The 121,896-nt window shown below is 41.3% G+C and overlaps 4 protein-coding genes across 8 annotated transcripts in view; 2 read left to right on the forward strand and 2 right to left on the reverse strand.

Moving 5' to 3' along the window:
* KEL (Kell metallo-endopeptidase (Kell blood group)) overlaps positions 1 to 21,389 on the reverse strand; it is a 24,957-nt gene extending 3,568 nt beyond the window's left edge. The window contains exons 1-16 of one of the 3 annotated variants that reach the window (XM_069863478.1): positions 21,030 to 21,389; positions 16,012 to 16,150; positions 14,385 to 14,588; positions 13,673 to 13,797; positions 12,595 to 12,741; positions 10,291 to 10,353; positions 9,069 to 9,143; positions 8,611 to 8,756; positions 7,191 to 7,314; positions 6,564 to 6,674; positions 5,444 to 5,542; positions 4,854 to 4,931; positions 4,350 to 4,453; positions 3,386 to 3,496; positions 1,233 to 1,300; positions 851 to 1,008 (exon numbers count right to left, since the gene is read on the reverse strand). In XM_069863478.1, the coding sequence (XP_069719579.1) occupies positions 851 to 1,008; positions 1,233 to 1,300; positions 3,386 to 3,496; positions 4,350 to 4,453; positions 4,854 to 4,931; positions 5,444 to 5,542; positions 6,564 to 6,674; positions 7,191 to 7,314; positions 8,611 to 8,756; positions 9,069 to 9,143; positions 10,291 to 10,353; positions 12,595 to 12,741; positions 13,673 to 13,797; positions 14,385 to 14,588; positions 16,012 to 16,150; positions 21,030 to 21,047 (1,770 nt within the window). In that variant the 5' untranslated portion in view covers positions 21,048 to 21,389. Of the gene's footprint in view, positions 1 to 850; positions 1,009 to 1,232; positions 1,301 to 3,385; positions 3,497 to 4,349; positions 4,454 to 4,853; positions 4,932 to 5,443; positions 5,543 to 6,563; positions 6,675 to 7,190; positions 7,315 to 8,610; positions 8,757 to 9,068; positions 9,258 to 10,290; positions 10,354 to 12,594; positions 12,742 to 13,672; positions 13,798 to 14,255; positions 14,294 to 14,384; positions 14,589 to 16,011; positions 16,151 to 21,029 lie in introns of those variants that run through there. The other 2 variants (XM_069863469.1, XM_069863484.1) reach the window with 2 other exon arrangements.
* A 15,784-nt stretch (positions 21,390 to 37,173) lies between these two features.
* LOC138724967 (antigen WC1.1-like) lies at positions 37,174 to 73,367 on the forward strand. Of its 3 annotated transcripts, XM_069865418.1 has the most exons (17): positions 37,174 to 37,833; positions 38,074 to 38,144; positions 47,084 to 47,398; positions 48,553 to 48,861; positions 50,391 to 50,705; positions 54,279 to 54,590; positions 55,004 to 55,321; positions 56,065 to 56,379; positions 60,697 to 61,011; positions 61,698 to 61,760; positions 61,847 to 62,161; positions 62,357 to 62,392; positions 62,703 to 62,846; positions 63,146 to 63,241; positions 65,893 to 65,976; positions 67,798 to 67,950; positions 71,060 to 73,367. In XM_069865418.1, exons 2-17 carry the CDS (start codon positions 38,075 to 38,077, stop codon positions 71,164 to 71,166), a joined length of 3,267 nt encoding a protein of 1,088 aa, XP_069721519.1. In that variant the 5' UTR covers positions 37,174 to 37,833; position 38,074; the 3' UTR covers positions 71,167 to 73,367. The 3 variants fall into 3 exon arrangements, with proteins under 3 accessions (XP_069721519.1, XP_069721514.1, XP_069721521.1); XM_069865413.1 differs by lacking the exon at positions 37,174 to 37,833 and having other exon boundaries at positions 38,051 to 38,144; XM_069865420.1 differs by lacking the exons at positions 37,174 to 37,833; positions 65,893 to 65,976 and having other exon boundaries at positions 38,051 to 38,144.
* Positions 73,368 to 78,097: 4,730 nt separating this feature from the next.
* Positions 78,098 to 85,976, forward strand: GSTK1 (glutathione S-transferase kappa 1). The gene is made up of 8 exons (XM_069865445.1): positions 78,098 to 78,177; positions 79,013 to 79,094; positions 79,863 to 79,991; positions 80,333 to 80,433; positions 80,882 to 80,917; positions 83,657 to 83,773; positions 84,298 to 84,391; positions 85,654 to 85,976. The coding sequence occupies exons 1-8, from the start codon at positions 78,112 to 78,114 to the stop codon at positions 85,701 to 85,703; spliced, it is 675 nt and encodes a 224-aa protein (XP_069721546.1). The 5' UTR covers positions 78,098 to 78,111; the 3' UTR covers positions 85,704 to 85,976.
* Positions 85,977 to 86,528: 552 nt separating this feature from the next.
* On the reverse strand, positions 86,529 to 121,595 carry LOC138724990 (rap1 GTPase-activating protein 1-like). The gene is given in 25 exon segments (XM_069865432.1): positions 86,529 to 86,856; positions 88,774 to 88,842; positions 89,001 to 89,086; positions 94,108 to 94,210; positions 94,295 to 94,418; positions 99,147 to 99,263; positions 101,768 to 101,871; positions 102,774 to 102,920; positions 104,408 to 104,542; positions 105,204 to 105,290; positions 105,476 to 105,547; positions 107,031 to 107,186; positions 107,444 to 107,573; positions 108,545 to 108,645; positions 109,847 to 109,930; positions 110,021 to 110,074; positions 110,365 to 110,443; positions 111,913 to 112,016; positions 115,037 to 115,228; positions 115,310 to 115,348; positions 116,437 to 116,484; positions 119,535 to 119,570; positions 119,983 to 120,023; positions 120,026 to 120,075; positions 121,534 to 121,595. Coding segments are annotated over 24 exon segments (2,160 nt in total). The 5' UTR covers positions 121,581 to 121,595; the 3' UTR covers positions 86,529 to 86,856; positions 88,774 to 88,818.
* Positions 121,596 to 121,896: the final 301 nt, after the last annotated feature.

Consider the following 121,896-nt stretch of genomic DNA (forward strand, 5'->3'; position numbering starts at 1 on the left):
AAACCACTACTTCTGTCAAGGAAATGTATCCTTCTAACATACATTTAATAAATTAGCAAGTTTGCATCTCTCTCTCCTCACTCTGAGGCTCCTTGCTGCTAGTCATGCCCTTAATAACTCTAAGGTGGAAGAAAAGCAACATAATACCTTTTCTTCCAATTCCAGACACTACCACAAGCACATCATGATAAGAGAAGCTCTAGAAAGAATGAAAATTACTAGTAAAGAAAGTCACAAATATTTGAATAAAAATTAAAAACTGTCTACCTCGTAACATTCCCCATGCTAGAATGTAACAAGTGCTTTTTGAGACCTACATATGTCAGAGTGCCCTCTGCACTCAATAGTTAATTAAACTGCTGAACTACTGCACGAGGAAATAAAAATTCTCTCTGGACTAAAGTATTGCTGAAAACATCAGTATGGAGTCTTTTTACCACCACGCAGAATTCTGGTTCATATCTCAGCTTAGTTCCTCAGGTATACACACAAACATATAAATATATGCTTGATATATTTACATATATAACACATACATATTTTATATCTATAACATAAATAATAACATGCTTTTGTATGCATGACGTAAATGGTGGAGTAAAGAAAGGCCCACCGCAGAATGGTGAAGGGGAGAAGTGGAATTAGTGAGGTTATGAGCAAAGTTTTTTGAGGAACCTATGTCTGGAATAGCAGGGGACATGCAGGGCACATGCTGCACTGGCGCAGGGGTGCAAGAAATCTGTAGCTGGAGCAGGATGTCTTGGAGATATGCACCAGAACAATCCTGTGACATGGCGGTTAACTTGTGTGGTGAGTCCATGAGATTAGACAAGTAAATTGACTATAATACCTGGTAAGCAATGTTGAGCCCTCCAGTGTCAGCTGTATTCTCCAACAGTGTAAAAGTACCATTGACCTTAAGGTCATAGCTTTCATACTGTTCAACCAAGCAGTCTATAGATTTCTGTAGTGCACTCCTGTTACACATAGGACATCCCTCAGGCAGCACTGTGGGGAAAAAAAAAAAAGCAAGATTTTTCTGGCATTCACCTGTACTCCTCATGTTAATCACCAAGTCTCCTCAGTAGTCAGCATGGCCTGGAATGAGTTTTCCCTAGCTTCATCTACCTTAGTAATATATTTGTACATTAATATAGGGACCAGGATTTAAGATCCCTGAGGGAAAGTTCCAAGGGGATCTTGAAGGGAAAGGCACCACAGCTAGTACCCACCATAACCATAGAATGCGTGAAGAAGTTCATGCGCCATGAAGACTCCAATGGCTCCAAAGTTCATAGCACTGAAAAACAAAAATGAGAAGTGCACTTTTGAAGAGAAAAAGAGGGCAGGTGAATATTCTTTATTGCCACTGAGCACAACTGTGGACTGCATAGGAGCAGTATGCTCTGAGAGCACATAGAAACACTTTCTATTTATTGTATCTCAGATGCGGAACACAAATACAAGAGTAAATTATTCTACCAATCCTTAAAATTGTACTATGTACTTTAATGTACTATATGCATTAAAGTATTTGTAGCTAATAAGCCATCTTAATAGTGAAAAGTCTGTGAACAAGATTCTACCTTTATTAGCTCTAATTACAAGTATTGCTGTTGAGACATGTCATTACTTACCCACAACTGCCTGAACTACTGCACAAACAGTAACTGCAATAGTAATCCATAAAAAAGCAGGATGGTTAGAGAAGCAATCTTGCAACAATTGTCAAGTGAAAAATTCCACATAAAACTGGCAAGGCAAATTAAATTGTGAAGGTTTGACTGCAATTACTCTGGTCTAGCATTGGTGATCTCACTGCAAATAAGAGATTGTACTAGAGATCTCCAGCAGTTCTGCCTAATAAGAATTTCTATGATTCTATGCAACAAGATTACAATAATCACACAAGTAAGAGTAGACTCAAAATGTGTTTTCATAATATGAAATTATGTGCTCATTATTTGTTTATATGCACTGATCAATGCTACTGAAACACGAAATTATTGTAGAAGATCATTATTAGCAACTGAGTAGTAATTGACAGGAACAGAACAACTGCTCTTTCAGAAGCTCAGTAATGGATAACTCATAATTGTTGCCCAGAGAAGTTGTGGAAGCCTCATCACTGGAAGGTCAGGCCGGATGGGGCTTTGAGCAGCCTTATTTAGTGAAAGTTGTCCCTGCTCATGGCAGGGAGTTGGACTAGATATCTTTAAAGGTCCCTTCAAGCCCAAACCATTCTGTTTCTATAACAAGTGTACTGCTTTGCTGACTTCTTATTTTGAAAATTATCCTCACATTCATCTGAATTGGCTTTTGTCAGTAAAGTTTAAACTGTGGTGCAAATGCTATCACTCCAATTCACAAAAAGCTGATCACGTTTGACTTACCAGTCTACTCAACTGGGATGACAGTGAGAAAACTATATTTTACAAACCCTGAATGCAAGAGGAATAAGAAGATGTAGATTTTTTGGAGAGGAAGAATATAGTAAGTCACAGCCTATACTGCTGGGACAAAAAAAAAAAATTTGTTATTGTTCTGGGGTGTCCTGTTCTTCATTCTGTAATGAATTCATGAAATATTGCAAGCACTAGTAGATGTCATACAACTAGTAATAGAGATCACCACAGAGAAAATTACTTTTAACCAAGAAATATTTCTTTCAAACTTCAGTCTCTAGCCATAGTGTTAGCTTGTCTTTCAGTACAACAGATTAGAAGTATCTATCCATTATCATGCAGAAAAGGACATCAAATAGGATTTTTACAGTCTACTGTTTTAAATAATTTTAATATCAGAAAAATATTGCTAACAGACCTGTTTCATATGACAAAAGAACCCAGCTATAAAAGCAAGGACTACAGAAGTGCCATTGTTGCAGGGAAAGACTCAGAATTAAAAATTTGTTCGCTTACTAGAGAAGGATTCTTTTAAAAGAGGAAGAGAAGAAATGTGTTTGATCCATTTGAAAAAGTCTTCTGACAAGAAGTTGCTTTGTGAGACTCCTATTTTCTCTGGGCTAGATTTCTATGGGTTAGATTTCAGGAATTCATGGAATCTAGAAAATGAGAGGCAAAAGTGAAATATCTTCTTTGCAGTTAACCTACATGAGATTTCTGCCTCTTTGCTCTGTAGTAATATGCTTGGTTTAGCTTAGTTTCACCTAGATTCTGATTTTACTCCAGCAGAGTCAACGATAACACTCTTTCAGAATTCATAAGGCAGTATCCATCTGGCTTCATAAATAGCAACTGTTCCCGCCTTTAATGTGGCTTTCTGGGATGAAGTAAGAAAAAGGCAGATCCGTTAAGATTCTTCCTGGAAACATGGTGCAGTCAAGGGACTACATTCAGATTCCACCATTGCAGCCCCTCCATACCTGGGAAACTCCATGTGGAAAAACGGGCTGCGGAACATTCCAGCAGGAAAGACCACCATGTGGTGCCTTATTGAGTAGTACGAATGCACAGCCCAGGGGGACACATGCCAGCTAGAAGCAGAAAAAGAAAAGTGAGAGAGTGTATTAATGCCTTATCTCACACCTTGATCCTTTCTTCCACTGGACTTGCAAAAATGGTCTGCTCAGTACAACTGTTCATACAGAAGCAGCAGATGATGAAATTCACATTATCTAGAGTTACTGGTGTTTGAAATAAACCTTCACTTGTTTACAGATGGTAAGAGCTAGTAGCTTAGCTTTCATACACATTAAGGGATTCACCCTTACAACTTCCCTGCTAAGCAAGTCAGAATTAATAACCTCCTGTGAAGACCTGCACAGAATACTCTTCAGTCTGTGTAAGGTCCCAGCCATGCCTCTCAGCACTGCCTGCCTTCTGAAGAATCCTATGTCCTGCCTTTGCGGTGACCCTGCCAGCATTCACATCACCACAGTCCAGGAGAACCAGCTATCCCCCTTACTCAAGGGTTCATGGGCAAAAAAAGTTCTTTTTTCAGGAGTCTGAGGCTTCCTCCACAATGGTGGGGTTTTTTGGTAGCATGAACTCAGTCTGAATACATACAAGCTGCCAGATTCAAGGCTTTTTTAAAGTAGGATGCGGCAAAGCAGCCTTGCAGCAAAGAAGGATGACAGCATCTTGTGAAAACACATCAGAAGTACTATTTTCAGTTCTCCTCCCACCCTACCTCACCTGTCCTCCCCCTCCTTCCCCAGTAAAAGAAATACATAGACATGTAATTGGACATAGGCTTCAGGGACTTGCTCTAGCTAGTGCTGGTTTAAGCAGAATGGTTTTGACTAGATGACCTCCACAAGTCTCTTCCAACCTCAGTTAGTCCATGAGCGTATGATTCTGTTTTTCAGTTCAGTATTTGACACTTACTTATCCTGTGAGTGATGCTGAAGAGGTTTCAAGTAGGAATTTTCCCTTAGTATTTTCAAGCAAGCCACCACATTAAGGAAAAAAGTTTCTTCATTTATCTCCAACTGAGGGAAGAGAAATAACGTGAATGTCATAGGGCATGTGAGGGGAATGAATGAAGTCAAAAAACAGTTCATCAAAAGGCAAACCAATGGAATACTTGTGGTTTTTTCTCTCCCCATCCCAAAGACCTTCAACTTAAGATATAGTAGGATAGTTATCTGCAAGCCAAAAAGAAGCGACAAACAGGTCACAACTAAACTCTACCAGGCTAGTCACTCTAAATAGGAGGCTGCATAGGCAACAGGAGCAAAAGATAAAGGTTGTCTTAGCCCTTATGTTCTCAGAAAATGAACAGTGGGAATATGCATTGCTCCAAAGATCATTGCTTTAGTAGCAAAGATAGCAGTTGGTACAGATAAACTGCCAATAAGTAGGCAGGCATGTTTACATTATATAGCTCACATTCTGGTATTCCAGGTTCACTTCATCAGTCTGGAGTATGTGAACTGGAGAGCCAATTTCCACTTGTACTTTGGAAACCTAAAATCATAATAAACATACAAACAAAAAGATACATGACCAATAGGAAGCTTTACATTCTAGAATTCCTTTTAAAACTCTGTTTCTAAACAACCTAATTATGATCTGTGAATCAGCCCTTCAAAATAACAACTACTCTCTTTCAACAAGATATCTTCTTTTGCTACTCTGCTTACTTAATGACCTGGGCCTAATGTTGTTCTACTCTTCTTTTTTTCTTTACAGCACTGTTATCTGTTGCTTAGCTTTATAGTTTTTAACCACTCTAGGTGTATAAAACTGAATTGTATCTCAAAAACACTGAACCTCTCTATGCCTACACATCTATATATGATCACGTGTGCATGATAGCACTTATGTAACCACCTACAATTTTCAGTGTGTATGACATCTATTTAATATTATGCGCCTGTAGAAGCAGGTAAGAATTTGAAGGTGCAGGCCCCTTCCATTCCTTCTCCAAAGACTTCAGGGAAAGGAAGGCCTCAGCAACTTCTGCCTTCTGCACGCACCAAGGCTTTTGCCTCTTGGCGAGTCTGTTCATCCATCCACTCCAATTGATCCAGTTGGCCATAGAGGGCATCTTGGATCTCAAAGAACATCTGCTCAGCCTGACATGGAGAAAAGAAGACATGGTCAGAACTGCAGAAAAACGTTGTTCCAGCAACTGAGCCACAGAATAATTGGAGGGAAATTCCTCAACTTGTGATGAAAAAGGAGATACTAAATTCTACAATGATTATTTGGCATCCACTGGTTCCACACAGGGCTCGCCATACTCTACCACACTCCTTTTCATCTTGCCTCTCATGGTAACTAAGAGGTAAATAATTCTTTTTCATTTAGTCATTGTTGGGATAGGAATTGATCAAATAATTTTTTGAGTGAAATTAAAAATCAGTATTCAGAAGTATTTCATGCTAGTGTCTCCCTTTCCGAAGTTATGACAATCTGAGTCTCTCCTTCACAAAATCACATTTTATTAATTCAGCTTCACTACATTTACTCTTCTGTTCTCCCATTAACTTTTCTTGGTTTTATTTATTCTTGTCACTTTATACACTGCACTTTATAAAATCTGGTGCTTAGCTAACCTCCCTCAAAAGAAAAATGAATTCTGATCATCAAAGGAAAAAAAACAAATCTTTTCAAAACTGAGGGTATGTGTTCCTTTTACTATGAATCCACTCAGGATGTTTTGGGATTGATTTGTTCCTGTACAACTGGTCATTTGACAGCTTAATGGCTTTGCAATCAAAAATCTTATTTAAATATGTCAGACCGGTGATAAATACCATTAATATTAACTGTCATTCCAGGAAGCACACTGAGATCGCATGCATTTGTAGGACTGTCATTGGTATTGGTAGTGCACATATGACTTTGCTAACAGCTGAGATAAAGGAAATAACTGTTATTTTAGTATTGATTATTCTAGCAATGACAGAAATGCCTTGTTCTGACATCTTTCATTCCCCAAGAAGGAGGGGAAGTGCATAAATACAAGAATATGTAAAAAGACATAAAGCCAACACATTATTTTGCTGCCTTGATGTGGTCTTAATTTGACATGTCAAAAAAGAAAAACACGAAGCTGATCTTGTCTTGGGGGTTAAGAGAATGAATACCTACAAGTTTCTTGGTCTGCAGAGGGAAAATTTCTTGCACAAACATCTGCCCTAGAACTGGCTGAAAGAAAAAGCTGGTATCAGTCAAGCACTTCCTCCAGCGCTCAGCTGGAACCTGTAAGAAGAAAGAAAGAAATAGAGACATGTGGGAGTGAGGGCAGATATAGGAAAGGTGTAAAAAGGTATGTAAACAAGCAGTCAGTGGCATGTATGTGGCATTCTGAAAATGGCAGCAGTGAATGATAAGGAATGTAATTCCAACTAAGCTACCTCAGAAAACTTTACTCAAGTAAAACGTGCATTTCCTTGTGATTTACTTCTCTTACTTGCAAACAAGGTGAAGACTCATATGATACTCATATGAGATAAATACATAGAAAAAAGGTGACCATCTATGTATTGTTCCCTACTCCATGACACAATGCACTTAGCTCTCTAAAGTTCTGTGTGTCATGTCTACTCCCACATTTCTTTGAGAGAAAGGAAGCACTTAATGGCCTAGTGAGAGTAGTTTTCTGCCCCAAATCTAAAAACTCCATCTAGACAATGCACCAAGAAAATGTCTGGAAGTTGTGTCCTTGGATGTTCAGCTGCTGGAGAAGCTGAGGAAGATGATTAAATGCTAACTCACCATTCTAGATCCCATTTTTCCATAATGTATCTTAGATACCTCCAGGTGTGCATTTTGGAATCGACTGTCAAGGGCTGGGGAGAGATTCCCAACCAGACAAATAATCATATAAATGTGAAGGACCCTGTAGGAAAATAACATTTTAAAAGACTGAAGATTAAAGGCCAGTCACTATAAACACAGAGGTGTGGCAAGTGTCAGAGGAATAATTTGAGGCAGAGGAGCCCTAGTAACCTGAACAATGTCACCAAAGTACTCTGAAGGGGCTACACCAGGGGCTATCAAAGGAGGATGATTTGACATGAATCAACCAAAGAAACTCTCTGCCTAAAACATCGTGAAGGCTCAAGGAGTAATTGCCTGCTGAGAGACGGTGTTCTTTATGAGAAGCAGAAGAAAGAGCATTTTTAGGAGTGGATGAAACTTACAATAGAATATTTTGAGGGGGTTGTGGGATTATGTAAGACTTGTTATGGGATGCTTATGGGAATGACCAAAGGCAGAGAAACAAAAGGATCATAGTGGTTTGAGAGGAACACACATGGGAAAATGAGAGCAAAGGTAAGAGGGAATGGTTGAGTTTAAATTTGTGATTTTCCAGGATGTCTGTCTGACTGAGTCCTGCACACGCTTGCCAGAATCTGTCCTTATTAAACGCATTCTTAAATAACAATCTGCTCTGGGGGGCGGGGGGATGGGACTGGATACTGGAGAGACAAGGAGTCTGAGAGTTGACTACTGGAGAGATTTTGGTTAAAGCTAGCTGCTGGAGAAAGTAGGGGTCTTAGAGTTGGCTACTGGAGAGACTAGTGCTTTGTACCAACTACTGGAGAGATCTGTCTGTATAGCTATACTTGCAACAAGAAGAGCCCAGACTGCAAGCACTCAAAGTAGGGCCGCAAGACTCAGGGGCTCATATATCCAAATGGCAACAGCTGTGGATACCATGGGATCTAAGGCCAGCTTCTGGACAGACTGAATAATTAAGACCATCTATAGGAGTGATCCATATTGTGTGTACATATATATATTTCACTAGTATAGACCAGTCCTCACCAGCTGGAGGCAAGGAAGAAGATTAAGCTCTCTCCGCTGTTAACATTTGAATGGGTGCTATGGGTGGGTGAGTGACAGTAAAGGTACTGCATTCCGTCTCCATTGATCTGTGTGGCACTTCTATGTGTGTATATATATATATTTATATGTGTGTACATATCTGATGTGTACATGCACAAGCCTATTGGGAATATGTGCTAAGCCTTAGTACTGGCTAAACTTGTGAGTATAGAGCCACAGCAGCCTTGCAATTTTTAGACTACTGGATTCAGCAACGTGTAACACAGACCTCTTTCATTTATGATATCTGCAGTTAAAATTTCTTGAGGCATGAACAACTGCAACCATAGATATTGACTCCTACCTTTCATTCTGCCACTGTTTAATGAGCTGTGACATGCCTTTTAAGTAATCCATGTCATGCACTACAATTGGCTGAGACAGGTTCAATGGCATTGGATGGAAGACAGCCTGGAGACATGACAGCCAGTCAATAGCTGGTGCCTTTTCCTAAAAGGAAAACAAAGTTTACATGCTAAACTGTGAATCTGAACTGCTTGATATGAACTAAGAACGAAACTGGGACAGTCTCTGTAAAACTGTTAGGAGATACTTTCAACAAGTTAAACTGGTTTTATGATGTGGGTATTGATTATAGTAGAATAGGAGAACTGTCTTTTTTTTTTTTTTTTAAATTGGATTAACACTAGAGAGGAGAATGGCATCTAAACAGAGTGTCTAATCTCCCTTTTGATGCACATCTTCAGAATGTGAATGTCACTAGTAATCTTGTTGCTCAAGTTCTAAGGCATAGATAAATACCTGTAATTCCCTAATGGTAGTGCGAAAGAACAGCATCCTCCTCTGCTGTCTTTCCTGTAGTGGGGTCACGACTCGCTGGAGGTTAGAGATGAAGGACAAGGTACGGGAAAAGGAATCGGGGAGACCATCCTGTGGCCCTCCAAGTAGGACCCCCAGTTTGTTCAAATATGAGAGATACAGACGGAGAACCTGCAACACAGAGCATATGACTAATGGGAGAAACATCACTGAAAATTAAGTCACCCCACTATTCCTTTCATCCATCCATCCATCCATCCACCCATCCATCCATCCACCCATCCATCCATCTATCCACCCACCAACCTTGACCATATAAGCTTCAATCTTTCCAAATCACTGCAGCCCCATCCTTAAATCTGTCCCTCATTGCAACATCCTTACATAATTCTTCAGGTGGAATACAGTTTGCCAAGTGCAGCTCCTTTTTCAGTGAAGAACACTGATTTTCCAAAACGTTGTTTTTGTCCTGGCTTACAATTAAAGTAAATACTGGAATAATTTTAGAGATGTAGGCCTGCCATCTCTGGAGTCAAAGGAGAGAGCTAAACTGATACAATGAGCCAGTATTTTTAATGAAGAGAAAATACCAGCTTCTTGCTTCTATATTCGTGAGGTATCAAAGGAATGTTTGTGATGGATTATACAGACTTTTTTTTCAGGGTGGGAGGGAAGATTCTTCTGAAAGTGTCAAGACTGAGAAACTCAAATCAATTCAGTTTTTATAAAGTTCAGAAAAATGACAGAGCTCTGATGAAATTAACTTTGTTTCAATAACTCCCAAAGTCAAAAAGCTTGTTTCTCCAGCTTGGCTTAAAACATTTTAAACTAACTTTAAAAATGCTAGCCACCTCTCCCCCAATAAACAGATTTTAAATTTGGACAAGAATATTTTTTTAAACAGTCGTTCAAGGTGAAAACTAAGGAGAAGTTCAGGCTTTCGTGACTTGGCAAATATAAATTAAAACTGTAATATTCTGTTTCTACACTAGTAATTTTAAACCTGTCATCTAAAAATGGGTTACATTTTATAAACTATCTTTTTGGAAAATAAGAGAGTTTTGTAAAGAATTTTCCTGGAGACATTTTCAGAGGTCACTGACCGTAACCCATGGAAACAGACCACTCTGAATCAGGAGGCAATTCAAGGAGATCCCTACACCAAATAGCTCCTTTTACCTTTCTTCAGCCTCTGATATGTTACCTCAGGATAATTTTTCTGTCTGAGTTCACTCTCAAGTGGCATCTCAAACTCAGGATGGTCAATCTGCAAAAAGGAGTAAAGGAAAAACATCTCACTGTTTCCAGAAACACTGGTGTGAGAGATGTACGTCATTCCCCTTAGCTGAACCAGCAGCACTTTGACTCAAGCTCCAGAGGAGTCAAAAGTCAGCCTATAGGCAGGCCAAGAACTCCTCTAAGAAACCCACAAGGGCACAGTGAACACCAAGAAGGAGGCTTGGTATTAATTTAATTTTAATTTTAAATTAATTTAAAATTAATTAATTAATTAATTTAATTGCATATTAAATGCAATTTGATTACGAGTCAACCACTTCTATCCCATAAATATGACAGCCTAGGTGAGCCTTCTTTGAGCTCTCCCTGCAGGGCAGTGTGGCTGCATGGCGATGATCTTCCCTTACCCTGGGATGTCTCTCAAGGGTGCTCCTCAAAGCAATGAGATCTTTCACCAATGCCAAATCACTGGTGAGCCCCATTTGAAACCTCCCCAGATGGCAGCTGAACTGCATGCCAGGGAATTCTCCTTTTAACAGAAACTGTTTGTTTAGCTTAAATAAGGGACATTTTAAATAGAATAAATCACCTAGAGTTATAATATTGTGTGCATATTCAGTATACTCTTTGCTTAGTTTAGCATGAGTAACAAGACTTGCTGAAGCATTAGGCCACAAACTGGGAACTTCCAGTTAAAAAACTTGACCAGTGTATACAACCTGTTTGGTCAAAACATAACATCCAAAAAAACACCAAAAAACCCAAACCCAAAAAAACCAGGTAAATATAGACTCTTCAAGGATACAGTTCATCAACACCAGCTGCACTAAGACAAGATAATGACCTGAAGGCAACAAATGAGTCCAATGAAGAACAAGACTCCATACCCAAATATTACTACTGGTCCAAACCATTGCAAGAGGAGTAGATAAGTAGTTTGTAATGCTGTAACTGCCCAGGGATTCCTTTGTTCATGTTGGCTTCTCTCCCCGGAGTCAACCATGCTGCTGTACCACTTTATTAAATTATTTATTTTATAAAATCCAATGTCTGAAAGCCTGCTTTGCAAAAACTTCAGGGAACATATGTCAAATATCCAGATGGAAGGATCCAATGCTTGAGAGTCTGCTTAGTGAAACCTCACATTTGAAATCTGGAGTGAACTCACACTGAATGCTCAGACTGAAATGTAAGCAAGTGAATTGGGGATAAGCACGATGAATCTTTGAAATATGAACTAAGCAATACAAAGTATCAGGTGTGCACATATAATCCTTCGGCTATAGACATGTATAACCTGATTTTCCCTCCATATTTTTCCTCCATGTAGTAAGTAATAGAGTGACACTACCATCAAACCCTGTTAAGTTGTCCTTTTATTTAAATACAAGTTTTATCTTAAAAAAATCGTCATTCATGACAACTGGAAATGTGAGGATATGCTCAACAGGCTTTGTTAACTTCTGTGTCACATGATTTGAAATATTAATAAATGGCTTTTCCTTTTGAAAAAAATGTTTGCTTATTAATTTTTGGGAATCTATCATATTCTGCAGCTCCTTTACAAGCTCATTACAAATCTGCAGTGACTGATATTCAAATGTGTAACACATTGCTAAATATTTCTACATGTGCATGTAGTTTGGCTGGGATAGAGTATAGTTTCTTCATAGTAGCTTGTATGGGGCTATGTTTTGGATTTATCATGAAAATAGTGTTTTCACATCATCCCACCAGTAAATAGGCTGGGGATGCGCAATAAGTTGGGAGGGAACACATCTGGGGCAGTTGACCCCAGCTGTCCAAAGGGATATTCTATATTATAGGACATTATACTCAACAGTAAAAGCTGGGGTGAAGGAAATTGGCCAGCGTTGCCATTGCTTGGGAACTAGCTCAGCAGCAGTCTGTTGGTGGAGATGAATTGGGTTTTTTTTTTTTGGCATCACTTCTTTCTTTAATTTCTTTGTGTATTAGACACTTCTAGAGTTCATTATTGTACTGGTCATATCCATGAACATAAGAAGCAATAGACGTTTCCACAACAAAGTACAATCTACACTATCAGGCAGAAGAGATGAGAGAAAGTAAGAAATTTACTCTTCCTCATGTGTTAATTTTCCAGAAATAAGTGCTCTTTATGTAACATAATCAAATTTACTGAAATTTAGGAAAACTTTTTTCAGAGAAGAACATAGGCTTAACTTGAGCGAGGCTGAGTCTCTGTTCCCAGTTCTTCCTAATAGTTTTCTTTCTTCAGTCCACTTACCTGAATAATATTGGTCTTTCGATCAGAAGGACTAGGACCCACATGGACTTTGAAAAAGGGAAAAGTGCTGTATCTGCCCATGAGAGTCTGAAGAGTTTTGTTAAAATCTTTTGCTTTCCCCACACCTGTAATATTCCATCCACCAATCTAGAAAGAGAAAGAGAGAGAGCGCATAACAGCATGTGAGAAAAAACACTTGTTTGATCCATATTTACAAAATTTTTTTCACTCCTATGAACTCAGTCATTATATCTACTGAGAAGCAACAAAGCAAAAAGCAAGAGGGGAGACTCATGAAGATTCCTACATCCCCTGTTGGTTTTAAAATAACCTATCACTTTCACTTAACCAAAACAATGAACAGCAAACTGACACAGGGAAAAAGAATGAGCGTTATGAAGAGAACAAGGTATACAAGAAAAAAGCAGAAGGAGAAGAGAAGAAAGAGGTCTCATTTCTCTACAGACATCCAGAAAGACAACCAGGGATAAGGGACTACAGGTCCCACCTCTCTGACCAGCAGATTCACAGGTGGGCCTGCAGTCACTGTTTCTTCTGCTGGAAGGTTGTGCATCCTCCTTGGAGACAGGGCATAAATGTTGTTTGCTGGCCCTCTCTGTCACCAAGAGGATTCTCCCAGAATGGATAGAGAAGCACTTTCCTCTTTAAACAAGCTCTCCTGAAGCCTACAGTAGTGGGTGGCTATCAGATCTTAGACACAAAAATTTCACCTATTTTGCAAGATATTCCCTGATCTATAAGTTGGATCCTGTTGAACTGAGCTTCTGAGATTAAAAGTGACCCCTCTTTGCAGCCCTGGACATCGTACAGTCCTATAGTCGTATGTAAGGTCATTTGGAAAGATTCAGGTACCTGATGTCAGAAAATCAGATCTTAAAACAGCATTTAAATCTAGACTATTTATCACTATAGAAGTTGTGCTGTGAACAATGATCTCATTCAGAGCCATAGTCTAGCAAAATTCCACCAGGTAGGACCATATGACCCTAACGTCACACTTTCCTTTTCCCTACAGGAATTATCTTCTGAAGGGAGAGGATATAGCACAAATATTCACCTGGTTTAGGACATCCTTCAATGGTTGACTTCCTTGGGATTCTATTTGTTGGGTATTCATGCAGGAGCGATAGAACTGGATTGCTTTCTCCTTAGCTGAGCCTCTTATCCCAAAATTTGGGCCCTCTGAGGAAAAGAAATAGATGAAAAGCCACAGAAGTGATTTAAAAAAAAAAGTTCAGCAGTATTAGAGCAGAGAAAGGCTATAATAAAATATTACACTGCACTTAAATTCAGAACAATTTAGTAAATACATGCACACTTCCCAAAGACACTCTAACAAGGGACTCTCTAGTGCCATAACTCATCCTGAGGCCAAATATGTGAGTTTCTTTGCATGAAAACAGCACAACAGGAAGGTGGTGTGTACCTAGGCTTCAGTCCCACGTGGAGTCAGGACCCATGACCAGTGTGCACACTAGATAAGCGCACCTAAAAAGGTCTGCTTTTAAAGGCAATGGGAAAATGGTTTGGATTGCTGTCAGAATTTTAAAGTGCGACTTTCATCTATTACACTTGGCAAGGGAACAAAATGTTTAAAATGCAGCTATTATAATACAACATGCTTAAGAATAAATTTTTACCTGCAATGACAGAAGAACGAAGAGACTGGACTCAGTCCCTGTTAAGAATGATTGTGCTCTCAGTTATTAGTATTCTCAGCTCTGACTGAGGAAGATGCTGAAGGTAACACACCAATCATCTGTCCCTACCTAAAAGCCTTTTTAGGATCAACTGGTTTTCTTCCAACAACACATCAAATACATTTAGTGACTCTTCTGTGGTTCTGCTTGAGTCCTGGCTTTCCCATCTACCACAGGCGTACTTGTAGAAATCCTCACAGGGGTCTACGGTGTCATTCCTAGAATTCAGGAGTCTGGCCAATAGTGTAAGATCCAGCTTGACATCACAGGATCCTGGGTAATAAGTAAATAGGAGAGAACTAAGCAGTGATTGTGGAAAGTGAGAACAACTCAAAAAAAAAAAAAAGAGGAATTATTTGTGGGACATTTCCCTAGAAAGATTTATTTTTGTTACAAACCCCTTTGTACGCAGAGTATTGAATTCCTTGTAAGTTTTTGCTGAATATAGAACAAAGTATGTTCTCTTTCACTTCACAGGAAGATTGTCGTTGCTTTTATAAGAGAGACTCTTTAAATAAAGGACAGACAATCACTTTAGAGGTGTTGTCCTCTGTTGATGCTATCTAGGCAGTCACAGGTTGGATTATTCTGCACACTCTGTGTATTTTCTATGAATTAGCCAAATTTGGCCAAATGATAAACAAGAAGCAACTGATGGTGTCAACATATGAAGCAAAATAAGGGCATAAAACAGAGAAAGTAAGGAGATAAGTTTAAAACGTGGAGTGAGATGTTCAAGCATGGGAAATATTTCTTAGCAATGACATTTGTTACAAGAGGACAAAGACTTTCTAGTACATCTTGCTTTGATCTAAAACTACCTTTATCTAAACTGCTGCGAATCAGTCTGTATGTACATGTTCTCATTTTGGTTCAGTGCCATGTATCAACATCAGATCAGATCAATTATTCACTGAAATAAACCACTTGTAAATCAAAGTAAGACTTTCCATACTATGGTTTCAACAGTTGACACGGGAGGAGATAGGCAGGATGGAAACAGACAAGATCTAAACTAACAGTTTAACCGTGGTCTCTGTAGAAGAAGGGCTAAAGAGAAGTGCTAGGTAGAGAGTCAATAACGCTCATTTTTGAAGCAGGAAATGTCTGTGTCCACCAGTATAAATCCACTTTCAGTCCTGAGCATTCTATATGCATAAACATTTTTGTGGACCATTGTGCAGATTGTTGTTTAGCAAATTTGAAAGGTAAATTATTATTTCTGTTTTACGCTCACAGGTCCCTTATTAGAAAGAGACTACGACTTTTCATTCTACACTATGACTGCACTGGTCTGTGCTAGGAAACTAGGACTAGACTTACAAAGTCATAGATGGAAAGGTGGCGTAGGAGCTCCAAGTCTCAGATTCAGTCCAGTTTCCTGGAGGTGAATACAGACAGAGCCTGACATGATGGTGAGATATTATAATGATGCTCTCCCTCAAAACTGGGCCCAGGCATATTAAATGGCAGGCAGAGGAGGAGGACAGGTGTGAGTAACTCTTCCCCACTATAAGGCAAGGAAGAAACAGAACAGTGTACCTTTTTTACAACTGGTATTATGATTTTTCAGATTCTGAAAGTCTGATTCTTGGCACAGATGATAAGCCTCATAAAATGGAGGCAGAGAGGAAAGAAAGACATCTTACAAGTGGGGTGGATGAAGAAGCAGAGAACAGGATATCCCATAGTATACCTAGACTACAAGTCATCACGATGTAGATGATAAGCAGTGTAAAGCCCAGGAGATTACTGAGCAGTATACACAGAAGCAGGCTTTTCTCCTGAAGGCATTTTTTTTTCTTTGCACCTGTTCTCAGCTCCTGGTCACATGTCTGAAGAGAGAAAAATGAGAGAAAGAAAAAATTAAGAAAGAAAAAACCGTATTAAAGTTAGCACTGTTCATATACTCCATCTTTCACCTAATCTAGAAAATCACTCACAGGTCTAGTGCCAGAATACCAACAGTCATCCAAGTCATCTAGATGACTGTACATTCAAGGGCTTTCTGACCTCCTTCATTTCCTTGTCTTTTCCAGCTACAGCTGCTGCACAGTGTTATAAGTGTTATGCATCTAAAAGCCAGCTTGCCATGAGGAGGCATGTCCCTCCATAGTTCATTCTGGTTTACGGTATCACCTTTCATGTACCTCCTGAAGAAATCAAAACATTTTTGAGCCCACAAAGCTAATAACATGATGGCTGGGAGTGGTGGTTCTTCATTCTGTTACAGTCTGGCAACCTGAGCGCTAATTTCAAATCTCTCATCAAGGAGTAATTCCTGCATCCGAAGCCCTCTTGTCCAAGTCCTATTTTAAAAACTGCTGTAAGCTGTAAGTCACAGGAAAGATCTTCTATACAGGCAGGTTTTATCCCACTTAAATTTAGTTATGTTCATAATCTAGGTGTGTCATTTTGGTCCATGCAGAAGGCTAGGCATCTTATAAGCACTGCTGCTATTTTAGGCATCTGTCTTAGGATGAGCTGAAGCATCCTCCAGAGTTACCTGTCTTTTTCTCCATTGACTGCAAAGAAAGTTAGATGACTATGTTAGGATAAACTCTTGACATCTGCCTGGACAAAGTTAGATAAAATGACATTTACTCTGTGTGTCTATTTCTTCTACCCGCTTTAATGTACGTAAGACCGTAGAACAGCAGATTACAAGAGAACAGACACGGGAGTGGGAACTGGTAATATAAGGAAAGGGAAAGAACTAAAAAAATGAGAAGTAGAATAATAACTGAATAGAAATACACAATAAGAAAAAAGGAGGCAGATGGAAAAAAACAGAAGATAATGGAAAACTTGGGAGGAAGAGGGACGGAGAAGAAATATTATTAGTATGGCAAGCAAGTGGTAAATCTCATAGGTGTGAAAGCTGATAGAAGACTCTCAAAGTGCACTTTGCGAGTCTTACATGCCAGTTTCAAGGTCTGGCCTGTACTGGTCCCACAGCCTGAAGTTTAGCTTCCTGTGCTCAAGCCTGGTTCTCTGATAAAAGGAAGCTATTTGAGAAACCATGACAGGCCTTGGAGGTCTTCGAGAAAAAGTGAGAAGCAGCTTTGGTGGAGGTGCCTGCTTCTTCACCCAGGAGCTGCTTTGTGCAATTTTCAGGCATGATTTCCATCTGAGCTATGCTGCAGCAGCAACCATGCCTATGGCTGGTTGTGCACCCCATTGATCTGTATCCTGACTGAAACCTACAGACTTGATTCTGCAGGTTTTTTTCCTTGGACCTGCCTCCTCAAATGGACTTGCCTGGCAGACTTGATTGACCCTCGCTACTGTCAGCAGAACTGCCTTCCCTCTCTCATTCCTGTACTGTAACAGTGCACACTTTGATGGTGAAGTCATTACTCCTTGCTTGCCTTGGCACGACTCTCAGGTTCTAGATTGTCTTCCCTTGTCTTCTCTTGCTGCTCCCTTATATGCACCAGCTAAACTGCATTTCTCACCATGCTCATTAACTATTGTCTTTGCCACAAAACCAGAAAACATAGATCTTAACAACAATCACAAGAAGAAATTAATTAAATTCCTTCAAGAATTAAGTACCTCACATCATATACCCCATCAGCTGAGTAAATTCTAAGGAAATGATTGATTTTGCTGTTCATCATCTTGCCTAACACGCCGTGTGCCATTACTGTACATACACATTAACAAACAGAAGACACAGAAAGAGATAGAAAAATAAACCTCAATTTTAGATCTTTCAAACGTGCATTTTATTCAATCATTAACAGAAGCCTCTCAAAAGCGTATGTCAGCTTACTTGACTTGTGCAAACTTTTAAACAGGTTTAAACACCTGACTACCTTTCTCTCTTTAAAATCCTGTTATCTTGACTTCTTTAGGCAGAATACAAAATAACTAAGTGGACAGCAAGTATATATAAGTGAGTCCTGGCATTAAAAGGTGCCGGATACAGAACATAACCATACTAAGTACAGTGTAGAAAATATGAAGGAGGAAATCCAAATTCCTTTCATACATCCCTGTTAATAAACACTTTAGCTTTTACTCATTAAGTAGAGAGTAAGTGTCACAACTTAAGAGTATGGCAGGGAAGTGAGTGAAAGAAAATTTCCTTGGCTGCAAAGAAAGAAGAAAAACTATTCTTCAGTGTTCAAGCCCTCACTTCTCACCATTTAGGAGAGGGAATTATTTACATTCACAATGCTCCTGCCTTCACTGTTGCAATATACTTCATGTTTTTCACATTTAAAAATCTGGACTATTCCTGCTAGATAGTATAATTTTGCAATTCTTTGATCTCATGTTATCTCTCTTTCAAATATGAAATGGCATGGTTGTGGGGATACTAACAATAAATTGGTATTTCAAGATTGCCACTTCAATATCTGCCAAAATTCTGCTTAACAGAAGGTCTATATCAGACCTACACATTAAGTTCCTTTTGAAATGGAAAATGCATAAACAATAGATTTTTAAAAATCTGTAAGAGAACTAGACTATCCCCCATTAAAATTCCAGTGTGAAACAACTAGAGAAGTATCTGGCTGAGAACAAAAGAATAGCATACCCCAGAAGAAGAGACAGAGGAGTACAAATTGGTTGTGTACCTCTACTCGAAAACTGGATTAAGGTCTGTGTTATGTATGCCATAGGGATGAAAAACGCTATTCAAGAAATCAACACATACAAATACCTGCTTTTTTAATACTCTTATAAAGATAGTGAAGTGGGCAATATCCCTGTCAGATTCTTTATTTATTATAAACTTCACTTTTATGCCACAGACAGAATAAGTGGTTCATACAACACAGGCACTGAAATACAGAGCCCCTCCCAATTCAGTAATCCTTGGTCAAATAAGTGTGGATTTAAATAGATGGAACTGGAAGTGGGATATAAAAATTTCCAGGACACAGAATACTTTTGAGGCTTGATTGCCTCATCCAGCATGCTCCATATAAAGCCACAAGTGAATAGTTTGAACAAGCCTGGAAAAGGATAAAGACCCTTTAATCCCTGACAGAGCTTTTCCATATGGCCTCACTTCTGAGTAAGCAAAAAGAATGATTAGTATTCTCATGAAGCTGAAGATGAATGCAGTTTCCAGTACAGCTCCAGTTCTTTCACATTTTTCTTTTAAAAATGTGCGAGTACTCAAATTAACTGGTTTCACTGTAGCCAAGTGAGATCAAATGCCTGCAAAATCACTAAAAACTGACTTCTAACTGTCCTCCATTATAAAATTAATAATATTGAAATTATGTACTACATGAATCATTTAATTCAAATGTAAGCATAACATAGGCTAGCAGAATCTTGACAGGTACTGTTAGCACTAAAGCAAGACATTTTGATACAGCTGAATCAGCCAAAGAATTTTATTTCCTTCAGCATTTCCCTCTTTCTGTTTGTGAGCTACTCCTGAGTTTTGCACAGGGAGGTTGGAGATCCACCGCCTAATTCTTCCTCACCTTGCATTTTCCCAGTGTTTAGTGCTGTTGCAGAAAAAGAAACATCTGATTTTTTACAAAAATAAAGTAAATTAAAATAAAGAGATCAAAGGCAGGAAGAATTATTTTTCATAACTATTTATCACCTAATTTAGGGGTATTCTTTTTCAGCCTGTAGATTACTTAAGAATTACTGACTTTTACTTTTACCTAAATTGTGTTTATCACAGTAGTCATGTGGATAACATTTTCAGACTAATGCCCCAATATTCAAAAAAACTTCAACGTTTTATTACATTTATCTTTTGTCAGCAAATCACTTAAGCACATAAATTGAGCACATTAAATGCCATTTGAGAAATAATATTTCAGCCAGTGTTTAAAATATAGTACTGGCTAACATGAGAGACTAAACAGAAAGTTTGTGAAATTATAGTCTGGACTATTAAAAGTTTGAAGCATAACCATGGCTGATAAATATTTAAAATTACAATTGTTAATCTGATCTTTATCACACAGAAATATGAGAATGGTTATACAAATTTTTCTGGAAATTCTTAGGTCAGAAAAATATATCAGCCAAGATAAATTTAAAGTGACCATTTACATTACAGGCACTGCACTGAACACTGAAACAACTTACAACATAAAAAGCATATATATTCCTTTTTATATTACTTAGTCACATAGACGATTTTACTTATTTCTGTTTTCCTTGAAATTTGTGTACATTTTAGCAACCTTGAACTAACAGTTCTGTTCAGTGCAATTTGTAAATACCTAACTAACACTAGTTATTAAGACATCCAATCAGGAAAAGGGCATCACACTACATGGGGAGCAATTAGGCTTACCATGTCATTCTTACACTCAGTAACCTGCCATTTTACCCACAATTACTTTTGTGGCGTAAACTGCACATTTCTGCATAATTACTTTCTTAAAATACTTTGTTGAAGAAATGGGGATGCAGTAAAAGATGCTGGTTTTGTATTTACTTACATAATTACTTACTAGTCAGTACTTCAAACAGATCTGAATACAGTTTCAGAATAGCCATTAGGATGACTAACAGGAAGGGCAAGAATGCTTAAATCCTCACACCACATCCCACATTATTACTTCTGAAACCTGGACAAGCCACTTCTGAGTACAAACTATCAAAAACTCAGCTGCTCCTGTTCCCTACAGCAATAACCAGTGTAGCTGTGATTGGGGAAGAAAAAGAAAGCAGTGCAATGCAGGTACCTTAGCAGGCTGCAAGACACATCCATTTCCTTACCTCTGGAAGGGTCCTCATTCTTGTCACTGAGCAGGTTTTGCTCCTGTGGTTACCACAGTTGTCAACTCTTTACTTGTTTACTATCAGTCTTCTATGCCAAGACACACTACTAAGTTCAGAGACAATCTCTTCTCCCCAGCTTGGCTGATTGCTGTGGGGAGGAGAAAGAGTTGAAAAACCCTGAGAAAAACACCCTTAAAGAAAATGAAAGGGAGGGAAATGGATACACTTCTGCAACTCTCCACCCACTTACTCTTCCCAACGCCTCTGCTTGTCATAGAACTGTACTTTTTGTTCCATTCTGTCTCTCCCTGTGACCCATGTTTCTTTCTGTCTCTTGGAGCTGCACTGAAATCTTTTTGAACAGAAGTATATGATTCTCTATCTCCCTCAGCCTCTTCTCAACTATTTGCTTATTCTTTTCTCTCCAGTAGCCTTACTATCCTGCCCATACAACAAGCCTGTTTTGGTCTGATAGTCTCACTGCCACTAGCCTGTTTCAACCTGATGCTCTGGGGCCTGGAAGCGTCTGCATATTGCAAGATAGTGTGGGTTGTGGATCCTAGTGCTCTTCCTCCCACAAAAGAAAGGCCAAAGTGCTTTCTTTTCACTCTCTCTCATAAGCAACCAAAAGTCCATTCAAGGGGTGAACACAAATCCACTCCTGATTATTTTTGTTTTGCTTTAAGGGGCATAAAAGACATCATTCGTTATCAATTCTATTTAGTCGTTCATTGCTTCTCAGGTGATAGCCAGTCTGTGTGCCTTTGCTTCCTTAAGGATGCAGATCAGAAAGATTTGGGAGGAAAATTTCTCATCTTTGAGAACTGGCAACGAGGGACACTTCCCCAAGACATTAAAAACTTGCTAGTGGACATTGGGAATTGAGACCTCCTTAAGTGGCAACTGGGAGCTGAGTGATATAACGCGGACCAGTTTGGCGTCAGCTTCAAAAATGACTGAAACAAGCAGAATACCACGACATAACTGTTTACTTCCTCACCTTGCTGGTCTCTCAGAGGAATGTGATGCCTTGGTTCACTAGCATGAAGATACTCAGCTGTCTTTTCACTTTTATCTCTTTGGTCTTATATCTCTAGTCTCCCTCCTGAAGTCCCAGTCTTCTTCCCACCTTCACCAATGTGATTTTTAATTTATTCCTGTAGTGCATGCAGAATTTCTTAACATCTTTGATTATACTGTGGCAGCAGAACTTTTAGATGGCTGAACCCAGTTACTTTCCCCCTCTCATGTCACTGGTTGCTATATATTTTGTTGACCAAACAGCTCTCCCTACTGTAAATAAGGTCCTTGCTGAACTTTCTTTGCTTGCAGCAGGTCACTCCCTTTCAGAATACTTCTTGAATAAACTATTTGGATTCAACTTAGTGGAAGGACGAAGACAGCTTTTTGGCAGCCACAACTCTTGCTCACTGGGAGGAGCATTACGGTGATCCATACTGTCCAGCAGATACAGGAGTGCTTTGTTCATTGTGGCCTAAATTAATATACAGCTAGTCACATCCCAGATCATTATGCAAACTGAGAAATGAGAATATGCAACAAAATACAGCCTATGATCCTTTGTTTTAACATATTGTTAAGTCTTCCATGCATTTCTGCCACATTTGCCTTTAAACCTTTTCCACTTTTCCCTACTTTAAATCTTTTCTCACCATAACTACAGTTCTAATACTCTCTTACAAGTGCTTTTCAGTGGTTGCACTGATGTGGTAGCAAATGTGCGTAGCAACCTGCCTAGGTTTAACTGTAAGTGATCTTACAGCGGAGATATCTTTGTAAACTGACTGGACGAATTTGTTCATGACAATATCCATTTATCTGTCTTATTTATGTGTCCAAACTCTTCATAATTACATCTAAGAGATCCCAAGCTTAAAGTGATTAAGTTAATTTAAATTCTGTTTTCTCTCATGAACATTATCTAGCCTTTAAAATTTTTCTGGGCAAGGAATTTGGTGTCTTTTTTATTATAAAATGGCTATGATCATTTTGAAAACAATATAACTTAAATTAAAGCAAGTAATAAAACCTTGGCTGAAGTATTCAGGAAACTTGAGAAGACCAAAAAAACGGCTTTTGGTCAATATGTCAGTGGGACATGATTGGACTTAATACGATATCATGAGCCATGGCTTCATCTTTTAAACAAATCCTCTACCTCCTCCTGATTAAATGTAATTTTAGCACATATTTTGACAAAATGTTACATTGATATTGCCACACCATATTGATTATCCCACAAATACTACCTGGAAATAGTTTGAATGCATATATATGGATATTTTTTCCAGACCTTGTAAACAAATAAGGACACATCTTGAAAGAAGTTGGATCACAACCTCATTATAACCACACAGGATGTTTCAGGAAATGAAATGCATTTCACTTACTTTGTGAAGAGCATGAGTCTTTGAATTAGTACATGTTCTGCTGGTGCTGTGATGCTGAGAAAACTTTTGCAAGATCTGGCATGGAGGTGATGGTCAATCTCCTAAGTCATCACGGACCGTAATAAAATTAAATACTGGATCTAACAGATATTCCTGTTGGTTTCCATTGGAAGAGTGTGCTCCTGAGAGGCACTCTGCTGCAACAGAATTTTTTAAATAATCTGTTATGGAGAGAATCAAGTTGTTAAAATTTTCATTTATTCCAAAATTCATGTATGTCTTTGTAGACAATGTGGATTTATTTCACTTAGATGCTTTCTCTGTGTTTGTACTAAGAGATATCCAGATATAATACATATTATATCCAAAACAGTATGACTCATACTTCAGAAAAATCTCTTTAACTGTGGTCATTAGTTGAGGCTGAGTAATTCAGACACCATAGTAATGTACCTTTTCAAGCTGAATTTCTTGCGTCTCTCGGAGTGATGATGGAGCACATTTGCATCTGGCAGCAATAAGCCAGGGAAGCATATCTTACATCTTCCAGACTACCAATTGGATATGGAAGTCTTCTTCAGTTTAGGTGCCACAGGCAGTGTAGTGTCTGTATTATGCTTTTAAGCCTTGAAAAAGGTCTACCTTGGAGGGGATTGAATGATGGCAATGTGCAATCTGACTCTGTTGAATACACAGTCTGTAGAGCTTTGGGGATCTTGTGAGCTAAAGATGTGAAATATCCACATATGCAAGAGTATAGTGCTGCACGTGTGCAGGTTTTTTTCTCCTGCCAACACATAAGTGTCTTTGAAGACACTTTTATCAACTACCAAAAGAGAAGACAAAAAGTTTCCCTGTAAACTCAGTTTCTAACTACAGAAGCAGGAAGAGGGGTGGAGGGGTTGCGGGGAAACGTCACAAGTAACTCTTATCGACTGATTCCCTTCTTATCTTTAAGGCACAGATGACAGTTCTGCTCTCTTGAGTCCACAAATTAGTGAGAAGACCTCTAGTTTTTTTCTCTGTGACAGACTCTTTCTCTTCTCTATACAGTACATTAGCTTTACACTGTTACTTTTTCAGTGATGCTGATCAGCACATTGAAAAGAATAATGTGTTGGACATGCCTTCCAGCTGTCACACATAAAAATGTTTAATGGTAATTATCTTCTAGATACCTCTTAGATTTAAATAGATGCATAATTCAAAGAAATGTGGAATTGTAAGGACATCGATGTGTGCTTGACAGATGATTTTGCAAGCAGTTCTTATACATTCAAGATGATTAGGAATCTAGGCAGATTTCAGAAAACAGGGGACAGGATGAGAGGGAATGGCCTCAAGCTCCACCAGGGGAGGTTCAGGCTGGATATTAGGAAAAAAATTTCACGGAAAGGATCATTGGGCACTGGAACAGGCTACCCTGGGTGGTGGTTGAGTCGCCATCCCTGGAGGTGTTTAAGGGACGGGTGGACGAGGTGCTGAGGGGCATGGTTTAGTATTTGATAATGGTTGGACTCAATGATCCAATGGGTCTTGTCCAACCTGGTGATTCTATGATTCTATGAAAATTATTTCCCTAATGTCTGTCCTGAAGTGCAATTGAATTGGGACTTTCATCTTCTACATTGTGTGAAGAGTAAACATCCCTACGAAAGTCTGGTAGGGTGAAGTTTTCTTCCTAGGTTGATATTCCAGCTTCAGTCTTCCAAAAATAGGTGTGTAACATTGGCTGCGCAAAAATTTGCCAGCTTTATGTAATTAAATGAAAAAAAGAACATTAGAAAAACATGATGCAGCAACGTTAATGTCATTGGCCATCTTGAAAACTGATGTGAAAAGTTATCACTTACAGAGAAGTTGCACTTAATTTTAAAAATAAATTTGGGAAATGAAATGTCTTGAGTCCAGCAGATTTCCAGAGGGACTCTGGGAACTTATGTTAGTTAGGAACTTATGGGCTTTTGGCTGCCTAGATTCAGAGCCTGCTTTCACAGTGCAGCTACCTAACCTTAAATAGAATCGCTGTGAGAAGCCTCAGTGGGGTTTGGCCCCACAATTTTCAGTAAGCTGGGCTCTTGATCTCAGCCTGAGCTATGCTGCAGCCTTGCTGGTGCCCTTGCACATGCTTAGCTGATCTGAATACTGATCCTGACCTGTGGACTTTAATTCCTGGCTTGATATTGGACACACCGTATCACTATGGAGTGATATGCTGGTTGACACTAGTTACCATCACAGAGCTTATCTGCTATCCTTGTTCATATGCTTGGGACTGCATGCGTGATGGTACCCTTACTGTCCCACCTGCCTTGTGGTGATGCTAACTTCCAGGCTTACCTTCCCTTCTTGAACAGCTCCTCGATACACATGGCCATTGTAACCTATATTTTGTCCAGAACTCTCCCTCTGCACTTGTGGCACGTTGAGTAGCTTTTGAAACTGAGGCTTTCCCAGAGATCCACAACTTTGTCTTTATCTGGGTGTATATCTCAGGAGCAGTACTGTCATCCTGATTTTAATTTGAGTAATGGCTATACATCGATGGTACTTGTGAAAGGAAATAAATACTTTTAAGGCAACTTGAAAATATGCCTAATATGTATTGTACATAATATAAAAATATGAAAACCTTAAAAGATGAGACAAAAGTGACTAATTGATGCCAAAATTTTCAGTGCTAAAATTATTTCCTTAAAAAGATATAGGCATTCTTCCGTCCTCCAAACTTGAAAATTTAAGGATTCAATGAGACATACATAATAGGAACATTTAAAAGTCTTGAATGGATTTTCTCCTTCTGTATATCAATTCATGTAATATTAGGGTTACTGCAAATTCCACATTCCATGGCAGAAGATTAAAGAGCCATAGAATCATAGAATCGTTTGGTTAGAAAAGACTTTTGAGATCCTCAAGTCCAACTGTACCTGCTCACTACTAAACCAGATCCCTGAGCACCTCACCTACCTGCCTTTTAAATACCTCCAGGGATAAGGACTCCACCACTTCCCTGGGCAGGTGGTTCCAGTGCCCAATAACTCTTTCAGTGAAGAAATTTTTCCTAATGTCCCATCTGAACCTGCCCTGGTGAAACTTGAGGCCATTCCCTCTCATCCTATTGCCTGGCACTTGGGAGAAGAGACCAACACCCACCTTGCTACAACCTTCTTTCAGGCAGTTGTAGGCAGTGGTAAGGTCTCCACTCAGCCTCTGTTTCTCCAGGCTAAACAACCCCAGTTCCCTCAGCCACTCTTCATAAGACTTGTGCTCTAGCCCCTTCAACCAGCTTCACTGCCCTTCTCTGAACACACTCCTGGACCATTATGCCATAAAGAAATTTAGACCACAAGCAATACATAATATATTTTATTAATTAAGCTACTATTTTATTAGAGTACATTGTCAATACTGCTTTTCTGTATATGGTTTGCGGGGGGGGGAAACAACAGAAAGATACGTATGAACCTTCTGGTGAAATTAAGGCCTTGGGTTCAGAACTATGAATAGGATAGTGCTTTCCCGTACAAAGATCCTGCTGCATGATCCAGACAGCTCATAAAAAACTGAAATTATGGGCTACACATAGCAGTGCTGTCATCTCATTTATTTCTCATAAACTGGAAGGACGAAAAGTGCATCCTGAGGAGGATTTTCTTTTACATTGTATTCAAGACTTCTGGCAGCTCTGCTAGGGGTTTGTTACGCTGCCCCAACTCAATATTCAGTAAGACATCTGTCTGGCAAACTTTTTCAAGGGATTTTGAGTGTTTATGGTAATTTCCTAGTGTTTTCTCACATGGGTACCTGAAGGAGAGGTCAGAGTGTTTTAGGGCACACCTATTTCCACACTGACCTTACCTTCAGGAGACACAGGAAAGGTGTCCAGGATCACCAACCAGTTGGCAATGGTTTTGTGCACTCATTGACTTGTTCACATTTATGTGGAAATGTTTACATATTGCTGAGCGAACCTCTGGATGCTCAAATATGAGATGCCAAGGTCCCTTTTGCAGCACACTCCTTCAAGTGTCTTTGAACAGCTTCAGGGATTTGATGGTGCTTCCTGGCTTAACCTTCCTCAATGGCTTTTGGATGGAAGAACTCAGGAATAAGGAACCTTTGTTGTCAAGCATTCTTTGGACCACCATACCCAAGTAGCTCAGGAAAGGAGTCCAATGCTACTAGGTTCTCCTGCTTGCTGGCTTTTTGGAGCACAGCTGTCCCTGAGCCAGTATCCTTGTTCCTTCAGAAGGAAGTTTTCAGCCATGAAATGGCACCCTATCCCTGGCACAGCTGATTCCACTCCAACTCCAGGAGGTCCACGGTAGTGCTTTGGTTTCAGCAGTGGGCTGACAAGAGTTTTTGTACTTTTGCTTATTTTCTTACATTTAGGGGTGTGTTCTAGCCTAATTTGGCATTTTTTAGTGTGGCACCTTTTTGAGGATCAAGGTTCCTGACACACAGCTAAATTCATAGGATATGTATAGTTCAGATTAATATGTAAAAATCTGTTAAGGATATCTGGCTAACACAAATATGCAAGTACACAGAAAACAATCAGAAAAACAGTGACAAATAAAAAACTCGGCCAATGTAATCCCTTTGAACTAGTTACTCCTAAAACCATCAAAGATTACCAGTTTAGTAGTAGCCCCTGATATAAAACAGTGGTAATTCAACTCTCTTTGGAATACAATGCAAACAAAGGCAGACTACTGCAAAAAGGTGGACAGAAGATAAAATAGGGAGCTTGAGGGGAGAGGAGAATTTTGGAATTAAGCAATGGAATATGTGGGAATATAGAGGATGAATTATAGAATATTTAGAGTGAACTGGAAGGATCATATTATGAAGGAAAAAGGAGAAATGGGGGAAATGGAATATAACAGATATCACTGCAAATAAGACATAAGCTTGTCCAGCCAGTCCCCGAGCCTTGTCATTACAGTCTGTCCTGTCTTCTTATTAAATTCTAACTGCCTACATGTGAGTATGGTTTCTGTTTCTCCTGTGCATGTGGTCTTCCAGGAAACCTCATGCTGGACTCACTTGTGAGTAGATTAAGAAATTTAAGAGGTAGGTACTGGAGAATCTGACAGTCCAGAGGCCAGCCATCAGAGAGGCTCAATCCACTGGTTTTCATCTATGTCTTCAAATTCAGGGATGAAAGGTTTAACTATTTAGAGAAAAAGTTTGGAAACCTTATTTTACAAAAAGAGACAAACACAGATCACCTGTTTCCTGTTGAAACATGAAACAATCATTTTGACCTTCACAACTGTGACCTGGAATTTAATTAAAACCTAGAAGTGACCTCACAGTTCTCTGAAGCAAAGGTCATAGTATAACGCACCATTATTAATGCAACTTTTCAGAAGCCGTTGGAACAGTTGTTCTGTCATTAGTTGACTGCATACTAATGATGACAACCTGAAAAGTTACCTCAAGTTGATTTTACCATACATGACTTGAAAAAGTAGTGATTTCACGACTACTTGGAATTAATAAAAACTAGAGGAGAAAATATAACAAAGAATCATTTTTTTTAAAATTTATTTTAAGGAAAATGACACAGAAAGAAATTATAGACACAAAAAGAAGCAAGGAAGCCATCTAAGTTTCCATGTATAAATTAAAATATCTTAGAGAAAGTGCACCAAAAAGATCTGCCTTAGGTCACATTTCAAAGAAGAAGTCACTAAACCTTTACTTTCAATTTGTTTTACTTTCAGGGACAGACACACTCAATGGATGATAACATAAAAATATAGTTTATCCTGAAACTGAATGACATCTTAACTTTTCGTACAACATAAATCATATTGGCTTGCACTTGAGTCCTCCAAATTTTCTCAAATACGTAAATTACCTTAAAGCACGCTTTTGTCAAGTCATACTTTTTCTGGAAAGTTTCTGACTACCACTTCTCCACAAGCTTGCAAAAGAGTAACATGCATGACTAGCTTTTGGAAGTTTTTGAAAAATACATTCATAAAGATTCACAAAGGTAAATACCACTCCAGATTACTTCGTTTCAGATGTTTGTTTAAACCATTGTCAGTTTGAGATATAGAGATTAATCCTTCTCAAAGCTCAGGTTTAACTTAACCACAGGATGTATCTCATTTCTCTGAAATTCAAAATCCCTCCAGCACAGCCCAAGTAAGGAAGAAAGTGGTTTCCTTCCTAACTGATTGTTTGCCTTCAGACACCCCCATCTTTAATTTAGCATTAAGTGTATTAGCTCCATCTCTAAGCTCCATCTCTAAGCTCCATCTATGTTTTGTTCCAAGATAACAACAGTTCAAAGACATGTATACTTACATAGTTTCGAAGCAGCTTGTATTAACTTTGAACCACAAGACACGTATTTGTGTGTGTTTTTATCTTCCTCTCCCACTTTCATAGTCCTATGGAAATTAATGTCTTGGGCCCTGTAGAGGGCTTTTAGAAATGTGTACAGCCTTCTGTACAAAAGGGTTTGTATTCTGATTAAATCCATTTAATAGCACTGTAGGACAAATATTTAAGAATTTGTTTTTACCTGTAACCCTGGTAGTTTGAAAGCTTACCAGAAACCCTTATTAATGGCACTGTCTGGTAAGCAGATGGTATTGTGGCTCCCCCTGAACACCACAGAGCAGCAGTTGCCACAGTACTGGGGGGCAGTAGCTCCTTCACCTGCCTGCCTTTAGGATGCTAGAGCATCTGACAGGGATAAGGAGCTAAGGGGCAGCAAAAGCAGCTGCAGGATGACAGTCACTGGAATGCTGTCTGGCTGTGCCGTGTGGGGTCTGGTATATTACAGACAAAGATTTGCTGTGCTCTGCCAGTTTTAACTGGAAAACTTTGTGCCCCTGAATTAAAAAATGTGGAAAAGAGAGCTCTGTGGATACACAGTTCCTGTCATTTGAGGGAAAACTAGGAGTCAGCATGTCATGGAGGGAATGAATACAATAAGCTGTGTACCTCATGGTTATGTTGCAGTGAGTGAAATATTTTAAAATGCTGACTTCTAATGTGCAGCAGCTGTAATGATACAAATTACATATAAGTAAGAGAGAATTGTACTCTGTGCTTAGCATTTTGTAGTGAAACATCCTCCCAGCTCTTGCTCTAAACAGGTAACTGGCAATAACTGAACATACAAAGTGAATAGTTATGTCCTATTAAAAACAGCTTGAATCTATTAACAATTTATCTGGTAACAGGTGATCTAATAAATATTGATTGTGATGTTTTTCTCCTCTGACTTGAAAACCTATGAGGATCATTTACAATTCTACTCATGAAATCATCATGTTCTTGCTTGAATCTTTAGGATTAGCACAGTCTCATCAGTGGTTGTCTGTCTGAGCCCCATCTGTACTTCACCTCACCAATAAATATTCCATTAAAATATTTATTCTCCTGCACCGACTGGCTTCCCTTGTGTTTTAGTGGTCACCATGTAGGCAAATCTGAGATTTTGCACATCTACAAGGGAGAGTCTATAGTCAGCTACCAGGTCAAAAAGCTACGTGGTTGCTATGGAGTAAGGTCTTTTTGTCTACTCTACAGCAATATTCTCTTGTTCGTATTCATTTTCAGATTTATTTTTCTGGATGGTTCCAGCAAACAGAAGGGACTGTAGTTCTAGCATATCTTGCACTATGTATTCTATACTGGAAGTCTGTTGTGGTAATTACTGAATTATGGGGCAAAAGGACCTCAGTCATCAGCTTTACTCTTGTGTTAACCAAAGGAAACATGCCCAGTAATTCCTTTCAGTGATTATGATCCTGGTCATTACTATAAAATTTTCTTTTTGTTACCATTTTTACTAGAAGTTTATTCCAGGACCTTATTTCCTAGTAGCCTCCTTGTGTCTTTACAGCAACTTTATACTTTTCTTCACATTATACAGTCCTTACTCCAGTTAGTATCTGAAAATACTTAGAAGCGGAAGTTTGTTCTGTTAGAATGAAACTTTTTTTTCTCTCTTAACCACTCAATTAACACATTTTTCTGTAAGATGGACTTTGTATTCCTCTGATTACCCTTGAAGCACTTCTTTGTACTCGTCCTACTCCAGTACCTCTTTCTGCTTATATGTGAACAAAATCTTTTACTGCAAAAAATACTCTGTAAACTTAGTAATCTAATGATCTTTTATCTGCACTGCAAATTTTCAACTGATAATACATAGAATTGCATTTGCCCTTCTAAATAATTACATAGTTCCTGTCCGTTGATTAGAGAATGACAAGATCTAGCTGTTTTTCATCCTTTTCTGTAGCAATGTTTTTCATCCAGTCACTGTACCCTATTCCTCAAGTTATCTTCTTCCTCTTTAGTAATGTTGATATATCCTAACTTTGCCTCACCAGCCTAGACTACTCTTCTCATAGTCATAAGGGAACACCATGCTTATTTCAGTAGACTATCTTGACCATTTAATCTTCAAACAAAATTACTTTTCTTGTATATGGAGTGGCAACCGCTCTGCTTTTAAAAATATTTCCTCAGAAGAACAATCTGAGACATAATGCAAAGGGCTGTTGGTATCACAAGTGTGTCTTCATCATGAGATGAAGAAGAAAATACAAAAACAACAGAGCATCATGATAGAGAACATTTTGAGTAAAACTCAAAAAACTAAGCCTTAAAATCCATACTGGAAGACTTTTGATAGGATTAATGTTGCAGCAAAACTGGGGTATGACACGATCCAGAAAACAGAGGTAAAACCTGAAATTAAGAATAGAGAGCCTCTTGAATATTTAAACCATGCCTCCCACTTCTGCTATACATACAAGTAGAAGTAACAGACATCATATTAAATCCAGCATAGCTTTCTGTATTTGTAATTCAAATAAAACAGACTTTTTTTAATAGAAGATGAGATTTAGAAGAATTAGGAGAAAAGATGCAGTGTGCATTTAAAGATCTGTCACAAGCTACTTCTAAGAATAGAAGGAATTAATTGAGATTCAATATTTGTTTAGGAAAGCAAAGATAAAATGGAAATGGAACTTTCCTTACAGAAGTCTCTATACCACCAAGAAAAGCAAAAAAAATCCACAACACAAAATTAAAAAAAAAAAGCATTCCAATTCTGAGAAACTGAACGTATCAGGAAATAGTCCACATGTACAGGCTGAGTACAATATGTAGGGAAATGTAGAAAAGCATAATGTTAAATAATGAATCAGAATTGAAAGCCAGGAAAAGATCAGAAGCTGATCTGTTCTGAATAAAAGGTGGAAGAGGAAAAATATGACAAGAAAAAACAGAAGTAGTCTGAAATATAAAGAAGGCTTAGGTGACAGTCAGATTCTAAGGCTAAACATGTAAGTGAAGATACAAAAGTGATCTAGAAGGGAAACTCAATAGATAGAATCATGAAACATAGCTCTGTGCTTTTCCTTATGTTATTGTGCTGCCAATTCTGGCAGCAGGAGCCTCAGAAATTATGTACATCAACATTTCTGTCTTAGCCCTCCTGAAAAGCCCTAAAGTAGAGCTTGAAGCAGTTAATAAAAGAAGAGTTTCTTGGTATGCAGAGATCAAACCTGCCAGTGGTGAAGATTGCAACACCAAGTTTTTTGTGACCTGGTGATGTCCTGGTTCTCCTGATCAGATCGGCTGATGTCCTGGTTCTCCCCTCCCCATAGGTTCCCTGTGTCTACATGCTGATGAATAGCACCACAGCCCCATGCCAGTACAGCTGAGGTACTTATTCCCATTCTCTTGTAACCATCTACATATGGCTTTTTCTGCAGCATCTCTGTTTCTCAGATGATCTCTAACAAATGTTTTCCATGTTTCCTTTCCCATCCTTTAAAAGGGGCTGTACTGCCTCCTTTGTATATCCTGTATCAACGGGCATGCCTGGAGTCCTCTAAAAGTCTTCTGTGTAGTCCAGATGATCCAGCCCAGAGCTTTTAATGGGTCTTCTTAGCCATCTCTAAGAAATAAGTGCAACTGCTTCCTAAGAGATCTCCCTCTAGATCTGTACTGCCGGGTCTTGAAAACTCTTTTAGAAAGAAAGAAAATGTTTTACAGACTACAAGGTTGGACTTTTCTATGCCCTTCCTGTGCTGAGCACTCCAGAACTGAATGCAGTACTCTAGCTGAGGTCTCATGAGAGCAGAGCAGAGGGGCAGAATTACCTCCCTCAGACTGCTGGTCACACTTCTTTTGATGTAGCCCAGGACATGTTTGGCCTTCTGGGCTGCAAGTGCACATTTCCAGTTCATGTTGAGCGAGAAGCACAGCAAATGCTTTCCATCAGCACAGCAAGTCTTTCACTTCAGGGCTGCTCTCAATCCATTCTTGACCCAGCCTCTATTTGTTCTTGGGATTGCCCCAATTCAGGTGCAGAACCTTGCACTTGATTTTGTTGTATGTCATGAGGTTTGCACAGGTCCACACCCCAAGCCTGTCAAGGTCCAATTAGATGGCACTCCTTTTCTCCAGCTTGTCAACCACACAACACAGCTTGGTGTCATCAGCAAACTTGCAGAGGGTGTCCTCAATTCCGCAGTCCATGTCTCGAACAAAGATGTTAAACAACACTGATCCAAATACTCACCCCTGAGGAACGCCACTCATCTGGTTGGACATAGAACCATTGACCACAACTCTTTGAGTGTGACCATTCAGCCAATTCCTTATCTATCCACTGGACCAGTGTGTGTGTCTCCAATTTAGAAATAAAAATGCTGTACAGGACAGTATTGAATGCTTGGCACAAGTCCAGGTTAACGATGTTGGTTACTCTTCCCTTAACCACTAACACTGTTAGGTTTTGTGTACCTCAGGAATCCCAGTCAGCCAGTGGAAAGCCTTCCTTCAAAGAGGTGCCCTCCCTGCACTCCCTTTCTCACAAACTGCCACACAAACTGCCATGCCATGCTCTGGGCAACACATTACACTCTCTCTGTCCTGCTCACAGCACTCCTGGTCACTGTTGCTCCCTAGGTCTGCTTTTTGTGGGGGTAGTGTGTGACCACCACTACTGCTGGCTCCATCCATGCTGCATCAGCCACTCTCAAGAGAGCTTCTGCTTCCTGGCAGGTCTCGGCAGGTCTCTGCACTCCTTTGGAGTTTCCCTGGCTCAGGAAACCCCCATGTGTGCTGTGATAACCCACTTTGATGTGCAATATGACTGCAATGACACTGGTTGTCTCTGTGAAGCCTACTCTATATACCTCATGGGGAGAGATCCCCCATGCTGCCACTGGGATGAATCCTGGCAGGTGTGAAGATCAGGGGGAACTTCAGCTGCAGAAGAGAGAGATAGATGCCTATGGGTACCCTTACACTGCACAATAAGCAAGCAAACACAAGTACTTAACCGTGGCTCAGGTACTGGTTGAGTCTCTAGCTTGCTTTGGCCCACTTCAAGGGAAATGTGATATAGAGGGACTTAACCCTACACAGTGTGCGTACAAGTCAGTCTGTGTCACTTGAGACCGGATCCAAGAATCAGTCCTTGACCAACTTTTACTTAGCACTGTAGACAATAACTGTGCTGATTGCTGCAAAAATGAGATGAGCCTCTAACCACATCCTTCGTTGTTTGTTCCAGGAGATGAAAGCGCCAGTATCTCCATGGTACTTACTCTCCTAGGTGAATCTGGGTGAAAGCAGTCCCCACACACCTCTTAGCTGTGGGATCGTGCCATATGAGTCTTCCAAATACCCTTGCTGCACAACCAATGCGTAGTACAAGGATGTCCCTGCAAAGCATGTCCTTATACATGTCAGCTCCCTATGCTGTATTTCTTTGCAAATGGAAAGTGGTAGGATTGAGGAACATGAGAAGAGAAGACAGAATCCTCTCTACTCCCCTACTAATCTCTTGTTATACCTATGATATAAATTGGAGTTTTCCTTATGGAACAGTGGACTATTTATTGGGCTGTTCCCACCATGTATGTCAGTTTTTCAGGAAGACAAGTATCTCCTGTTTAGGGACAGATACTGAGAACAGCAAAATTTTACTCTGTGCTCCAACCATCCCCTGCTCCATATCTACTTTTTGTCTTCCCTCCTTGAAAGCTGGAAAGCAATGGGCTCTGCCTGCCTCTTAATTTTTGCTCATCCCAGTAAGGAAAACTGAATCAACAGCAGGTTTTCCTTGCGAAAGAACCAAAAAGTAATCTTTAGTCAGGAGGTAGAGAATCTTTTCTAAGTACTCAGTTTACGATAGGTGAACTCTAAATACGAACGAGAGATTCCTGTTAGCATCCCTATTTCCAGGACAGAACATAAGGAATCCTTAGCCTGGCTAATAAATGGCCAGGAAAAGAAGTGAAGAAGTGATTGAGGAGGGGTGGATGGGGCCCTCAGAGAAGAAGGTTTTCATCCACCTGACAAAGGAGCAGAACTTCTGGATATGTACACCAAGATGTTTGTGCTTAGTGGAGACGGTGCTTGTTTTTCTTCTGCCACCTAAGCGGTGTCCCAGAATGCCCCTGTATCCAGGCAGAGGATAACAACAGTAATGGTGGTCTGTGCAATGGTAACCAAAAGGTTACTTTACCACCTAGGAACTTTCTGTGTTCAAGTCTAGCAAGAAGATAACCTTAGAGTTCTTCACAAATGTTGCTCATTAGATAAGGCTGAATGAGAGTCATGGTGCCATGTTGCCATTGAACTTGCCCTTGCATAAATGTTTTCTGGTCATTCAACCAGAAACACAACCAGACATATTCAGGACTTGTTGAAGTCATAATGAAGACTGTGTTTTTAGTTAAGCCCTCATGACCACTTGGCATAGGGAATCCGTGCTGCCAGTCTCTCAGTGAATACTGATTCTGATGAGATCCCTGAGAACAAAAAGGGAGTCCCAGCTTCTTCCCAGCTAAGAATTCTGGTGCTCTTACATCCATGGGCAGTGGCATGTACCTATTTACTTTTTCATAGTACCCAGGAAGAAGACTCTGGTCATTGAGGGCCTGTATGCTGAGAAACAGATCTCACTCTTAGACTTTCTGGAGTGGGTTTCAACTGTCAACAAAATTTCTCATGATGGCCACAAATCAGCAAGGAAAAGAATGCTAAATGAAACCACTGAGCCTCAGTACAGGAACAGACATTATAATGGATCTTTTGTCTGTCTCTCATTAAAACATCTGTAGTGGTTTTTTACCTCACCCTGACCAGATTTCCAATGAAGTGGCAGTGACTTTTTGTATTTCAGAGGTCTGTATCAGGAAGTAGAAGTAGGCTGCTCTGCAAAAGAAGGTCAGTCAGGAACTGAAGTTGACAGCAGGCCAAGCAGGAGGCAGGAGTCTCACTAAGGGGTACAGTACCTGAACAAGAATAGACTAGATCCTGCAACCAGGTTAAGTCAGCAGTCCAGGCAATCCAGACCAGACCATAGTAAGGTGGTAGATCCAGTATCATTCACAAAGTCAAGTCAGCAAGTCAGAGTCAGTATCCACAAAGTTCATGGCCAGACCAAAGCTTGGCTGCCATATAGCTCTAGTAGAGACCACAGGCAAACATCTGAGCACCTGAACAGCTCTTGAGCAACAATAAGCCAGACTTCTCTCTTCTCTTTCTCATGCAGCACTTTCCACAGCAGTCTGACCCAAGGTTACATTGCTGCAAGGTTATACAGACCTTAAACAGGCTCACGAAGTCCAGTGAGAAGGGGAAGAGGTTGCAGAGCTTGTTGGTGTACTAAGGCCTAACAGCATGATTGTCGCTGAATTTGGGATTCTGGATAAACACCAGCTAGATGCCGTCGGGCAAAAAGAGCATGTGTGTAATGTCATAAAGAGAATTGTGTGTTTAGACTGGTGTAAACAGACAGCTCTCTGCAACTTGCTTCAGTTACCAAGAAAAAGTCAAGTAGCCACAGCTTGATGAACAGCAGCTTTTATTTCCCTAAATTCATCATTCTTGAGTGAATCAGAGAGTGGGCAGAACTACCGGCAATGGTCACACAGAACCTGCAACATAAAGAAACTCAGCCGAGGTAACAAGAAGTCTTGTAACTGACATTCTAAAGAGGATGGTCTTTCAAGAACTTCTGTCCAAGTTTTGACTGAATAAGGAAACCCTGAGCAGTGTTTGCCTCAAAGACAGAGCGGGTGTCATTTTTGACTCACAGAACTACTGCTAGTGATATACACCTCTTCTGTTGATTTTATAGTGAGAATACAATTTCTCCTGAGGAGATGGAAGACCTACAAACGTAGGTGTTTTTTTTTTTTGCTTTTCTCTCTTCCCAAGTGATTCACAAAATGACTAATGTTCTGCATTTTCACATTCCTTTTTCAGGAGTAACTATCTTGCATCCTGCTCTCCCTGTACCACCGATGTTGGTCCTATAGGAAACAAGACAATATCGATGATGACATCAGAAGCGCCATCGTCCTTCATATAAGGTCATAGGCACAATTTTAAAATTTTATTGGAGGCTTTGGTTTTTTCGGGTTGGAGATTAACCTGTTGATAATGTCTAAAAAGGTGAACAATATTTCTATTGGTTCCTTCACATAGTTTGTGCTAGTATGTGAATCAACATATTTCCTCCTTTGTAGTCATTTGTGAGACACAGAGAAGCCCATGCAGAGTTTGGTCTAGGCAGTGCCTAGCAGAGTGAAATTTCATATCTCTGCAATCAGAATGGCAACAAAAAGACATCTTTCTACTCCTATGTTGTGGCTGCTTCTCCTCTCCATTCAAGTCTCCCAGGGTAAGTACAATACGTACTTTGTTTTGCATAAAGCAGTGAGGTAGGAAAAGAATGCAAATTCAATATAAAGAGGTTGTTATTCCATCAACTTCTAAAGTATTGAGAATCTGTTTAAATAAATTTTGGTTTCGATTCAGTCTCCTTGGCGATCCTGAGAGAAAAAAGGGTAAGACATTTGTAATAGTTTTTTATTTCACCTGGGCATCAGTGACCAGCCATTTGCATTGGAGTTTAGGTCCAAGTTTAGTAAACAGCCAAGCCATAATGGCAACCAGCTGAGTATTCTTACTACTGTCTTGCCCTGCCCCGGTGAACTCTGTGTAGACAGAATTAATAACTCTAAGTCTTAATTCAGCACCAGTTAAAATGATGTTACTGTGTTCCACGTGTCTTGTGGGGCTGTTCCTGTATATCCTCAGTTGTTCCTGTGTATCTGAATCCATTCATCTCTCTACTCTTCTAGAGCTATGTGTACGTGTTTGAAGCTGATGGTAAGAGACAGATTTTAGAATTCTCACCTTTGTACACACAGAGGTGGCACTGTGGCATCAAGTTGGCGGTTGCATCTCCATATGGTGGGAACAAGACTTCAAGGCTGATACTCTGATGTATCATGGCCCTAGTCTTAAAGGTTCTCACCAGTTGTGTGGATGCAGTCACAGTTCAAGAGGATGACTGGCAGATGCAGACAAAAGTTGTTTTACCTTGACACTGTCATCGGCACATACAACCCACATCTCTGCTCTGGTGGTGCTTGTCCTCCCCATGCTGCCACAGCCCCCTGCTGTTCCCCAGGAAGGGTGCAGCACAGTCAGTGCAGGAGGCACGGTCAGCAGGGAGTAAACAGGCAATCTGCTACCAAGGCAGCACACGTGCTGAAAAACTCTGCTTGGGATCTGTGTACAGGGATGCACAGCTCATTCTCATCCTCATTCTCATAGTCTTCTTGGACTTCGGTAAAGCCTTTGACACAGTTTCTCACAGCATTCTGCTTAAGCAACTGTCAGCCTCTGGCCCTGGACAGACGAACACTCTCCTGGGTGGAAAACTGGTTGGGTGGCCGGGCCCAGAGAGTGGTGGTAAATGGCATTACTTCCAGCTGGAGGCCAGTCACAAGTGGGGTTCTCCAGGGCTCAGTGCTGGGTCAGGCCTGTTCAATATCTTTATCAATGACTTGGATGAAGGCATTGAGTGCACCCTTAGCAAGTCTGCAGATGACACTAAGCTGGGTGGAAGTGTCAATCTGCTGGAGGGCAGGGAGGCTCTGCAATGGGATCTGAACAGGCTGGACCGCTGGGCTGAGACCAATGGCATGAGGTTTAACAAGGCCAAGTGCCAGGTCCTGCAGTTGGGGCACAACAACCCTGTGCAGTGCTACAGGCTAGGTGAAGAGTGGCTTGAAAGCTGCCTAGAGGAGAAGGACCTGGGGGTGTTGGTTGACAGTGGTCTAAACATAAGCCAGCAGTGTGCCCAGGTGGCCAAGAAGGCCAATGGCATCTTGGCTTGGATCAGAAACAGCGTGACCAGTAGGTCCAGGGAGGTTATTCTCCCTCTGTACTTGGCACTGGTGAGACCGCTCCTCGAATCCTGTGTTCAGTTCTGGGTCCCTCGCCACAAGAAGGATGTTGAGGCTCTGGAGTGAGTCCAGAGAAGAGCAACAAAGCTGGTGAAGGGGCTGGAGAACAAGTCTTACAAGAAGCAGCCGAGGGTGCTTATGTTGTTTAACCTTAAGAAGAGGAGGCTGATAGGAGATCTTATTGCTGTCAACAACTACCTGAAAGGAGGTTGTAGAGAGGAGAGTGCTGGTCTTTTCTCCCACGTGACAGGTGATAGGGAAAGGGGGAATGACCTCAAGCTGCACCAGGGGAGGTTCAGAGTGGATATCAGAAAAAGAAATTCACAGAAAGGGTCATTGGGCAACAGAACAGGCTGCCCAGGGAGGTGGTTGGGTCACCTTCCCTGGAGGTATTTAAAAGGTGGATAGACAAGATGCTCAGCGACATGATGTAGTGGCAGATAGGAATGGTTGTACTCGATGATTCAAGAGTTCTTTTCCAACCTGGTGAATCTATGATTCTATGATCCCTGGCCTATGAGGCTTTTCAGCCGGAGCAAGCCATATCCTGATGCCACCTTATCCAAGCATTTAGTACCACTGAATTCAATAAAGGCACCTGTGGTGCATGCTATGGGGTGTGAGGAAAAGGCTGTCTGTAGGTATCATAAAAAAATCATATATGATTGATTACAGCAAATCGTAATTTGGATTAGGGAATATTTAAATGTGTTGATTGCTTTATTTCTGCCTCCGAATCCAGCCTTGTATGTTGTCGCAAATGTTGAAAACATCAGTGTTGGATTATTTAAATATTCAAGAGCAGAGAGATGAATCAGTCAAATGAGGAGCTGTTTGTTTTACTCCTGGATATGACTAATTGAAATAGCTTATCTGGTTCCTTAAACAATGTGTTATAAATTTAACTTTTCTTAGAATTTCTCTTTGAAGTATATATATATATATTTTTAGCTGATACAACTCTTCTTTGGACTATGTTCTTCAAATAAACTATGGATTGTTCTCCAGAACATCTTTCAGAAGAGTCTTAAAAGACTTGTTACAGAAAGATTATACTACACCTGCGACAACATGTTGCAAGTACAAAGGGATTTTGTAGTTATCAGAGGCTTGTGCTATATATGCGAGAGATTTTCTTACTCAAGAAATTTGTGGGGAGAGCGTGGTTTGCAGAAAAAAATAGGTTTTATTAGTCACTTGAATAATGTCCCTTAAGTACTTTTGTGCTTCCAAATCTAAATGATAAGCAGGAGATTGTTAGGAAGTTCAGCAGTGTTGGCAAAAAAACCATTGCCTGTGTATAAAGATGGTATCAAGTCTCAAAGATGTATTGCCTGTGTCTGATGAAGCAGGCAAGAATGAGGCTACGAATCACATGGAGATGAAGACAAAATTGCCTTTTAGTTGACTATTGCTAGCAGTTTACTTTGGAATGAGAAATGAAACAATGACTAGGTACTGAAAGAAATGACTGCATTAGCATCAGTTCATGGGCTAAGACTGACACGACAGAGGAATTAGATTTGTTTTCAAATGCAAAGAAAAATGGTATATTCATGTTTCACAATCTCAAATGACAGCAACCAGTGTGATATGTGGGAGTATCTCTCTTTTTTTTTAGGGAAAGAGGAAAAATATTATTTTCCTCACCAAACTGTTTTGAAAACTCCTACTGGAAAACCCAAGGCTATTAGTACAAATTAATTATCTTTTGTCCCTTATCAAACACCACTATTGATAGGAAATGATCTCTGAGAGGTGTCTTTTTGGTTTATTTGCAAGGTGTGCATAGCCACACTGTTTTCTGCTCAGATCACTGTTCGGTGCTAGTTCCTAATCACTACTGCAAGTTTCTAGTGGTACCTAGTCAAGTTCTGATACCTTTCTTGCTTCTTATGGAGTGTTACTAAGAATTGTGGCTGTCAGCTAATTGTCACCTTTGGAGAGGTGACTCCGGAGTCATGAGCTGTAGAGTTGTCATGAGGGTACAGCAAGGACCAGCTGCTCCAGGTGCAATAATACAGTTTGGCAGGGTGGGGGGTCTCATCAGCCATGGTTCAGCCCCACAGTACGCAAGAGAGACAAGCAGGGCAGACATAGGAGCGGTTGTTGAGTTCAACTTCTGTTGCCAACTTGCCTCAGATCATCAGGTGGCTTCATGGTGATGAGGCAGGTCCAAGGTCAAGCTGACAAGTCAGTCTGTGGCTCACAGTGCAGATTAATAGGGCCCATGGCAAGGCACAGATGTCACTGAGTTGAACATAGATGTACCTAGGCTGTAGCTCAGGTACAGACAGAAGGTCTAGGCCTGGGCCCCTTGGCAGAGTGTCTGGGTGGATGCCCCAGGTAGGAAATATTAAGGACATTAAGGATTATTAGTGCACTCAGGGTGCTGACAACTGGATCAAACTGTCCTATAGACGTTTGCTTTAATTTTCCATTATGTGTTTGGTTTTGAACCAGTACTTATTTGGGACCAAAGTTACTAGGCTTCTTACATGACTGTCTTGTAAACCTTCTCTAGCAATTTGGTCAATCTGAATGATGCTCCAGGCGCTAAAAGAAGTTTCCAACATCCTTCAGGGATGTACCTGTTCCAGTACAAACTGAAATTCAAATCCGATCGAACTGAAGACAAATCTCAGATGCGGTGGCCAAGCCCTTTCAGATTCATGTGTGTACATAGCTTATAGTTTGTCTTTAACCCGGAAATACCAAGGTCCTGCATGTGGTTTTCTACCATTTGACTTTCCATCCATTTTGTCATCTCCTTTTTCATGCTCTAAACATCAGTGGCTTTCAGTTCACATAATTCAGTGTTAAAACCCCCTAATTTACCTTATTTGGGTCGTAACATTCAGTAATGCCCGCATAGCATTTTGTTTTCTGTTTTCTCCTTTTAAGGCTTCTCCTGGAGAAGCCTAAACCTCATATCCAACAATTTGGTTCCAAGGGGCACATGAGCCAACAGGTAAACATAACAAGTACAGAACAACTTAGTTGTCAAGTGGCAGACTTAAATTTTCTTCTTAGTTCCACCACAAAAGATGCAGAGCTTCCTTTCCTCTGAAACATAAATTCCCTTTCAAATATGTCAATATTCTATGTGTAATTCAATTGAGCATTAAATAATGACATACCAGTCTTCTTTTCAGGTTGACCTGTATCTGAAGGTTTAAGACGTGTATCTTTCTTATATTATCACTGCTTACATGTCTGATTACTTCTTGATAAAATCCTTCTTATAAACCTTTCTTGTGTAGGAGTGGCTGAAACTGGTAGCATAATAAGAGAAAAGGTACTTATAGCTCTACTTCCTGAGGTCCAACTAGTAGCAAGGCGAACTTGTAGTCCCAATAGGCACCCATGTATTTAACACACATAAACTGACAGACAGATATGCACACACCCACTCATATATACCTGTACATGGCTAGTCACAAGGACAGAAACATGCAACAGTGACACAAACACAAGTAGCACTAATGGCCTTAACATGAGCAAGTGATCTTATGTATCTTAATTTCTGTAAGGCCTTTCACAATGTTCCACACAACATTCTTGTCATTAAATTGGAGATATATGGGTTTGATGGATGGATTATTCAATGGATAAGGGGCTGGCTATATGGTCACAACCCAAAAGTTGCAATCAACAGCTCATTGTCCAAACAGAGATCACTAACAAGTCATTTCCCTCAGGGGTCTGTAATGCAGCAGGTACTGTTCAATATTCTTATCAATGAAACAGATAGTGGGATTAAACACACCCTCAGCAAGTTTAGATGACACAAAGCAGAGTGAGGCAGTTGATAAACATGAGGGAATGGAAGCCGGACAGGCAGACTTTGAGAGGTTTGAGAAACAGATGAATTTGAACATTACCTCATGAAGTTTAACCTCATGAAGTTTAGCAAGGCCAAATGCTGGGTCCTGCACTTGGGGCACAACGACCCTATGCAGTGCTACAGACTAGGAGAAGAGTGGCTTGAAAGCTGCCTGGAGGAGAAGGACCTGGGGGTGTTGGTTGACAGCGACTGAACATGAGCCAGAAGTGTGCCCAGGTGGCCAAAAAGGCCAATGGCATCTTGGCTTGTATCAGAAACGGCGTGACCAGCAGGTCCAGGGAGGTTATTCTCCCTCTGTACTCGGCACTGGTGAGACCGCTCCTTGAATCCTGTGTTCAGTTCTGGGTCCCTCACCACAAGAAGGATGTTGAGGCTCTGGAGCGAGTCCAGAGAAGAGCAACAAAGCTGGTGAGGGGGCTGGAGAGCAAGTCTTATGACCAGCAGCCTGCTTACGTACACTGGCTGCTTTTCACAGAATCACAGTGTGGTTGAGGTTGGAAGGGATCTCTGGAGGTCATCTGCTCCAGTCCCACTGCTTAAGTAGGACTGCCTCAATCCAGTTTTCAGGACCATTTCCAGATGGCTTTTGAATATCTCCAAGGAAGTCAACTCCTCAACTTCCCATGGTAACCTGCCACAGTGTTAAGTTATCCTCATGGTAAATGATGTTCTGATGTTCAGATAGAATCATAGAATCATAGAATAACCAGGTTGGAAGAGACCCACTGGATCATCGAGTCCAACTATTCCTATCAAACACTAAACCATGCCCCTTAGCACCTCAACTCAGAACAGCACAGAAACTCCTGTGTTTCAGTTTGTGCCCATTGTCTCTGCTCCTTTTATCTACTGACCCTGCTATTTTCCCACCCTTGCTCCTACCCAAACATCCTTGATCCCTCCCTTTCCCCACCTTTAATCCCTGTCCTAAACATCCCATAATAATCCTTGTGCAATTCCAAGATGCTTTTCTCTTGCATACTAGACAGTCTCCCATACTCTCCGGGCAGTAGCCTCCCAGTCTCTAAGGTGGTGTGAAAAGCCCTCATGTTGATTCATCCGATGAGTTTCATATCAGGACAACAGGGTGGATTGCTCTGCTGGAAGAGCCTTAAAATGGATCAGGGCAGGACCCCGACTGGTTGGTTTATTTGGGTTCCCCCACCTGCCATTTTTCCTCTAATCTCCTATGCACGTGGAGACAAGCTTTCTATCATAACCTAACAAATGAATGTCACCCAAATTGTGGTTTAATTACAACAGTGGCTAGTTTTGAAGGAATTTGGCACAAGATTTGTGTTTGGGGTCTTTTTTCAACATTTCTGTTCACAAATATCTACAAAAAACATTGTCTGTGTCAATCCAGTATATTAACTCAACATGTTCTATGATTCTGTGATTCTGTGGATGCTTTTTATTCAAGCAAATATGAATCTTTCTGCAAATAAAGAATCTTTTTATGTAAAGATGTTCCAAAACTCCTAACTGGGAAAAAAACCTTAAGATGGTCCCTGAACAATTCCACTTTTTTCCTTTACATGCCATTACATCTTAGGCTACTTAGAAAGGAAGGAGAAGTGGGGGGGGTGGTTAGTGCAGTTGTTGACGATCCTGCACTAGGCTTGGAATTATCACTGTGCTTCTTAGAGCTGACATACGCCTTTAGCGCTTCAAAAACTTTCCATCAGGGACCGAGCAACTTAGTAGATGTGTTATCTGACCTAGTCGCTTTATCCCATAGTTGAACTCCAATCTTATTCCAGGTTTCTTGCTCGAATGCCAAGCAAACATCAAAAGACGGCTCATGATCCCAAGCCCATGTCAAAAGCACTTTAAGATCATTAATATCTAGCATTCAGTTTTGTTTCTTTAAAATACATTTAAATAATTCTATTACATCTTTCTTTTCCTGGGTTATAGTGTTCCCCATCCCCTTATTGGCAGCTCACCTTCCGTCCAGCAGGCAGGTGTCTATGGGACGCACTCTGGGCTTCATCTCAGCCCCTCCAAATGTTCTGCCGATTGTATGCCAATGGACCGTACTCTTAACTCAGCCTCTGTTCAGACCCTATACGGGCGCCATTTGTGGCATATTAAACAGACACAGACTCTGCTTTCATTTCAAGCTGAGACCAAGTTTATTGTTGCAACCTCATCTTTATACCTTAGTGAAATGTCAACAACAGTCCTGCAAGTCCTTCATAAAAATTTCCACAGCTGTTCTTCTCCTTCCCAGCTCCTCGTGATCACTGTTATTGTTTCTATGCCTTCTTGGGTTTGCCACTGATGTTGAATTTTCTCAGGCTGGAGTCTAGCTGGTTATCAAAGCTCTCTGCAGTTTTATCACCAGAGGCTCTGCAGCATTCATGGTCCTTTTTGCTCAGCATCTCTTCTGACAGGCTACACACTTCAGTTTTTCCAGTGTTTACTGTGTCTGTGTAAGACGCAGACTCAGACCTGTTCCCTTGTGTTTCTTGGGTCCTAGCAGGCCTTTGTGTAGCCTGGCTTCCTAAGAACAGCTTCTGTGTCCAACAATCATCCCTGCATTTGGATTTAACAAAGCTTTAACAAAGCTGCAACAAAGAGGTAACAAAGCTTCTCTAGGCTTTTAATTCATGTGCTAAGCTACTGTACAATATTTGAAGCATCTGTAGTAGCAAACACTGTAAAGCAAGAAACCAATGTGTGCATCTTCCCTTTTCTGCCAGGGTTTTTATCAAGGGGTCTGTGATGAATGTAATGCAATTTTGTGGGGCCACGGATAAAAGAACCGGGAAATGTATATCTGTATGAAAGGAAAGAGGCAAACCTGGGAGCAGAGCAGGGAAAGAGGGTTCTTCAGGCAGCAGCCCCACCCCAAGATATGGTGGGGCATGAGGAACAGCATGAAGACCTATCTGTCTGTCTTCTGCTTATGCTGCTAGTCTTGAGATAGCTTGCCACCCCTCATGAGTAATTGTCTTCTCTCACCAGGTACCCCTGACTAGGTGACCCCATGGCTAGAACAAGAAAGAAAGAGTAAAGAGTAGTGAGACACTCAGTTGAAAGTAGTACTTTGTCTGAGAGTAATAAGTTGAGGCAGACAGGGGAAATTGCTTCTTCACACCATACCAAACACAGGAATGAAGAAACTGGTGTCCAGAGAACATTTTCAGCTGTATATCATCACAGCAGAACAACAAAGAGAAAGGAGAAGTTTCTGGTGAAGCCTTTATGAGTCACACAGCAGGGACATTACTCAGCATTTCCAAGACCTCACAGGTCAGCGACGAGAAAATTTACCTGTCATTAGAAATAATTTATGTCTTAGCAGTGGGGTTATCTCAGACTTGTAAATACAGACGTAACTCCCTGCAAAAAAAAAATCTTTAAGATGAACTTTTTAGAAAGGTGAGCCAAAAAAGTCTGATTTAAAAGTAAATAAATAATAACAATAATATCATTAACCACCTGCAACAGATAATCATGATTAGGCACTGTCCATTCCATAACCTTTCTCTGTCTCTGTGTATGAAGGTGCTGATGAATTAAGGCTGTCGAATGGAACTGGCCTCTGTTCTGGAAGAGTGGAAGTAAAACATGAGGAAAAGTGGGGAACTGTGTGTGATGGTGACTGGACCATAGAAGATGCTGAGGTTGTTTGTAAGCAACTACAGTGTGGATCTGCTGTTCAGGCCCTTAATCGAGCTCCTTTTGGAGAAGGATCTGGACCAACATGGCTGTATCGAGTTGATTGCCGTGGTGATGAATCTGCTCTCTGGAACTGCTCACATCCAGGATGGGGTGCTTTTACCTGCCCTCATTACTTTGATATTGGAGTGATCTGCTCAGGTAAGAAGTCATCCAACCTTGTGTAACAGAAAAATGCTACAGCAAACAAATCTAATTTCTGTTTGGCTGCCTTCCCGTGCAAGACATGCTTCGTTTTGCTCTTTGGATAAAGTACCATAGCAAGAGGGTTTTCCCTCAGGGAAGTCCCTTCAGGAATTTACACTTGTCATTTTAAATTTTTATAAGGTTCCAGTCAGCCCATTAATCCAGCCAGTCTACATCCCTCTGAATGGCAGCTCTGCCTTCGGAGTTGTCTCACCCCCAACCTGATAAGAGTGCACTGCATCACAATCTCCAAGTTGTTGATAAAGATACTGAACAGAATAAGTCCCAGGAAAGACTCAGCAAGCAGTATTCCACTTGTGGCCAGCCTCCAGGCAGAGTGCAGCCCACTAACCCCTACTTTCTGAGTGTGACCATCCAACCAGCTTTTTAACCATGTATTTGTCCACCCACCCAAGCTGTAACATCCTAGTTTGGACAAAAGAATATTGTGCAAAACAGTGTCAAAAGCTGAATCTGAGATAAATGACATGTGCTGATCTCCCCTCATCCACAAATACAGTAACTTTTATCAGAGAAAGGAATAAGGTCACACAGGCATTATTTACCCATGGTAAACCAATGTTGACTCTTCCCATTCACCTTGTTGTGGCCAAAAGCATGTTCCAGGAGAGCTCATTCCATGTTTTTACCAGGTGTCAAAGTGAGGCTGACCAACTTGTAGATCTCCAGACTGTTTCTTCAGCCTTTGCTGAAGATGGGTGCAACATTTCCTGTTTCCTCTTTCTGGGGCACTTCAGCTTCCTATTCATTCAAATAATGAAGTCTCTCCAGGACACACAGCATTAAATGGCTATTCATTTATCTATTTATTTGGGGATCTCTATTTCTTAAGCCTTTGGCAAATGTTCAAAACTTCCCTCCTTCTGTAGCTTCGCAAGGATCTAGTATTTTCATATACTAAGAAATAAGAATAGCCACACGACATTTTCTCTCTTGTGAGTGTCATACAGGAATAGCCACAATGGTTATTTTAAAGTTTCAGTGGTCCTCAGAGAAGTGATACGTGTCTTGCCCATGAAGGTATGAGTTATTAAATTAGGTCAGTACAACCAACCATTAATAATGGATTTCCTGGGGTTTCTTTCCAGGTTTCTCTGAGCTGCGTTTGACTGGAGGGGACACTGCCTGTTCAGGACGCCTGGAAGTAAAGCAAGAAAAAACTTGGGCTGCAGTCTGCTCTTCACACATTGATTTCAAAACTGCCTCTGTTCTATGCAGTGAGTTACAGTGTGGCCAGGCTGTGGATGTCTTGAGAGGAACCCACTTTGGAGACAGACATGAACCGATCTGGCAAGAAGAGTTTCACTGTGTAGGGAACGAGACTCACCTTGCACACTGTCCCAGGAAGCAGCATCATAGTAAGACATGCTCTCATGGTGCCACTGTTGTATGTTCAGGTGAGACTTTGTACTGGTGGATGTAATTTACATGTGTCCTATACGTTCTTTTTCTGTCAACCCATAGGTCAGAGCCTCTGCATACTTATGTGGTTCTCGGGGCTCTTGGGTGCTTCCCCTATCATGCCTTAAGTCATCCAGGGAAGGCCAGGAAGTAATAAAGAAATGCCCAACAATCTCTAATTCACTCTACTGACAGTCTACATTCAACACAGACTGTTCTAATCATTTCATTTTTGCACCAGGGATGCAGATCTCAAAAGGGCTGTAATTGTGCTTCTAGAGGTATATAGTCAATAGTGCTGAAAATTCTTTCTGCCTTTCTCATATACATAAAAAGAGAGCTGGCCAGAGCAGCAGGATCATGGAGAAATTAATTTATTTTCTGTGATGTCAGTGTCTATGTTAATCCCTGTCACATAAGTTAATTATAAAACTGGGAGAGGTACCATACCACCATCGGGTAAAGGAGGCACCAGCTACAGATTGGACTTATATCTAAAAAGACCTGGATGTAACTACCAGATAATATTATTTAAGAACTCCATATAGCCATGGCTGCTGGGGGCTCTAAAACCAGCTAACTTACTGCTACTAACAGCAGAAGTGTAGACCTAACAAACACAAGTTTTTTCCTGAAGCCACAAATCAAGAGGGGTAAACTGCATATGCAGCAGAGCTGTTGGCAACACCTTGTAACAAAACAAGCCTGGAGAAGACTGCAGCTTGTGTCCATTTTGCAGTTTCAAGACTGCATGGGACACTGTCCCACTGGCCATGGTGAACTGGAGAACTGGCTGATGAGCTGTGGCAGCCAAATGGCTCAGTTAAGGTATCAGTGACTGACAAGTTTTGGCTCTTGCCTCCACCTTCAGAGAGTCATAGCTCAGAGCAGAAGTGCAGGTCTCATTAGAGGGACTATGATGCAAGGACCAGACAAGGGTAAGAAGTAACACTGTGAGAAGGTAAGAGGACTGAATGGGGCTGGCAGCAGGACAGCATAGTCGTACCCGGAGGTCACTGAGATTATTGCAAATAGGCTGATGTGTGTGACTTGTTGTCAGAGCCTTATGCTGTGGCATTGACAGAAGTTGAGAATTGCACACTGCAGTAGCTGCTTACTAGCAATGTGAGGTGGCCAACTACTAGGAGAGAGATTGCTACTGGTAGCTCCTACCCAGAGTTTCTCACATGATCCAAATACAAGGGAATTGGAACAAAAAGGACCTGCTTTTTCAAGAAAAGATCTTGCATGGTAGCAGTAGTATTGTGCAGGGAGGAGAGAGCAGAGCAGAGGAGAGATTAAACTTAAAGAGTCAAAAGACTTTTAGTCACATAGTGCAGGCTACAACATGGACAATAAGGACTTTTTTTTCAGAGCTGGCTTATGAGCATCTTGATCTAACATGCTTCCTAGTAACCTGAGACATAGTGAGTGCTAGTTTCTTAGAGCTGTATCTCTTTTATAATTTTCAGTGCTACAGGACAATAATAAATGTAACTGCTAAGTTCCTTTATTTTTCCTGCAGGCTATGGTGGGTACAGGCTGGCAAATGGCAGTACCACATGTTCAGGGAGAGTAGAGCTTCTTCATGGAGGCACATGGGGAACTCTGTGTGACTACATGTGGGATTTACCCACTGCCAATTCCCTCTGCCAGCAGCTGGACTGTGGAGTTGCCCTACTGATACCAGATGGACAGTTCTTCGGGAAAGGAAACGGATCTGTCTGGAACGGCACATTCAACTGCAAGAAGAATGGCTCACACCTGAGAAACTGCCCTGTGACTGTGCTAGGTCATGATGAATGCCCTGCTGGAAAAGATGCTCATGTGGTATGTTCAGGTGAGCAGTGAAAAAGTCTAAGAGGAGAACTGAAAAACTGAAAAATATGGACCCAAAATCCAGAGGGTGTCTGAGAAGCCAAGCTCTGTCTTTTGTCTGCTGCTACAGACATTTATAGGAGTTAAGGCTGCAACATGCACCACAAGGCTGCTCTCTGTGAAATTCTCTTGGTGTCAGGGAACAGGGAATACAGGGCTGCTTCACGAGACAGGGTGAACTGGGGGCAGAGGTTGAGGACAACACAGGCAGTATCCTTAGCACACCACGCCACAATCCAAAGCAACTGTACAGAGGACAATTCAAAAAGGCGAAATTACAGCCTGCTCCTGACACCAGTAGTCTTAGGGCCCATCACAACCTTCACAATTGAAAAGGGAGGGTGAAAATGGTTCTTTTGATATCTGCACAGCAAGATGGAGACTGACAAATCTCCCAGGATAAATTAAAATGCAGTGTTAATTTTGGTCACAGCCAAAATCACAAAACGGATATTTGGGTGCACTCTGAGTGGCAGGTTCTCAAAGTTGCCAAAACAGATCCCAATCTGTTCAGATCTCAGTGTGATACACTGAACACAGACAAGGTCCCTAACCACCACAGTGCAAAGGAAAAAGCAGGGACAGTAAATTACATCAGAGAAAGAGAGAGAGAAAGAAGCAGCAGTGGAAAAGGGAAAGTTATCACCACTCCAGTGGGGCACAGTAGTTCCTCAGGAAAACATGGTCCATCCAGTTGCAACTCCTCCAGCAGCAGTTCTTCAGGACAGTAAAGCAGCAGCACTTCTTCAGTCTGATTTTGTGCCTTCTTGGCAGGCACTGTTTATAAGGCAAGTCCATGCCCTATCAGCGTGTGAGGGGTGGTCTTGCTGTGAAAGTTCTTGAATTGGGGCATGCACAGAAGCTCCTTTGGGAAGGTACTTGAATTGAGGGTAGGGGCTCCAGGGTCACTGGCAGTTCAACAGACCCTTGCCAGAATAAACTCTCCGTGAAACCTTTGGGTGTGCAGTCAAGGGCGTGGTGGAAGGACAGGAGCAGTGCCTGCTGCTGCACCTCCTCCCGGTCTCTGCGGCAGCTGACCCAGGACAGTGAGTCCATCTGCAGGGAAGAGTGGGGCAGACAGTGTCTCCTCCTACACCTTCCCCTCTCATTGATACAGAAAAGCTCCTCAGGCATGTGCAACCCTGCACTCAGATGATGTTTGAGATACAGATGCAAGTAAAGAAGTCAGTCTTTCAACAAAGTAATCAATCAGTTGTAGGATCCAGCTAGAGAGGTTCAAGTGAGGCCTTAGACCATTAGCCCGATGGTGCAGAGTTGGGGGCCTTAGGTGAGGCTTGTCAGAACAATTAAGGTCTATTGGTTCACAGAGACCCCTGAAGCGTAGTGCCCTCAGTTTAAAAATTGCAAAGGGGATCAGATCCTGAGTTCTAGTCATTCTTCTCAGTAAAAGGAAAAGGAGCCAGTGGGAAAAAAAAACCAGCTTGGTTGAGCAGGGAGATCTTCAGGGACATCAAAAAGAAGATGAATGTCTATGAACTATGGAAGAAGGGACAGGTGTCTTAGGTGGACTATAGGGAGGAAATGAAATTATACAGAGGAAAATCAGGAGGGCTAATGAGCAACTAGAGCTCAGATTGGCCAAGTCAGTGAAAGATAACAAAAAAAATATTTCTATAAATATATTAACAATAAAAGGAGGACCAGGTAGAATATTCAGTCCCTATTGGATGCAAATGGAACAACTGTGACAAAGGATAAGGACAAGGCTGAGGTACTTAATGCCTTCTTTGCCTCAGTCTTTAATAGTAAGGAAAGTTGTTCCCTCTGTGTACACACCCAGGAGTTAGAGGAGCAGAACAAAGCTCCCATGATCCAAGAGGAGGTGGTTAGAGACTTTCTCATCCAGCTAGACACTCACAAGTCTATGGGGCTGGATGGGATCTGTCCAAGAGTATTGAGGGAGCTGGCGGATGTGATGGCCAAACCCCTTTCCATTATCTTCCAACCGTCCTGGAAGACTGGGGAAGTTCCACTGGACTGGAGGCTGGCTGATGTTGTGCCCATCTATGAGAAGGGTTGCAGGGAGGATCCAGGAAACTACAGGCCTGTCAGTCTGACCTCAGAGCTGGGGAAAGTCATGGAACAGGTCATCTTGAGTGCTATCATGAAGCACATGCAAGAAAACCAGGTGATCAGGCCCAGTCAACACGGGTTCATGAAAGGCAGGTCTTGCCAAACTAACCTGATCCCTTTCTACGACAAAGTGACCCACCTACTAGACAAAGGAAAGGCTGTGGATGTGGTCTTCCTGGACTTCAGTAAAGCCTTTGACACAGTTTCTCACAGCATTCTGCTTGAGAAACTGTCAGCCTCTGGACTGGACAGGCGCACACTCTCCTGGGTGGAGAACTGGTTGGATGGCCGGGCCCAGAGAGTGGTGGTAAATGGTGTTAAATCCAGCTGGAGGCCAGTGACAAGTGGGGTTCCCCAGGGCTCAGTGCTGGGTCCAGCCCTGTTCCACGTCTTTATCAATGACCTGGATGAAGGCATCGAGTGCACCCTTAGCAAGTTTGCAGATGACACTAAGCTGGGTGGAAGTGTCGATCTGCGGGAGGGTAGGGAGGCTCTGCAAAGGGATCTGAACAGGCTGGACCGCTGGGCTGAGTCCAATGGCATGAGGTTTAACAAGGCCAAATGCCGGGTCCTGCACTTGGGGCACAACAACCCTGTGCAGTGCTACAGACTAGGAGAAGTCTGGCTGGAGTCCTGCCAGGAAGAGAAGGACCTGGGAGTGTTGGTTGACATCCGACTGAACATGAGCCAGCAGTGTGCTCAGGTGGCCAAGAAGGCCAATGGCATCTTGGCTTGTATCAGAAACAGTGTGACCAGCAGGTCCAGGAAGGTACTTGGCACTGGCGAGACCGCTCCTTGAATCCTGTGTTCAGTTCTGGGCCTCTCACCACAAGAAGGATGTTGAGGCTCTTGAGTGTGTCGAGAGAAGAGCGACGAAGCTGGTGAAGGGGCTAAGGGAGCTGGGGTTGCTTAGCCCAGAGAAGAGGAGGCTGAGGGGAGACCTCATTGCTCTCTACAACTACCTGAAAGGAGGTTGTAGAGAGAAGGGAGCTGGCCTCTTCTCCCAAGTGACAGGGGACAGGACAAGAGGGAATGGCCTCAAGCTCCACCAGGAGAGGTTCAGGCTGGACATAAAAAAAAAAAAATTCACAAAAAGGATTATTGGACATTGGAACAGGCTGCCCAGGGAGGTGGTTGAGTCAACATCCCTGGAGGTATTTAAAAGACAGGTGGATGAGGTGCCGAGAGGCACGGTTTAGTGGTTGATATGAATGGTTGGGCTCAATGATCCTGTGGGTCTTTTCCAACCTCGTGTTTCTGTGATTCTGTGAAAACAGGGTGGCCTGAAGTCTAATTGTGTGTACAGAAGTTCCAGTGGCCCAGTGAAGTCATTTTTACTGTTGAATGCTAAGAAAAACTCATTCTTTTTTCCCATTTTCAGGTCATGTCCATAAGCAGTTACAGACCTGACTTCTCAGTTCTCACTTCCTCTTACATACAGGGTGCCCAGGGGGCAGGCTGGTGAGTGGCACTACATGCTCTGGCATAGTGGAGATCCGCCATGGAGACACATGGGGAAGACTTTGCCGCATCCACTGGAATTTGAAAGCTGCCAGTGTTCTCTGTAATCAGCTAAACTGTGGCTATGCTAAGTCAATCCAGACAGGAGACCGTTTTGTGAACGGAAGTGGGCATATGTGGAGAGATGCTTTTCACTGTGCAGGGACAGAGTCCTGCCTGTGGGATTGTGATCAAGTGACTTTGGGCAATCCAGCCTGTTCAGCCAGAGAAGCAGCAACTGTTATTTGCTCAGGTAAGTCAAGAGTGGCCTTTTATGGGTAGTGCATCCTCAGACCAAAGCAGCGTTGGTGACCTCACTCTGCCAAGCAAGTCTGGTACGTCAGCCTGCCCTTCTCCTTCTTTTCCTTTCCCCCAGCCCTCCAACCTTGGTTTCAGCATAGAAGCTTCCTTTAGTAGAAGGGTTCACATTGTTTAGATGTGCCTGACTCTTCACAGGATCTAGTGTTTGAGCTAGGGAAGCCTTTCTCATTTCCCATCACAGACTCTCGTGTGCACAAAAGCAAACAAAGCCTTGACAGAGGCTGTTGCCTTAACTAGTGGTGAGAATTATTTTTTTACCAACATAGAAATTTGTCTTCCATCTCTCTTGCATGTTATTTTTACTATGTAGAATAGTTATATTTTTTCCAACTCTTTTGAGCCCAGGTGTTGCTGAACCACTCAGACTGTCAGGTGGTGAGAGTCGCTGTGATGGGCGAGTTGAGATCTCACTCAATGGTATGTGGAGTAGAGTTCTGGATGATGACTGGGACATTAAGGATGCTCATGTGGTATGCAGACAGCTCCAATGTGGAATTGCCGAGAAAGCATATTACCTTCCAAGGTCTAAGCGAGGCCTTGGTCTTGTTGGCTTAAGAAGTGTCCAATGTGCTGGAAATGAGGCTCAACTGTTGCTCTGTAAGACCTCTCATTCTCATACAGAGCCAAAAGGAGTTGCTGAAGATGTTGGTGTGATTTGCTCAGGTAAGTTTCTGTGCAAAAAGTATTGAATGCTTCCTAGGACTGCCTCTAGCCCACCTTGTGCTGGGGTCTCACCAGATGTTAAATAGACACGGGTCTGGGCTTGTGAGACCTACCTTGTATGCCTTGAGGGACAAATGACAGCTAAGGAAGCAAGTGTAATTTACATAATGCTTCCTTCATCTGAATTTCTTAAAGAAGTTATCTTGTAGAATAAAAAAGAAATAATAGAATACAGACACCATAAGGCCACTTATTTAGCCATGACTGCCACGTATTCTGACTGACACTTGGAAATTAAATAGGTTTTATTTTGTGACATTTCTATTTTTATAGATACTTTAAGTTTTTCTGAAGTAAATTAGAAATGCTTCTTCTCTTCTATTTTATAACCCACCTGTAAGAGAAAGTGTCACTGTCTCTCTCTGTGTCTAAATGAGTTTAGACAGAAAACTGCTTCTTTGGCTTCCTAAGGTAAGGTGATCTCTGCATATGCTTAGTATGACTACGCACTCCTTGTTTACAACATCTCACAGGAATTATTCAAACCTTTACCTGATGTAGGAGTAGACCTTTCCCTTTATGCAGCTTTAACATTGCAGGAGTTCCACTCAAACAAACATAGCAGAAGAACTGGAATATAAGAAAAGCATGATGCCTTAAAAGTGCTTTAAACTTAAAGCCATTATGCTGACCTGTGCATTGTCGCTTTATTGCATGTTGACAGCTGGGTTTTCTTCCTGCAGGTAGCAGACAAATCAGGCTGGTGAATGGAACAAAGCGCTGTGCTGGGAGAGTAGAGCTTTATCATCATGGTGTCTGGGGCACCATCTGTGATGATAACTGGGATCTATCGGATGCTAATGTTGTTTGCAAACAGCTGGGATGTGGGCATGCCATCGAAGCATTTGCCTCTGCTCATTATGGTGAAGGCTCAGGACAGATCTGGCTGGATGATGTGAATTGCACTGGGGCTGAATCTGATCTCTGGGCATGTTCTTCTAGGGCATGGGGCCAGCACAACTGCCAACACAAAGAGGATGCTGGAGTCCTGTGCTCAGGTATGTTCATAATATCCTTTTCTGAGCCTGTGGGTTAAAAGGAGAGGGTTACATGAAGAGGAAACAGAAAACAGTGGAGACTTACTTGGACAGCCTCTTGGTTACTTGATTACAAGTGCAGTTGGTCAGCATATCCCCTTGGTCCCACCAAGATGCAAAGTTTGCACAGAAGTCCTTATTTTGTGTGTGGTGGGGTGGGATATTTGGGGGTAAATTGGAGAGTTTCTGTAAAGATTTCCACAGCAAGGACTCTGGGTGCTCCGTGTGTGTTAGGAGGTCATTGACAGCCATGTGCCCATTACAGTCAGTTACAGCTGGCTCTGAAACCAATGAAAGGAACCCACAATGCACCAAAGCATCAGCCAGTCAGAGTAGCATATGGTGGCTCTCCTTATGTTTATTAAAGACAGAGTGGTAGCTGCAAGAAAGAGGACACAGGAAGGACAAATGGAAAAAGACGCTTCTAGGGACATGGCTGGAGATGTGGTTTCCATGCCAGAGGAGGTATGTCTCTCAGGAGGCTGTGGGTTGTGGATAAGCCCAGATACACTCCTGAAGGGACTGCAGGAAGACCCACACCGGAGCAGGTACAACCCTTGAAGGGACTGCAACCTGTGAAGCGTCTGTGCTGGAGCAGTGAAAAATAAATAAGCAGCAAGGAGCAGCAGGAAATAAACGAGCCACCCTCACTGAAGGAATGGGGAGGGAAAACAAAGGAATTTAGGACTAATGGAGCAGATCAAAGGTTTTTCCCTAAGTGCTGAATTGTCAATGTTTTCGGTTTTTTTCCTCACCACTCAAAGAAAGAACAAAGTTTATGTTAAGTGCAAAAAATAAAATTAAGTTACATTTCCCAAGAGGAAACTGTTTTGCCCATGACAGCAACCAGGAAATGTAGGAGACACTTCGGCAACACTAGTACTTGCATGCCTGGGACTGGAATAATTGTAGTGACTTTGACACTTCAAAGAAGCCTTGATTCTAACTCTGGAAATTTGTCTTGGTGTAGTGTAGATGGTACCCATTGTCGGAGCAGGTGGGTTGGGGGAAGGGTACAAGCTATGTGTAAACAAGTAGAAATGGAGAGTGTGACAGGCTGCACTGGTGGGCAAAGTGACTGGGAAGAACTCTAGTGGCCTGGAGCCTGGATATTTTTGTGTCCAAGAATATCAGCCAAGGAGAATCAAAGAGGTTACACTGCCTGTGAAAACCCAAGCAACTGGTGTGTTGCTTTGCTGTGGAGTACACCAGACCCTACAGTGTGCTCACAGCAGCAGGGCTTCAAGAGGCACTGGGACACCTTAGCAGGACTAGGGAATCCGATTGATGGTCTCTGTTAGAGTAATTGCCTGGTAAATTGTTGTTAACTAGTGCTCAGCAAAAAAAAGGAAGATGTGGATCAGAAGTTAGCAGCTAGTAGCACTGAAATGGTCAAACTGCAAGCTTCAGGATGCCTGTGTGAGCATGCGCAGCCTAGATTAACTGACCTAGAAGGGGACCTTGACATCTTGAGGAGGAAAACAGGCACTCGTGATGAATTAAAAATGAGTCCTTTCAGGCAGCCCTAGTTACTGTAATAAAGGAGCCTTTCAGAAAGGGTATGCTGTTCCCCAGACTGTGACCACTCAGTGGGTCTTTAGTCTGAGTGTAAATGAGTGGAGACCTGTGGAGATTCTTAAGAGTCACTGCTCTAGGGAGAGGTTTCTTCACTGGCTATGGCATTGCTAGGACACCAGTGTAGAAGAGAGAGAAATGAAAGGTTGAGACAGAAGTATCAACTTGGGAATCTTGGGGCTGTCAAATCCTTAACATATGAGGTCCAACACAAAAAAAAAAAATAAAAGAGAAAATAAGAGAATCATCTGAAATCAGCTATGATCACCTTCGAAATGGTTCCCTCCTGAGGTGAGACACAGCTGCGTACGATGCTGCTGAAGTTCAATGCCATTCCACAGAGCATTTTCTGAAAGGATTGCTGTTGTTTTTACTTTCACATCTTCTACCAACAATAATATGGGTTCCTCTGATCTTTGGGAAGAGGGATCCAGGTCTGGCAATTAGGGTGGGTGCTCATGCACAATAATGTTGTTATTAGCTAAAAACTGCTCCACAGCCAAAGCACTGGGGTGGCAAACACTTATATTTTCTGACCGAGGGTAAGAAAACACCTGTATTTTAACATCTGTCCACTTATACTAAGTGAAGTGATTGAGCTGAACCTTGTCTTACCATGACAGGTTAGAATATGTTCTATAACCATCTCTTTGTCTTTCCCCTCCCAGTCTTGGTTCCCAAACTATAGGGTTAGTCTCTGTTTCTTGTGCCAGACCTTGTATGGTGGATTAAGAACTGAAAATAAACAACAGATTTTGTTTACTGATGAATCTGTAAAAGCACAGGAGGAAATAGGAGGTGGAAATCCTTGGAACCCTTCTACAGGAGAAGCTGCCATCAGGAAGGAGACTTGAAGAAGCTTGAAAGGCCTTGAAACTAGCTTTGGAACATACTCAAGCATCAACAGACCCACATATAGAGGCTCCTGGATAGTGAATAATGTGGTAAGGAAATGGCTTGAAGAATGAAATTGTGATAACTGGCAGCAGCAAGAAAAAACATTTTAAGCAGAAGTATGGAAAGTAGTACAGCAGCTGCTTGAAGAAAGATTTGCTTAGTATGTCATGCTAATAATGCACACATCCCAAATTCAAATGCAACTTAAGAAGACAAACACAGCAACCAAGATGACAAGCTGACTTAACCTGTCAGTAGATATTTGGGACAGGAGCGTAAAAGAAAAGAGTTTTTAGATAGATGAGCTTAGGAAACTGCTGAGCATGCTGCTACCGATTGAGGACAAAGAAGACTGCTTAGGCTTCTCTTGAGAAGACAAAATGCAAGCAATTAGGCAGTGTGATGTCTGTGGAATAACACAACATACAGCACAAATGATGAAACAGTATGCACAGTGAGAGAAACGAATGTTTGGAGATGCCTGGAAAGTGGAGTATATAGACCAACTCCTTCCTCCTCAGCAACATTAACAGATATTACAGTGGTAGAGCATCAAAGGGTGGCTAGAAGCTTTCCCACTCAGACAGTAAGCAGGTAGTACCCTAGAAGGAATAAACAAGCATATCTGCTGGCACTGTGGAATGCCACTTAGGCAGGAATCAGACAACATAAGTCATTACAAAAATGCAACCATTTAACAATGAGCAGACTGGGTGCAGCACCAGGCAGCTGGAAAAGCACACCTATGCAATCGTTTACTTAAAGAAAACCTGAGCTCATTTGGGTGATAAAGTGGAGCATACTCAGGAGCATCAACAGGCCTGTGTATACAGAATCCTGGACAGTGGATAATGTGATAAGGAAACAGTTTGAAGAATGGAATTGTGATAACGGCAGCAGTGAGGAAATACCTCTGAAATTACTGTAAAGAAGTGGTTTCCTCCAGCCAGCCCTGAGGGTGCTTGGACTGGGAAGCCTGCATCTGTTGAAAGCCCTACGAAAGTGACCTTTCCTGTTTGAAGAGCAGAGTCTACTTACTGGCTGGCCATTGGAAAAAGAACAACAAAATGTGTGCTTTTACATAAAGTAAATAGAAGAGAGTAATCTTGCTTCATAAACAATGTTCTTTTTCATGTGTTTTTCAGGAACACAATCTGAATCTTGTAATAGATGCATGTTGAAATAGGTATGATGTTAGCTCCTATAATGTGGTTCCCAGAATGACAGGTAGTTTTTTATTGACTATATGTGCACATTGTTACAATATCAATACCTATTGTCTAGGGCTAAGGGTAGACTTCATAATGTACGTATTTTATGACTATGGTAAAGGTAGAGTTGAGTTTATAATGGATGTAAGTTCAAACACTTCTTAGACAGATATTTCACAGAGGGGTGAAATGTATTGGCTACAACTGGCAGGGTTTCGCTCACTGCAGGGGTGCCCTGCATGGGAACCATTCCAGCTGGCTCTGAAATTACTGTAAACAAGACAATGCACACCAAAACTTCAACAAATCAGAAGAGCATGTGGCACCTACACTTCAACATACTGAAGAAATATGCCTGAAACTGTATGGGGTAGACATCACTTCTGCTTGTTGATGTGAATTCTGGTTAACCAGAGAGGCCCGCTGTATGATTTTTAGTTTTAAGTGTTTGTTACTTTTAGAGAGGTTTCCTCTGGCACTTTCTCATTCAGAGTGATGAACAGGATTTTTAACAGATTCTGGATTTCACTCATCACAGTCAAGTTCCTAGTAGAATCAGGCTACTCTAATTCCATTTTTATGTCTTCTTTTCTAGAGTTCCTGTCTCTGAGGCTGGTGGATGGCAATGACTGTGCTGGACGGCTAGAAGTTTTCTACAATGGGACATGGGGGAGCATTTGCTCCAATCGTATGTCTCAAGTTACTGCAATAACTGTATGCAAACACCTGAACTGCGGAGATGGTGGGGAAATTGCAACAGACCTCAAATATGGCAGAGGTTCTGGACCCACATGGCTGGACCACATTGAGTGTACTGAGCAACATAGCTCTCTCTGGCAATGTCAGTCAGACACTTGGGACCCTCAGTCATGTGATAACCAAGCAGAAGAGACCCATATTTCTTGCACTGGTAACTAGCAATGTATCTGTATGGGACTGCCCAGACATACACATAAACCTATGCAGGCATATATGGACATTATAGTAATTACCTCATATTGTTTTCTGACCTATATTATTTCTAGTTTCACGCAAATGGCACAAATGTTTTCCTTTACCTATACCCCTGGTGTAAATGAGTGGCTTAAAATTACGTGTTATCAAGTGCAGTCCCAGGGAAGTCCATGATAGGATGGTGTCATTGCATATTTTTAAAGTAAATCTCTATCATATACAGTCAGTCTGAGAGATCTGAATTAGGATTAAGTCTAGAGGCATGTATGTGTTTCTACATGTATGGAAGCATATGTGCACATACACACATGCACGCACATAGCCATGTCCAAGTGATTAATTCTGTTCCAAAGGTCCATTTCTAATATGACAGTATTTCATACTTGTGCATTCCTACTACAATTCAGATCTCCTGAAAGGGAGTGCAGTTGCCTCATGCAAGAAGACAGCAAGCACAATAATCAGGAAGATTAATTCACAGCAATAGCCAAACAATGACCCACCAAGTACTAAACAGGCCATATATATATATACATATAATAGGAAAAAAATAACTTGGTGATTACTTTCCAGGCATTTTATACTCCCTCACTCTTTTCAGAAAATAATCAGATTATTTACTTCAGTCCTTAAATTCTACAGGAAGAAAGGAGGCAACAACTCCAGCCATATTTGTTGAATGTCCAAACTCTACAAGTTGTTCAGGTACCTCTACCTCTTTGTTTCTCCTTATTGGTCCCTACAGACTTTCCTGCTGCTTTAGCAATACAGTATATTTCTGTGTTTTACAGACAGGGAGAAGTTACGAGTCATAGGAGGAGGCCATGGATGTTCAGGCAGAGTGGAGATTTGGCACCAAGGTTCTTGGGGAACAGTCTGTGATGATTCCTGGGACATGGCAGATGCTAATGTTGTGTGCAGGCAGCTGGGTTGTGGACCTGCTGTGTCTGCTCTGAGTGAAGCTGCCTTTGGGGAAGGGACTGGTCCCATCTGGTTGGAGAAGGTGCACTGCAAAGGAACAGAGCTGTCTTTTTGGGACTGTCCTGCCAAGCCCTTGTTTGGTAAAGCCTGTGATCATAAGGAAGACGCTGCTGTGGATTGCTCTGGTTAGTGATTGGTCCTTTGGTTCATTACACAGATGGGGGAAGGAGGCGGATGGAGGAACATTATGTTAGCCACACAACTCAGTGACTAGATCCATCACAGTTTTGACTACAGGAACCTCACAAATTATGTGAAGATGTTCTCCCTGTTTTCCACACCTGCTTCTCCCTTAATCTGGATTTGCCTTCCCTTTACAGGTATGACAGAAACAACAGCGTCACCCACTAGAGCAGGTAAAATATTCCTTCTTCCCCCTTTCTTTCTCCCATCAAATGTGGACCTTATACTGCATAGTAGGTAAGTCAGCAGTATATTCCAGCTAATCAGAAGGCACCTTCTGCAGCCTTTTACAATGGAGAACCAAGTGGCAACATACCTAGCTGCTGAAGTCAAGCCACTTGAGCAGGACCCACAACTGGGCACCAGGAGGAATTTTCCCTTGACATGACCTGCTTCAACCTGCTCAGCATGGGCACAGGAGGCTACAGAGGGGCAGCCTTTTAGGTCACTTGATTATCTTTCTGTTGCTTCATTTCCATATAGATCTTCCCCGTCGCCCTGCAGACACTACAGACACTACAAGAATGTCAATGCCTATCATCATCTGCATTATCCTGGGGGCCCTTCTCTGCCTAGTCCTTGCCATTCTCGCTGGACAGATCCGAAGTGCCCGGGCACAGCAAAGAGGTGGGTCCCTCAGTACTGATATGAAATGTCTCCTTGATGTGGCCGGTAAATGCTTAGTTAGTTAAGGAGGCTGGGGGAATGGGTGACTGAAATGAATGGCATCTGCTACCACAACAAGATTTTCACTTACCAACTGGCAGCAAAAGAACCCAGGAGTGCTTATCCTCAATCAGCACCTCTTGGTGACTTTCTGGGTACCAACCAGGACACACAGACTCCTTTAGGTCACTTCTTCTTTTCATGACCCAGCCTGGGTATGAGCAGAGACTGTGTGACTGATCATTGCCTTTTATTTCCAGGCTTAAGACTACCCTATGACCCCTTCTCTGAGGCTGTCTATGAAGAGATCGACTACAACCTAATAGGGGAAAAGCAGCACAAGGCTGGCCTCACAGGTCTGTATGTCTTTGTCTTGTCAAGGGAAAGTGCCTCCTGATGTCCCAGATCCCAATCTGATACTTTACAAGTCCCAAAACTACTGGAAAACTGAAAATTCCTAGATTTAAGGAGAGGGGTTGTCAGCTCACTGCACTCTGCCAATTCCTCTCCTAGGGACAAGTCATTTTGTGCTGTCCCAACTGCAGCTGGAGAATAGATCAGTACGTGCATGACAATGCAAGCGAGAACCTGGACAGAATCAAGGAAGAATATAAAGCCTTGGGGGTGCAAGTCAAAAATATTGGTGGCCAAGTTATCTTTTCCTCCATCTTGCCAGTTAGAGGGAAGAGGGCAGCCAGAAGTAGACATATAATGCACATCAACTCCTGGCTACATGGCTGGTGTTATCATGAGGGTTTTAGCTGTTATAACAGGACATTGTTTGATACCTATAACCTGATGGGGAGGAATGGAATCCACCTGTCCAGAAGAGGCAAGGGAACCTTTGGCAGCAGGTTGGCCAACTTGCTGAGGCAGGATTTAAACTGAAGGACTCGGGGAGTGGGGTCCAAATTGGCCATGTGCATGCGATAATGTTGAACTGGGGAATAAACCAGGCCAATCAGAGCAGCAGCAAATGTTCCTTATCTGCCTCCCATGACCAAGAGCCAGAAGGCCAGCTATCGCAAGGATATGTATGGCTATGGTGGATCCACTCGCACCGCTTCAGGAAAAACCTGCATGCACAATTACCTCTCTGAAATCCCTGTACAGCAACGCATGCAGCATCATGCAACGATCAGGCAACTATCAGGAACAGCTAGAGATCTGTGTGTGGTCATAGGGCTGTGATCTCGCTGCAACTACAGAGACCAGGTGGATAGCTCACATGACTGGAATGTTGTTATGGATGGCTATGAGCTTCTTAGAAAAGACAGGCCAGGGAAGCGAAGTAGTGGAGTTGCTGTTTACATGAGGGAGTAATTGTCATGCATTGAGCTGTCCCTAGAGGTGGATGAAGAACGAGTCAAGAGCTTATGGGTAAGAATTAAGGGGCAGGCTAATACAGGTGACACTACTGTGGGTGTTTACTACAGGCCATCTGATCAGGACGAGAAAGCTGATAAGGTCTTCTACAGACAGCTGGAAGTAGCCTCATGATCACAGGCCCTGGTTCTCATGGGTGACTTCAACCACCCTGGTATTTGCCGGAAAGACAACACAGCTAGGGATGCACAGTCCAAGAGATCCCTGCACAGCGTGGATGATTCCTTTTTGACACAGATGGTGGAGGAGCCAACGAGAAGTGTGCTGCTGGACCCTGTGCAAACAAACAAAGGACTGGTTTGGCATGTGAAATTTGGAGGCAGCCTTGGCTGCTGTCACCACAAGATGGTGGATGTCAGGATCCTGCAGGGAAGAAGCAGAGCAATAAGCAGGATTACAAGCCTGGACATCAGAAGAGCTATCGTTAGTCTCTTCACAGACCTACATGGAAGAATCCCATGGGTTAGAGCTCTAGGAGGTAGAGGGGTCCAAGAGAGATGGTTAATACTCAAGCACATCTTCTAAGCTCAAGATTGATGTACCCCTAGGAATAAGAAATCAAGGAAAGGATGCAGGAAGCCTGCATGGATGAGCAAGGAGCAAGGGTTAGATGAGTGGGCAGTGAGATGACTTGAGAACTGGCTGGATGGCAGAGCTCAGAGGGTTGTGATGAGCGTTGCAGAGTCTACTTGGAAGCCTGTAGCTAGTGGTGTTTCCTGCTACCAGGGGTCAGTACTGGACCCAGTTTTGTTCAACATATTCATCAATTACCTGGATGAGGGGACAAGAGTGTAGTGTACCCCCACCAGGTTTGCTGATGACACAAACTGGCAGGAGTGGCTGGTACACCAGAAGGGTGTGCTGCCATTCAGTGAGACCTGGACAGGCTGAAAAGTTGGGAAGGTGAAGAGAGGATGTTATCTATGCTTATAAATATCTGAAGAGCAGATGTCAAGAGGATGGGCCCACTCTTTTCCATGGTGCCCAGTGACAGGATAAGGTACAACAGGCACAAACTGGAACACAGGAAGTTCCACTTGAACATAAGGAAAAATTTCTTTGCCCTGAGGGTGATGGAGCAGTGGAACAGGCTGCCTAGAGAGACTGTGGAGTCTTCTTCTCTGGAGACATTCAAAACCCACTGGGATGTGTTCCTGTGCAGCCTGCTCTAGGGGAATCTGCTTCAGTAGAGGGGTTGGACTAAATGATCTCCAGAGGTCACTTCAAACCGCTATCACACTGAGATTCTGTGATAGGTCAAACTAACAAAAAAACTAAACCAAAACAAAAAGGGGCTTTTGCTGCAAGTATTTAAAGCAGGAACAAACAAAAGAATAATTTGAATCTACTTCCTGGTAGCTATGTGTCTCTGTAGGCTTCCTCCTGTCTACTGCTTTTCTCAATTCATGCTTTGCCTCCATCATGAGCCACAAGAGGTATTATGGGGCCCCTGAGGGATTTTTGGCTATTCTGCTGTAAGCCCTTTATCTTGCAGAAATAATACTGGCTGCCCAAGAATCTACTAGATTTGGATGTTACTACTATACCCTACTCTTTCCTCATGATTCAATCTAACTACTGAAAGTTTAATCTGGTAATACACTCTTTCCCATTTGCCTAGACGCTTATTCAGAGATTTCGAAAACAAAGGCACCATTTTATAGCGGGGACAGTGATGAAGAAAATGGTCCTGAAGCAATTCAAGGTAATCAAAGATGGGTATCCTACGAAGAAAGAGACCCCAAAGTAGGGTAGCTTTAACTTCCAAAATATTATTGATGATCAAAACTCTTTTTTTGCTGCTCATTGTGTTCACTAGTGATGTTTTGAAGTGAACTAAAAATTTCTGTTTAACTGTTGTGGTGGAAGAATGTCATACAATCTTCTATACAAGAGCTAATCTTCTGTTCTGTGTGAGAAGTTGAAAACAAATATTTTCTCATAGTATTGCACTCTTCACATGAAACCAACAATTTGGCAACTGCTTCTTCCAGAAATTGCCACTGTAACAGCTTGTGAGCTGTTGTTTCATTTCTGTGATAAATCGGGAGAATTACAACAGAGGAAAAACATGCTTCAAATAAGAACATTGTCATACTATTGGAGTTAATTAGGGAATTTTAATCTGAGTAATGTGAAAAAAATGCAGTTTGCCATATATGATGGATTTTTATTTGAAAAAGCTGAGGGAGAGCAACTCCTAGGAGAATAGTTGCATTTTCCTGAAGCTGATTAAAAAAAAAAAGCTCTTTTCAGTATTGCCTGGTCTCAGAGAAATCAACTGCCAAAGGCACAAGCAATTTTGGACCTCAGCTGTCCATATCCCTGATTCTCTGCTATGCCATGTCCTCAATTTTTTCCTATTGTTTTCTTATATTAAGGGCAAGGAAGATATTATTTAAAATTAAAATAAAAACTTTTCTTTTCATTACGTCCTTTGAAATGCTTATCAAGAAGGCAATTATCCCAAATAAAACCTGTTTTTCTTATTCAGATTGAATATTGAGTACTAGATAAAAAGTGAAGTAGGAGTGCTTTGATTGACCTTTAATCTTTTATAGGTATTATTTGTATGTCCACGTATGAATGTATATACTATAAACCAGTGAAAAGTAACATTTTCTGAGGGATGGCTTCCAGTTAAGTATAGAGTTAGCTGCCCCTAAGGAATCAGAGTTGGCTACTCACAGGACTGAGTCTGATGGATGGATTACTCAATCCATCCATAAGGAACTGGCTGGATGCCTACAACCAAAGAATTGCAGTTAAGAGCTCAACATCCAAATGGAGATCAGTAACAAGTTGTATCCCTCAGGGGTCCACACTGGGACCTGTATATTTTTATTAATGACATACACAGTGGGATTGAGTGCACCCTCAGCAAGTTTGTGGATGATGTCAAGTCAAGTGGTGCAGTTGATACGCTTGAGGGAAGGGATGCCATCCAAAGAGATCTTGAAAGGCTTGAAAAACAGGCGAATATGAACCTCACTTCTTTAAATTGAACAAGGTTAAGTGCAAGGTCCTGCACCTATTTTGGGGTAATTACCAGAATCAGTATGGGCTGGGAGATGAATGGATTGAAAACAGCCCTATGGAGAAGGACTTGAGAATACTCATAGGTGACAAATTGAACATGAGCAAGTATGTATGCTAGCAGCCCAGAAAGACAACAATATTCTTGGCTGCATCAAAAGCAGCATGGCCAGCAGGTCGAGGGAGGTGATTCTGTCCCTCTACTCCACCCTGGTGACCCCATCTGGAGTAATGTGTCCAACTCTGGAGTCCTCAGCACAGGAAATACATGGACCTGTTAAAACAGATTACAGCAATGCATAACAGTTACTGGAGCTATATCCTTGTTGTCTGGAATACCTTAGAGTCCTCAGGAAGATTCTTGTTTTCATATCCTTTGTTATCACCATGAAAATGTCAGCATTACAAGCCCTTATCGCTGTATCATCAGCTACAGCTGTCTGTAGTGGAAGATATCTCCCTATTGTAGTTAATACCTGTACTGTTCCAGAGGTCTCTCCACTGCCTGGAAATAACCTGGAAGATGGTTATGATGATGTGACAGAAGCTCCTGAACCTAAGGATGCTTTTCATTCTGAGCTGAATGAACATGAAATCATTGGGATCCCTGAAGAAAGTCACAGAAACAAGGATTCACAGACAGGTGAGACCAGAAAAGCAGTGCTATTACTTTTCATAATTTATAGCTCCTATGCTGAACTCAGGGAAAATCAAAGTGGTGGGTACCCCAAGGGACTAGGTAGGTTTTATTTAACTACTGTTGGGAAGGGATACTACCTTCATACACAAACAGTGTGGGTTAGATGTTTGTTATTCTGTTTTTACAGCAGCAATCTTTCCACAACCTCTGCAGGTAATCTATACCCATGCTGTGTTTGCCTTCCAACTATAAAATTCTCGCCTGTGGCCTAACCTAAGTCTTCAGTCCTGCAAATTAAAATTGTTACTTCCTTCTGTGATGACCATGGGGATAGAGGACTTGCATTCACCTTTCTAACAGCCTTTTACATAGGTGAAGACAAATCTCCCCTCAACAAACTTCGTATTTTTTTTCTCTAGACTGTAGCAACCTGAATTAGTCAGTTTTCTACCTAGGTGTTGTTCACTTGACCTCTGCTCGTTCTGTATGTCTCCACCTAGGCTGGGTCAGTAGGTCAGTGTCTTTTAAAAAGTGTTTCAACCCCAAAATTTTATAGTATTTCTGTATAGCATGGTACTAAGACCTTGCTATTGTTAGGCAGAGCACAAGGACCAGTTCATAAGTTTTATAAGATATCCTTCTGTCTATGCATGCCAGTGTGATGGCTTCCTTTTTTGCAACAGCATGACATTATTGACATTGTTTACTGTCTGGCCTGATGTAACTTCAAATCCTGTTCCGTAAAATGCCACACACCAGTAGACATTGATCTTTCTAGTTATGTAGTTGACTGTTTCTCCCTTCATCTCTAGCTTTGTAAGTGCCATTACTAGATTTCATTCTATTTTCATGAAAACTTTGCCAAGATAATTTAAATTCTAACATAGTATGGCATCATCTGGAAAATGTCATAAGGACAGGTGTTTCTTATCTCAGGACTTAATAAAAATACTTAGTGGTATATAGGGCTGTCAAAGTATCTTACCTGGTACGGAGAGCTAAACTAACAATACCATTTTTACCTGAATCTGTACCCAGACTGTAGAGATTTGAGTTAGACCATATTTCTCTACTTTGTTTATAAAAATATTATAAGCAAGGTGAGTGACAATTTGCTCTACTCTCCTATAAAATAACTTTCAGATAATCAAAAAGAAAAATCAGATTTATCTGGTGTGAATTACTCTTGATAAATCCATGTTATCTGTTATCTACATGGTTTTTTGTTTTTGTCTCCTTAGAAGTAGTTTATTTGTTCTCATATTTTTCTGAAGGTGAACTTTCTGTAACGTCTAATCTTGTTTCTTCTCCCACACGTACCATCTTAAAAATAAACATCTGTTGCTCATGTTTTCCCTGTCCTTCAAAGTCTCTTTTCTGTGAGTTCTTAAAGACAGTAGGTAGTGGGTGGAAGATGGATTCAACTAGGTTTTCACCCTGGTACTAATTTTTTTCAAGCTCATTTAATTATAAAAGTATTTTAAAAAATATGTAAGATAGACTTCTCATTCTCTGTGCACTTTATATAACTGCAGAAAACCTTCTACTCAGTGGCTGTATTCCACCTTTTGGTGTAGTGATAAATACATTTGGCAAACTGAAGGAATAATTATCAATATAAATAATCAAAATAGTTTAGGACTTAGAGTAATTAGAAAAGCATTCGAGATTTTTTTTTAACAAATCATTATTATCTTCAATTAAAATTATGTATAAAGTTGTAACCTTGCTTGCTGTTGACTTGATACTCAGTTGTGTGTTTTCATGATGATGTCATGATTTCTCTGCTACAAATGAGAAGACACTAGGGGTTGCTAAATCTAAGTTCCATGTTCTTAAGTGCAGCCAGTAGTGAGGCTGATCATGTGTAGGCATATACACACACGCATGCACGTATAATACATATATGCAGATACACAAGGCTGACTTGTAGTCCCAACCTGCACATACACACACACACACGCAAGCACATGAACGTTATATTTCCACCAATAACTGGCTTTAGACACTCTATCCAGTAACTGGTCCCAGACCTCCCTGGCTTTCCAGTTATTTCACACACCCGTACACACACTAACTCCCACACACATGCACAATATGTTCCCCAGTAACTGGGCTTAGACATGCCATTTACCAGGTAACTAGCTCCTGGATCCCCTGACCTCCCACAGCTGCTGGTGTCTAAGGATGTAAGACCTTGACAAACAGAGCCCCATTTGGTGGTACTTAGAGGTCTAGGTCACTGCAGTCTCTCCAGCTGCTGGCACCACAGACACACAGATCCCTCTGACCCACGGTACAGCTCTGGTTGCTGGCACTTAGACCTCCATAGACCTCCATACACATACATAAACAAAGAATGGAGAGCCCCTTCACTCAAGAAAACAGTTATAAATGGAGTTTGAAAAAGACAGGACAGATGCCAGTGATCAGATGCAGGACAAGGCCAAATGCACATACTGGCCAGCAGCCCCTTTTCTTTCACTTATCATTCTGTTTTCTCATGTTTGTTCCTCCTCGAACTGTACCGAGCCCTCCTTTTCTGTGTTTTTGCTTCCTTCCCATAGCAGCTCATAATAAGTTTTCCCTATACCTCATAATAAGTATATATGATCTTCCCCTAAATCTCATAATAAGTCTCAAACCTTAGTGGGCAACAACACCCCTCAGTCAGTAAGGTGGTTTATATCCTCTTAATGGGTCTCAAACACAGCCCATGAGTTAAGCACTCTCCTGTGATAGCTCTGGGAGGAGCCAGATCAGGGCATACTTTGTGGGATGGACAAGGGCAGATCTACTAAATTTGCAGTGCGTCAGGTAACACCTGAAGCAGTAAAACAGGGTTGGGTTAGCCAGGGATATTGAATAATTGCCTTTATTAGAAGTGTTCCAAGTTAAATCAGTAACCTGTTTTCTGGGAACAGTAAGCTTGATCCTTGGGTGTGTGTACCTGTAGCAGGAGGCAGGATGAGACAAGCATTTTTCAGGTCTTTCACAACCATACATATCTGTGGTTCTAATTTCTAAAGAAGACAACAAACAGTCCATGCTACCAGCTGCAATACATGCAGGATGTGCATTTACCTCAGTGTTCTTCTTTTTGTGTTTTCAGACTGGAGTTCTAATGTGTCAGGAAACACGACTTCCAAGGCTGAGAGAGATTCATCCCCTGTGCTTGAAGATACAGGCTATGATGACATTGAAGAGCTGGGGCACTGATACAGACTCCTGAACTGTACTGACCACTTTTGGAAATACAATTCTGTTTATAAAATGCTAATAGGGTAATAGGAGAACCAGGACAACCCACATTTGGGATTATTTTACCTAGGCTTCCTTCATTTGCAGAGAAGTAATTACATACTTAAAAGAAATACAAGCATGACTGTTAAGAAAATATTTCCTATTTCCCTTATAATTTTTTTGTTGCCAAGACTGCTTGGACAGTTTTTCCTTTTTATTTCAAAACATTTTCATTGAATTTTTTTTTCTTCTGAGCTAGTTATTCAACTTACGATATTTTCTTGTTAGAAGCTGTTTAAAGATCTCAAATTTATGCTTCTCACAGACACATAGGGCAGCTTTTTTAAGAGTGTTAGGAATGGAGACTGAACTACAAGGAAATCATCAAGGTTCTGTTTCATTGTTTGGATATTCTTGCTTGAAACACATAATGTGAGGACAAGAATTCATTTTCTAAATAGTGCTTTGCAGATGAGAAACTCAGCAAGAGTGTGCCAGTGAAATTATGCGTCTAGAAGTACTTACCTGTGAGAGTCACTATAATCTAGATGAGACTCTTATTTGTACATAAAACCAACAGTTGTGTAGCTATCATAATACATGAAGAAATGTGAGTTTGTCCCAGACAGGTAAGAAGACAGACAGACAAGCAAATTCTTTCCTAAACAATCTCACTAAATAACTTAGCCCAGTAGGACACCCTATAATCCTGAGGCAGAAAGGCTTGCGTTGAGATGAACTGAATACTTCTTGGTATTCACTGAGTATCCTGTCAAATCTGCACTTCCCTGGATGTCTCACTCTCAGCACTGAACAGAGCTTCCTACGGAGTACTGTGAGAGCACAAAAGTGTTCTCTACTGCTGATTCTGTGAAGCGTAGGATGTTTCTATATGTGTAACTTAATCCTTTCCAAGCTAGACTGGAAGAAGTGAGGAAGAAATTCAAAACGAAAGGCAAGTCTGGCAAAGACAAGGCACTTCGTTAAAAGAAATCTTAAGGGAAAGCAACCACCTTGACATGGAGCTCCAGGCAAGAGCTCTCTGATTAAAACTTGGATCACAGGAAGACATAAAGCAATTGCAGCAGCCACGTCTTTGAGACAGGAATTCTTCTTGACTGCTTCTCCAGCCACAACAGCAAGACCTGGCAGGCGTACTACAGGCATGTCGTGAGACACAGGAGGAGGGAAACGCATGCATCTATGTAATTTAGCAGCATCACGCTACCTGCTTTTCCTGGCTCGCTAACAGAAAAATTAGGAAAGCAGAAGGAGTGTTTGCAAGGAACAGGAAAAGGCAGCAGAAACTGATGGGGCAACCAATTCTATGTCAGAAATAATTGTAGCAGACTTCTTATCCCTATTCCTTTTTTATTCTGTCTATACATGACAGGACTTCCCCTCTCTGGGTGCACCAGGCTGGTCTTCAGTGACCAGGCAGGAGGGATCTGCTGAGTCTTGGAGATAGCAACAACTGATGTCATTGCCATGATCCAGTTGAGCTGAGCAGTCCCTAGGTGACTATATGTAAGGGTAAAGGTATATAATCCTCAGTGTGGAAAGTGGATTGTTGTTGGAAATGTGCCCACAGAGTTAAAATTTGTAACCAAACCTCTATAGCATTACAGAGTGCAGTGAATGGGACCTGCCCAAGGGAATTTTTAAGATAATTGGACTAATAATATTGAAAGCATATTAACAGAACAAAAGAATAACAAGAGATGTTAAGTGGCTTAACTGTGGGGTCTACCAGGCAAAATTTCTACTCTGATAGCTGAAAACAGATGCTTACAGAAGTAAATATAAGGAACAGATCACTTCAAATTATCAAATCTGAAGCAATAGTAGCCACTGAGCAAGTTGAAAACCAGAAGAATTAGGCTAAGGTTGAGCCCATTACAAATCCATCTTTAAAAATTTTGAAAAAATCAGGTGCAAAAGGAAAATACACAGCTGCAAAGGTATGGTCTCAATTTACAGAGAGATTTAAACCTCATGGAGTCTGATAGCAGAACTCTTGAATATTGCATGCAAATTTCACCTTATTTCACGTGGTTTGATCTCTCTAATCATCCCATACCTACTTTATCCTGTAATGTCTTTGTTTCCCTGAAACAACACTGCTCCATAAATAATGTAAATAATGTATCTAGTGGAAATAGACGTTTGTCATAGTTCCTGTCATTAGGCAAATACCTGCTAGGAAGACATCTTAGTTACACAGCCAGTCTGTATGAATGGCTGTGTTAGCACCCTCTGCGTGTGTGGGGGTGTGTATATGTATATATACACACAGGTATCTCTTGGGACATACACTCAGCCTCACTACTGGCTGAACTTGCACATCAGAAAACAGCAGCCACATCCGTAGGCTCCAGTGGCCTGGAAGGAGGAATCCCCAGACCCCAGAGGATGCCAGAAGCAGTCACACAACATCCCTTAACATCTTACTCTACAGTTTTGTTGACCCCTTGGGAAAAATAAGGAAAGATTCTCCTATCAGTTCTTCCAAACAGACTTTTTAATTCAGTTGTTCATTAATTCTTTTTTGCTACCATGTCTACCAACATGCCTGGTAAAGAATTCATGCTTGAAGTCTCCCAGATCTCTCCCAAATCCTTTCTTAATGATTGGCTCACTGCCCAGTACTTGTGTGTTAAGAGAGATTTCAGATTTTTCATCTGTGACTTAAAGCTACTTTGATTTCAGAAAGCCGCCGTGTTGAAAATCAAAATGAGTCATCAGGAGCATATTCCAGATCATATCTAGATCTAAGTAGGTTTGCTGCCTAGGGCACTGTGACACAATACAGGATGCAGAGGAAGAGTGTTTGGGCATTGCCCAGGACTTCTTGTGAGATGGTGAGGGAAGAAACCAAAGCTGGGAAAAGGGAAGGGTTTAGGTGACTGGAGGAGGAACAAGTGTGCAAAAATACAGGGTAAGGGAATAAAAAGGCCGGTTGCATGTAAATAGGTCGCTGGTCAGTATATTTGTCTGGCCATGCCCTGCGCCTGTCCTAAAGTCCTTTCTAACTCTTTGCTGGATGAGGGTTCTCTACCCTATGTGCAAGTGTGTGTCTATGGGTGTGAGTGCAGCAGCTGGAGTCAGACCACACATGCAAGTGCAGGAATCCTCCAGTGCAGGCACACATGAGCGTCTGATCACTAGTGAAGATCCAGCCAGACCAGTTAGAGAGTAGATGAGGGCTCATGAGAGCTAGGATCATCGAGTAGGTGTCTAAGGGCCAGCTCTGAGTGCGAGTGCCCTGTCTTATCTTCATCTGTCTTCAAAAGAAACAAGATGTAAAGAGAAAAACACTCTACTGGTATTCAGCAATACATTGCTTCCACATTTCTCTTAATTATTACATCAAAGTAGCAGTATTTGTTGTTTAGAAACACGTTCTCTTTATCAAAGCTAATTTTTCTCATGCCTATGACTTACTTTTAAAGCCATTTCTTAAAGAAATTGCCTTCCTCAGAGAAGGCAAGAATTAGTTTAATATCAAAGGAGAAACTCTTTGTCATCTTAAATTATACTTTTCAATGTTTTTTAACAGGACGGTTGCTAGCCCTAACACCTACAGGTAAAGACAGTTGGCTCCTGCTGGCTTTGTGGCAAGGTTTCTCAGTGCTATCACGTAACAAGTAATAAATTAAAGGACAAAGAGAGTGGGTTTTGCTTCCTTCTTTCAGTCTGCATTTAATTTCTTTACCTTATTATGAGTGTTGCCTGAGGTAACATACAGATGGCCAGCACTAAATAATGCATAACTCGGGTGATCTTAAATAGGTGAGTCAAACATCTTAAACACAATGAGGAACAATTTGTGCTCCACTCAAAGGTAACCAATCTGACTCACTCAGCCAATAACTCTCTCTCTTTATATGAATACATATAATATGTAATATAAGAAGTAATTCTGAGCCAGTTTGGCTTCTCCAAAGGAAAATCAGAACCTCTTGATTTTTTATAGTATGAAGAACTGAGTAGAAAAACTCAAGCGGAACTCCTAGAAGCACTCAAAATCACTTAGAAAACATGTACTAGTTATAGCTGTTAACAATTTTAGCCCATCCTTACAATGTTATTTCAGAACTACATGTAAAACAGCACCTTTCCTTTCCAAGGGTAGATGTAAAATAATCAGTTAATGTAGTTTCATAGATTAAACATGTTAAATACAAACAGTTCTATTATAATGAACATCTTATTTTTCTAAGACACAAAAGTTTCTAAGCAACAATAGTTCTATGCTGGAAGCTGTTATAATCTCAACATTTAAGATCAATTGTTTAAAGCCAGACATGATCACATTTTAACTTCTGAAGAGGTACAGACTCCATTTTCAGAGTTTTGCGTGCTCGAAAACCTACAAAACCCAGTGGGAGAAGCCTATCAGAGAGCTGAATTTAGCCCAGCATATCCAATATTGTTCATTGATATAAGGGAGGAAGTTCAGAATCATAGAATGGTTTGAGTTGGAAGGGACCTCAAAGATCATCCAATTCCAACCCCGCTGAGATGGGCAGGGACACCTCCCAAAGGATCAGGCTGCTGAAGGCCCCACCCAACCTGTCCCTGAAAACTTCCAGGTATGAGGCATCCACAACTTCCCCTCTCCAATTTATACCCATTTCCCCTCATCCTATCACTACAAGCCTTCGTAAAAAGTTCCTCCCCAGATTGCCTGTAGCCCCTTCAGGTAATGGAAGGTTGCTATAAGGTCTCCTCAGAGTCCTCTCTCCTCCAAGCGGGCCAACCTCAATTCTCTCAGCCTGTCCTCATATGGGAGGTGCCCCAGTCCTCTGATCATCTTTGTAACCCTCCTCTGGACCCATTCCAACAGCTCCATATCCTTCAACCTGGCCTTGAACAGGCCTTATGAGGAACGGCTGAGAGAGCTGGGCTTGTTTAGCCTGGAGAAGAGGAGGCTGAGGGGAGACCTCATTGCTCTCTACAACTACCTGAAAGGACGTTGTAGAGAGGAGGGTGCTGGCCTCTTGTCCCAAGTGACAGGGGACAGGACAAGAGGGAATGGCCTCAAGATCCGCCAGGGGAGGTTTAGGCTAGACGTTAGGAAAAAATTCTTTACAGAAAGGGTCATTGGGCACTGGAACAGGCTGCCCAGGGAGGTGGTTGAGTCACCTTCCCTGGAGGTGTTTAAGGCACGGGTGGACGAGGTGCTGAGGGATATGGTTTAGTGTTTGGTAGGAACGGTTGGACTCGGTGATCTGGTGGGTCTCTTCCAACCTGGTTATTCTGTGATTTTGTGATTCTGTGATTCCAGAACTGGACACAATACTCCAGGTGGGGTCTCACAAGAGAGGAACAGAAGAGCAGAATCAACTCCCTCAACCTGCTGGCTGTGCTTATTTTTGGTGCAGCCAGTAAAGACCAAAGAGCCGAGTCTGCAGATACACCTCACTTACTTCAAAGAGCAAATACTCAGTATGGAAGGAGGTGGTAGGGAAGCACACTGTGCTTCCATATCAGATGAAATTCACTTCTCTAAGGCTATATGATGATTGTCCCTGAACGTGAGGGGTCACCTGAGGAAAGAGATGATGGAATTAGCACGGGTTGTGTGCTTTTGGAAGAGATGACTTCATGCTGTTGCTCACGTACACCAGCACTGCTTAAAACAGTGAAATGAACTTATTGAGTGTATTGACAAGGAGATGGAAAGCAGCAAGATAGCATTGTGCCACCACATGCTACACGCTTCAATGGGATACTGGAATACACTTGACAGGGTATTTAAATATCATGAAAGGAATCGGAGCCTTACAGATTATTTGACCTGTGTAACATAATACCTGACGCCCCTCTGCTTCCTCCCAAGCTGGGAGCTGCGGCGGCGGCAAGGAGGAGGCGGAGGAGGGATGGAGAAGGAGGGATAGAGGAGGAGGGATAGAGGAGGACGGATGGGGCAGGAGGGATGGGGGAGGAGGGATGGAGGAGGAGGAGGGATGGAGGAAGGATGGAGAAAGGGTGAAGGAAGGAGCAGGGAAGGAGGAGCGGAGAGTGAGGGTGGAACGAGGATGGAAGAGCAGGGAGGGGGGGACAGGAAGCGAGGAGCGGGGAGGGAGGTGAAGAAAAAGATTCTTTATTATATTACATATACCTATTACATATTTGAATATTATGTATAGTTTTTGTGATTTTAGAACTAAAATATAGGATTAGCTTGAATAACAACTTCTAGCTAGCCTGTGCCTGGATACTTACCCTTACATAGGGAATTTTAACGAGGCTGCAGACAGAATGGAAAAGAACGTGTCTTTATCTAACAAAGCCAGATAACAAGGACTAGCGCAGTCGTAAGAGAAAGAAAAACCAGCTAGTACCAGCAGCAACCTTGAAAAGGTGCCCAAGGAGTCTAAGAGCAAACCAAGTTGGAAAAGACCCACTGGATCATCGAGTCCAACCATTCCTATCAATCACTAAACCATGCCCCTCAGCACCTCGTCCACCCATCTTTTAAACACTTCCAGGGAAGGTGAATCAACCACCTCCCTGGGCAGCCTCTGCCAGTGCCCAATAACCCTTTCCGTGAAATTTTTTTTCATAATGTCCAGCCTGAACCTCCCCTGGCGGAGCTTGAGGCCATTTCCTCTTGTCCTGTCCCCTGTCACTTGGGAGAAGAGGCCAGCTCCCTCCTCTCCACAACCTCCTTTCAGGTAGTTGTAGAGAGCAATGAGGTCTTCCCTCCGCCTCCTCTTCTCCAGGCTAAACAATCCCAGCTCAGGGAACGAGGAGGGAGAAGAGGGGAAAGGGAAATGAGGAGGGAGGAGCGGGGAAAGGGGAACGAGGAGGGAGGGGCGGCACCGCCCCGGGCTGCGGAGGGCGGGGAGGGGAGGAGGCGGTGCCGGGACGGGACGGGACGGGGTGACGGTGGGGATCAAGGACAGGAGCGGGATGGGGCGGACCCGCGTGGAGCTGTTCTACGATGTGGTGTCCCCGTACTCGTGGCTGGGGTTCGAGGTGAGCGGGAGGAGGGCGGCAAGCCCGGGGTGCCCCCGTCTCTTCCGCTCCTGCTGGAAGCCGGGGGCGCTAAGGAAAGGCCCGAGCAAAGGGCGGCACGGCCTGAGGGTGTTTGGCCGTCAGCGCCCAACGCCCCGGTTTTAGGAGTAGTTTTGGTGTTTAAAACGCACGAGCGTCCACTCCCGAGATCGATCTTTTCATTATTTAACCCCGCTTAGACTTGCAGAATCATAATACGAGTGTTTCACTGTTTTGGAGATCAGCATTCTCTGGCAGCATCCCAAAAAGGCGCTTAGGAATGACACTAATGTCATAGACTCATAGAATAGTTTGATCATTCAGTTCCAACCCCCCTGCCATGGGCAGGGACACCTCCCACTGGATCAGGCGGCCCAAGGCCCCATCCAACCTGCCCTTGAACACCTCCAGGGATGGGGCAGCCACAGCTTCCCTGGGCAACCCGTGCCAGGGTGTCACCACCCTCATCGTGAAGAATTTCTTCCTAATGTTCAGTGCAAATCTGCCCCTCTCCAGTTTATAGCCGTTACCCCTTGTCCTATCACCAGGTACCCTTGTAAAAAGTCCCTCCCCAGCTTTGCTGTTGCCCTTTTCAGTACTGGAAGGTCACCGTAAGGTGTTTCCGGAACCTTCTTTTCTCCAGGTGGAACAACGCCAACTCTCTCAGCCTGCTGTCATAGCAGAGATGCTCCAGCCATAGAAAAAAGTTTATCTGCAGTGTCTATTTAATGCCTTAGTGTATTTCCTAGCTGCATGCAGCTCGATTAACTTCTCCTCTGACTGTTTGTATGACTCCTCTGACTTTTGTATGTTGCAGGTACTTTGTCGGTACCAGCACATCTGGAATATTGATCTGTGCTTCCGTCCAGCTTTCCTTGGTGGCATAATGCAGGCAACTGGTAGGCAAGACAGGGAGATAGGTCTGTAGGGAAATACCTTTGTCACTAGTAGGACACTGGTGGGCAAGCTCTTGGTGAGTGCAGAGCCCACAGAACCAGCTTTAAACTACGTTTGGGCACCAATAACAAATTATCTGTACGACTGTGGAGCTCAGTAGTGACTGAGAAATCTACCAGAAGGAATTTCATACTATGCAACTACACAGTGACTGTTTGTGAGACATACAGTCTATGCCAAAGCTCATCAGTTCTGGGATAATAATAATAATTTGATACGGAATGTTTTCCTGAAAGTTTTCTGTTGAGTTCAAACCATGATTAATTTGTGGAACAGCTGCAGTTCATGATATACATGAAGGATCTAAGTATGCCATAAAATAGCACCTGTGGCTTTATTAGAACAAGTTACTCACTGAGACTTAGAACTTATAAGTTATGAAATTAACAAGTCTCTAGATTGCTTACCCATGTAACAGTAGTAGTATAGACTAAAAGTAATTTGTATGAATCAATATAAAACCCTGCTAGAACATCTGTATCTTGGTTTGAAACTAGTTCTGGTGACTTAAAGGATTGATCTGTGCAAAACCAAATTAAATTACATTTAAAACCTAGCATTATCTTTTGAAAAGCTGTGTGTGTTTCAGTAATCTATATATAAAATTACACTCCTCTTTAGGCTCATGTATGGATGAGATCTAATTTGTCTACTCTAGTTTTGTCTGCTGTTATTATAATACAGTTGAAACCAGAACTTTTTCCTGAAAGGTAACAAGCCCCCAGCTATGTTGCCAAAGCGTGGAGAATACATGCTGAAGGATGTAAAAAGGATGGCAAAATACTACCAAGTGCCTCTGAAAATTTCAGGAGATATCTTTCAACGTATCCTTGGTACAAGTAAGTAAGAGAATTAGATTAGCAGGTGTCTTCCAACACTAGCACTTCTGGTTCATGTTCCCCCTAACAGTAAAGGTGAAGATTAATCCCCTCTCCACATTTTGATGTGTTTTCTTCCTGTATCTGTGAGCAAGGTTAAGTCTGTGCATCTTAAACCATAAAAGGAACTTCTGGAGAAACATATTAGCATGGAAGATACTGTGAGTCAACATAAGCTTTACCATTTGGGGACTATTGCAGAGAAGATTATATTCTTCTTAGGTGGCACTTGCGTAGACAGTATCTGTTCCTGATCGTGTGCCTCCTTTCAATATGTTTCTCTGTCTCCCTGCTAATCCCAGATACTCTTGCGGCAATGCGCTTCCTCACAGCCATTGATATGGCACAACCACGATACCTGGAACCCTTATCTAGAGAGTTCTGGATACGTTTTTGGTCACAGGTCAGTATTTTATGGTCAATTTCTTGATCCTTTCTCTGCCACCCTTCCTGTCCCACTTCATTCAAATGCGGGATTCCAGCAAGAGAAAGGAAATGCCTTAATGAAAAGTCATAGTATGAAAGTCCTGTATGAATAGTCATACAGGAAATGTAAGGTCGTAGTGGTTCAGTAGCCATTGCAAGAAAAAAATCTAACTTACACTCACCTTAATCTGCCTCCTTTTAGGTATTTATGGTGAGTCCAGGGCTGAGTGGATCATTAAGTGCTTTCATATCAGAAAGCACTTGTTACATTACTAGATTAGATGACTTTAAACTTTTCCTGATGAAATTTCTGCAGCAGTTAATATTTTTTTTTTTATTTCTGTTTTCTCAGAAAATTTGCTTTCAAGTCCAGAGTTGAGCTTTTGTTCTTAAGTACTGAATTACTTGTTTTATTCTTTTACCAGCATGAAGACATTAGTCAACCAGAGAACATACTGGCTGTAAGTGTCTCATCTTCATTGGTGCTTCAGCATTTCTGTTACAGATTCTTATTGATGACTTGGATCAGTAATAGACATGAAGTCAACTTAGTCAAGAGATCACCTGAATGTTGAAAAATTTCAGCTAGAAAAAATGGATTTAATTTCCCGAGCAGCTCTGTTTGGAATTTCTTTTTTTTTTTTTTTGTCATGTTTTTAATGACACTCTGAACTGGAAGAATCAATCTCCTTTTTTGTTAATTCATGTGGCGAGATACGCAGGATTGACAATGAATTATCTGTTGATAATGTTTTATTAACAGTAGTGAAAGTATGAATAGTGTCTCCAAAATGCGTTGAGGTTTTGCTGTTACATGAAATCTTCAGGTGAAATGCAGCACTTTGGAAAAGGTGATGTTCCTTGGAATGGTGGAGCCAGGCTTCACTAGTAAGTTCTATGCTGCATTGCCCTTTTAGAAATTGTACTCTTTTGATGTGTTTTCTTCTGCTGTCTAGAGTTTGACAGTAAAACCTTTAATGGCATGTGAGTTAATATCCCATTAGATCCTTTTGAAGGGCTCTCATTTCTACATTATTTTCTTTTTTAAGTTCTTGGAATATGAAGAAAAGAGAAGAATTATCCACGACTAGTTTCTCTTATCCAGCAACCCTGTCTGAAACCCAAAACTTGCAGACTGGCTGCTTGCACTTCACCTTCATCTTAGTACACCTTTTTTTTTATCAGAATTTCAGCAGAATTTTGTATTTTCCCTTTTCAAGAGATTTGAAGGATATCATTAAACCATGGAGGGTTAACCTTGGTAGACAGCTAAGCATCACACAGCTGCTTGCTCACTTCCCTCCACTGCCCAGTGATACAGGAGAAGAGGAAAAGAAGGAAACAAGAAAACTTGTGTTTTAATGTAAAATTGCTTAATAAACAAATGAGAAGTGGAAGAATACCGGAAGAAAACAAAACAAGTGATGGAAAGGCAATCACCACCTCCCACAGGTAGACCAGTGCCCATCCAGCTCCCAAGCAAAAGGTGGCTAACCTTCCCATGACCACTCCTCACACTTCTTATTGCTCAGCACGGTGTTATATGGCATGGAGAATCTCTTTGGTTAGTTCTGGTCATCTGCCTTTTTGTGTCCTCTCCCAGCCTCTTACCCTCAGTGTATTCGCTGCCACAGGGAGAGTGAGAAACAGAGGCAGCCTCGACACTGTGCAAACACCCTTCAACAACAGCTAAAATGTTACCATGTTGTTTTGGTTACAAATCTAAAGCACAGAACCATATGACTCACTATGAAGAAAACTAACTCGCCCCAGCCAGACCCTTTAAATAAATATAGAGAGAAAGTCCTCACATAGTCTCTGAATCCATCCTTAATTAAATAAATATAACCTTATTTAAATAAAGATAAGGACATGGAGAACTTGAGAGGAAAAAACTTCATACTCAAAAAGATGTCTGTGTGATCTAGTTGCTGTTTGGTGGTCTGTGGGTATTTCTCTATGCCCAGCAAGGCAGAGGCAGGCATCTCCTTGTTTGATTGTGCCTGTCTTCATTCACCCCTGCAAGTACTAGACCTTTCTCTCCTGTGGAATTAAGCTATCCAAGGCTGAGTGAGGGGTCCTAGCCCTTTTATCTAAATCTTTATAGGTGAATCTATTTTACACATCAGTTGGAAACAGTGAATGTTGTTTACTTGATATAGTTCCCTAGTATTTTGTTTTGGGTTTTTTTGTAGTCAGCAGTAACATAAATTACTAGAGAAGCAACGTATACTTCTTGAATCCTGCCCCAGTCCACTTAAATGCCCCTACTGCCCTAGAACGGTGAGGACCAGATGCTATGTGTAAATATTTCAGTCTAAACACCATGGCTACCAAGCTTGTACAGCATTTTGTTATCAGTGCTTGTTTGTCTCCCATCCAAGCAGAGTCAAAAAGAGTTCCTAATCTCCCTAATGTGGAAGTAGGAGAAGGTACAAGAAAATGTGGATGCTAAATGAAAAAGTGATTGAGATAAGAAAGAAAAGATCATTAACACCTGTATGTGCAGGACTGGAGCTCCATGCGCAGTACGTTTTTCATTTCTTAACGTTTTTTTAAAGAAAAATAAAGGTCATGTCATTCAGGTAGATGGCATGGAAGTTAAGATATTTTGTGAAATAGTTTATTGAAATAGATACTTGTATCTTCAATGTTACCTGATACACATTGGACCTATACCTTTGGGCACTTTATCTCATTCCCCTGTAGTACAGGGTCAGAGAAGGCTAAAAAAATACAGTAATAACTTCAGCAACTCTGAGTTACAGTCTCCTTCATGCATAATCACTTATAGTTCCTATGTGGCCACATTTGTCATACAAACTGTTTTTGTCTTGGCAGGCTTTTATAGTAAGATTTTCAGAACAATATTTTTTCACTGAATTATCTAATTGGATCAGAAGTTGAACTTCTTTTTTCCTTTCTTTTTTTCCTGTTTAGGAACTCTGGAAAAAAAACCCAGATTTTGGGCCTGGAATTTTAAAGTAGCCCTTCTACTCTGTATCTAAGAGTTGATAAATGAGGAATAGGTTGGGAATACATGAAGACAATTGTGCAAGAAGTGATTCAAGGCTATTTTATAATTTTTTGGTAGTAGAAATTGAGTGATAACACTGAGGATTACATTAATTAGAGCATAGTAGATGGGGGATTAGAATATTTCGTATTGGAGTACTTTTCATTATCTCATCTCTTCTCAGGTTGCCCGACAGGCTGGACTATCATCAGAGGTCGCCCAAAAGCAACTTGAAATGATCTCATCCCCTGCAGTGAAGAATCGACTGAAAGAGACAACAGAGGAAGCAATGAAATATGGGGTGAGACGCTTCCAGTGCCATTTGGCATCACAGCTATGTATTCCTTCCCTATTAAAAATACTGGGAAGCATGGAACAGTGAAGGTGATGGTTAGAAAGCACTATATAGATCATCTTTTTTAGGTGGGCTTGCCTTCTGAACACGCAAAAGCTAAGTCACTGTTGTTGGTAGCTTATCACACTGTCACCTGGGAAACCAAGACTGACCCATTCAGCTCATTCCAGATGGACAGCAAGGGTGGGAAGCTACAGGACCAGTACTAAGAGATAGCATTTATCACTGCTTGACATAAAACTGTGATTTATCACGGTGCTTTTTTGCTTCTTCAAAAGAGGCACACAGGCTCTGGAGAGCCTGCTACTTTCTGATGGCTCCATTAGACTCATCTTTTAAGAATGAAGAAGGTGAAAAGAAGGGGAGGGGAAAAAGTCAAAGTTTTTGCTTTTTATTCCTGAAGATTGATCACATTTGCAAAAATTTCTTTCATTATAACATTTTGTGTTTCATCTCCATCATGCCAATAGGCATTTGGGATGCCCGCTGTTGTGGCACATTTAGATGGGGAACCTCAACTCTTTTTTGGCTCCGATCGCTTAGAGCTGCTAAGCAGCGTTATAGGTGAGTGTACCTAATAACTTCACTTTGGATTTCATGCTTTCACCCTCTTTTAATGAAATATTTAATACAGCTAAATAAAACACTCTTTCTTTCAAATATTAAATAATGTTCGGTATCCTTCTTATGGCATGCAACTGCTGACTGGAATGTATCTCAGTACTGTCACAGTGATAAAAGATGTAGTCCTTTTGCAAACAAGAAATAACTTGAGTTCTCCATCCCTTCTTGGTATGTTCCAGGCTTTGTGCTCCACGTGCCATTCTAAAGTTACTACTGAAACTCTTCTGTTTACAAAATGTTCATGTTTAACCTTCTAGTACTGGGCATTAGATCTTGGCTAAGATTAAGACTATGGCTGATACTGCTTTTTATAGCTGTTCCTCTTACTTAAAAAGCACATTATCACAGCTCCCCAGTCCATAACTTGTAATTACCTAACTACACAACTTTTTAACAGAAATTCATATGCTGACTATCTTTCTTTTCATTTTTCTATTAAAGAATATGAATTTTAATTTTTTAAAGATAGTTGGATTAGGTTGTGATAACTAATAAAACTCATTTGCTCTTACCTGAGTTAGAGGGCATTTGACTATTGATCTCAAGATTTGGCACTTGGGAGAGTTTGTCATTAGTTATGCACATAATTGGCTCTAACGCATTTGTTGAAAAAAATCAGCAGAATATCTTAATATAAATTAAAATTAGGCATAGGCTTAAAGGTAAGGGTTTTTTTGAGGTTTGTGTTCTTTTCTGGATGGGTTTCTGATTCTGTAAAAATATTCTTGATGAAAATCAGAACGAGGAAGATGAATACCAGAACACTCACTACAATAGTCATTAATCATAATTGGAATGTTATGACCTGGTTTCTAATCTTAACTCCAAGGACTTCAACAGATTTTCTTTATGTTTTTCTGACTCACTGGCTTTCCATCCTTTTCCTCTTCCTTACCCCCAGCCTCTCAAAAAAGCAGTCCTAAAAAGAATTAGCTTCACCCTTATGTGGAGTGCCCCAAACCTGCAGAATCTCTCATCTGTTCCACAGCCAAATAATCCTGGACAGTTTCATTTGTGACTAGACAGTGAAGGATTTATGGAGCTGGCTGAAGTATGACCAACAAGATATAAATCTGTACTCCATCATTAGTGGTTAACTTTCAAAAGAGGAGTAGAACAGTCATCCTACTGCAGAAATGTGATTGGCCAATCACTTCTATGCATTAAGTTTTAACTTTCTCTTGTGCTGGTTTGTCTTGCAGGTGAAAAATGGCTGGGGCCAGTCCCATCAGTTCCAAGACCCAAGATGTGAAAAGTCCTGAGGAAGTATGTAAGAGTGAAAATATACATGGTCAACCTTCAGTGAATATCTGAATGTATCCAATTTTATGGAAAGATGGCTTTCTCATCCTTAACCACTAAGTTTATGGTTCAGTCTTATCTCTAATTACAAAGAAGTTGAAGGTTTGCCAGCAGTACCAGTCTGATGAGGTCTTTACCAATACAAACATGCTTTTCTTTCAAGAGATTAATGGTTAACATTAAAGATTACACATTATTCTTTCCTGATTAGTTCTCTTTCTCTTTCCCTAAAAACATGAAGATTAAATTGTTGTTACAGGACTGTGACCTATAGATTCCTCTTATCTTCCTACTCATCCTTTAGAAACACATACAGATACAGCCTAAGAGAAGCTGACCACATTCTCCTTTTATTTTAAACAGACACTAGAAGCACAGGACAAGGCATTCACACTGCCTTTTAATCTGCAGCGTGGCTCTTGGAAGGAACATGAGAGAGGAGAGTGGAAGCAAAAGGGACAGTTCAAGCCTAGAGAAAAATCTGGGGAACCAGTCAGGTTATTTCAAAAGGAGCTAACCCCATCCTGGACAGTTATTTTATACACCTTGCTCTGTAGTGACTGACATTGAGAAGACTACCACACACATGCATCATCAGGCATCAACCCCACACCTTGCAGGGGTTTTTAATTAATGCCAATTTTACAGTAATGTGTTTGGAAAACCGCTGTCTTCCATGGTGAATACCATGTAAATTTAGTTGGTAAATGAAACAGGCTGTGTTTTGTCTCCTCAAGGATGGACTAACTGCTGCCTGTCCAAAGGTGATGTGGTTGTGAGGGATTTCCCATCTTATAGTCTGCAGAGGGAAAGATACACAAATTAAAACCAAAACACTTCATTTTTCACTCTCACCCCTGATTACAGTAGTTAGAAATTTCACACTGAAATAGTTTGAATCTGGGCCTACATTGATTGAATTGGAATAACACATATGGATCAATTTGATTTGTATGAGGCTTGATTCCTCTGTGATTCTTGGCTGTCTCTGACGCGTCACTGAAGGAAGCAGAAGAACTAGCAGCAGCTGGAATTCTGGGTTTTGCCTCTTTCTGAACGTTAAGGTTATGCATATTCATGTTTGTTCACTTGAGCAGCAAATCCTGGAACAAAGCATCAGAAAAAAAATCTGTCCTTCATGTTCTTAGACCTGTAAGTGCTATGGGAATATCATTTGTTCACCCATTCACCATTTTTTCCTTCTTACACCTCTTCCAGCACACATCCTATAATATGAGAACTCCTTTCTCCTTTCCACCAAAGCACCCATTAGTCTTGGGACAAATCCAGCCTAAGGAAATTTTTGTGAGGTGTAAGTGGCTACATTCATTTAGAAGCTGGAATGACAGGGAATTTATGTATGTGGATGCCATCTGTTTCTTTGAGTCTCCTGAAGCCATGTTAAAGAAATTGTATACCATTTCCCATTTGAAATTTTTCAAGTTTCCTGATTCTGCTATCAAACTGATCCTGAAGTTGTGATAAAAATGGAATGACTGACAAATCACTTTAAGCATATCACCCCAGTGCCCTGGGGCCACTGCCAGAAAAGGGTAAAAAAATCACATTTATGGAGGTAATGAACTCTGGTGGGAGGTGAGAAGAATGCAAGGAACACCTTGAAATCTCATTGCAAAAGCCAGGTTCTTGTGAAAAAAAATGTTCTTTGAAACAGCCTGACTGAAAAAAACCAAAATTTTTTGTGACAAAACATTGATAATTTGGTAGATGGACCAAATGAAATGGAACTGCTGCATATTTCCCAAAATGATCTTAAAGATCATTAGACATACTTGAAATGAATGAAAATAAGATGCTCAAAGCCTTAGTTACTAAAATAGCACTTAAACACTACTGAGATAAGGAGAATCCAAAGTCAGGACTTCCTTTGCTTTGATTATTGCATGTGATAAGCACTAGTATGTGGTTATAGCCTTTGCATTTGTATCAGTGAGTAATATAATCGCTCTGTTGATTACCCCAGAAAACGGTGGCTGGCAGCTATACTGTCATTCTCACTACTTGTCTTCGGCATGGTGTGCATTTAAGTAGTATCTGGCTTCCCTTTCTGATCTCCTGTCTAAATATCAGTCTGCTGTGACACCCAATGGCCACCACCATATGGAGCTGAACTGTTTATGTGACTGCTCTGAATGCCACCAGGTGGCAGGGCAACGAAAAGCTGAGCGTGACTTGAAAAATCGCTGAGGATCTAAACCTTTGTGCTTTTGTACCAGGCGCAGGGGTAGATGCTAAGCAGTACTAAGAACTGCCAGCTATTAAGAATAGCTGGAAGAATATTCTTCTATAAAGATGATTCTTCTTTTACTTAGCTATATGCCAAACTAGTTCCTGAGAGCCTCACATCCACATCACTTTAAAGTAGTGAAGATACTGGGCAAGGAAGGGGGCTTTGAGTCATAAGAGAGACTCTCAGTGATGCAGGAAAAACTGGCCTGTGAACACTAGGGAACAAACTTGGGAGTTGTGTTCCCCTTTACTCTATTGCAGACCTCACCAGGAGAACCAGTTCCACTTCCATGTCTGGAAAAGCTGTGAAACTGGCATGGAAAAGTAGGTCCCGCCAATGCAAGGCTGAAAGCAAACAAGCAAGTGAAGATAGGCACAGGGACACTAAATAAAAAAGAAAGCGATTCAGTAAAATTATCAAACCATAGGAAGCAGAGGACAGGTGCAGAGAAAGCTAGGCAGCATCTGAGCAATGGAAAATAAACAACGAAAAGAAAAAGGAGACAATAATCCTGAGCATAGATTAAGGCAGAGAGAAATGTCTCAATGGGAAACGCTTTTTCCTGAGAGGGAAAGGCAGAGCTTAGGTAGATCAAACAGGCCAGAGTCAGCTAGCCATGGAAGATCATTTAGGAAAGAACATATAGGATTAACTCTTTCCTGTGAAGCCATACAGTACTTGCTGCACTCTTTCATTGAGGCCAGGGATGGTGCAGGGGCATGCGGTCACCCTGAACCACAGCCCTGTGGTGCTTCTCCATATACGTTACCTGTCCTCACCCAGCGTGCACTGAGACAGTCCTCCAGCGGTGACCTCACACGCAGCACAAAATGGAAGCCTGCAGAACAAGGTAGTTCTTTAACCTTCCCCTGCAAGCACCTTCTTATTGTCCTTTGAACCCTCAGCAAGCAAAGCTTCCTAAATTAAGTCACTGTCTTTTTCTCCCATCCTTATCTCTGTGCAAGTGAGAAGGAAAGATTTTATTAAAGCACTTACTGGATTATGGTGCTGAGCATCTGCTTTGCTGCCTTTTCCTTTTCCAGTGGAGCCAGCAACACTGCTGGAAGGAAGCAACCTGCTTCCTAGAAGGGAACCAAGCACAGAACAATAGAGATAATCAAGTGGGTATCCCAGGAGTTGCACAAATAGCTGGTTTTACCCCAAATTTTTCACGTATCTGTGGCTCATCCACAGGCAAGAGTGAAAGGAATGTTTCTACACCAAACTTTAATGTTACCTTGACCTACTTCTCATTCTGGCTTTAAACACAAGGAAAGTGACTACTTGGCTTTCATTTAATTAAAACAAAAAAAAAAATCACTGGCCACTGGTTCTAGACTGTGTTTCAATGCCATAGCTGTTCTGGCTATAGCTTCATACCTAAAGAAGTTATGTCTACACCTATCTAATGAGTAATCCGACTTTCCCAAATGTTTCCATCAGTCCCATTTTCAATTGCAGTATCAGCCTACTGTTATAGACAAAAAATAGTTTAAAATAATACAGCAGGTTCCAGCAGGGGCAGCAACATGCAGACAAGCTAAGAAATACTACTAAAGAATACATCTTTGTAACCTAAGTGCCTTGTCTTTAAGAATACACGTTGTGAAGCAGTCTAATCTTATGCTCTCTCAGTGTTCATTCTCCTCCCTCTGCCCCCTCCCTTAAGATTCCCACATCTGACCTCAGGGATTAAGGAATTTGCCTATCATTACATATCAACAACATGGCAAAACCAGGGATTAAAATTTAAAAAAAATTAAAATTAAATTAAATTAAATTTTTCAGTGAAAGGGTCATCAGGCACTGGCAGAGGATGCCCAGGTAGGTGGTCAAGTCAACATCCCTCGAGGCATTTAGGAAACAGGTAGATGAGGTACTTAAGGATATGGTTTAGTGGCAGATAGGTATGGTTGGACTCAATGATCGCAGAGGTCTTTTCCAACCTGGTGATTCTATGATTCTAGGGGCAAAGTTACCTCCACCTAATCTGATAGGCACTAGCATAAGAGACATGCTCGTGCTTTAAAGCCCACTCTGAAAATAGCATTTTTGGCAATGGCAGTTATTTTATCTAGCTGTGGTAACAACGAGCACAGATTGCTGCCGATGTTTTTTCTTTTCTGTGACCTTGCTGTCTCAATTTGAATGGCAAATCGGAGAACCCAAGAATGTGCACATGGATTAGGAGTTCTAGAATCATTCAGTTTACGATCCAGACTTACAGAGGGCATCCACAATGTCTTAGGTTTCTTCATAAAAAAAACAGTTCAGTCTGATTTTACATAGTACGTTAACTGTGGCTGGATAGTTATTGTAGAGCTCGTTAAAGGGTAAAACTAACACCCAGATACTTCTCTGCATCTCAAGGTTTTTGCTTTGCTTTCAGTTTAGCTTAACTCTGGCATTTCTTCAGTTTACTATGTTTGGTTATGGATAATTACAGCTCCTCCCTGTTGCACAGATTAATCCAAATTATCAACGTTCATTTAAATATAGTTTTGTCTAGGAATATTAACATGTATTTCTACACTTAATCTTTTGGTAATTAGTCTTCTATCAGGACTGTCTGTTGTACATAAATAGAAAACTTTTTTGTATTTTCAAAAATCAAAATAAATACATCATCCCTGGTTTTTTTCCTAACTTCTTTATCACAACAAATACTATATTTTTCTAGCTCAAGGAATGTCAGAATTTCTGGAAAAGAAAATTTTAAGATCCTTGAATTCCTTAGGACGAGATTTCACTTTGTGCTTAGAAAATGCAGGCTCGACTCTGCTATCTCATGTATCTTACACACACACACACACACACACACACACACACACACACACATAACCTTTTATTTCCTTCCTCTCTGCCCATTCATCTACTACCACCAACACATTCTCAGTGGTGCAGATGGTGGTATATTCAAGTTTTCTTACTGCAATCAGCAATGGCAGCGATGACATTCAAGACTACATCTCTACAGTCTCCTGATTAAGCAAGTTGTTTTCAGTTAGTCAGAAAAGTATCCACATTTACCACTTCTAACCATGGCTCTCCTGACATAAAGAAGTCCATATACAAACCTGCCTGTTTTTTGGTGTACCTTTATATACTTCTTTTTTTTAAAAAAGGAGTATCTCTGCACACAAGGTATAAGAGGAGATAGAGAAAAGCAAAAAAACCACTCCTGCAGGGTGCAGCACAGTGGAAGTTTTGCAGTGCCAGTATCAGATCACTGCCATTGATAATGGGGTGTATAAAAATTAAAACTGATGTTGAACTTTACAATACATTCTCTGTAATGATTATTCTCAGTGATGTATATTAATGTTGTTTATACCTGTAGGGCAGTAAGGAGTCAGCAGATAGGGAAACTATCTGGGAAGTGCAGCAGAGGCCACTGGAAAGCATCCCTACTTCCAGTATTCGTAACAAAAGGGGAGCAGTTAGACTGAATAACCTATCAGTTTTCTGCTGGAGAGTATATTGAGTCAGCAGCTTTTCCCCGAGGTGGCAAGCTGGGCCTGTACTATCCACCTAGAACCTGGATCTGGATCTGAACTTTCATAGCTCTGCTACAGTGCTAGGATCCAGTGGAATTTTCTGGCAAGAAAAACAATGCAGGAAGGAAAATGTCACACAAGTGAGAAAAGGGCTAAAAGGAGAGAGAACCCAATTCATTATAAAAGAAGTTTCTAGTGAATCATTTCCACTGGGCTTTACACGATGCAGTTAGATGCGAGTGATAAGTTGATCTGTGGAAAGACCACACTTGGATTAAAGTATGGGCTGTGGCAGGGGAGATGTAACATCACTGTTAAAAACAGCACTGCATTATGTCTGTGCCTGGGAGTGCTGTTGGAGAAATAGAGGGCAAGGTTTGAGCTAAAACAGAACCAATTCTCTAAAATTCCAGCTAAGTCTCTTCTAAGTAACTTCATTTTGTGAGAGAAAACAACATGTTTTTCAGTGTCTGCCTCTAGAACTGAGAACGGCCTGATGTTTGTAGTTATCATCACAGTAACAGGGCATCAGTATATAGAGTCCATTGTTTATACTTTTTCCAATGGAAACGAAGGCCATCCTTGAGTTGGTGGAATGCCAAAGGGCAAGAAAGGGCCACACCTGCAGGGAGGAGCAGACAGGACAATTGCCCCCAGACTGACCAACAAAGTATTCCATTCTGTATACCTCATACTCAGTATAAAGCTTAGGGATCATGAGAGATAAGCCTTCTTCTTCAATGCCACCATTCAGTGAGGACCTCATCTGTTTGTCAGCTCCTAATCCCAAAATGTGTGTTCCTAAATCCAGTTCCTGAATCTGGCTTCCATGTGCTACAGAATACAGTCTGGGATTTTCCTCACGCCTGCCCTGCAGCATTAGTGGTGACATATGGTCGTAAGGGGAGTTTGATTTGGTTTTGAACATTTGCATATATTTTATTATTTTATTTTCTTATTAATTTTATTATTTTCTTTGTTATTATTATTGTTTCATTAAAGCTGGTTTAGTTTTGATTTCCAACACACAAGTATCTCTCTCTCACTTCCTTTTCCCCTTTCCTTGTTGGGGGTGGAACTGGGACTAAAACACCCAGTTTAGCTGCTTACCAGGCTGGGACAGGGGATGCTAAACTAGGACTCAACAGGAACTACCGTTACCCACAAGGCCAAAAGCAATGTGACATCTTTTAGTTGATGATAATAGGCAATTTATGACACACAAGCAAAACAAACTAGTTTGTATTTACTCTAATATTCTGTTCCCATTATTATTTCTAATCACAAGTAAACACAAGCTATTCATTCACTTTTGACAGGGAATCATCTTTCACACCTGTTTAGTCTCAGTGCAGTGCCAGAGAGGCAACAGGAGTGAATAAAGCTCAAACATTTGTGAGGGGAGCAGTGGTCTGCTCAGGATAATCCCAGACTTGTGGAAATTGTAGCCTGGACAATGCCATGGTGACAGTACAGTGAAAATCCTCACACCACCAGGCACAAAGCAGCTATTGTCTGTATGGTGTTTTTTCCAGATCCCTTCAAAGAGACAATTTTCATGGTGTCAAGTCTTATTGTATTTATTTATTACTCTTGCTCTGAGCTGATGACACTGAATTGTTTTAGATTTCACTCTTCCTTCTAACCAACTTTCTTCCTTGCCATCCACATAATCCTGAAGTTTCTCCTACCACCTCAATCTGCTCCAATTGCAGAATCTCTTAGAAATAAACATTAAGTTTTGCTTTCCACTGTTCCCAATGACTTCCCAATCTAAAAAGCTTAGTCTTTTCAATCATATTTTCCTAAAATCTCATGCAGCCCCTTCAGCCTTACTCTGAAAATCAGACTGAAACTGATTTACGTTTTCCATCATTTTAGCTTGCTCAGTGAGAAATGCTTCAATCCCAAACAGTTCATTTTAACAAAGTGAAACACAGCTGCAAACAGAGTCTGAGATCAGTGCAGTTGATACAAACTCAACAACAGATACTGCAGTAATTCGCCTACTGTGGGACTAAAGAGAGTTTATAATGACTATAATTATCTCTGCACTGAGAATGGATCCAAGCTGACTTTAATCGACCACTTCAACTTGAATCAAGTATACTACCCTAACAGCCTGGCCTTGGCAGCCAAAAATCTCAGAGCATGTTAGCTACCTGATAACCCACCTTCTCAGGGGCACACTGCTTTATTCAGGAAGCACAGTCTCTGTAATTCCCATATCCAAATTATCTAGTTTATTAAAGGGGCACTGCATTCAGAAAAGCAACCACTGAGATACATGCTCTCCATAGAAGCACATAACACATTCTTTGCAATGTACCGTAACTCCTTCTGCAGTGCGTACAGTACTATTTATTCATGCTACTGAAACATACTTCCCCTTTCCTTTTTCTCCCCATTACAGTTTGCGTGTTAGCTTCTCTCCCCATTTCTCCAAGCCCATAATCTACCTATGCTTCTCAAGTCTTATGTACAGCCATACAAACAATTTTGCCAAACAAAAGTGTCTCAACCTCACATATGCTTCTAGAAGCATAAGCAGAGGATTTTAATTCTGATTTTCTTTCTTTCTTTCTTTCTTTCTTTCTTTTTTTTACCTGGTGAGCTGGAAGTACTGGGTGTGCAGTCACTGTCATCCAGCCACATACTCTGAATCATTGAATCCTGTTTTGGAAGGCCCTCAAGAGAGCACATCAGCTCCTGGAGAGGGCAAAGAAGACATGTTTTAATATTGTACTTAGCAAAATCAGGGAGGTAGCCTGTTTTTAGAGATCATACACCCACCCTGTCATTCTCTTCCTCGGATGTTTCATTTTCTCTCAAACCACTACAACAACTGCTTACACTGGATGAAGAACATGAGAATGGCTGCATCACACAGTATCCTGAAGTCTGACTCCTGAGCATTCTGTGAAATGCAAGCATTTAACATCATCATGCTTATTGCTACACATAGGCTTGCACTTTTTGTAACATAACTTTTCACACCTAGGAACAGAATTCAGATGAACAGCTTGTATTCCTTAATTTCTATTTGCTACTTCATTTAGTAGAAACATCACTTCTTGTTTCTGTTCTGGGTGACTGTATGAAAGGACAAGACTAAGTGAATTTTTAAGTCAACAACGTTAAGTGTCTTAAAGCAGACTGCACCAAACAGCTTCCATTTAAGCACTGTTTACCTCTAGACATTCATTAAAACCAACAATTGCCTCCATTTTGGAGATCAGAGATTTTAGAAGCCTAAATACAGCATGACTGAGGATAAAGGGAAGGCACTACCCAACCTAGGCCACCCATTCCCACAGCCACTCTCAGCCTATCATGTTCAATCTCATGTGAAATTCTGGGCAGTATAAGGGGAATATAAAGGCATATTTTTCATGTCATAAAGCTTAAACTTTCACTGCTGTGTTTCTGGACAGGAGAAGTCAGGAAAGCATACAGAAATTAACCAGCATTATAGAATGTTTAACTAAGAAATTTTAAGGAAACAATGAGAAGGCAGAAACAAATTACTAAGATCTGCTTTATTTTAGGATCTCCCAGTGCCAAACTATTAGAATCAAGTGCCAAGCTCTTGAACAGAAAGGCGAGAACCCTCCTCCTGCTTACTAATAGGAACATACCTAGGTCAGGATGCCCATCCTGGGGATTTTGCATGTGCCCTGTTGTCAGTAGACTGGCTTCTGTAGGTTCATCACTTTAAACTTTTAGCTCCCACGGGGTCATTACAAACAGAACATTCAAACAAGCTATATTGGGTCACTTGACCACCATTCTCTCAAATGTCATGGACATCCAAGTAGCCAGGTGCATGTTTCATATCTGTCAAGATTGACCATTAAAGTCAACTTCTCCCAGCTCAGAATTGAGATTTAATTGCTTGCCAACATTTAAGAGAAAAAGCAGTCCACGAGGCTGATATGCTTACACCATGGAATGTGCTTTGTGCATGTAAAACTAATATTTATGGTGAAATACTCACTGCCTGCACAGGAGACCAGACAATAAGAGAGAGATGAAGCATTTAAACATGTTAATAAACCCCAAAGGGCTAAGGAAGGCAAGAAAGATAAGACACTTTTAACGTACTAAATATATTTATTCCTTCAGAAACACTGCAAAATATGGCCAGTCTTGACCTACAAGCAGTAATGAAACCTTAAGTCCCAGGCATATTACATGCCAGCATGCAATGGGGAGAACAGTAAAGATAGGGCCAACATAGGCCAAAGATATTTCCTCAGGAGATTAGGAAATATGTTTTGGGGAGAATGAAGGCCAACATGCTTCTCCCTGGGCAAAGCAAATCAATAACGTGAATTTAGATGAGCTGGGACCTAGATTCTCACACAGTATCTCCTTCTCAGCATCCTTCCTCAGCAGGTTTCTCCACCCTCATTCTCTGCACTGCACTTCCTGAACTATGTCATCCAAAGGCACTAGAGACAGAGGTGGAAGCATATTCTTCTGCTCTTGCCTTCTGTGGCCAAGCTGTTCTCTTCTCATTCATCTGATGGAAGGGGAAGAGAAGAGGAGGCACTCAAAGTGGCCTCCTTCTCCCATCATTAGTAGAGACTGCTAATGGTTCGGTGGCTGCTGATTGGGCAACGAGAAGGACATAGAGCCAAAATGCTCCAATGGGAGCTATCTGTCCATCTCCCTTTCCCAGGATTCCTGCACCAGGAACTGCCAGTGGAGAGTTACTTGGTGCCACTTGGTCTCTCCACAGTCCTTGAGGTCCTCTAAGTAAGTTCATGCTCCTCTTAGCCAGCACTCTCATTTCACCCCAAAAGTCTTGTCAGTATCTTCAGTGAGGTAACAAATGACTGAGTAGCATCCATTCCACTCCTGATTGGCTTGATGTCCCCACTCAGATGTGTCTGAGGAGGGAAAACACACACACAAAAAAACTATGTACTTTTCCTAGGATTTGGACATACAGAGTACAGTGCTTGATTTTTCCAATGCAACTCAGAAAGCCATCTGATACTGAGAAGTTTTGCAACTTAGGCTGGGTTCATTCTTTTGAGTCTGTCCCTTAGGAAGAAGAATTACTTGGAAGGCTACCTGGACAGTGGAGCAGAAAAACTAAGAACAATTGTCCCTGTATGTGGGAGAGAAGACACTGTTAGCACAAGTAGACAATATGGTTTCATGGACTGCAGGCTGATCGCTGCAGAAGGGTATGTTAGAAATCAGCATGCAAGGACAGAAAGTAAGTGCTGGTTTATCTCTACTGTCAAATAATTACTCTATTATTTATGTGTTGCTTTTGCCTTTATTTCCAGGTTAGTTTTAGCAGAACATAGATGAAGAGTTTGATCATTCAAGTTTGGAATCTGAAATAATTATTTAAGATCAGCTGGAACATGCTGGACACTTTTGTGATAGAGAAATTTCCTGTGATGATGCTCCCTGGAAGGAACCAGTAGACCGATGACATACTACCAGTGATAAAATTTTAATAAGGGCTGCGTAAATTACTCTAGAACCAGCTGGAACTCTTTTTGCATTTGAAATATGCCTACATCATAATCCTGACTTGTGGTTCCACAATTACTGAACAATAAAAAGACTACTTCAGTAGAACTGTCTCTGAGACAGACTGTTAAAATTACACTCCTAGCCTCTTCCTGCCGTGCTGTGCTAATACTGTCTTGGTGAAAATGATATGCTTTACGTGGTGTAATTACATGCCCTTGATTCCCTGTCCAGATATGATACAGAAGGTATGACTGCACATAGGCTTGTCCCTAACTCTGGAATCACAACTCTAACTAACTCTGGCTAATCACCAATTGTGCAAAGCTCCATACTGCATCTCACCTTGTAAACAAACTGTCCAGGAATGGGCTAAACCACCAGAACTATGAAAAGATTTTTCTGGTGTCTTACAGGTGGTTTTTAGTCCATGACTGGAAATAGACACATAGAGAGAATCCTGGGGACAGAAGCAGACAGACTGTCAGATCACACAGGTCGTGCCTCATGTGCATAAACAACATTCATGCAAGTATTGTTAGTGAAATCCCATCCTGTGTTTGCTCTCTGAAAGCATGTGACATCAATTTGAAACAGCCATTGCAGCTGGCTCACCTCCTTGGCTGATGAATATAGAATAGGGGTTAGGAAGTGGGTGAAACCCACAATTAAATGAAGAAATCAGGACCATATGTCAAGAAAGCTTCGGGTTTTATTTCCAGGGCATGCACACATTCTACAGCAGGATAACCAGGACTAGCTGAGCTGATAGATGTTTTCTTACTAGTCAGTATTCTTGCTGGTTATGCAAAGTTACTTCAGCTACCTAATCAGATCAAAAGTCCCTCACATGTCCCTAGCCAGGAACTTCTATAAGTCACTCAGAAGGTGCCAGGAAGGATGATGAAGCAGAGACAGAATGATGGTGGTTGCTGACCAATCATTAGTTCCATGTCCTGCATTCTCCCTGTCCTCATCTGCTAGAACTACCACCTTGGATGTATCTCCTAGCTGTGCTTCCCTCCTTGTTCCCACCAAAATTTTGGACACCCACTCAACTAAAAAATTAGTATCACAAAAACATACTTACCAGAACTCTGCAGCGTGGCTGTGACAAAATTCTGTGCAGTCCTACAGCATACAATTGGGTAGGTGAAATACTGCAGACAGTCAGCAGCCTGTAATTCTTAGGGAGTATTTGGCCTAGCTGGAATACCCTTCCTTGTCATACTTTGCACCTGGAGCAACTACAACCATAGAAGCTCGGGTCTAGGGCACCTCTTGAAATTTTCTTAGAGCAGACTTAGTCCTGAGGAAGGGACATGCCCTACTATGAAGTACTTTGTGCCTTTTTTGCCACAGGTCTCATCCAAGTTCTAATGAAAAAACCAGGTGTGGCAAGTTGTTCCAGAAAGTCAGCTGCAGCCTTGGACTTAGAGACAGGCTGCTCTGAAGTCTTAGAAATGTAAATGTATGGTTTCTGTGAAGTCCTGAAGCATCTGAGATAGGATCACATCCCAGCTTAGCAACAATAAATCTACACTACCAGAAAAGTGCATTTTTCCAGTTTTTGACCACCAGAATCTAGAGAACTATTTTGTAGACCACTGGATAAAGAGTTTTGCAAGAGGACACTTATTGTGGTATGACGTAGTTTAGCAGTGAAACACTTCGGGAGGACTTAAGACAGGCTTGTTCATGCTGGTTGGGAGTGGCAGCATGAATACTGTCCCTTTAGGGCAGAACTTGAGTGCAACTCAACATCCCCTTGTCCAGGCTTCTCCATAAAGCTCTAAAATCACTCCACAGCAAACTATAGAGGAAACATATAGATGAATAAGCATGGATAATTGGACAGCTGGGGCTCTGTGTATCCCATTGTATGCAAGCTAACGCTAGAGTAAAGATACAGTCAAAATCACCTTTAAGTGGTCCAATCTTTCTTTACTGGCTGTTTAAGAAAGCCGAGTTCCTTACTTACATGCTCTGAATTAATGTGCCACAGCCAGACATCTAACTTTTAAGATGCTGCAATGCCTGACCAAGACAATCTCAGTAAAACTTCCAATAGAGCAAGACATGCACCACACTTAAGCCAACACCAGACACAGTGAGCATCATTCAGATATTGAAATTATTTTGAACTCACTTGCTCTTCCTGCTGGGGAACTCTGGGGAGCTGGGACTGGATGATCCATCAGACTTCAGGTCAAAGAAAGTTCCTGGACTCTCTAGCACCTTCTGTATTCTCTCTGCAGTGTGTCTGCTGGAACAAAAGAGAAACCAGCTATACCCCAGGGCAGAAGTTACACTACAAAGGTATAGGGTGCATACAGTAGTGTTATTGCTACTAGTAGTTGGCAAGATACTTCTGAAGAAAGCTGTCTGTGTGAGTAACTGAAAATTGGGGCAAGCTTTATTAAGTATTGGAAAACTCAGGTTTTTGTTGAGGTTTTTTTTGTGGCTTCAGTGATAGAGTTCACAAAGTTCTTCCTCTGCTCTCTTGGTCATTTGATCCTTCCTGTACCCCTCTCATCACAGCTCCTCATGCCCTCACTTGTGCTAGTACAACTTTTTGTGAGACTGGAAATTATCCTTACAAAAAAAAAAACCAACCAAAACCAGTCCTGAAACTAAAACGACCCTGAAACTTCTACGACACACGAACAAGTAGGATGGACTGAGTCAGCTTCGTGACTGAAGTTGGCATATTGGTAAACTACAGCTTCAAGGTGAAGTCACCCATGACATGTTGAGCTCATTGTTGCCAGACAGCGAGCCTGCTTCAGCCTCCTCCACTCTTGCTAAGTGCACTTTCCATCAGTCCTGGTCCTCATCAAAGTTCTTCATAAGCCAGTTCATGGCAGAATCTGGCAGACAATTAATCCAATGAAAGAAAGTTGATACTTTTTCTGTTAGATCAATTTACCATTACCAATTACCATTACCAATTAGTTCCACGAAGAATCTACTAAGTATTGTATCCATCACACTGAATGGGATAGGATTAGTTACCCGAAAGAGGCACTGGGAGAGGGAATGCATGACATCTGCTTTTAAGTAGCAATGAACTGTTAGAACAGACAAGTTGCTAGTGAAAATGCACCTCCAAGAATCATCCAAAAAGTCTTTCTTAACACACAAGATAAGGCTCACTGTTCCTCATATCCAAGATTTCAAATAAACAAAAGGAAAGCTAAATAAGCTCAGTAGATTACCAATTCTCTTCTAGCAAAGAGAAGGAAAAAAAAAATAAAGAAAATAAATCCAAGGGTTTTCCTTGTGGTAGAAAATTTTTACAAACCTTTTAAGGGAATAATGAAGGATTGTAAACAATGTAATGGATTGAGGGGCATAGCAGCACAAGGTAAAAAACTATTCAAAGTAGTGAGTAGCTGTGGCTACTGCATTGGCTTAGACTGTTACAGAGAAGTTGTCTCAGAACATTTTATTTTTCTCAAAGAAAGTTCCATACTATTTTTATTCAGATTGGGTCATAGGCATCTCATTAAGGAGAGGCCCAAGGGAATAACTGGAAAGGGAAAACATAGTAATTAATCCAATTGTAAAATCACCGATTTCCACGTTGTCCTGGTTTCAGCTGGGATAGAATTTTCTTCCTAGTAGCTGGTATAGTGCTGTGTTTTGGATTTATTATGAGAATAATGTTGCTAACAAAATGATGTTTCAGTTGTTGCTAAGTAGTGCTTATACAAAGTCAAGGACTTCTCAGCTTTCCATGCTCTGCCAGTGAGGAGGTGCACAAAAAGCTGGAAGACAGCATAGTTGGGCCAGCTGACACAAACTGGCCAGAGGGATATTCCATACCATATGACATCATGCTCAGTATATAAACTGGGGGGAGTTAGCCAGAGTGCTGTGATTGCTGTTCAGGGATGGGAGAGACATTGATCAGCAGGTGGTAAGCAATTGCACTGTGCATCACTCATTTTGGTGTTTTTTTTCCCTCCTTTGCCATCCTGTTAAACTGTCTTTATTTCAATCCATTTTTTCTGATTCTCCTCCCCGTCCCACAGGAGGGTAAGATCGAGTAGGGAGGAGTAAGCAAGTGGCTGCATGGTGCTTAGTCACTGGCTGGGGTTAAACCACAACACATTAAAGATGACTTTTTGCCTTTTACACCAAGCCTTTAAGCTGTTCCCTGGAATTCTTGCAACTGGGAAATATAGATGCAGAACATTCATGTGTCTTTGGAGATTCTGTATAATCTTAAAGAGCTGTTTCAGCTACAGCTGAGATAAATTTATTGATTTAAATAAATCATCTCTCATGACCTGTAGGCAACTTTTGAATGGTTATAATTCTGTCAAATGTGACAAAGCACTCCTTAAACCTGTATATTACCCCTTAACTACAATTATTTCTCAGACTAACTTGAACGCTTGTCATTTTGACTTAAAGCTTCTTGAAAAAAATCCTTTTTTAAGGTATCAGAATCTTTGTCAGTTTGAGCTTTTTAACATCAGAACAATCAAGCACTGAATTTCCCCTTTCCAAGTAAAAGTCTTTCATCTGAACCTTAATATAGAATCCAGGAACCAGGAGTGCTGGATCATACTGCGCAATATGTTAGAGCAACCTTATTATGTTCCTACACCCATCTCGGGCTTTCCATCCCATTCCAACCATTTCCATTTCAGTTTTCATTTCTATTGATTCCCTTTCAATCCTTAAATGTGCCTTCCTATCTCCCTTTTCTCATTTCCTCCTGTTTTTTTTTTCTCTCTTTGTCTCATCTTCTCATCATACCTCTTTTCCTCCTGTATGTTCTCAATGCCAATGGCACTACTTCTTCGTCCGTGGAAGCGGCTGGCTCGAGTACGTGATGGGCTCCTACCAGGCAAGGCAAAAGACTAGAAAAAAGGAAAGTGTTACAGAAAGGAGGGAGGGAGGATAAGACAGGAAAAATAGGAGAACTGGAAGCTTGGAGACCAAGGTTGTGATGTGGATCCAAATGCTCTCCTTTATTCTGCAATACAATAGCATGGTCAAGCTCAACCAGTGCAAAGAGTACTTTCTGTCAGTGAGAAAGAGGATCTAAGGTGGTAAGAGAAAGAGACTGAAAGATGTAGAAACAAAGGCAGAACAAGATACACAGCCAGTATACAGAGAAAGAGGCCCAGGAAGGGAGGTATATGATTGAAGAAGGATAGGCAGAATCAGAAAGGTAGAGAAAACTGGAAGCTAAAGGAGAGAAGGAAGCAGCAAACTCATTACTATTCTGCAACTTTTTTTGTGCTGACATAAAGAATGCATGTAACTGAGTAAACCATTACCAAGAAATTTCAACAAGGAGAAGCACCTTCTTGGCTTATTCAGACATAGGGTTTTTTGTAGTTTGACTGTGCTGACATCACTAGTGCAGAGACCACAACCAGCTGGATACATTTTGGCCAAGCTAACCCTATTTAAAATATCAGGAAAATGGACCCTTTTCAGAAAACATTTGTTACGGATTTATTATGCTCACACTGATCATGTATGTTTAGTATCCCTATCTAATAAGGAAAGCTTTGATAGTGGCTAAAAATAGTCATCCTTTTTCTCACCCTACGCTTTATTAATTCTGCTGTTTGTACATTTGACAAAGCAGACTGCAACACATGCTATCACCATGTGTGAAATGGGATGGTACAACAAGAAGAGATTCACAGAAGGACAAGAGGAAAAGCTGTTAGGGAAAGAGAAATAAAATGTATGGGTGGGTCACAAAGGTATGCCGCATTTCTTCTTACAGTCCTCCCAAATACCTTACCGCAGCAATGGCCTTAGGGCCCTCGGTGACACTCTGGCTGAGGGCAAGGCCAGCTGTAGTTGGCCGGCTGGGCAGGGTGGCTGGCTGCTGCTTTCTCATGGATATCCCCATGGTATCCAGGCTCTGGCTGCGGCCTCTGATCACTCGCTGAACAGAAGGGAGGCAGGGAAACAGACAAACACAGATACACATATAGACATGCACACAGGTAGAGCAGCATGAAAAGCACCACAGATTGGGTGGAAAGTTGTGACAGACTGACACCAGAACCACAGAAATTCTAACACCTAGAAGGCAGCATCTTAGATATTACCCATTTCTGGTCCTAGCCAGTTAATGGAGCTCACTCAGGGAAGAACTCTTCCTCAAGTATATTCCCTATTTTCACCTCCCTTGTCCTGTTGCAATAAATGGGGATTCCTTGCCAGTACCCCAGCATACTGGATAAGAAGGCATCATCTGGAGCAGTCCTACCCAATCCAGGCTACAAAACACAAAATAAAACTCCTGTTCAAGACTTTAAAGTTGAGTTTTGCATGAAGTCGAGTGCTGGTTCCAAGAGGAAAGCAGTCATATCAAAATCTACAGTCTTTGAAAAAGCCATTTTCTGAGTTTATGCAGCCTTTCACTAAGGTCATCCGTGTACATGACATGCAAACCACAGCACCTGCTACAAGCCAGAAAAGGACATTTTGGGATACTTAGTGTATGACATGGATGAGTATGAAATTCCTAGTTAACAGTAAAGGCAAGGTAGACTGACTGTACATAAAAAATACTCTACGAAATACAGCTCCCAAACGTAGATGTGAATACATAGTTTCACAGCCCTTAACAACTCTAACCAGCCCATTATACAAAGCAGGTGGAGGTCATCTGAAGAAATGCTACATGTATATAATAAATCTCTTTGTCCAGACAGATAACTTATTATACAAAAGAAGTAGTGAGACACTTCCCACAGAAGTGGGAAAGTGGAAGTAGATAGGAAAGTGATATTAGATTCTGTCTATATAATCAGTTAAAAACTCAGTTTGCCTGTTCATACAAAACCTATGCTTCCTCACATCATCTTGATAACTTTTAAAAAAATGTGTCATCTACACCTAATTCTGGCCGTTAGAAGGCAAGCATCAAAGTTTTTCAAGGCAGTGCACTCACAGATGTCTTGTGCACTCACAGATAACTCTGGCAAATCTTTCAGTTATAATGAAAAGGAATTGGAAGAGATCTGCTATAGGAACTGAAAGTTGCTTGCTACTAGTCATTAAAATTTCTCTTGCAAGCACTCTCTCTTTTTTCTGTAAGCCATGGAGTGAAACCCTATCTGACACTTCACACCAGTACAGAGCATAAAGAGTTTGACTTCTTAGGGACAGTAAGGGATTCCACCCTGGACAATGCTGTAGCTCTGTAGAAAGGAGCATAGGAAGGGGAAAAATGCCTTTTCTTGAGAGATATGGTAAAGCACAGTTGAAGATGTTCTAAAGAAAGACTGATGGATGCAAAGGCTTGTTTTAATGTCTCACTCAAAGCACAGCTGACCAGCAGGGTCAGTGTTCTTTGGAGGAACACACAATGAGCTTAAGAAAAGTATGAGCAACTGGGTAATGAATCAACCCACTTTGGCTCACCTTGAAATTCTCAAGGAAGCCTCCACTGCCATTCTCTATCTTGTCATCCTCTCCTATGGGCAACCCCATCATACTGCGGCTGCGAAGCTGCAGCTCCTCAAAAAGGCTCTCCAAGAGGGCACTCCGAGTTCTTTCCTGCATCAACATTAGGAATGAAAACACAGATATTATTGGGAGTGGAGGGATTCACACACATCTAGTCTTTTCCCACATGGATGTCTCACATCCTTCTTTAAAAAAAAACCAACAAAACAACTCACCATGAAAATTAGTTTAAACACTGTGAAGAGGTTTTAGCTGCAGTTGTAGATTATATTACAGTGACACTCAACCCTTTAAACTCTTTCTAAAGCAAGTCATAAAGACATTGGTACTTTTTCACTGACAATGAAATAGAAGCATGGACTGAAGGCAGTTTTTTCTAGATCAGGCAAGCGGCAGAGTCTGGAACAGAATTTTGGTACCTTGAACCAAAACTAGTGATATCAGTACACATCCTGTAACACAATATCGAGTTTCAGATAATACGGAATTTCAACCAGCAAAATGTAAGCACCACATTCCCAGTCTTACTTGAGGACTAAATCTTTTCGTTAGAGCATCCCTGCTCATATTCTATCACACCTGCTGTGAAATACAAAAGAAGCATCACATAGCTAAGTATAATCACATTTCATCTTCTTTTTTTTAAGCAACAGAAAAGTATAAGAAAGTAGAAAAACTATAATGTACTTTCTTATCCTGCAGTAATATAGTTTTATAATTTTTAATGCAAGCAACCAGGTAGGAGACCCACCTCTAGTTTAGCAAATTTCTCAGCTCGATAGCAACTGTACTCAGCATTGATGAGCTTGACAAGGAGGAATTCTCGGAACTCTGCACTCTACAAGACAAGATAAAGACTAGACTGGAGTTGAAAACACTCATAAAAATATCACATGAGAAAAGCTCTGCCTTGCTACTCTTCAGACCTCCAAAGTCATCTATCTAGACTGACAAAACTGATTCAGATCACAAGGGTCTGTAGCATATTCCCCTGCCATCTGACCCTGGACCAGAGAAACAAACCTTTCGAAATATGGCTGGGTTTGGTAGAGGAGGTCCAAAGAAGGGGACATCATCTCGGGCTGTGACTGAAACCTGAAACAACATATGGGAAAAAATCAGAAGCAAGACTATCAAAGCCCTCAAAGTATTATGGTACATCTGATCCTTCCTGAATCATTTACATATCCAAAAGTGATTTAATATGCTGTCCCATGCATCCATCTGTTTCTGTACTCAGTGAATGGATGTGCTGATTTATCTCCCAAATAAGTATAATTATATGCAACTATCTTACCAGAAACATACAGCACGTAAGAACATTTCACAGTTATTTTTTTGTCATGTTTGATATGGAACACCACCATTATTTGCAGTTTCATACAACAGGGAGCAATGTCAGAACAACTTAACAGCAACTTCCTCAAAACCCTCCAGTATTAATGTCACAGACCCAGCAAAAGGCATTAGTTTAATAAGAGGGAGAAGGAAAAGGGTCATTGATTTAATTCGGATTTTTCACATTGTAGGCTGCTTTCTCTAGTTACAAGGCCTCCCTCTCCCTCCCAATAGATAACTTCCAGTTAAAAACCTGCTTTGCATTTTTAATTTTCTGATTGCAAAAATTGATTCAAATAAATAAATGCCATTATTACTCCAATTTAACCACTGCAGCTTAAGTAAATGGAACAATGAGTGGAAAAAACCTCCCCAAACTGCAGTTCCTTAGGTACTACGATGCTATTAAGGCAGAAGGAGTTAAAAAAAAAATTAGGAAAAGCCTTTACAGAAAACTCGGCACTGGCTCCAGGGTCCTGACTGAGGGCATTCTTCTTTTTTTTTTTTTTGCATTCAGTGACACAGGAAACGCTATTTCACTGACAAAAATAATGCCACTGCAGACAGGCAAAGATGAAAACAACAGTAGGAAGAAACAAGCTTCCCCAGCTCCTTCTATCTTTATTAGAAAAACCCAAACAGTGAATTCCCAAACTTTTAGCTTCATAAATTCGTCAGCTAATTTGAAAAAACATGCAAGTACATTCTAGTTTCATGCATAGGCACTTAACAAATTATCAAACTATCCTTTAACCTTCTGTTTGCTAGGTAAAGGCAGTAAGCAGTCCTGGATTCCTTTCAGTAAAACACTTGTGTTCCAGAATTTTAACCATCATCAGTCTCACTTCCTAGCCCCATTCAGCTTGTCAGTACTTTTATGAAAACTGAATACTCAACAAACATGAACACAGATTGCTAAACAGGACCAATCACATCAAACAGAGAGGACCTACAGAATAGAGAACAACATCACAAGAAGGCAACTCCTAGTCAGAGATCGAGGAGTGGGTGAAGGGGAAGGAGAACAGGTGGCAGCTACTGGATTTCTAGGCTTACTGGTAATAGATCTAATTCTTGCCTTTCACTGAAAACATTGATCAAGTTTACTAACGGAGCAAGTAAAGCCATTAGGATGACAGCTGGTTGAGCCTGTACCTCTCCCAAAGGCCCAAGATCAGGTTTCCACTTCAAGGATCAACATTGGCAAATCAGTACAGAGGAATCTATTGGCTCCATTTACCTTGTAGAGTGTGTCCCCACTGGTGCCATGAGTGAGCTGAACTACCACATAAGCATGTAGGAAATTAGACGCAATCATATCAGGGACAAAAGGCGTACTTTCATCTTGGAAGATGATGGCTACAATGTCATTCCCAATGTGGCGTTTCCGCTGAAGCTGGAGAGGGAAAAAATTAATAAATTGAGAAGGCAGGTGAAAGAGAGTAGAACAGTATGATGGCACCTCAAACACCAGTCTGTCTAGCATCTCCAATCCATCTGTTCAATCAACCCTCTCATCACTACTTTCACCATTACCCTAGCCATAATTCCCAACATCACACAGTTAGACATTCTCCCTTCTAACTAGCCCCTCATTAAGCCCCCCTCTCTCCTCAGCCACCCTGTTCAGCTCCTTCTTTCTTCTTCCAGTACCTGCTGGGAATCTCCCTCTGTGAAGGGCAGCTTTGTAGACACGTGAAACATGATCTCTTTGCCCCGGAAATTTGTATAGACTGATTCAGTGCCTGTTTGACCTCTAGTCACATCCAAGCCTCCCCGGAACCTGAGCAAAATCCATACCACATCATAGGTCAGGTAGGCCAGAAATGAAGAAGCGGAGAAAAGAAAGAAGATATCAGTAACATTAGTTTTGTACATCAATACTATCAAAGGCAATTTTTAAGAAATTAATGATAGAGGGGCATCAAATCTTCCAAAAAACAAATGCACTGACTGAAGCTGTACAATATTTCTGCTGATGAACATATTTGCTAACTAAAAGCTGTGAAGCTAAACAGCGATCCTCAGAGGAGGTAGATTCTTTAGCATTCTTCTGAAAAATACAATCAATATTTTAGAACTACAGAAAGGACAGGCTACCCTACATAAAGAAACTGAAACAATACTGACCCCTACTATTATGAAACAAACTTACATTCACACAGTCAAATAAAATTATTCTTTCCTGATACTGTGGGTCAGACTGACACACCAGGAGATCACTAAATGAAAATACCAGCAGAGAGTCTGGTTCCCAGACAGTGTCATTGACAAAAGTATCATGGACTTCTCTGTGCTTCTCCACCTGCACATTGAGAGGACATAGCACTTTTCTGGAAGCAGGGCTTTAACAGAGTTACAGCCTCTGAACATGTGGTGTTCCCTAACTCCATCCGGCTTTCCCGTGGCACTGAGTATGGCAATGGCAATGCCTACAGGAAAGCTGGGGAGGGGCCCTTTCTCAGGGTGTACAGTAAGAGGATGAGGGGTAATGGTTTTAAGCTGAAAAAGGGGAGATTTATTTTAGATCTTAGGAAGAAATTTTTTACTGTGAGGGTGGTGAGGCACTGGAACTGGCTGCACAGAGAAGTTGTGGCTGCCCCATCCCTAGAAGTGTTCAAGACCAGGCTGGATGAGGCTATGTGCAACCTGATCCAATGGGAGGTGTTCCTGCCCATGGCAATGGGGTCGGAACTGGATGATTTTTAAGGTCCCTTCCAACCCAACCCATTCTATGATTCTATGAGTACATACCCACGGAAATCCTGCAGCTGAATCTTGTCACCAAGGAAATCCAGGAACTCCAGGAAACCCAGACTCTCTTCTGTGTTACTGAAGACCTCTTCTTCGGTTGTCTTCAAAAGGAAAGGGGAAGTCATAAGGACAACAAGCAGTACAAAGAACAGACAGTAATTTCTATGCACAGTTTAACCAGCTTTGAGGACCTGCACAAACAAATGGTCCAGCCCTGTTCAATGTCTTTATCAATGACTTAGATGAACGCATTGAGTGCACCCTTAGCAAGTTTGCAGATGACACTAAGCTGGGTGGAAGTGTCGATCTGCTGGAGGGCAGGGAGGCTCTGCAAAGGGATCTGAACAGGCTGGACCACTGGGCAGAGTCCAATGGCATGAGATTTAACAAGGCCAGATGCCGGGTCCTGCACTTGGGGCACAACAACCCTGTGCAGCTACAGACTGGGAGAAGTCTGGCTAGAAAGCTGCCTGGAGGAGAGGGACCTGGGGGTGTTGGTTGACAGCGACTGAACATGAGCCAGCAGTGTGCCCAGGCGGCCAAGAAGGCCAATGGCATCTTGGCTTGTATCAGAAATGGTGCGACCAGCAGGTCCAGGGAGGTTATTCTCCCTCTGTACTCGGCACTGGTGAGACCGCATCTTGAATCCTGTGTTCAGGTCTGGGCCCCTCACCATAAGAAGGATGTTGAGGCTCTGGAGCAAGTCCAGAGAAGAGCAACAAAGCTGGTGAAGGGGCTGGAGAACAGGCCTTATGAGGAATGGCTGAGAGAGCTGGGATGGTTTAGCCTGGAGAAGAGGAGGCTGAGGGGAGACCTCATTGCTCTCTACAACTACCTGAAGGGAGGTTGTGGAGAGGAGGGAGCTGGCCTCTTCTCCCAAGTGACGGGGGACAGGACGAGAGGGAATGGCCTCAAGATCCGCCAGGGGAGATTTAGGCTGGACATTAGCAAAAAATTCTTCACAGAAAGGGTCATTGGGCACTGGAACAGGCTACCCAGGGAGGTGGTTGATTCACCTTCCCTGGAGGTGTTTAAGGAACGGGTGGACAAGGTACTAAGGGGCATGGTTTAGTGATTGATAGGAATGGTTGGACTCCATGATCCGGTGGGTCTCTTCCAACCTGGTTATTCTATGATTCTGTGATTCTAGGGAATTGATCAACATAAGGCAGGCTTCTATCCTTTCTCTTTACAGTGTATGTATTTTTCATAAGTTAGTACTGACTTTGTTACTACATTTAAGCTAAGAGAACTGACTCTTTGTGGTCTGCCTCAAGTATTGTGAGATCTGAGGGAGCTTACCTGTCCAGGTTTCTGGTAGATGACACCAAATTTGAAGTTATTGCTTATGACATGTTCATCAAATGCAACAATAAGCTGAGAAGCCTTAAGAAATGAAAATAAAAACTATCAGTCGGACATCATTATCCAAAACTCAATGGAAAAGGGACATACAGACATATTAGAACACTGTACCTTGGGGTAGAGGACAGGAAAGAAGCGTTCAACATTCACATCCTCACATAGTAGCTGTTGAGCAAGAGAGAGAGAGAGAAACAGATGTGTGATTATCACGTGCCCTAGCTTGCTATGGGCATGAGAGCATAGTCACAATTTGCAATTATCTGACAGGAGTCCCTTCAGGCAAAAATTCCGAGGTAAAATTAGAAGAGAAAGAAGAGAAGCTAAATGGGAGTGTAAAAAGGAACTGTATGACAGTATTATTTGGGAATAGCAAAAAGTAGGGAAATGAGAGGACAGAGGTAAAAATAACTTGAAGAATGAGGCTATAAGAGTGATCAGGCAAGCATGAATCTCACCTTCGCCATCTGGACAGCATTGGGAAATTCATTCAGACAGGAAATGGGGATCAAGTCGTGTTTGGTACCAGTCCGAGTCCTGCCACGAATCAAAGGCATTGGAACAAAAGCTGAAGTGAGATATAAGCAACACTGGCTCTTTAAAGAAAGAGTAGCCATTTCTTCAGATTAAAGCAATTAATTCCAGAGGATTAATTTTAAGTCTAGAGCATAAAATCACCGGAAAGGGAAGGTATTTATACAGTTATTGTTAATCATTTCTTTTGGGGAGCAGAGGAAGACAAAACAGGAATGCTTAGTCTCTTGCTCCGTTGTGTTCCTTTATTGTTTGAAGAAATATTTTGCTACCCTCCACCCCTGTACCATTTTCTTTCAATGAAATCTAAACATTCAAATACAACTCATGGACACAGCAATAGAATGGATTTGTAAGATCGTATCTACCATAGGATCATAGGGTCTGTTAGAGAAGCTTAGTAAAGCAGATCTGTGCAAAGTACAGGAGGCAGAAACTGGTGCGGCATGTTCCAGAAGGCTGACAGATAAAACCTTCCTTTCTCTTTCTATGTATATTAGAGGAGAGATTCCTTTCTATAGGAGAAGAAATAGTGGGCTGTCATGAAGTCCTCTTCAAAACATTATAAACAAGATATTGAGCAAAATGTGCTGTGCATAATACAGTATCTTAATAGAGGAATTACTACCCTTTTGTTCTTCATTGGTCTCTTCCATGTAGGAAGGTTTCTGGGTTCAGATAAACATTCCATGGCTCAACTCACAAATACACCCTCTCTTTCTCCCTCCCAAGACAATTGCTGCTCCTGCCACTCTGAAATGTTCCTTGCATCCAATGGAGGAAACTCATCAGTGATTCTCTTGTAACTGACTCCTACACAACCTGTATTTTCCCTCAGTCCTGGACAAGTCCTTGCCAGTACATCAGTTGCTTGCAATAGCATATTGACTACTGGAAGTGCACCCAGCCCACAATGTGATGAAAAGCTTTTCTGCAGCATGCCTCTCACCTATGCAAGATCCACCTCTGTTCTTCCTCTAGTTCATTCAGCATTTCTCTCTAGGTAATGGCTCTCCATGGAGTCCCTAAAGATTACAGCACTTGAAAGGCTATTCTGGGAAGCTAAGGAATATTCTAGCTCACCTTCAAGAGAGCCTTAGTCTCAAGCACAAAGTCCAAAGATAGGCCTGGGCTAGGCTGCCCTCCACTTAGGAAATCCATATTCTCCTAGAGAGTACTCACAAGTATCTAAGTAAACAGAATAAACAGAAAAACTTTCTTTTTCAAGGAAGAAAAGATATTTTCATAGAGGAGCTATAAAGATGTGCCTACAAACACCACTTGAGCTACCTGAAGTAAACTGCTGAGAGGAAACTCAGAGAGAAAGGCAAGAAAAGAAGGCTCAAAGGTTCCTTTGCAGTCCTCTCCAGGAGAAAAATATGAGATTCACACCCATATTTATGCAGAAGTAGCTCAAGGTAAGATGAGAGATGCAGCATAGTAGCATGCACTTCAACAACAGGCACTGTTACCTCAGCAACAGGCGTAGATTTTCCTGTTTCTCACTCTGTTCATACTTCACAGAAAGTACCAAGTAGCCCAAGGACACGTCACTGGAGTAAAAGTTCTGGTGCTCCTGAAAACCAGAAGACAATACACTTTATTCCCAACATGCTTCCCAGAGAAGTTTCCCAGATTTTTTGCATACAACCTGTCACTCAAGATTAGTTATTTTTTTCTTTAACAAGCAATGGTATATTTGAAGACATGCATATGCTGTCTCTCAGCCCCCTTGGCGATTAATGCATGAGAATATCAGTCAAAGTACCTCCACTGTCAGTTCAGTTCCTCCTCAGCTGTCCATCATCAGAAAAGCTCCCAAGAAGGAATAGGATGAGAACACTAACCAACACATTTTGAAGAAATCTAGTTTCTTGTAAATAAATTCCTGTCTTTCATGGCCTTTCCCTGTGTCCATTCAGACTTTGCATGACTTCAGTACATGTGGTCTCCAGCATATTCAGTGGATGTAGTCATGGGAATTTTCTATACAAACAGTAATGACAGGATCATTAGACCAAACAGTTGACCTTTAAGAGCACTCACATCTCAGGAAGGATGCTCCAGGTAACTACTTTACAGACTGTTTTCAGCAGTGCCATTAACACTTCTTGAGCTTCAGTGGAGTGTACCTCAGAGTGTCTTTCAGTCAAACAATGAACCATAATGCAAACATTTTCACAGGCTCTACATAGAAAGGGCTGTGGCCATACGTTTCTCCTGGGTACACAACCATGTTCCAGTGGCCTGGGTATACCAATATATATCATACGTATATATATGATATATATATTGATATAGATGATCTTTAACCTCAAAAGGTTAAAGCCTTTTGACAAGGAATGTGAGCGGAAACCTCTAGCACAATGAGAATACTGAATAGGTGGAATTATCCAGGAAAGCTTAGATGACCCTCATCTTCCTAGTGGAAAACCACTTTATGGCCAGTTTTTGGAGCTGGCTGCTATATAAACTCTGACCAAACAAAGAGGTGAGACAGAAATCTTGCTTTCAGCAAACAGTCCAAAATTATTGGATTAGAGATATAAGCGGGATAGAGAGACCAATGAGAATGTCATGCAGAATCACGATCTGATTCTCTTTGGATTAGATTTGATTAGATTAATATCTTAATCTCTCACTACTAATAAGAATTTCTGTTGAAAGGGGCAGTAGCACATCCCAGTATTTAGCCCCCAGTCCAGGAGAATATAGTGAGAGTGGTAAGGTATTTCTAAGCTAGCAATGATGGAAGCTGGGTTAAGACTCCTTCCCAGCAAAGGAAAACAGTAATAAATAAAACAAAAATCTACAAACCAAAATCACCTTAGCTACCCTATAGCAGGCAGAATTATCAGGGCCTCCTTATGCCTTGGGACCATGAAAACCAGGAGGAAGTCATACAGCAATTTGCTGATGGTGGAATCAGGAATGTGTCCACAGAGATCCTCAGTGCAGAACACTTTAGGCAACAGGAAAAAAAAAAAAAAAAAGGCTGTCTTTTGTAAACAAATCTTGATATTTTCTAAATCCCAGATGATGTACCTCAAGATATTCAGATGGATTTCCCACTTGTGGTTTTATAGGAAAAAGAAGCTCTGTCCACTCACTGAGACACTCCTAGGAGGTAAAATGCACACACTTTCACGGAGAGATTGATTCCCAAATTCCCCTCGTCAACCATTTCATGGAAAAGAGGTACCAACCGCTGTGTTGTTTGTTGATGTATTTTCTAATGATAATCATTACCAACTTACTTGAAAGACATAATCAAAGTATGCTGCATACATTTTAGTGTGTATAGATTCTGTTCTGATGTACACCAGTGTTTTTATGCTGTTTGATTGTGGAAATGACTTCCTCAGCTTAACTATAAAGCATTTGTAATGATCAAATTAAATCGAGGAGAGAGATAAAAAACCAATACCCTGCAAATAATTAACGGGCTGTTCTACCATCAGAATAGCAGTCATCTCAAATCAAAGACAGTCACTTGCAGCCTGAGATGATACCCAAGGAGCATGAAGTCAGTAGCAGGAAGCACTGTATAAATGTTTCCTTGTGCATGACACAAAAGCATTATGCACTGAGAACAGAAATTAAGTGCTGAGTTGTACAGTCAGAACTTGCACAGTTTAGAATGTGTTCTATGAAGGAATACTCCAGACACAATAAAGTAATGATAAGGACTCAGCATGGGTAATTTGTTCAAAAAGTCTGACATTTCCTTCCTCAGCCTTTTACCTACCTCCTCCTACAGGCAAAATGTATCTTGCTCTGAATCCCACTGTCCATGTCACTGACAAAGATGTTAAACGGCACTGGTCTGGTCCCAGTACCGACCACTGAGGAACACGACTTGTCACTGGTCTCCATTTGGACATTGAGCTGTTGACTGCAACTTTTTGACTCAATTCCTTATCCACCAAGTGGTCCATCCATCAGATCCAGGTCCATCCATGAAAACTGCAACCCATCATAGAAGGCCACCGAATTTGTCAGGCACAATTTGCCCTTAGTGAAGTCACACTGACTACTACCAATCACCTACTTATTTTCCATGTGCCTCAGTGTGGTTTCCAGCAGGATCTGCTCTGTGACCTTCCTGGGCACAGAGGTGAGACTGACTGGCCTGTAGTTCCCCAGGTCTTCTTTTTTTTTCCCCTTATTTTTTAAAAGTGAGGGTTATGTTCCCCTTCTCACTACTGAGGGGCTTGCACTGTCAGTGCTGAACTCCCCTCTATAAATATCATCTCCATTTCCAATATTATTATACTTCTTTCCTCTTGTCATCTCAAGGTTAGTATGTGCCCAGGAGCCTTGGAAGAGCTCATTAACCAAATATAAGCATTTCCCATGCAAACCTTTCTCTTCCGTTAATGCACAGGATGATGCATATATCACAAGTGAACAAGACAAACCTAATACACTACTAGCCATATGGTAGTATGTACCTTATTTACATCAGTGCAAGGCATCATGAGAAATTGAAATGGAGTGGCTGTGCAGTTATTTCTAAGTCCATCAGGAAAAGTCTGAGATACATTTCAGCCTGGAGGTTAGGTGGGCAAAGAAGGCTCTGAAGATCACCCTTACCTTCCCCAGAAAATGTTTGCGGTACAACTTGGCTGTAGGGTCGCTCTCCAGTTTCACTTTACCACTCCAGTGAAAAGGTGCATCAGACAGAGTTGGACTCAAGCTGGAGAGGTTGTGGCTGGTCCCCTCAATCCAGTAGCCCCCAAACTGGGGTAAGATAATGAGAGGATATGGCCACCCTTTCTGCAATACCTATTCGGAAGGACACAGAACACAACAGCTGAAAGGCCAATCAAGTCCAAGGAAAAACAGAGGAAAGCAGTCCTAACTCACCTCATGGATGCTGGGGTAAGGAATATACTCCTCTTCTGTCTGAAATCAAAAGAGACCATTAGCAAAAATGTGTCACATCACTTCAAGTATTATGCTCTCATGACAGCACAACCTATCAGAGCTTCCACTCTGCCCTAGTTCACCTTCAGTGTTTTACTTTAGGATATAAGGTTAAACTCCATTTCCTAGGTTTCATCATTATAATACAGAACTTTGAGAAAAATAAATTTAGGAGTCAGATTTCACCCACCTTCCTCCTTGAAACCACACAGAATACAGGTATGCAAAATGAGAAGGTAGTCAAACTATAAGCAAATTGGATGAGGTTAGTAGAGCCTCTGCCCTTTCCTGCCACATAGTGTTAGGCAGCTGCAGACTGAGAGTCAATAGTAACTCTGTATTCACATCAAGATCAAAGTTGTGTCATCTCCAGAGCTAGATCCCTGGTACATAACTGAGCAGTGCTGAGGTATAGCTGCAAGGATAGGGGGAGTATCTGAGCTATTTTATGCCAGTTCAATGACCCTTGAATCCCCCCAAAGAGCACCATCTCTTTCAAAACCAAGCTACATCAGTTTTCTGTGTGGCTTTTTTTTTCCTTTGAGTTCATTCCAAGTTTAAATTCAAGGTCAAGACTGATTTCAAGGCTACTGTGCCTGACCTGAGACTGAAGGAATGGAGAGGAGGAGTTGAGAATTTAAAGATGATAATCTGTTCTTATTAGCCCATATTGAGGGAAACAGACCAGCTTTCTAGTAGTGTCTAAGACTCACCAAGCTAATTACTGAAATAAGTGCAGTGTGGTTTCATAAATATTATTATAGCTTTTAAATTGAATAAAATTCAAGAAATTATTTACACAAAACTAAGATTGTTAAAAATATTAAGCACTATTGGAACCACTTAAATTTGAAAAGGGGAAACTATTAATTCTGTTTCAGCAACTTAGTTTCACACTCTTGTGCAGCAACTGAAGAAAATAAATAAATAAAAAAGACAAGAATATATGTGTTCTTGGGCTGCTTGTAGGCTCCCTATTCACTCCAAGATGAAAACACACTGCAAGCCAGGTCAGGTATTATCTGCCATTCTCAGCAACTTAAGAGGCAACAATGACTTGGCCTGACCTTGAGAGGAGCTGGAAGAGAACATCTTTGTTCATCCAGACGACTCCCCTGGAAACAGAAAGTCACAGGCAGTGAATCCTATATTTTAGCACATCTGTTTCACTTACCCTCTATGCTCTTACAAAGTTTCGAATAAACAGAAGGAGTAAAGCTAGAAGTTGGCCAATGCCCTAGTTTGGCATTAAAACTGAAAAGCTGCCCCTCACTTAACATCTTTTAAAAAGCATAAAGTTGGCAGAAGTCAAAAGCAAACTCCCAAACTGATTTGCTTATTTAATTCTCTAAACTCTTCAAGGTATTTTGCTTCCTATCCCAAACAATAAAAAACCCACAAGAAGTAAAGACGGAATGTGAAAGAACAGTATTTCAGACAATTCATTCCTGTTTACTCTTCCCTCTCCCCTGAAGATACCGTCAGGCAGAGCATTGAGAACCTCAGAGCAGGATTAAGAGAAGTAACAAACCCTTATTTTGAGAATTAGAACTAGGCAAGAAGAGTTTTAAGCGGCTTATGTGCCTTGCTTCCATCCACATGAGGGAACAAATCCGTCTCCTGGAGGCAAGACAGAAAATCAGAGCTGCTCTCCATCCATTCACCTGACTAGTGCAACAGACTGCTGGAGGCAGCAAGGTGTTACGTAGCAGAGCCCTGCATGTATCGCTTTTCTAGGCACCATTACTGTGAGGTAGGTTGGAATGACAGGGCAAGTGACTACTGGATGCCTTGCTTCTTCTAACAGCTAGCATCCAGACTCAATTCTCTTAAGGCTATTCCATCCTCTGCCTTTTCACCATGGCAAGACTAGCTCACTTCTACCACACATCTGCAGCAGAAGCACAGAGAAACAGGAAAATTTTAGGGAGGAGTGCCCCAACACAGACTGAGCAGAGACCTAGAACAAGAAAAGCCAAAAAGATCTGGCTTTATGGGTCAACAGGCTCCCATAAAATGCTGCTCATTGCCCAAGTGGGCATCAACACAGACAGAAGAGTAAGAGGCTAAATTTGCATTGTCAGATAGGAAGCTGAAGACCAGGATTTCAGTTGTAGCTTTCTGTTATACACAATACATGAGTATTCAACTACTGCCACCTAAACCTTGTAACTCTCATACTGAAATATGATGATTAGACTACATTTTTACACACCATTAGTGATTGCTTAATGGAGTGGCTAATCAGGAATTCTAGTCAGGATAACCAGATTTCAACTTGGTTCTGAAAATAAGCAGGAACTGATTTATAACAGCCATGTCTATGCAAGTATTCTGCTGTGGAATTAGCTTGTAAACCACTATCTGTTAGAAGTATATTTGTCTGAGTAGAACTTTACAGTGAAGATGTAAGAGGCTCAAGAGCAAAAGTCTGCAGCCAAGGCTCCAGCCATATGGGGTGCAAAAAAGTGTTAGGATAGCAACAACATTCACACTGGGCATTAGCAACATTAGATTGAGGATTAAAAATGATCAGGGTGCTCCTTGCAGGAGCAACAAAGTCAAAAAATAATAGAAAAAATATTGCATTATACATAAAAATGAGGTTGCAGAAGAATGAGAAAGCTTATTAAAAGAATCAAAGAATAAGCAGTAAAAAAGCTAAATCTTCATGAAATGATAAGGAGCCAGACCTGGAACTCATAGCAAATGCATAACACCTTCAAAAAGTGCTTAGAACTACCAGAAGTAAATCAGCATGGTTAAGCTCCAGGGTAAGGGAGACTAGTAGTAGATGCATGAGAAATCAATATAGATGCAAAATTAAGCGGTCTGCGTATTTTATGCTGCTCTATTTTATCTCTAACCAAAGAGATCCAAATTCAGTGAGAGACGGTTTTCACATAGTAAACCAGGGGCTAAGAAACACTGAGAATCTCAAGCATCACAGTCTTCCAGGGACATCTGCTAGGGATTCTTCCTTATACAGATTCCAAAAGGCCTGGAAAGGATTCTCATATCTTTTAAAATGTGCTTGAACTGAACAAGAAGCTCTGTATGCTCAAGCTTACTTTCTAGCACAGAGCTAAATGAGCTAGGCACGCTTACAGGGTTTGTTATTCTAAAGCATTAAGCATCTATACCAAACATAGTTTGGATGTCAGTACAGTAGTTTCAATGCCTGTGTCCATCTCCACATGAATATGTAGGAGATACACCTTAAGCCCCTCCTTCTCCTACTTCTCCTTCCTGCCAAACAGTATTTCAGCCTCATAACTCTGTACTCCACAATTTGCTGCTACTTTCCACCTCCTCACCTGTGCAGCATCACCAAAGTCTTGCATTTTCCTCATATCCATAAACTGGTCACTCAAATTCCAGAAAATAAGTTACTTTCTTGTAAGTTTAATTCCTGCACATAATAGAAGGCAGGTATCATGTGTTATGTTGTGTACTACATTAGGTTAAAGTTAACCACAGCATTTTAGAGAAGGCGTAACACTGATCTAAGGATGCTCTGAGAACAGATCATCTGGAAAACTTAGTTTTAAAGATCTTGTTAGATGCATAACATATATAACATTATTATATCGCTATCTCTTTATCTAGTAGAGCAGGGTTGGTTTTTCCTCTTTTACTCTACTTTAATTTTATAATGTAATATCTGCAACTAAATGCATGTATTTCTGTAAAAGAATTAAACCAAAGTCCTACTTTCTTGTGCAAGTTAAAGACAAGAACTACAGTAGTTATTTATTAAACTGTTCGACCTTGCTACATGCAGTTATGCTAACATTCCATTAATCACCTGTCACTAGCAGCTGCTACTCAGCAGAAATATAGTTTATTGAAAAAGATGCCAGAGATGCCTAAATGCAACTTTGGTTTTCTCTCAGAACCACAATTCTGCAAAGAACAGACAGAACCATAATAATTTGTGTCTATTTCTTTCATCATGCTAAAATGAAAAATGAAAACAAGAAAATGCTTTTGAAACTCTATTTAAGATTAGGTATAGGAGCTTGGGTGCAGAAGAGCTAAATACTCTGCAAGCCGAAATTAAAGAGTATTGGGAGTGCGGTGACAAGGCAAACAGCAGCTGGTTATTTGTTTGGCTATGAACAATCAAGAGATCCCCAAGTTTTACAGAATAACTTCTCCTTACCTGCATTTTTTCAATCATCTCAAACAAGTCCACAGTCTGTGAAAAGGAAAAGACAACAGTGGGAAAAAAAATTAACATTTGCAGAAGCTAATGTTATCTTACGTGATAACCCAGATATTGAAGGACCAGCAGCTCCTTCCATGTTTTGGCACAGGAACTATTGTACTTGGTCTCAGAAGACAAGATGAAGTCATTCTTCCTTAACTGACAGAATGGACAATACAATGGGCTAAATTGTCTTCCTTGCAAAAGCTTGATCTGGGTCAGACTACTGATTTGACACAGCGTAGCTTACAAAATTTTTAAATGAACTTTAGCAATCTCATAGAAGTAGGCAACTATAGCTCTAACACATGCAGGCACACAAGCTTGCTTTTAGTCATTTCTTCTGCTCAGTGCTTCAAGGGACATTCCAACCCTGAGTCAGAGGAACACAGACTGTCTTTACCTTGTTGGGGATGGCAGGAGTGAGAGCACATGGAAAGCTTAGGTAGAAGAGTCTATAATATCACTGAAGCAGCGCAGCCCCTCCTCAGACCTCCTGAAAGAGAGAGAGGCACAAGGGAGAAAAAAAAAAAAAAAAGAAAATAACCTAACTCCTTGACAACTCAAGATGCCAGTGTTTGCCTGCAGTGCCTCCTTTGTCTCTCCTTACCCTTCCTCTGCCCAGATCATTTCTTGTCTATGAGGTAGTTGTCATTCCCTGTGAGATTCCCTGAACTGTCTTCATTCACCATTTGCCACTTGCAAACATCCTGGATACAACAGCAAAAATCTTCTAGCCCAGACTGGTCAGTCTCTGTTTACACGCACCATTTTCCTTGAAACTGTGTGAAAGCACTGAACAATTGGGTTTTTTTCTTGCCAAATCCCTCCTCTATCATCAATTTGCAGCAGAATAAAGACAGATCTCACAGGAAGATTTGGGATCAAATCTCAAAACTGAACCATATTAAAAGAAGTGAAAGTTCTGAAATGTCACTGAAATCAGTACCTAAAAGACTGTGCCATAGCCTGGGTATTGGTCTCCAAGACAAGATCATACCAGAGATTGTTCCAGAACAGAACAGATACACCTAGCAGGAGAGATGCACAGTTCTGTGTTACCACTACTGGTAATGCCAGTGTGCACATTAGATGAGCTTTGGTCTGCACATCTTCAACTGAAAATATATTATTTTGGCCCCTGCTGTAGTAGCACTGTATATGAATACCAGCAGCATTTATTTGGTTTCAGAGAAGAGAAGACAAAAAATAACACAAAAAAACATGCTGTAGTTTAAGACACTTGTTGTATTGACTGTTGCACTATGGACAGTCTCACCGCTAGCTACAGTTCTCCTGCTTTCCACGCCATTCACAGATCTCCCTAGCAGTCATAACTGGGGTTTAAGTCATGGTGAAGGTCACATAGTTGAGGCTGGGAACAAAGCCCAGATTTCTAATACAAAAGACAAGGCTTATCCACTTTGTAATGCAATCACGAACTGTTTGTTATGTGACCTTGTAAAGCAATCATGAATTGAATTCTAGCTGTTAGAAGCATGGCTCTTACTGCTTGCATGGTAAGAAGTTGGTACCTGTAAGTCACACAGGCTCTTGCCTTGAACCCAGTGGCTACATTCCCTGTCGTATGGAAGCGTAACATATTTCTGTAATCATGAAACTACACTCTATTACAAGCTCCAAGAATCTCTGTGCCCATCAATACACTGACAGCTCACAATTTATTCGGGTAGCCCAATGGTATCATGTAACTGGTACATGGACTGTTCTACACAAAGTACCATGATGCTTCCGTTCCACAATTGTCTACTAAAACTCAAATGAAAGAGATTTCTGTAATGCATCTAAAGATTAAATCCATAATGCATATGGGAGGGAAGATGCAGGAGTTAGTCTTGACATCCTCACATAAATATTGGAATAGGTAGATGGGAAATGTATTTTCAATTAATATTATAACAAGACATGCTTTACTTATCATTTTATTCATTACCTGAAGCATGTTTGGGAATAACAAAATATATGTTGCAAGCAGTACATGAAAGATTTTCACTGTTTCTTTAAGAAAGCTGAAGTTTCTGTCTGTGAGCCCTAAAGAAGTAAGATCTTACTTTGATGAATTCTCATTTTCAGAAACTCGCCATCTCCAAAGAAGCATAATAGTAAAACTTTTGTGAAGCTGGATGCTCCTGGGCCTCCTTGCATGCTATAGTGTTTTTCCTTGGCTGTCACTGGTTTGAGTCCTGAATATTCAGTAGCAAGTAGAATACACACCTGCATCACTGAAATCTGGCAGCTCCTACAAGAGGTCAGTGTGGTCAGTCCTGCCCCTGTTCTCTGACCATAAATTCATCTC

The sequence above is a fragment of the Phaenicophaeus curvirostris genome, chromosome 1 (genome assembly GCF_032191515.1).
Source record: "Phaenicophaeus curvirostris isolate KB17595 chromosome 1, BPBGC_Pcur_1.0, whole genome shotgun sequence".
Lineage (NCBI taxonomy): Eukaryota > Metazoa > Chordata > Aves > Cuculiformes > Cuculidae > Phaenicophaeus > Phaenicophaeus curvirostris.

What these genes read in the sequence shown, in the direction of transcription:
- LOC138724967 (XM_069865418.1), top strand. Translation starts at nt 38,075, where the DNA reads ATGGCAACAAAAAGACATCTTTCTACTCCTATGTTGTGGCTGCTTCTC. An exon ending in TGCCACTGTTGTATGTTCAG is followed by an intron (nt 48,862 to 50,390) that starts GTGAGACTTTGT and finishes TTTTTCCTGCAG; the next exon opens with GCTATGGTGGGTACAGGCTG. An exon ending in TGCTCATGTGGTATGTTCAG is followed by an intron (nt 50,706 to 54,278) that starts GTGAGCAGTGAA and finishes TCTTACATACAG; the next exon opens with GGTGCCCAGGGGGCAGGCTG.
- GSTK1 (XM_069865445.1), top strand. Translation starts at nt 78,112, where the DNA reads ATGGGGCGGACCCGCGTGGAGCTGTTCTACGATGTGGTGTCCCCGTAC. An exon ending in AGGAAGCAATGAAATATGGG is followed by an intron (nt 83,774 to 84,297) that starts GTGAGACGCTTC and finishes TCATGCCAATAG; the next exon opens with GCATTTGGGATGCCCGCTGT. An exon ending in GCTGCTAAGCAGCGTTATAG is followed by an intron (nt 84,392 to 85,653) that starts GTGAGTGTACCT and finishes TTTGTCTTGCAG; the next exon opens with GTGAAAAATGGCTGGGGCCA.